The sequence below is a fragment of the Lissotriton helveticus genome, chromosome 9 (assembly GCF_964261635.1).
Source record: "Lissotriton helveticus chromosome 9, aLisHel1.1, whole genome shotgun sequence".
NCBI lineage: Eukaryota > Metazoa > Chordata > Amphibia > Caudata > Salamandridae > Lissotriton > Lissotriton helveticus.
The window spans coordinates 52,156,300-52,300,478 of record NC_136070.1 but is presented as its reverse complement, the minus strand read 5'-3'; positions in this window follow the sequence as shown (position 1 = coordinate 52,300,478).

Genomic DNA, 144,179 nt, shown 5'->3' with positions numbered 1-144,179 from the left:
CTAACACATCCTCCTTCCCCGACCTGGAGATTGCGTCATCCACCCATACTGCCCCAAAGTCATACTTTCACAAGAGGTTTTCCAAATGTTCTGCAGGCTTAGCTTTCCCTCGGGCCTGTCCATATGCTTTTTAAAAATGTACTTCAATAGTTTCATTAAAAAGTTATACAATACCAGTTTGTCAGCAAGCATCCCAGTTGCCACTCTTCCTGGCTCAAGCCAATGAACTGCATAAAGGCCAAACAAATATTGGGGTTTATTACGCTCAATCACATCTAAGATTTTACTCTCTGTCCAATTGTATACCACTGCGAATTAAAACATTGATTAAGTGCTTTTACAGGTGAATTCTTTAAGGAACACACCAAATGGATTCTCAGCTTTAACTGTACTATTGACTGCCTGGACCTTTAGTGATGGAGTGTTGTATGTCAATACAACGCAGGCTTTTACCCCGCATGCCATTACAATGCGGGGATTACAACGAAAGTCGTTACAACGACTTTGGCTGGAGGGCGCTGGATAGTGGAATAGTTTAATTTTCTATTGTGGTTCTCAAAAAATCCGGACCCTGGTGTTTTCCCGATATCGAGGTCCAATACCCGTGTCACAAAACCTCAACGCACCAAGACGATTTTGGTATCTATGAACAGATAATAATTAGGACATCATTCCTATGTATTTGCGTCACAATCGAGGGTTGCCAACACCCCAAAATCGTAGTTTCCGACCCCATCCCTTAAACTCCATTTTGTGAACGGCATCCATCTTGCATCTTGCCCTCATGTTAAGTCAATTAAAGGTCGAGCTTGATCAAAAGGGACACGTCCACCTTTTCGTGACTTCCCCCTGACCTGTCCCAACTGACTTCGTTGCCTTAGGCCAAACCTGTTTGGGCAGCTCCTCGCCCAGTGGCCGAATACGATAGCATCAATACATAACATTCCACAAACCATTCACTACATACAGACCATGCTTTCTGCAAACATGCACCTGTCCACATTCCTTGTTTATGGCCAGTTTTATGACTGGGTTGTACCTTTCTTTATTAAGGTTTCATCGATATCTGATGGGAGTTCCAGGCCTAACTGGGTAATCTATCAACAAACTGGACATCTAAAATATGGGCTTGCTTACATGACTCCGCTCTTTGTATTATTGTAGAAATATGTGTATAGCCATATCATAAACTCAGGAATTCTTGCTTGCAGCTATTATTTTTGTATATAAGGAGACGGCTGGTTCTGTAAAAACGAACAGTCTCCCGAGAACCTACTCTCCGTGTGGTGTACTTCTGGGACACGTGTTACTTGGTAGCTACCAATAAAACTTGATCTTTGACGGTAACTAGAAGACTCAGTGTTTCTGTGGTCCGGAACAAGGGAGAACTCAGAGGTCCTTGGGTGCTACCCCCTGGCACCACCGGGTTCCTAAAAACCCGGCACCTCAGTTGGCGCCCAACTCGGGGCGATATCAAGCGGTGACGGTCCAAGCCAGATGTTCGTGAGGAGCTGCGTGTGAAAATTCCGGAGGACGGCCAGCCACTTCAGCGACCCCTGTATGTCGACGTGGTTCCGAAGGTCTTTGCTGCGAGGTTCCCGCGTCCCGACGGCTACGAAGGACTGCTGCCCTGACTATCGCCTTGTTTTGGACCCAGTGATCCTTGGTAGAGCGAAACGATAGACGAGTCTTCTAGCGACGTCACAGATCTTCAAATACTTCAGTTAAGTATAAGTGGAGCGTCTCCCAGTCCTTAGTTTGTCCTTAGTTTTTGGTATCCTTGAGATACGCTTTGATTTGGTACTTGCAAGCCCCAAAGCCGAAGGACTCGTGTATTCACGAGATATATCGTAACAGATAATCCTTTGAAGTTTGAAGCTAGACTAGTGAGCGAAGATGCCTGGTTTTAGCAGACTTGGAAACTTGTTTTGTCTTGGTTGTAATAAGGACTCCCGATTAGAGGAATCTTGTCCGGTTCCTCCAATTGGAACTCCAACGTATGAGCTCTATGTAAAGCACGGCGTAGGTCCTATAACATATAACGAAGTATGGATAAAATACACCCGCAAGGATGGTGTTTTAAAATGGCCCCAATATGGTAGTTTCGACTCAGAAGTTTTAGATAACCTAGAGGTCAAACTATTCAAGAAGAAAGCCCGACCGGCGATGTTTGACTCTTTCCGCTTATGGCGTAAAGAGGCCAAACAGAAGGAAATTAAATTAGAAAAGAAGAATAAGAGGGAAAGAGGTATTTCAGTAATGCAAGCCGCGATAAAATTTAAAGACGACGAAGAGGATCGAATAAGTGAGCAGTTGCACAGGCAACGTAAAATGGCAATAGATAAATGCTATCCCGTTTTGCCATCTCTTCAGCGAGAGACAGTAAAAGAGCGTGAAAAAGATCCATTAATGGCTCATTTGCTAAGTTCGCCACCACCCTATGCACAAAATGCCACAGCACCTCTGCAACCTTTAGTTGCACCTCTGGTAGCTGTTATACAGGCTCCTTTACCGCACTCACCGGCTACTCTTCAGCTGGCTCCTGTTTCTCTGGCGCAGCCTCCTCAAGGCTCACCGATCACATCTACTTCTCCTACTGTTCCTTCTAAAATTTCGCCTAGCACACCTTCTAGTCTCTCTGATACTCGTTCTACGAACATTTCTGTTTCTACTTTGCGTGACTCTGTTCTACCACCAGTTATTCCCCCACTTTCACCTTCCGTCTGGCATAAAATGGCCAGCATTGTTACTAACTTTCCTTCACCACTTTTTCGGTCGCCTAAAACGACCCCTAACACGGAACGAAGACAATTACGAAGCCAAATGCCCGATTATCAGGAAAGGGAATCATTGAATAAGTTAGCACGAAATTGGGCTATGGACACAGCAAGATATGATGTAGAGTCTGTCATGAACGTTTTCCGTCAATGGGATGAACCAACGCAAAGATACGTCTTTGAGCAGATGTGTGTTTTTCTGTGTGAGGATTTGGTAGATAATGGTCAGAAGACCAACGAGCAAGAGTTGTGTAGTGTACGATTTAAATTTGGGGAGAGTATGATAGTTGGTCCCGACGTTGAAAAAGCAGTTGAGATATTATTATCACATAGAAGTACGGGTGGTAATTCTGGGTCATCGTCTGACAGTGGTACATCCAGCAGGAAAAGAGCGAGACAGTACCCCATGAGAGAGGTTCCTCCGGTCTGGAGGTAAGGTGACGCAACTGCAGTTCCACCGGTTCTGCCTCATTTCCAGCGTGTATGGGTACATGTCCCCTGGAAAAGATCCGAAGTTTTAGCACTCAAGCAGACACTACCTGATCCCCGTAAAAACCCGACTGGGTATTATAAGGAGTTGTCCCAAACTGCCAGCTCATGTATAATGAATTTAGCGGATATAGACATGTTGTTTGGGAACGTTGTTCCACATCCTTTATGGAGTAAGATACGTCATACAGATCATGACCAAGAATTAGGTGACTCGTGGGCGAACATTGCGACTACAGATGCAAGACAAGTCGGTGGTTTCAAGCCTGAGCCGTTGATAGCTGAACTTCCCGGTAGAATTATTGCGTACATGAAGACAATTATGCCTGAAGTACGCGTAAACTGGGACAAGCTATCCGCGTGCAAGCAGAAGAAAGACGAGAATGTGTCTGACTTTTTCACGAGATTTGAGGAAACTTTCACTGACCATAGTGGTCAGGATATGGCTACCGAGGGTGGCCAAAGATTGTTTGTAGACAAGTTTGTACACAATCTGCTTCCCGAACTGTGTGCTAAACTAAAAGATTCAGAGAGTGCTTGGGCTGTCTCTACGTCAGCGCAGATTCTAGCAACAGCTCAGTACTACGAAAACAGGCGCAAAGTCGAGCTAGACAAGGCAGACAAAAAGACGAAAGATTTAAAAACTAAAGTTCTTCTCCAACAGGCCTATCCGCCTCGTATGGCTAGCCAGCCCAATTATCAACAGAATAAGCGGTATTCTAGAGACGCGCAAGGAAACGAGTCTTCCCACCAGCGTGTTCCGTATGGCCCGAATCAATGTGCGTATTGCAAGGAAGAGGGTCATTTTAGGAGTAATTGTCCGGCTCTTGCGCGACGCTTAAACGGTGTTTCAGGTGTAAGAGGGAGAGGTGTTCAACATGCCCCCAAAGGTAGGGGCCGTGGAAATTTCTCCCAGAACACAGTTTCTTTTCCGCCTCAAAATTCCATGAATAGCTTTGACCAACAGAATAACGCATCGTCTAGGTCAGCTCAGTACTATGCTGACGACTATTACACCGAACACGACAATGAGGGTAACGATCGCTAGGACAGCCATGGACGAAGAGAGGGAGTTGTTTCAGTTCCAGTAGACCAGGATGGACCTTATGTCGAGGTAATTACCTCAGGAGTGTCAGAGCCATTTCTGCTGGATACTGGTGCTACGAAAAGTTCTATTATGCACTCAAAACTTCCTGGCGCACCTTTGTCTGGCGAAATGAATGTCTCAGTAGGCTTCTCTGGCGCCCCTGTTAGAAACCCGATCTCTAGTCCTATATCCCTTTCTGTTGGCCCCTGTGAATTGGAAGCACCCCTCATTCTTACAACAGGTTGCGGTGAAAATTTGTTAGGATTGGATTTGCTAAAAAGGTTGTATGCGACTTTGTACTGTTCTCCCTCGGGAGTACAACTTACCTTAGGGAAAAAAGTCATTTCTCCAATGTATTTGTCGAAAGAAGGTATTCCAACCGAATTGTCATCACTTCCTGATATACTGTGGGCTAATGGTTCCAATGACGTAGGTCGTTTGGAGATAACACCGTATGTCATAACTTTGAAAGCCAACATCGGATTGCCACGTATTCCCCAATACAAAATATCTAACGAATGCGAGAAGGCGTTGTTAACGATCATTTATGATTTGATCGATAAAGATGTTATTGAAGAAACAACAGGGAACGTTTGTAACAGTCCAGTTTTACCGGTCTTAAAACGTACTGATCCTTCACAGCCCCCTGTGTATAGGTTTGTGATTGACCTCAGAGAGGTAAATAAGGTAGTTATCCCACAGTTTCCAGTTGTCCCCGACATTACTGCTTTATTGACAATGGTTCCAGCTTCAGCAGACTGGTTCTCGGTGATTGACCTGAAGAACGCTTTCTTCAGCATCCCGATCGCCGAAGAGAGTAGAGACCTTTTCGGCTTCAATTTAGGAGGACGAAGCTTCCGCTTCAAATGCGCTCCTCAAGGCTACTGCGAAAGCCCATCTATATTCAGTCAGGCACTGAAAACACAACTAGACACAATTGTGCTGCCAGATGGGTCAACTTTGATCCAGTACGTAGACGATCTACTGATCGCCGCAGACACTGAGGAGATTTGCAAACAAGCCATGTTGTTATTATTGCGTCACTTATGTGACATGAAGCACAAAGTCTCCCTTTCAAAGCTGCAATTTTGCCGACAAGAAGTAACCTACCTAGGTCACATCTTATCGAAGGAGGGAAGGAGACTGACACCAGAAAGAATACAGGCAATTACAGAACTAAGTGCCCCAAGGACACAGAGAGAGGTTCGAGCCTTCTTGGGCATCACATCGTACTGTAGACAATGGATACCGAATTTCTCACTACTAGCCAAGCCCTTGCTGGCACTACTCTGCAAAGACACGCCTAATCCTATGCCTTGGTCTGAAGATTGTCAGACGAGTTTCATCGAGTTGCGTGATGCCTTGTGTTCGGCCCCTGTGTTGGGAAACCCCAACTACAGTAAGCCTTTTACATTGTAGGTCCACGAAAAGGAAGGTTGTGCATTATCAGTCTTAACGCAACACTTTGGGGACAAACAGCGCCCATGCGCGTATTTTTCGGCAACTCTGGATCCAGTGGCTAAGGCACTGCCAAGTTGTCTAAGAGCAACCGCCGCAGCAGCTGTCTGCATTCGACAGTCTGCTGGATTAGTCATGAATAACACTCTGATCGTTATGGTTCCGCATACAGTTGACATTTTGCTAAATAGGACCAAGACACAACATCTTACTAGCGCTCGACTATCCAGTTACGAACTTACCCTGCTAGCAAGTCACATCCACATAAAGAGGTGTGATATACTCAACCCCGCTACGTTATTACCCATCCCGACAGAGACAGACAAGATTGACAAACATGACTGCTGTTTCAGGACAGAAGAAGAGACAAAAGGGAGAGTAGACTTACAGGACACTCCCCTTCCCGAATGCAATGATACTTTATGGGTTGATGGTTCATGTTTCAAGTTGCCGAATGGTGATACGACCACAGCATACGCCGTAACGACATTACACACCATTGTAGAGACTGCACGCATTTCCCACAATTCTGCACAAGCTTCAGAGCTGATTGCGCTTACTAGAGCATGTGTGTTGGCGAAAGGAAAGCGAGTGAATGTGTACACTGACAGCCAATATGCCTTTGGTGTGGCTCACAGTTTTGGGAGATTGTGGCGTGAACGTGGGTTCCTTACGTCCCATGGTGCAAAGATACAACATGGCCAGCTAGTTAATGAGCTCCTTGAGTCACTCACCTTGCCCCTACAAGTCGCCATTATAAAATGCAGTGCACACAAAAAGATTCAGGATGATGTTGGCCGCGGAAATGCATTGGCAGATGAGGTTGCGAAAGAAACTGCAAGGAACACAATGAGTCGGATGTATGTTATGGGTCCCGCTAGATGGACTGCTGATGTGGGAATGTGTGAGGACACCATTGAAAGCGTAAAATCGATACAAGCCGAGGCCACTGAGAACGAGGTGAATGAATGGAGAGAAAGCACAGGTAGATTGGATGCGAATGGTTGTTGGGTCGAACTATCAGAACACCAGCGATGACTATTAACTAATGCATACGTACTTGCAGTAGTAACGATGGCTCACGGAATTGCGCACATCAGTTCGAAAGGAATCTGTAAACTATTGGCCCCAGTATGGCAGAATAGCAATATCCCAAAATATGCAAAGAATGTGGTTAAAAAGTGTATGGTGTGTTTGAAGTACAATCCCGGTAGGGGAACCCCAACTCCAGCTGGTCATTTTGCGCCTCCAACGTACCCGTTCGAGGTTTTACAGCTCGACTTCATCCACATGGAGAGGTGCAACAACCTAAAGTATGTGCTCGTTGTTGTCTGCGCCTTTTCAAGGTGGGTGGAAGCGTAACCCCTTAAGGACAATACCGCTTTATCAACTGCCAAAGCACTCGTCAAAGAGTTCTTTCCGAGGTTCGGTATGCCTAGAATTGTCTGGAGTGATAACGGAAGTGAATTCGTAGGATGCGTGATGAAGAGAGTGTGTGAGTGTTTAGGCATCCACCAAAAATTCCACGCTGCAAATCACCCCCAATCAGCTGGATTAGTAGAGTGCTACAATGGCACTCTAAAACTCAAACTAGCCAAGATCCAAGCCAGTACAGGTCTTAAATGGCCTGACGCCCTGCCTCTAGCGCTTTTGTCAACCAGGATGACTGTCCACTCCAGATTAGGACTTAGCCCCCATGAGATCGTGTTTGGCCGCCCAGCCAACGTCTGGGGCGTGCCAAGACCCAAGAAACTAAGTGAGATAGAACACCCGGTACTACTTGACTATTTGTGCGAATTGATAACTAAATTGCGTGTTTTACACCAACAGGTTCACAGTTCCTCTCCACCAGCCTCTGACGATCCAGGTCACCTCATCGAGCCCGGTTCGTGGATTTTGGTGCGAAATTTCCAGCGCACCAACAACAGACAGCCGAGGTGGACCGGACCGCACCTAGTGCTGCTTTCAACGAGATCTGCTGTTCGGGTGGAAGGCAAGAAGAACTGGGTACATGGGACCCACTGCAAACGGGTCCCTCTACCCCTTCCATACGACCGGTGGGTCAACAAAGGACTTGCCGACTCCGAGACCGAATCCGTACCTCACTTCATCCCTTTCAGCGATGCACGTTTGAAAGAAACTAGTACCGAAAAGGAGAGTGATCATATTTTACAAGGACTTGTGTCGCCGTCTATGCAATTGGACACTACCGAACCTGAGACGCTGTTTGAAGACCACACCATACCTGGGAAACGACGGTACGACCTGCGGTCTAAACAAAGAGACTAATAAACGATTGACCTAATGTGATTTCCCTTTTCCCCTAAGAACTATTTTTTTGATTTTTCAGCTCTCTCGTCCCAGGGGAACTAGCTCATTTTTGATTTTTCGAACCGCCATCCGGTTCTGCTGCTAGGGTCGCGGTTGAAGTCTGGGGAGTGCAACTGGGAAGTTCTAGGTCCACGGTTCTGATTGGTCCACGGGAGTTACCCCGGACTGAGCAGAGCGCGCTCCCTGGGAGAATCAATCAACCACCGCGGGCAGCAACTAGAGGATGGAGTTTCCAAGGGTAGAGAGACCTATCAGACTCACGAACTTCGGAAAACAGTTATGCACAATACTGTCCAAAAGAAGATTCCTGATACTATGTGTTTTAATGTTATGTAGCATACTTGTGTTTTTTACTGGTTATACTCTATTCGTATTTAAAGTTACCTTTTCGAATGACACCCAGCCACCATCTCCTCCCACTATTTCTCCACACTACTTTCACCCTCTACCTGAACACAAGTCTGCCCGAAGACTCGAATTTGTAAACAATTCTTTCATTCAGCTCCTACACCAACACCAGTCCGTAATGAACATATCAAACTGTTGGATATGCGGACTTATGCCACACACAACCGATAAGGGGATCCCATACTTCATTTTGCCATTCAGCTACTATGGTTCTCTGTGGGCTTTCCAGACCATGTTCCTATTCGCCCTAGAACCATACCCGACCCGTTCCACTGCGAGCGATTCCAATAACAAGGCACTAATTGCAGGGATAAGAAATATGAGTAGGGATATCGACACATATCTGACAATGCCCAAAGATGAACTCAGTCCCTACACCCGTTGGAACGTGACTAAACACGGGGTTTACCTGGTCAAGAGCCAGGCAGCAAAGAAATCCCGCCCAGTTTGGATAGTGCCCCACCGAGGTCACTTATGCTTACAGGGTATTGGTAGGGACCCCACAGCACAGTTAGGAAAAAGCATTTGCACGGAAACATATGTATTTGCTTCCCGAACTTCCCCTATACTTTTGGCAGCCAAAGGCACGTATTTCGTTTGCCACGACCAAGCCTACACGTGGTTTCCCCCTGATTTCTCAGGTACATGTTTTATCTCATTTCTGCTGCCTCCCACCTACACGGCCAGAGCAGATTACCATCGGACAAGGACAGCTAGGGGTGTCGTGAGTAAAGACGACACCGCGGGTCAGGAATTCGCTGACTTCGCAAAGGGTTTTCTGCCATTTTGGGGGCCTATGGTGAACAGCAGAAATATTCGCCAGTTATCGAGGATAGTTGAATCCGCCGTGACTACGACGGCCGGAGCACTTGGCAATCTGACAACCGAGCTTCAGTCGGATCGACTTATGACCCTTCAGAACCGAATTGCCTTAGACATCATACTCGCCGATCGTGGTGGTGTGTGTAGAGTCATCCAATCCAGTTGTTGCATATTCATCCCTGATAACGCACCAACAGTATACCAGGCCATCTCCAAACTACACGAAATATCTGGTTCCCTTCACGTTGAGAAAGGGGACTGGTCCCTGCTGGGGTGGTTCTGGGAGCTGATCACTGCCTGGGGATGGAAAATTTTGATCTTCATTGGGATGACCTTGGCACTTCTGTTCATGTTTTGCCTATGTATACAGTGTGCTCCTGCACTATGTGGCCTCTGTGCTACCTCGTGTGTACGGAAGCCTGTGTCACAGGACGAGCTGAGTAACAGAATGATGCTACAGCAACATCTCCACGAATTTCTTCATACCGATTTGGACTCAGATTAGCATGAATTATTGCCTTATATGAGGGCAAAAGGAGGGTCTGTGGTTCTCAAAAAAATCCGGACCCTGGTGTTTTCCCGATATCGAGGTCCAATACCCGTGTCACAAAACCTCAACGCACCAAGACGATTTTGGTATCTATGAACCGATAATAATTAGGACATCATTCCTATGTATTTGCGTCACAATCGAGGGTTGCCAACACCCCAAAATCGTAGTTTCCGTCCCCATCCCTTAAACTCCATTTTGTGAACGGCATCCATCTTGCATCTTGCCCTCATGTTAAGTCAATTAAAGGTTGAGCTTGATCAAAAGGGGCACGTCCACCTTTTCGTGACTTCCCCCTGACCTGTCCCAACTGACTCCGTTGCCTTAGGCCAAACCTGTTTGGGCAGCTCCTCGCCCAGTGGCCGAATACGATAGCATCAATACATAACATTCCACAAACCATTCACTACATATAGACCATGCTTTCTGCAAACATGCACCTGTCCACATTCCTTGTTTATGGCCAGTTTTATGACTGGGTTGTACCTTTCTTTATTAAGGTTTCATCGATATCTGATGGGAGTTCCAGGCCTAACTGGGTAATCTATCAACAAACTGGACATCTAAAATATGGGCTTGCTTACATGACTCCGCTCTTTGTATTATTGTAGAAATATGTGTATAGCCATATCATAAACTCAGGAATTCTTGCTTGCAGCTATTATTTTTGTATATAAGGAGACGGCTGGTTCTGTAAAAACGAACAGTCTCCCGAGAACCTACTCTCCGTGTGGTGTACTTCTGGGACACGTGTTACTTGGTAGCTACCAATAAAACTTGATCTTTGACGGTAACGAGAAGACTCAGTGTTTCTGTGGTCCGGAACAAGGGAGAACTCAGAGGTCCTCGGGTGCTACCCCCTGGCACCACCGGGTTCCTTAAAACCCGGCACCTCACTATTCCAACTCCAGCTCACGTTGACAGTAGAGAAGGTGTTGGATAGAAAATTAAACTGTTCCCTATCCAACAACACCCTCCAGTGGAAGTAGTTGTAACGACTTTCGTTGTAATCCCGGCGTTGTAATGGCAGTGCGGGGTAATCGCCACGTTGTTATGGCTGTTCTCCGTGATGAAGCAAACAATTGAACATTCCAATTTACAGTACGTGTAACCACTGCCTTAAGATAATTACAGCTTCCCATGAGCAAATCTCAGTATTTTACTTTGTTGCCTAAACAGTTGCCAACATCACACTCATCCAGCTTAAATCATGAAGGTTGCAGCCCTACCAGCATTTTGTCTAGAAGGACCAGTGTGTCATCTCTCATCATAAAGGGCAATTTAAAGTCCCCTAACTTCAGAGGAAGGTGAGTGACAGCTCTCAGTTTGAAGGTCAAACTAGCTACCTGTAGGTTAAAAAAAGTCAGAGCTAGAACAGTCAACTTTCAAACCTTTCTGGATATATTTTCTGTCATTGCTGGCACTCAGTTTTATGGGTAAAAAGATAGTTTGCAATTTTGTATTTTTTGTACTTGTTTTGTAATGTGGTTAATATATATCATGAGTCTAGTTTAAGGTGGCCCCCACAGCCCTTCAACCTATCTTCTCAAAGAAAATTATCACAGAGCTTAGAACACAACGTTTGGAATGTATTGCTACCACCTTAATATCTCACACCCATGTAATCTTTCTTTTTTATTGATTTTCATGTCGGCAATCTGTCTGAGTCTGATTTTGGTATTTGTATTTGTGTTTATGAAAACAACCAATAAAAACTTGTGAACATAAAAAAAGATAGTTTGCAAGTCTCCAACACTGTATTTTTTAACCCAGGTTTGTGAATAAAAAGTTAACATTATAACGAGAAGTTCAGGTTAAAGAACCACAAGTCACCTTTGTAATGTGTTGAGGGGTTCCTCCACATTCTATAAACCTCAACACCAATTTAATACATTCACATGATCAATTGACTTAAAATGTATAAAGGTATAAAACTTGTATTTGAACGAGGCAATTTGGCTTATTTTTGTGGGCGGTTTTCAGTACAAGTTTCTCACATGTATTTTTACACTAGTATTTTTATATAGCCAAATAATGAAATTCCTTAAAGCCATTGTCCACAAATCATTTGCATATTAGTTATGTTGAGACATTATGTGTCAGTTTCAGGGCTGGTGCTACATTACATACCAATGTAGCCACCTTTCTTACAGCGTCTGAAGAATGAACAAGAGGGCATCAAATAGCAATTACTGATCTAAAAGTCTTATGGATTGAGGAGGACAGAGCCCAAATGGCGATCTCCTATTTTGGTGACAATTAGAGTAGTACATTTTCCCTGTCTCTATGAATTTCAGAATTACCTTTTCCATATGTGACTTTTTTCACAGAACCCAGCCATGCACTAGAGGGGGCGAATGTTGAAACTGTATGTAGACTATATATAGGAAATACATGTAATTTTGGCTCATTTTGAGTGTGTACCCAGACTATACTCAGGAAATAAATGTAATGTTTGCTCTTGTTGAGGCTGAATGTAGGCTATTTACAGGAAATAAATGTAATGTTGCATAGATCAACATCAGAGACGTTTCAAGGATTTTGGGGGTCCCGGTCTAAATGTATTTGGATGTATGTCGTTATAACGCATGCTTTTTCCACACATGCCTTAACAACGCAGGTATTACAACGCAAGTCGTTACAACGACTTGCATTTGGGGGCACTGGATAGTGAATAGTTTAACCCCTTCCATGCTCATGAGGAGCTCAGCTCGTCATGCAGCACAGAGCTCCTGTGCTCATGACGAGCTGAGCTTGTCATGACCACACCCGTTTTTATTGCTGTCCAGCACAGCAGGGGAATCTCTCTAACAGCGATGCGGTTAATTTACTGTCCCAACTCCAGTCCCCTTGGATAGTAGAGAAGGTTTTGGATAGTAAATTAAACTATTCCCTATCCTACAGCGCCCTCCAGCGCAAGTTGTTGTAACGACTTGCGTTGTAATACCTGCGTTGTAAAGGTACTGCGTGGTAAAAGTTTTGTTGTAAAGGATGTTTCCCAATGTATTTTGGGGGCCCCGGTCCGGAACAGCTTAGATTTTTTGATCCAGTTTCAGCTCTTTCATGCCCTCTTTGGTCAAATTCTAAATGTGTCTACATCTGATATTCAGTGATAGAGATGTGTGTTTTCAGTATTGTAACACAGCAGCAGCTCACTAATATTACTTTAAATAATCTCTTTGCCACCCTTCCATGTCTAATATGTGAGGTCCGGTATTGATCTAAAAGCAACTTTTTATAGGGATGTAGCATAAAACATAAACAAATTTTGTCAGCAAAATGTCTGTAATAGACTATCACACATTAAAAATAAAAGATAGAAAAACGCTATTTACAGCAACCTGTTTAAACATTATTCAATGTCATCAGGGCAAGACTCTCTGCAGATCTTAGATTGCTCTATCAGGGGGGCCCTGAAAGACTGGGGCCCTGGGACAGAGCCAACTTTGCCCATGCCTTAAAACATCTCTGATCAACACACACCTATATTGCAAGCAATGTGCAAGAAATGTACACACTGTGGTGAAGGGCTCATACACACAAAACACAGCAAAGAGCCTAGAGAATTGGGACAGCAAAGCTTGCAGTTTGTGGTCTGCAGAGTTCGGCAAAATACATGCATAAAACAGTAAGAGATATCGTTAACTGAAGACCATAGCATCACTCCAACTTGTTAATTACTCATGAAGGGCTCTAGAACTGTTGGGAATTTATTTTACTGAAGACCGTAACATCCCAAATACTCATTTATTGTTCATGAATATCTCCAGAGCTGTTGTTGAAGGAGTTTAACTGAAGACCAAATTAATTATCTATGAGTGATTAATTTATAGTGTTAGCAAAAGGTGCAAGGCGCGCAAACCCAGAGCTGCAACAGAGTTATAACGGTTACACCAGTGTTGGTGCAATCTTGCACCACCATTAGCAGCACCTGACAAGTTCAGAACAGATATTTTAAACAATTGGTCACTGCAAATGGTTGTGGAAAATTGCACCATCGTCAGTGCAATGCATGCAATCTGGAGTTGTTTCTGCAAAGCTGCCCCTGCGCTAAGGAAATCTATTGATTCTTGAAAGATCAGTGTGAATTGGTATCTTCACTAACGCAGTCTATTGATTCTGAAAATATTGGTGCACAATTTCCCCTCTACCCTTGCAATCTATGTAACATGGAGAGTTAGGTTTCACTGTGCAATTTGTGAAGTCCAGAAACCTTAGTACAAAATTGCACTGGCAGTGAAGCCGTCAAAGTAATCTGGGCCAGGATGGACAGAAACGCAGGAGGTGATGGTTGTGAGTTGGATTTAAACAGAGGTTTTGATATCATGCACAATTTTGATACATTAGTGTTGGCTGAAGCACCTACGCCGGAGTCGTGGACACCGTTGCGGTCACGTCAGGCTGCCTCCTTGCCAAGATGCCTCAGCCTAACTCACTTTTTCGATACTTGAGACATTGGTGATGACTTGAGTTGAGATGACCAGGACATATTGCACTTATTCACTTACAAAAGCAATACCAGATCATAATTTATCAACTCATTGGTGACAAACTTTTTCAAAGGTTGAGATGTTACTTGTTATTGAACTCCATGCCTAATTGCATGGATAGTGTTTCACCAAAATGATACCGGGGTAGCGGAAATGACATAATTTGCATGATAACACCCTATAATATCCCCAATGGTTAGCCTCTTGTCCCACCTACAGTGACTCAATAGTCACCTACTTGCTGCTCAGAGGATAAGACTTAGAGGGTAACTACAGGTGGTAAGTAGGGCTCAAGGAACCCGGCTTACTCTCGGTTACTTATATCAAGGTATGAAATGTACTCTTTTTAGGTCTCACCTACCAGATACCCCACCAGTCCGTTGTCAAAAAAGTCTACTCAGCTTACAACGGGCTTAGAGCTCGCCCCTTGCTTACCATTGGCTGGCTTTACTGTCACACTCATTTGTTGTTTTCTATTTATTGTGTGGCCTTTTTTTTCTTGTGTCTGTCCCTGCCCTCGAGGGTGAATGAATTACTTGTGTTCTTCCACTGCTTGCTTTTCAAGCACTACTTTTTTCTTTTTGGTTAAGCACTCCGTGAGAGTGCATGTGTTTTTCTGTCTGTCTCCATTGTGTACTTTTCTCCTCCAGCCACATTCCATGTGCTCTCTGTCACCCGTCCATGCTGTGATGGCCCTTGAGTCCTCCCCCCCGTGTTGCTTTCTCTCCCATGTGTTTCTCCCCCATCTGCTCCATGTTGCTCTCTCTTGCCTGTTGCTTCTTCCCCAAAACCCTTGCCCTCTGTGTTGCTTCCTCCCACCCATGCCCTTCATGTTGCTTCGCGCAACCCTCTTACTTTCTGTTACTTATATCAGGGTATGGAGTGTACCCCTTTCAGATCTTCCATACCCGACAGCATAAGATGTCTGTTGGTAAAAAGACCTATTGTCAGCTGACAGTGGGCTTAGAACACACCCATTGCCTAGCACCAGTTGCCTTTACTGTCACTCTCATTTGCTATTTTTTGATGTGTTAGCTTGTGTGGGTTTTCCTTCCTCTTCTGTGGAGCATCCTTCATGTTGCAATGGTATGAGCAAGCTGATTCTGGTCTCATTTGCATTGAGTAGATCTTTTAAATCTCCATTATATATTGTTTTTTCATATACAATCAGCATATAGCAGTTATGAAAGAATGTCAGTTCAGCAGATCAAAGTCAATATATAAACAGGAACTTCTGAGAAGACATTGATAACAGGAAAAACAATAAATAACAGAACCTCTCCAGATAGAGGTGCTGTGGTCCACATGATTCCCAGATGAGTGGGGAAGGATGTGGAACAAATGGGGGAGGGATAAGAGAATAGGACAAAAAAGGTCTGGTGTTAGACCCCCAGGCCGCCCCCCAAGAAGCCAAATCCCACCCCTGAAGCAGCCAAGGTCCGGGTGCAGAATATGGAAATAGGCCGACTGGTGTCAGCGTCTACAACTACCCGTGCAGGAAGGGACATTGAGCAGTCCTAAAGCAGGAGTGAAAGAGGGCAGATCAATCTGTGATGCTGGTCTACCGGCTCACAATCTAATCAACTGGGAGGATTTGACTCTACACTTCTATTCTCCAACCTGCCTGCCAGCCAAAACAACATCACACCCTCACAGGAGCTGTGTGACTACCTCGCCCACTTCTTCCATGACAAGCTCACAACTATATACAGAAACTTCAAATCCCAACCCACAGCTACAGACTCCTCAACAGATATACCACCACGTAACCAACACAAACCACCCAGTGACCACCTGGAATATCCTCTCCAGCTAGGTCACCACCACCATCATGAAATCCATCCACTCAGCAGCTCCCACAGACCCATGCCTACACCACATCTTCAACCACGGAAACCAAAGTATCAGCCAGGAACTCACCACCATCTAGCACAACTGCAATATTTCCCAATGCCTGGAAACACCCCAAAGCCAGACCACTACTCAAAAGACTCTCCGCCAACTCCAGTGAACGCAAAAACTACCAGCCAATCTCCCTGCTCCAATTCCTAGTGAAAGTACTGGAAAAGATCATCAACAATCAACTCATAACACAACTGGAGCAGAACCAGCTACTCGACTCCTCCCAATCTGGCTTCAACAGCAATCACAGCACTTAAAACGCCTTGATTGCAGCCACCAATTACTTCCGCACCCTCCTCGACTGAGGAGAAACAATACCTTTGATCCTCCTAGACCTCTCGGCAGCCTGCAACACTGCATATCACCACACACTGATCGAAAGACTCCACCACATTGACATCCAAGGGGACTCGCTCAGATGGATCACCTACTTCCTCTCCGGAAGAACCCAGAGGATCCACCTCCCACCTTTCTCCTTTGAACCCCAAAAGGGCTCATTCATCAGTCCTGCGCCCTTCAACGCATATATGACCCTGCTGGCCAACATCGTCAGATCCTATGGTCTCAATATAATTTACTACAAAGACAACACCCAACTCATCCTCTCACTCACCGATGACCCCACCACCACCAGATCCAGCTTCCACGGATGCATGACAGGCGTCACTGACTACATGAAAAACAACTGCCTGTAGCTGAACACAGACAAGATGGAAGTAAGGATCTTTGGCAGCAGCAGTAACACATGGAAGGACTCCTTGGGCCTTCAGACCTAGGACCGGCACCCACTGCCTTCAACCATGCCAGAAACCATGCAATCATCATCAACAACAAGCTCACCATGAAATCACATATCAACGCCATCTCCTCCGCCTGCTTGCTTACTCTGCGTAGGCTATGTAAGATCTTCAAGGGGCTACCACTACACACAAGACGCACCATGACACAAGCCCTCATCACCTGCAGAATTGACTACGGCAATGCCCTCTATGTAGGAATCACCGCACACCTTCTACAGAGACTTCCAGACCACACAGAACGCCGCAGCCAGACTCATCCTCGGCCTTCCCCGACGAACCTACATCACACCCCACCTCATGAATCTCCACTGGTTCCCCGTACAGAAGAGATGCCAATTCAAGCTGCTAACCCATGCACCCAAGGTTCTACACAATCAAGGACCCACCTACATTAATCACCACCTGAACTTCCACCAACCATAGAGAAGACTACTCTCTGCCTCCCTTTAAATTGCCCATACTCCCTGCATCTACCGAAGCAGAAGTGGAGGACGCTCCTTTTCCCACCTCCCAGCAAAGGCCTGAAACAGCCTCCCAACACACCTCTGGACCATCACCTCACTCCCAGAATTCCAAATGGCCCTCAAAACCTAGCTCTTCGAATAAGCCTCCGGGGCCTACACGCACCTGGATACCCTATCTGGTAATTAGCAGCACTCTGGAAATCCTGATCGATTGATTGATACTTCCAGATCATTTTTTTTTAATTGAGTCATAACATACTTTGGTCAGATGGACAATTGAGGTCTCTGGAATGATTACTCCTCTAACACTGCTGTTGAGAATGATTGAGACATCCATAAACCGGAGTCATGCTGCTTCCATATTTTCATTCGCTCTGGTATTTGTGCAGTTTGCCCAGCTCAGTTGCTTTGGTAAGATTTTGAGAAACTGATGCTTGAAGTAGAGGGTAATTATATATAACAACAATAGGCTTGCCTCTAATCAGTAAGGCTGAGTCCACTAAATCTAAAATCTGGTGCAGTAGAGGGAAAGGCATGATGTCCAGGGGTGAATATGTGACGTGAGTCTCAGATGGGGGAGGGGTAGTGTAGGATATTATTTTAATTGCTCCCGTTGGTTCAAGAATTTTAATGTTCACGACCCCAAATTTGGTTCCTGTTTCAATTAGAGGACGCAGTATTTATTAGTGAGGATGAATTCAACTTCAGAAGGAGGGTCCACAGGTGGCTGGTTTCAGTTGAGGCGGAGAGGTGTGGCGCCACGGCCAGGGCGACTGACGCTGGAATCTGGGGATCAGGGTTCGATCCCTGGGTCCGGCGGCAGGTTAGCCCAGCACCATGCGACTCTGGGCAATAGCTTGCTTAATCTTCCCGACGGCCCCCAGCGTCTAGAGACCCTAACGGGTGATTGTGCGCTATACAAATGTGGATTATTATTATTATTATTCTCATTAACGATGCCCTATACAAACACGATCCTTTTGGCTGTTATTGCTTTAGCTTGCTGTTGTTGCACTGTTGTTTTTGAAGTTTCTTCCTGATCGGTTAAGAATGTATTCTCTCCTGCCATGCTGTTCAAGTTTGTTTGTGGTTTCTATCTGTAACTAAACAACAACATACCTGCTCTTGAAGGATCACCATCTTCCAGGGTGAGACAGGCCATTCTGCCACTCTGGCATTTCCCAAGTGGGCTCCAGGCTTGGCAACCGCTTCCAGAACACGTTGGCTCTCATGCTCCAACTAAGAAAGTCTCCCTCCACCATTCTAGTCACAACTTACAGAACACGTTGGCTGTCATGCTCCAACTGAGAAAGTCTCCCTCCACCATTCTAGTCACAACTCCCTGCAGTGTAGAGGTGGTTTGAACCAGTGCTTAATTTGAGCCGGTGGTTTCCAGTGCTCAACACTGGCACTTAATTGTCAACACCGGCACTTATGATGGTCTGCCACATGGTGGCGCTGTTTGTTATATATAGAGACAAGCACAACAACGGTTCTTTATTAATTAAATATACCTTAAAATGGCTGATACCTGCCTTCCAAGCCATTCTTATAGCTTTGGGGGTCTGTAATAGTCTGAATTGTCACACTTGGTAGTTGTGTTGGTACTTGCATTGGCAGTGCTGGTAGGAGTAATGGGCTGGTGCAAGCTGCTGTGGACTCCTGATGAGGGCCTCAGGACTTATTGTTTTACAAATTAAGCACATGTTTGAACATTTTTGCCAGGGCTGATTTTGGTGTCCAGTCTAGCCCTTTCACCTTCTACAGATCATGTTATCCTAAATCCTTGTGTTAGAGTAGGGAAACCACTATGTATTTATGCCGTATGCACCCCTTTCCAGGACCTGGAGCTCTATTGGTAATGTCTTGTTACTTACCGGTAATCTTCATTACCCCAACTAGGGTCCTCCTCGTCCCAGTCCTTATATAGTGAGGCAGTCCTGCCTCCAACCAGCCAATCAAAACACTTGAAATACAAAAAAACCAAAGGTCACATAAACCCCTCCCACCCACTGCCATGCCCATTTTTTTCTTGCTCCAACGGCGGTCGGAACGTTGGTGCTCCGTGTCTCCTGTTGATGTCTCCGGTTTTGGAAGGAAGCGTTGCGGCGTCATGAGTTTTTTATACAAAATGCTTTATTGGTCTTGAATTGTGCTTTTGTTCACTGTATTTGTTTCTATTTTCATGAGCGGCCAAACCGGTGCTTCGGTCGGCAGTGCTCCTGCTCCCTGGCCAGGACAACCCCAGCGCATGTGCTGGGCTGGGACAGGGAGCTTTTCCTGTTGTCCTGGTCTCGGGTTGTTTCCTGCGCTGGGGTATTGGTAATGTTCAGCTGATGGTATTAGGGTAGATGGTGAATTTTGCAACTCATTCCAGAGTCAATTTGTTCATTGTATACTCACCTGGCAGTCTCAACGGCATACAAGCTAACTCACATTAACTGAGGTGATGGCTGCCGCTTTGGCTAAGTTGTAGGTCAACATCTTGGTTTACCTCTCCCTACCAAACCCCGGAGAGTTTTATTTTACACAGCAAGCTTGCATTTCAGGCTGGCAGCACCAGGTTTGGGGCAGTGGTCCTTGACGCTGCTGTATTGCAGTTATTTTTGTTGTCCACCCAGTAATACGACAGAGCACTGGCAGAATTTCTTCTTACGTGTGACTGTAATTGTGATTGCTGCATGGTAGGGACTCCGATGATCATCCTTCGATGAAGATGAGGGATCAAGTGGTACCTTCCTGATAACATACCAGTAATCTTCGTTTTGAAGAGTTCTATCTTTTACTATCTTGGGTCTTCCCGCCCTACCCTGTCTCTGAACTATGGTCTTTGTTAGAGGGCTTGGACCGTGCCTAGGATAATGACGTCCCTACAGTCTAAAGATTAAGTGGACAATCAGCAAGGTACCGATCTCGAGGCTTGATTCATCATCAGCCGGCAAGGTCTATAACAAGAAGGCATACAGCTTTTCCGTATAAACATTACTAGAAAGAACCTTAGAAAATAAGGTAAACTCTGCAACAGGAAGTTTTTGAACATTTTCCTTTCCCTTTTAGTCAGATCCTGAATTGAGTTTGCACATTTAGCGAAATATACCATGAATCACACAAAAAAGAAGCAAAATATTTTCGGATGCTTTCATGGTTTTTAGGTCTCGGCTAGCGTAGGCTGCGCACATGTGCAGTCTCGCTGGCGAGATTTATGTTCTTAGTGGTGAGGCTTAAACCCGCCCATCTTCTCCATTGGCTGGCTTCCTAAATGGCGGCCAGCCATTGGAGAAGAGGTTTGTCTCTCACTTTAAGACCCGTCTTTTTCGGATTGGGGGGCGTGTTTTTTGGGTCCTTTCTCTCCGTGACGTCCTCAGTCCAAAACACAGCCCCATCACGCTGCCTGCACACCCAAGTTGGCTCTCTGATTCGTTGACAACTACCAAATAAACACTACCATTGGTGTTCCTTATTAACCAATCAGAGGGCCGACTGGCGCGTGCAGGCAGCGTGAGCAGACATACTGAAGACTCTCTGTGTTCCACCCTGCCCGGGTTCGCACTCTGCCTCCTCTCCACACAGCTGGGCGTACGGTGAGGAGCCACGCCATTGCCGCCGTCTCTGCTGGAAGGAGACCCGTGAGCTAACCCCATGCTGTAGACTCGCTGTGTCTCACCCTGTCCAGGTACTCACTCTGCAGCCCGGTGAGCCTAGGAAAGGCACCCGCCGCCTCCTCTCCACACTGCTGGGCGTGCTGTGAGGAGCCATGTCATTGCCACCGTCTCTTTGTGTTAAAAATGCCTGGGCATGTTGGTGCTACCAACACACGCGGTGGACGAGTGGAGCCCCCAATTCATGAGACTGCCTCTACGGGATCCTTCCCGAGGGGTGTACCTGCTATTTCCGATCGACTCTTTAGCATTTTGTTACGTTTAAAAAAAAAATGTATCTGTGCAATCACCTCGTGATTGCATAAATAGTCAGTGTTATATGAATTGAGCTGTGTCACTGGTTTGCGAAAGGCGGCCTAAAGAGGTTGTCTCGGTGCTTATGAACCTAAGCTTGTGTGTATCGCTCCTCCACCTTTGTTGTTGTGCTACAGCGTCACAGGTTCTAAGGGGGTGAGGTGCGGTGTCTTGCGCTTCTGATAGGCCACTCCCCTCTCTGTGTGTGAGCGAACCACCCCACGCCTGTTATTTTCAGCGCGTCACATTCCTGTCCGTGGGGGGAGAGGTTGAGCTTGCTCCCTGTGTCAGTGTTTGTGTGTATACTGCCAAGGAATCTATGACATAATATCGACAGACAGAATATCTACATACAAAAATATCGACACAAAAATATCGAAATCAAAAATATCGGAGTCCTATCTTCATAAAGGTAAGTACAAAAATATCGAAAAATTAATATCGTAGTACAAAAATATCGAAAATAAAAATATCGTTTTTTAAAATATATTAATAATAATGTAAAAATAATTTTAAAATACATATAAATTTACAAATATTAAATAAAAACATTAAAACATAATTAAACAATTAAAACTAATACATATACATTTAAAATTAATTAAAAACTCTACATATAAATTAACGCAAAAACTATTAAAACGCATGTATTTACAACGCATGTTTTTACAACGCAGGTACCTTTACAACGCATACCATTACAACGTAAGTATTCGTAAGTATATATTACTTTTTTTAATTTAACAAAATTGAAAATAATATAATTTAATTTAATATAATTTAATGTAATTTAATTTTTTTAATTTCATTTAATTGATTTAATTTAAATTTAATTTTATTTTATTTTTACCCTGTACCGCTGTACCCCAAAAACCCAAAACTGACCCTGAACCCTAAAAATACCCCTGTACCCCAAAAACCCAAAACTGACCCTGAACCCTAAAAATACCCCTTTACCCAAAAGCCCAAAACTGACCCTGAACCCTAAAAATACCCTTTTACCCAAAAACCCAAAACTGACCCTGAACCCTAAAAATACCCCTTTACCCAAAAACCCAAAACTGACCCTGAACCCTAAAAATTTACCTTTACCCAAAAACTGAAAACTGACCCTGAACCCTAAAAATACCCATTTACCCAAAAACCCAAAACTGACCCTGAACCCTAAAAATACCCCTTTTCCCAAAAACTGAAAACTGACCCTGAACCCTAAAAATACCCCTTTTCCCAAAAACTGAAAACTGACCCTAAACCCTAAAAATACCAAAAACCCAAAACTGACCCTGAACCCTAAAAATACCCCTTTACCCAAAAACTGAAAACTGACCCTGAACCCTAAAAATACCCCTTTACCCAAAAACTGAAAACTGACCCTGAAACCTAAAAATACCCCTTTACCCAAAAACTGAAAACTGACCCTGAACCCTAAAAATACCCCTTTACCCAAAAACTGAAAACTGACCCTGAACACTAAAAATACCCCTTTACCCAAAAACTGAAAACTGACCCTGAACACTAAAAATACCCTTTTACCCAAAAACTGAAAACTGACCCTGAATCCTAACAAAAAATGAAATACATTAGCACATTAACTCTAAATAATTTAATTACATAATTAATATTATTTAATTACCAATTAATTATTAATTAACAATAACAATAAAGTAAATATATTAGCACATTAACTCTAAATAATTTAATTACATAATTAATATTATTTAATTACCAATTAATTATTAATTAACAATAACAATAAAGTAAATATATTAGCACATTAGCTGTAATTAATTTAATTTACTAATTAATATTATTTTTCCCCAATTAATTAATTAACAATAACAAAAAATTATATATATAAAAAAATACTCTAATTAATGTAACTAACTAATTCATATTAATTAATTACCAATTAATTATTAATAAAAAATATGTACAAAATTATATTAATTAATTAACTAATTAATATTAATTAATTACCAATTAATTATTAATTAAAAATATTTACAAACATATTTTAATTAATTAATTATTATTAAATTACTTCCCACCCTATTCCCCTATAAACCCACAACCCGCTCTGATACTAAAACGCAAAATGTAAACAAATTTACAAATTTTCAAACATACATTACAAAACATGTTTAACAAACATATAAACAACATAATAAAATACATAACACTAAACAAAATTTCGATATTAGTAAAATTCGATATTAGTAAGATACATACCTTAAAAAAACGATATTCTGTCTGTCGATATTTTGGACATCGATATTCTATTCTATCGAAATTAAAACATCGATATTATTGTATATCGATATTTTAATTTCGATATTTTGTCTCACTACCACTGCCAAGGGCTGTTATTTTCAGATGCGTCACTGGCTCTCCGCACTGCAGCCTCTTCCTGCCTCTCTGACGTGGGATCTTCGCTTGTAAGATTTGCTACTTCCTAGTTCTTCCTGTGCAAATATCAGCATGACCCAGTAACAAGTTAGGATGGCGATCAGGTAGATCTGATTAGTACCTTGCTTTGAAAAAGGTGCGTCACTTGATTTAGTGAGATGAATTTCCTCAACCGTACTTCAGAGACCGACTGTGTGCTTCTTCTACACTGAGAGGGAGAGCTCAACGAGAACTCCACCCCTCGAACCCTTCGACCGAGGAGAGCCACCAGGGAGCCACAGTCCCTATCAGACAGTGGGGCATCTAGGTGTGTATACAAGGCACGCCGACCCTATAAAAGATCTGGGGTAGTCGACCCTCAGAACTCGGTGCATCAGTGTGATCAGGTGCCGCCCCCAAGCCAAGCTGCAAAAGACTTTAAAGGATGTGCGTTGTGGGAGGGGAAGTCTGTCCACACGTCCCTTGCTGTTCCTGCTACTTCAGCAGAACGCCCTACTACTACGCCCCCTTTTCCTGTCCTCCTATGAGGCGGAGAGCGGTGTACTGCCCTGTGTTCTGGGCTGTGCTTTGGAAGGGGTGGGAGAAGCCTGCTCCGAGGGGGCTCCATGAAGCAGCGCACCCGTGCACTGGCCGATACGCACAGGGGTTCCCCATCATGATCCCGAGTGCTGTGTTGCCTGGGGCGGCATGCGGGTGCCGGGGGGGGGGGGATTGCAGGGATTGTGGTGGGTTCTCTTGGAGTACCCTAGACATGGCGGGAATCGGCTCGGTTCTTGTCCCCGAGGTCGTGGGACAGCGTGCTTGATTGGCCTTTTAGAGGGTGGGGTGTGCGAGGGACCAGGCACGCGTTGGTTGTCTATTAGGGGGCAGGTCTCGAGACCTACGGTTGGGCGGAGGTCGCCCTGCCATGCAGATGGCACCGTTGTTTCGTGATCAGTCCGGAGCTAGGTGGGGGCAGCCTGTTCCGGTGCCACCCTCCACCCCCCCATCTGCCACCCATTGTACTCCACACCTCCAGTTTGTTTCCCCCCCGATGCCCCTCCTGGATACCCGGGTGAGGTTGGTGGGCAGGAGGGCTCGCGACCTCACGTAGTTGTGGGGGGGGGTGTGGCGAGTGTGGGCCCCTGTTATGCCGTGCGAGCATCTGTGTGACTGCGCCACAGGGGCCAGTGTTGGTGAATGCTGGTGGTACGCATTTGGACGCATTGCCTATCTGTTGGCAATGTTGTCAACTAATGCTCTCTTGCGGCAACCTGGCTGGACAAACTCCGGGTGCTCAATCCGACTCGAGAGCTTTGGGCAGGGATGTCTCGCATTCGGCTGAAGGAACAGGTCCTGGCAGGGTGGCTAACCCGTGGGATGCGGCGGGTCTCGATCCGGGTTCCCACCTTTGTTAAAACTCTTGCGACCGGCGGCACTCCCCCTCCCCTACGTGTGGCATTAGGCAGGGGTGCGGCGCATCACATTGTGCTTGCCGGATGTAGCTCAGCGGGTTGCACGCACCCCTAGGACGCACTACATTGTGTTTGCTTTGTGGGAAATACGGGTGCGGTAAACGTTCAGGTTTCCCAAAGGGTCATTTTAGTGCTGTATGTGACGTTATAACTAAAGCCGCGAGGCACTTTTGTGGCACCAGAATGACCAGTCAGGAACGGCTGTTATTTTGTAGTCGAGTAAGATGCCTTCTTCAAAAGGCACAGAAGCATAACTGAGTGCTGGGTTTAACGACAACATTTAGACGTGTTTACAGAGAAAGGCACGTCCGCTTGAGGACGAGCCTGTCATCAGGGGTTACCGGAGGTGCTGGGCAGGCTCGCCACCTGGAAAGGAGAGCTCCTAATAAGGGCAGCGTCCCACTCACCTCCAGCCTGACTGCAGAGCAGGGGGCATGATTTATGGCCTAGGTAGTAAACCTACTGTCCAATTAACGCTTGCTTCTGGGACCTTCCACCACCACATCCACCACCACATCCACCACACCCACCACCACATCCACATCCACCACCACCACCACCACATCCACCACCACATCCACCACCACCACATCCACCACCACATCCACCAACACTTCCACCACCAACACATCCACCACCACCACATCCACCACCACATCCTCCACCACTTCCACCACCACTACATCCACCACCACATCCACCACATCCACCACCACATCCACCACCACATCCACCACATCCACCATCACATCCACCACCACATCCACCACATCCACCACCAACACATCCACCAACACATCCACCATATCCACCACCACATCCACCACCACATCCACCCCCACCACCGCATCCACCACCACATCCACCACAGCCACCACCACATCCACCACAGCCACCACCGCATTCACCACCACATTCACCACCACATCTACCACATCCACCACCACATCCACCACCACATCCACCACCACATCCACCACCACCACATCCACCACTACCACATCCACCACATCCACCACCACCACATCCACCACCACATCCACCACCACCACAGAGACCATCACCACATACACCACTCCACCACCAAATACACCACCACCACCATATCCACCACATCCACCACCACATCCACCAACACCACGACATCCACCACCACATCCACCACCATCACATCCACCACCACCACCACATCCACCACCCCATCCACCACAACCTCCACCACCACATCCACCACCACCACCACATCCTCCACCCCCACCACCACATCCACCAACACCACCACATCCACCACTACCACATCCACCATCACCACCATATCCACCACCACCACCACATCCACCACCACCACCACATCCACCACCGCCACATCCACCACCACAACATCCACCACCACATCCACCACCACCTCCACCACCACATCCACCACATCCACCACCACATCCACCACATCCACCACCACCACATCCACCATCACCACCACATCCATCACCACATCCACCACCAAATCTACCACCACCACATCCACCACCATCACATCCACCACATCCACCACCACCACATCCACCACCACCACCACATCCACCACCACCACCACATCCACCACCACATCCACCACCACCACCACATCCACCACCACATCCACCATCACCACATCCACCAGATCCACCACCACCACATCTGTTTGTGTGTGTCTCTGTGTGTGTGTGCAAATGTGTGCAATAGGTCTCGCATTTGCGAGAGATTAAGCTATTGCCATTGTAAATGACAATATCATATATTTATTGGTTCAAAAAATATGAAAATAATAAGATTTGCACTGCCAATAGCTCTAACTTTAACAAAGACTAGACCATTGCATTGTAAATGCTTGTTAAAAAGTGATCTATCATTTAGGAAGTAGGGTGGATTTCAAAAGGCACTATGACTGGCTTGCAATTATTCCTTTTTGGGATTTATTGATTTAGGAAACAACCCAAAAACCAATGGTGAATGCCCAGGTTTGTTGGATTTTCAGAATCAAAATGTTGACGCTTTTCATATGTATCTCAGCTTCCAGATCTGAAGGGCTTAACCACGGTAAAACATCAAATACAGTTCTCTAGATTCTGAGCTCCTGTGCAGCTCTGCTCTGTTATTGCTGTCAATTTCCCTGAAAACTGCAAAAAGATGTCATCCCACCTCTAATAACAGACACATTTTTTAACCCTTGTTTATTTTGCGGAAAGATTTATATACATTAGTCAGGGATTCCTTCATATTTATTTTTGTCATCAACAACTGAGAGGATTAATTTCCTTCAAGTAAATTTTGCGTGATATTAATAGGTAGACCGCTAGGCCGGTGTCTTTAGGCGAGATTACGCTCCCTTGTATTCACACCGCCTGCGTCTGTCCCCTGTCATTGGCTTCCCGTTTAATCTTGTTTGAGTGTACGGCTCACTCGCCATGATTTTATTGACTCAATCACAGACAGATTGTCACTTTTTATAAAACGGTCACCGCGGAACCACGTCCCCGGCGCCACTCCGCGCAATTCTGCTTTCGGTAATTTAGTGCCTTTATGGAATTGCAATTTCAGGGCTCACTGCTTGTTTTTTTTTTTTTTTTCTAAAATGTACTTTAGGAATTAGTTACTCCAACCCACAAATCAGACGAATTTATGCACAGTTGTAATACAGTTTATGTGCTCATGCTACATTGCTTCAAAAACAGCAGATGTGAAATTATGATAAATATAATGAGTGTTTTTTTTTCTTTTCCTGGTGCCTGATCTAGTGGAGGAGAGCGAGATGGGGCGCGTGTTTACCTATGGCTTGCAGTACGTTTAATGTCTTAGTCAGTGCTTCTGACAAAGGCTGATGAATGGCCCCATCTCTTTTATTAAAGATAAGGGGAGCGCTGCAGTCAGGAGATAGAAGCCGGCCCATAAATCTTCCCGAAATGAGCAGTCACATAATCACTCATCAGGAATGAAATCTACATACATTAACACTAACACCGGAGCGGCCATAAAGCCCGGGCCCCGGGGTATCCAAGGGGGCGCTTCCGGAAGTTTCCATTTTTTCCCCCTCCCTGGGCTCGAGCGTCCTCGTGCGTCACCCGGGCGGGCGCGCGGGAGGAGGGGTGAAAAAAAGGCGGCATTTAAGAGCAGGGCCACGTGAAAGGAGCAGCTGCTCCGCCATTACATTAAGAGCAGGGTGCAGGGCCACAATTAAGCGATGCACCGGGAGAGGCATAAGGCTGATCTATGGCGGCCATTCATCAGCCAAGCACATTACACGATGATGGGTGACCTACGCGTTTTTTTGACAAAATAATTTTTCACGGCGTTTGGGCGATTTCTTTAAGGCTAATGCGCCTGCGAGGCGGAGAGTCCGGGCTTGTCATTTATTGTGCCCCCTGCTTGACAGAAGGCAACCCGTCTTCCCGACAAAATGAACATTATCTAGGCTTGCTCGACATTTAGTGCAGGGGCCTTAGCTCGTGACGGATGATAATGGTCAGGCAGAAATGTTAAAGTCTGAACTAATGTTCCCTTTCTTAAAGAAATCTCTTGAGGTTGGCAAAAACACTTTACACCAGCACATGGAAATGACCCTTTTTATTTTACCAAAAAATAATCTACTTTTACATGGTCGCCAATGCTAATCCTGAAAGCTGCTGCCTGCAAGAAAATTATTATATTTTTAATTGGCTCATTATTTTAATATCATGTTTTCCTTGGTGGAGTTCTGGTCTTAGAAACCATCACAAACGTGTGACAATTAAGTAAGCACAATGTAAAACGTATTCAAATTCAATTTCTGCCAAGTCGTCCACACATGCATTTGCATTGTGTTGACAACTTACACATAGTTTTTACTATGTTCTATTTCAGGCTTAAAGTACTTCTTTGTCTTGTAATGTGGTATACGAAAAAATCGGTCTAATTTTGCTTGTACCTGGGAACTGCTTCAAACACTGTCCTATTGAATGTGCTTTATTATTTAACCAGTTGACATTCTAATGTTGTCATTTGGATATGTATAATTCACTGTCCAAAAATGTATGCCAAATTCAATCCAGGCACGCCATTTTATTGGTTGAAAGGAGCCATATCTCTGAAAAGCAGAACGTCACACGGTCCCCTAACGTAGCTCAGATGTGCCTTACAAGGCTGCCATGGGGCCCTAAAACAACTAAAAATGATGAACCTAGCTTCCTAGTGAACTCCAGAAAGAGTGCTCTTTACAACTAACCACAGTGCAGACATGCCATTTATTGGCTGTCAATGTGCTCACGTATGTGCTGCCCACCAAGACATATCATGCACCACATTACAAGAGCACATATTTAAACAGAAGTCTGAACATACATATAATGCAGCCCGGATATGCAGTTACCTGGCTATTAAGGATTGCACTAGCATTTTTCTTGCTGCAGGTAGTAACCAGCCATATATATTTGCCATACAATGACTCCCCACACCACAAAGTACAAAAAAAATTGCTACAGCCCTCCAACATTTTTTACAGCTCATTACAGAATGTGTTTGTTCATATTGTATTTAAAAAAAAATCTATTTCAATACTTAGGAAAACAAAATAAAAGTACAGATCTCAAATAACAACCATTAAAATAATCATGTATAATACACTATAGTCTTTCACATAACTCAATATAGTAATAAAAATAAATTAAAACTCTCAAAAAAGCGTACTTAGTTTATATTCGTCAGTCATTAATAGATAAGTAAATCATCTTATAGGCTAAATCAATACATTTTATGGGTTGGCTAATGTAAGAGTTATATTGCAGATTAAAACAAGTCCTAATCGCTTCTTTGATTGATCTTATATTCATTTCTATGAATAAAGCTTTCAAGTACTTCCTTCATAAATCTAACAATTTTGGACAAAGGCAGATGGTATGTTCCAGGGCCTCGGACTTGTACCCAAGTAACACATAACCTGCACCCACTTGCAGCTGTGGAGCGGTTTTTCTAAGAGCCATCAAATTGTAGCAGTGGAATATATAGAAACCTGAATCTCATATATTTGATCTATGTTTTTGCAATCAAAACAGAGCTTAGATATTCTTGTTTTAGTACTAAATGAGAATCTAGTGTCAATCGTGAACGTTTATAAGTTGAGAAAGGTAATTAATCCTCCTCACAGCTAATAGTCAGCTAATAGTTTACGAGCTGAAGATTTTGTTTGTGAATAAAAGAATCGAACATTTACTCCTTTGAGATTAAATGTTTGAAAGTATCTGGTTTGGCTTGTCTACAATCACATAAATCATTGATTATTGCAGTGGTATGATAAGTGATTTTAAATTAAGTTCAAGCCGAACTTGCAGTGTGGCATCAAAGTGCATAAATTCAATACAAATCTTAGATTTTTCAGTTAGATTTTGTCCAGTTCTAGCAGTTTTTTTTAATTCAAGCACCGGAAATGCGTACAGAGGAGAAGGAATCAGCTTAGAATGCATAGTTGTGATTGACAGGTTAATGACTCTTCTTTCATAGATATTTCCAGTGATAAATTAGGGATAATTCTGGATCTCTGTTTTCTAGAGAAAATATGATCAAACTAGATAAGTTTATAATCAATAGTCATTCCGAGGTAGTCATTTGTGTTTACTCAATCAATAATTGAATCCCCTAAGATCCAGGATTTATTTTTACATCCTTTGAAGAAAACCACAATTTTGTTTTTTATTGAGTTTAGTATTAATCCACTTGCATGGTTAAATTCATTCAGCCAGGGCAGTTGTCGCTGTAAAGATGGAGTAACCAAGTCAATTGCATAAGCTAGATGGGTAATTGCTTTCAATGCTAGTTCCGCGGCCAGGGGCGTAGCTAGAGCTTGTGGCGCCCGGGGCTATCCCTCAGATTGCCGCCCCTTGGGGGGGTGGAGGGGTGCTGGTGAAAAAGGACGGTGGGCACTTGAAATAAATCCCACCGCACTACTCCTATTTTTATTTATTTAAGCATTTTTATATAGTGTGGACTTTACTCAAAGGCGTCAGAGCGCTTCACAATAGGAACAGTAATGATACATGAGGAGAAAATTACAAGTGAACAAATTACAAAAGCAGACGTTAAGTTACATGAGGCAAAAGTGACAATTGTGAGCAAACAAAATACAAAAGGTAGAAAACGGTGCATTACAGGAGGAACAAGTGACAAGTGTGCAGGTTACAAGAGAAAACAAAGTACAATTAGAGGTATAATACTGCAATATATGGCAGACACTCAGGCACAAGAACAAACGTTACGTAAGCAATGGTGGCACTTGTGCAAGTATCAAAAGCCAACAAAATGTGAGAGGTAGAAAACAGTGCTGTTACAAGAGAAAAGTGGCGTGTGCATGCTACAAATGAGTCTTTTCAAGCAGGTATAATGACACTAATAGGAACTGAGAAAATCTACCAAGCTCCAGTTCCCTCACTGCCCACATTGTATTCCACTGTCCTGCCACTCACAGCTTGTTTAATGCTAGGCAGACATTGTCCAAAGCAGGAGGCCCTCTCAAGGCTAGGCCCCGCTCCACATCTCTTGCCCACCAGTATCAGGATGTACAGTCCTTGCTCCCCCATCACTTATTCATATCTGCCCTCCTCAAGATGTCTTTGACAGGGTGCCCAATGATGGCCGAAGGAAAAATGGCACATTCCCAGTTTACTCCTCTTGAGACTGGACAAGGGAGCTAGTCATTCTACATATGTTTTATTCCAAAATGGTCTAGTGCCTCGGATGTTATGAGTGCTTTACTAGATACTTCAATCATGCTATATGAGGGCTCCTATTCAAAGTCTCGACAAACCACAGTATGTACCATGCTATTTATTTTTGAGTGTGCTGCCTGTTGTAAGCTAACAACCTGCTCATTTGCTACACACTCCGATAACCTACCTACAATACCACTACTTAGTATTACATAATGCTTTCAAAATTATGTTATTACCAATATTATTAATTCTCCAGATAAACCTTGAATACCTAACACTGAAGACCTATTTGAACATTCTCTCCATCCACTGGCGCATGATCTCCCTCTACCTCGCTTATTCTCTACTTTAAATTGCCTCTTGCACATTAGACACAATTTTATCCTCTTCTGCAACCTGCACCTCACATAGTTCTATCCACTCCCCATCTCTTCAAACAGAAATCCTGGTGTATTTTATAAACCCTTTGATGCATGTGGAATGATTTATTACTTTAAGCACAACAGCAGTACGCTACCACGTAATAAACATGAGAAAAATACACTCATGTCTCCTAATTATATTGCACTAAAGCAATAATTCAGTGGTACTTAATAAAATGCGCTAATGAAACAGCCTGATTTTGAGCCACCCCGGCATCTCTTCTACCCACAGAACAATGTGTTTAACGTTGCTACCAGACACTTGTTTAACTTGTCTACACATACTACCCCCCTTTTCTCCCATGGTTGTTCTTTTTAAACTTTATTTCTAATTTTATAGGTGTATTATACGTAGGCAATGGTGGCACTTGTGCAAGTATCAAAAGCCAACAAAATGTGAAAGGTAGCTAACAGTGTGTTACAAGAGAAAAGTGACGTGAGCATGTTACAAAAGAGTACCAAACATAGGTACACTGGGGGCTCTGGACGTACAATTCAGCCTCACCTTGTACTGGATGTCCGGTATAAGCTGCAGCCGAGAACTGAATGATTGACGCCCCTCTGGTCTGGAGGACTCTGAGCGAGGCTGGGCGGGAGGGAGGGGAGGGGAGGCGGGCAACAACCACAACGGTCGGAGCCGGAGGACTGCTGAGGACGTCACTAACGCGACGACGCGGGACTTAGGTCGCGCCCGCGCTGCAGTCTGCACACCCCTGACCTGCTTGTAAGTTTTTTTTTAACACTGCAGCAGGCACAGTGCAAATGCGGGCGGCGGCCGCGGCACTGGATGCCCATTGCGGCCGCCTTAATAATTTATGCGGGACCCTGTGCGCCTTGTCCCCTAAGAATCCCAAATAAATTATAGAGGCGGCCGCAACGGGCCTCCAGCGCCACGCGGCCGCCTCAGAAATGGTGCCGCCTGGGGCGGACCGCCCCCCTCACCCCCCCTAGCTACGCGGGTGTCCGCGGCGAGGCCATCTGAAACGTCCAGATAATCAGGCAACTACAAAATTAATAATGAGAATATAAGTGGTGCATGAATGAAACCCTGATTTAAATCACTATCTGTACACCTCTTAGATTAGTAATTTTTGCCATGGCCTACCTTTATTAACTTTATCAAAAGCCATAGAATAGTCTATATGGCATATCAACAAATAATATTTTTTGTGGCGTTACTTCTTTATCGTGTCTACAAAGAGGGGGAACTATGGGCTTTTTTCAACAGGTCCAGCATACATTCCCAGCAACAGATAAACACAAGAAGGATATGCAGTTCCTGAAAGAATAAAACAGGTTGTGTATCTAGACAAAGAGGGGTATTCCTCTTGTCGGAATTAGGACCCTCACACACCCAGCCAGCTAGGTGTCATGCTTCATGATTGGGTCTGCTCCTCGTCGGGTCGGCGCTGCAATAATAGTTGGTAGGGGTCCAATCAGAAAAATTTTAATGAGTTTGGCTTCTCTCCTAATAAAAATGTAAGGGCCTATTAGTATGGCGGTCGGATAAGCCCCGCCAGGCCGGCGGTAGCCACCGCCGGCCCTGTGGGGGCGATCCGCCGGCCAACCACACATGAATGAACACCGCCATATTATTATGGCTGGGGGGTCCGTGATGGACGGGAAGACCGTCTGCCACCTTTCCGCCCATCAACGAGTCAACTGGGCGGAAAAGGGTGTCTAACATGGTGGCAGTGTCTGCAAGACACCACCATCCATATAAGCATGCAGGCGAAGATGTGTCTTTCCATGGCGGCTTTGCTGCCGTGGAAAGGCATGCAGTCTTTGCCAACGGCGGCCCGTAGCGGGCCCCCAGATAGGGGGTGGGGGTAAACATGGGAGGTAACTATGGTATTAAACAACACAAGAGTCCCAAAGGGTCTAAACACAGTGTACATTTGTGGTGCAAATAGACAACTGGGACTTCACTCCTAAATATCTACAAAACAATAGTTATCCAAGAAACCTCAGCAGATGGTCAAGGATACTCATCAGTCACCACTCGGAACCACCCTTCATCATTTGGGATTCCTTTGGAGACCATACACTCAGTCGCCTTATACTCAGAAAAAGGAGAACCCAGATGGTAAAGGTCCCTTAAACTGAGATAGGAAACGGTATGGTCTAACCACTCTATTGCAAGGGTAAGCTGTGGTCGTGGGGTGACCAAATAGTGCAGTGCAAAAAGGAAAAATAACTGACTCAAAATGAAAAGGTGCATTTAAAATTGGATGAGGGAGTATGGAACAACTTTATTCAGGTAATACCCACTCTACCAATGTTAAAGATAGTCAAGACAGTCTACCAAATAACTGTCTAGGTATGGTACAAGGTCAACATGTTTCAGCAGTATGGGACGTATTTGTCCTTGCTTCCTTCAGGACCCAAAACGACTATAGCTACTGCAAAAATTGAATGAGTGAGATATATACAGTGAATTTCTAAAAAAACAGGTATTAAGACAAGCACAGAGATCACCTGAAGATTCTAGGTGCCACGTCTAGTCTTTTCTTGCAAGTCATGTGATTCACAAACTTGTAAGAAGTGAAGACCTCACCCCACCTGGCAGCGGCTCAGGGGTAGAGTGAAGCACCACTCTTTCCGTAGGTACTTCTACGCCGTCCCATACTGCTGAAACATGTCGACCTTGTACCATACCTAGACAGTTATTTGGTAGACTGTCTTGACTATTTTTAACATTGGTAGAGTGGGTATTACCTGAATAAAGTTGTTCCATACTCCCTCATCCAATTTTAAATGCACCTTTTCATTTTGAGTTACTTATTTTTCCTTTTTGCACTGCACTATTTGGTCACCCCACGACTACAGCTTACCCTTGCAATAGAGTGGTTAGACCATACCGTTTCCTATCTCAGTTTAAGGGACCTTTTACCATCTGGGTTCCCTTTTGTCTGAGTATAAGGCGACTGAGTGTATGGTCTCCAAAGGAATCCCAAATGATGAAGGGTGGTTCCGAGTGGTGACTGATGGGTATCCTTGACCATTTGCTGAGGTTTCTTGGATAACGATTGTTTTGTAGATATTTAGGAGTGAAGTGCCAGTTGTCTATTTGCACCACAAATGTACACTGTGTTTAGACCCTTTGGGACTCTTGTGTTGTTTAATATTTTCAGGGAATGTCCGAAAGTTTGGTCTTTAAATATTCCCTAGGGTCCCCCTTCTGATCGTTGTGTTGTTAAGGTAACTATGGTACCCACCTGCATTGGCATGGACAAAGTGGCAGGCACGGCGTGTTACCTGTCACCTTGTGCATGCCAATGCATGACGTGCATTCCCAGCATTGTGGCGGGCGGTGCTGTGAGCCCTGCCGCCACAATGCTGGGATAGGGGATGCCACCGCCACGGTGGCGGTGGCATCCTGATTGCAGGTGCGGGACCGCTGCACCCCTTGCGGACGGTCCCGCATTACATTACGGTAGTGACCGGACTTTGTCCGCCCACCATCGTAATAGACCCCAAAGTGTGGTGCGCCCCTGTAGTCGAGTTTACAGGGTACCGCGTTCAAAGGTCAACATGTTTCCTGCCAAACTGCCCATTGGACGGTAATTCTTCAGGACCAGTATCAGTTTCTATCTACACTATCAATCGTGGTCATTTGTAGTGAACGTGAGAGACCACATACAGCACCCTAAAAAGTGGTACTTGTCATTTTAGAAAGACAACTCCATTAGAGTCAAAAGTTCATGTCAGCATATTCCAGCAGGTGATGACACTGTAATGATTAGTGCTGCGTCTTCTCTGTGTAAATGGCGGAGGACCTACCGCTCACTCTGCGGGACCGGGAGCTATACTCATTAAAATTGTTCTGATTGGAACCCTACCTCCTATTTTAGCCTCACCTTCCTTTACATCTACACATACTAGGCCCCTCACAATGTCCATACAAATGTGGACGAATGTGGACTTTACTTTACTTTACTCACACGCACTGCACCTTTCGGCAAGGAATAAAAGATCTCTGCCAAACAGCCCCTTCATGGGTGCCCGTCGGCTATTGCAGCGCAGACGAGGAGCAGACCCAATGAGGAAGCATGACACCTAGATGGCTGGGTGTGTATCTTCTTTATCAACAGAGTGAGCAGGCCAATGTTGTCAGTAGAACCATCCAGCTTGCAACCCAGTTTGATATATCTTAATTAGAATATGGCTATTTACCTAAATTGATAATTAAGTAAATAGAAATTTTGAAAATAGCTTGCCCTTTGCATCATGAAGCACAATAAGCAAGTCATTTTTATGGTTGATTTTCAACCACTTTTTATGAATCTGTAAACAAAGAGGTTAGCAGTGTACACCACAAGTGTTGGAACATTTTTCATTACTGCTGCAGGAATGTCATTCAGAACTGCTGCTCACAAAGAGCAGCTTTTTAAAAATTAGGTTGACAATCTCTGAGAAATACAAAGGATGATATCAGAGTATGATCCAGTAGTTATAGTGATATCCATTGGAAGAAGTCCATTTATATGGTGTTCCCAGTTTCCAATTGGAATGTGATGATCATTGGACATTTTGTAAGCATAAGTGCAAAGCCAATCAATGACCAAAATTGTTTTGTATTTCTGAAATTGACAATTTCTTCAACATTTGTCCAAGCATTAGCTGATGATTATGCTTGATTCTCTTAGCTGTTTGTTTATAATTATTTTTCAGCTGTTTCTATGTCTCGTTTGTTTGATTGAGGGTTTTTTAGTAAAAGATGTAATGATTTCCGATAATGTCTTTTGGCAAGCAATATTGCTCAATCTTTCTTCGCATGATTTTGGGTCTGCAATCTGGGACAACAGTTCGTGTTTATTGTAGGGGAAAGAAGCTCGAGAATCGAGATTAGCACCAATTTCCATCCAAAATCCATGCAAAAAATGCTTTGTCTTTGGAACGGTATAGAGTCAAAATATCGAGTTTTTTATATCGACTAGACATAGAATAGACATAATATCGACTAGACAGAATATAGACTACCAAAATATCGACTGGAAAATTTTAATATCGAATAGAATGGACATAATATCGAATCAAAAATATAGAATGGACATAATATCGACTAGACAGAATATAGACAACAAAAATATCGAATTTAAGGTAAGTTAATATTTATTTTAATTTTTGTGTAGTATAATTATGTAGCGGGTTGTGGGTTTATAGGGAAATAGGGTGGGAAGTAATTTAATTATAATTAATTAAATATGTTCTTTTATTTATTGGTATTTATTTAAAATTAATTGTCAATTAATTATTAATTGGTAATTAATTAAAATATAATTGGTAATTAATTTTAATTGATTAATTGATAGATATATTAATTTAAGTAATTTATTTTCTGTAGCGGGTTGTGGGTTTATAGGGGAATAGGGTGGGAAGTAATTTAATTATAATTAATTAAATATGTTATGTTATTTATTGGTATTTATTTAAAATTATTTGTCAATTAATTATTAATTGGTAATTAATTAAAATGTGATAGGTAATTAATTGTAATTGATTAATTGATAAATATGCTAATTTTAGTAATTTGTTTTCTGTAGCGGGTTGTGGGTTTATAGGGGAATAGGGTGGGAAGTAAATTAATTATAATTAATTAAATGTTATTTTATTTATTGGTATTTATTTAAAATTAATTGTCAATTAAATATTAATTGTTAAATAATTAAAATATAATTGGTAATTAATTTTAATTGATTAATTGATAGATATATTAATTTAAGTAATTTATTTTCTGTAGCGGGTTGTGGGTTTATAGGGGAATAGGGTGGGAAGTAATTTAATTATAATTAATTAAATATGTTATGTTATTTATTGGTATTTACTTAAAATTATTTGTCAATTAATTATTAATTGGTAATTAATTAAAATATGATTGGTAATTAATTTTAATTGATTAATTGATAAATATGTTAATTTTAGTAATTTGTTTTCTGTAGCGGGTTGTGGTTTATAGGGGAATAGGGTGGGAAGTAAATTAATTATAATTAATTAAATGTTATTTTATTTATTGGTATTTATTTAAAATTAATTGTCAATTAAATATTAATTGGTAAATAATTAAAATATAATTGGTAATTAATTTTAATTGATTAATTGATAAATATGTTAATTTTAGTAATTGATTTTCTGTAGCAGGTTGTGGGTTTATAGGGGAATAGGGTGGGAAGTAATTTAATTATATTTAATTAAATATGTTATTTTATTTATTGGTATTTTATTGGAAATAATTGTGAATTAATTATTACTTTGTAAATAATTAAAATATAATTGGTAATTCATTTTAATTGATTAATTGATAAATATGTTAATTTTAGTAATTTGTTTTCTGTAGTGGGTTGTGGGTTTGTAGTGGAATAGGGTGGGAAGTAATTTAATTATAATTAATTAAATATGTTATTTTATTTATTGGTATTTATTTATAATTAACTGTTACTTAATTATTAATTGGTAATTAATTAAAATATAATTTGTAATTTATTGTAATTGATTAATTGATAAATATGTTACTATTATTACATTATTTTCTGTAATGGTTTGTGTGTTTATAGGGGAATAGTTGGGAAGTAATTTAATTGTAAGTAATTACATTTGTTAAATATTTTTTGGGGTGTCTAATTTTTAATTATTTTTATATTGTAAATTAATTTCTTGGTAATTGGTAAATATTTAGTATTAGTAGGTCATTTTTATTATTAGTTATTTTTATTTGTAATTTTAATTGATTAATTAATATATTTTATAAAATTGTAAAATATTTTAATTAATTTGTAATTGGTATTAATATTTATGTTATTTATATTTATATATGAAGTATTTACTTTCCCTACTATTGCAGTCACTGGAGTGGGAATAGTAATTTTTATCCCTACGCTATCCAACGCTTTCCCTACTGTTGCTCTCTCTGGAGTGGTAATAGTAATTTTTACCCTCCCACTATCCAACGCTTGCCCTACTGTTGCACTCTCTGGAGTTGGAATAGTAATTTTTACCCCTACGCTATCCAACGCTTTCCCTACTGTTGAACTCACTGGAGTGGGAATAGTAATTTTTACCCCTGTGCTATCCAACACTTTCCCTCCTGTTGCACTCTCTGGAGTTGGAATAATAATTTTTATCCCTACGCTATCCAACGTTTTCCCTACTGTTGCGCTCTCTGGAGTTGGAATAGTAATTTTTACCCCTACGCTATCCAACGCTTTCCCTACTGTGGCACTCACTGGAGTGGGAATAGTAATTTTTATCCCTACGCTATCCAACGCTTTCCCTACTGTTGCACTCACTGGAGTAGGAATAGTAATTTTTACCCCTACGCTATCCAACGCTTTCCCTACTTTTGCGCTCTCTGGAGTGGGAATAGTAACTTTTACCCCTACGCTATCCAACGCTTTCCCTACTGTTGCACTTTCTGGAGTTGGAATAGTAAGTTTGATCCCTACGCTATCCAACGCTTTCCCTACTGTTGCGCTCTCTGGAGTTGGAATAGTAATTTTTACCTCTACGCTATCCAACGCTTTCCCTACTGTTGCTCTCTCTGGAGTGGTAATAGTAATTTTGACCCTCCCACTATCCAACACTTGCCCTACTGTTGCACTCTCTGGAGTTGGAATAGAAATTTTTACCCCTACGCTATCCAACGCTTTCCCTACTGTTGCGCTCTCTGGAGTGGGAATAGTAATTTTTACCCCTACACTATCCAATGCTTTCCCTACTGTTGCACTCTCTGGAGTGGGAATAGTAAATTTAACCCTCTCGCTATCCTACGGAAAAAATATTGTATATGTTTTGTTAATAATATGTATATATATATATACATATACATATATATATATATATATATATATATATATATATATATATATATATGTTTATATATATATATATATATATGTTATAAAAAAAATTTTTTTTAAAGTTAAATTAATTATTTTTTAATTTTAAGTTTATTTAAGTATTTTAAGTATGTTAAAATTAATAATATTTATTATTATATTAGTTTTAAATTACTTTTAAGATATTTAAAAAATTCGATATTTTGACTGTCTATATTTTTTCCTATCGATATTTTGGAGTCGATATTTTTGTACTTACCTGTTTGTAGATAGGAAGTCGATATTCTGGCATTCTATATTTTTACCTCGATATTTTGTCCAGTCGATATTTTGACTGTCGATGATCTGTCAGTGATCCCTTTGAAACTAAGATTCATAGCCTGGTTTAAATCACACTTCCATCTTAATGTAGAGTTATTAATCACATTTATTTGTTCATCACTGATTGTGGGAAATCCTATGTTGAACCTGGCTATAAAATACCAAGGTTTCCTGTGGATTATGGTTGCTTTCCTGCCTAGAGGTTATTATTATGAGGTATTTGCATAGAATACATTTAGAAAAAATCATAAAGGTGTAATCTATGATAGATTTAATTTTATCAATGCAAAATGTAATTTTGGCCGGGTGATCATTTATGATTCTGTTATTGAGCGGCCAGAATACTAGTTCGAAACAAAAGTTGAAAATAAGTTTTCCAGTAAGATCGAGACTTTACATTTGCAACCAGCAATGGTTCAATGTTATACGCTATGTCTGGAGAATCTTCAGACTGTAAGGTGGTTTAGGATAATAACAGAATTTCATTAAAATCACTTGTTAATATAATGGACGTATGTGTATTGGGCAATTTAAAGCTACCTTTTTCTGCAACTTCGAGACATTCAAAACGAACTATTGTTTAGTAGATTTCAAATACGATTTCTAATTTATAAATATTGACCACCCCTTTGGACCCTTTATATGGGGTGTCTGAGACCCAGGACAAGATATTTGATCGACTCCGTTCACTCCCTCTCCCTGGATGGTAAGGCGTCCAGTCCTGCAACTGTGTGTCCTGTGAGCAAAGTTTGTTTATTTAAGTTTATACTTTATGGGTTCTCTAATAGGTCCTTGGTAGTAGTTGTGATCAATTTCTCCTCTATAACTGACATACCCTCCTCCTGTGTAGCTCATCTTGAGGTGTCCCTTTCTCCTGGCATACCTGGATTAAAGGATGCAACCATAGTCGCAACTGGGCGGCCGGGGTAATGAGGAAAATTGAATTTTGCCTTGTCATGTGTGCCTACGTGTTCCCCCATCCTATGTTATATGTGCATGATCGATATGCATATATCCCCCTGTGATCGATTAAAGACGCAATTATAGTTGTGTCCAACGTTAGTATGTTAGTTATCCAGTCCCTGTGAAAGCAACGAGTATTAGGCCTATGTTGCCAACGTTTTACCTTATGCACGTTAATTCATCGACTTGTCCCCGTTTCTAGGCCTCAAAGGGCCTGAACACCAGATTCAAGCTCCAGTCTCCTGAACCCACTCCGAGGAGCGATGCAGCCCCTCCCGCATCCCTGACCCTTCACTTACTTCCTGCCGCGCAGCGCGGTGCCCGGCCTGGCTCTGCCTGCCTGTCTGCCAAGAATATGTTATGCCTCTAGTTATCAGTTCAGCTCTCCGTCTTCACATTCCTAAGCTAACGAACCGCATAAACATTTTCAGCTATAGTCTAGTCTTCCTGTCTCCATGCAAGAGAATTACTGAATTAATATCCATAGAAGATTCATAGCACACGCAATACATGAAGAATATATGCATGCACCAGTCTTAGTGTCAAGTAGCCTTTGCCCTGATAACTTTTAGATTCTATCAACATGTACTCCAAACACCAGATACCAGATATGCTATAGGTACATGTCGTCCTGACATCGCAGACTTTAGTCTCCTCTTCTAGTGCAGAAGTCAGAGCCCCAGTTCTCCTCAGTTACACGTCATTGTCCGTTTGCGCGCATCACTAGGTTAAAGGTTCCAGCTGCCCAGGTAGCCCCCTCCATGTATCCACCCATTTATGACACTTCTGTGACGTTCTCATTACATGTCTTTGTACACGCCTTCTTTTTACGCCCATGTATTCTTATCTTACGTTTGTCACTTGTTACGCCTACTGTATTCAATGCAATTATAATGTTTTCCTATATATACTATGTACTGTTAATGAGACGTTGCAGCTGCCATTCCGTGCCATTCTATTTCAGGCTGTTCCGATCCTGTCCCTTCCCTTATGCCTGATTAAAGCCTGTTCAACTCAGATTCCCCGGATCCTGCCTCTTATTTATTGAGCTATCTGTTTTATTGAATGTATAGAAAAATAGTACCGGTAATTAATTATTTATTTACCACATAATGGCGCCCGAATAGGCACGAGCCCCTTACTACGCGCCAGCGATGTAACGCAGGCCCCCTGACCCTTCTACAGCCGTGACGGAACTCTACTGCGCACCGGCAGATATTTCTGCTTCAAGTCTCCCTCAGGCCCACGGAGGAGACGGAGACTGCGGTCCGGCATCCAGACGAGGCGGTGAGGAATGCGGTTCGTCCCGACCAGAGCCCAAGCCGAGAGAGCAAGGTCCGAGGTATCCGGAGGCCCACCTGTTTCTGAAGCCCGAAGTTCAAAGCGCATGCGTAGTAACCAGACGTCGTAGCAGTCCAGTCCAGTCCAGTCCGAGGCCTTCAGTTTCTGCTTCCCGGTGAGTACCGTTGCGGGGGAAGTATCTAGACAGGTTCATTAGTTTGTCCCTGGTCCGATGGGTTTGGGTACACAGATCCAGTCCGAAGTATTTACCTAGGTGGATACGGTATGACGTGTCTCTTTATGAGACCGGTATGTTCTGTACTGTTTTAGCAGTGCATCCAGTAATTCTAGTAAGTCAGTTCTCGAGAAATTCAAGTGTTATGTTTTCAGTGTATCAGGTAGTATTCTGTTCGAACTGTTATTAATGTATTTCTATGTCGTGGTATGAGTGATTTGTTTGCCATTTCATTACTGTGATTATTATGTATTGTGTCTAGTTCAAGTACAACTTCGAAATGCCTCTGTTTTCAAAGTTACGTCAGATAAAAACTAGAAAAGGGTTACTCGAAGAAGCAGTTCCTGTCCCTCCTAGGGACAGTCCTGGACATTTCATGTATTACAAGCATGGCTTAGATGCCATATTATATCTAGATTTATGGGTGGATTATACAAAGAATCTTGAAGAGAAATATAGATGGCCTGTATCAGGTACATGGGATGCCGAGTGCATCATGCGAGTAGAAGAAGCATTATGGAAAAAGAAAGCCAGACAGTCCCAGAAAGATGCCATCGAGTTATGGCGCAAAGAATCTCATGGAAGAACCGAAAAATAATTCAGAAAAGCAGAATTAAGTAGGGAATCCTCAGAAAAAGCCCAAGAAAGGGAACTTCTAGAAGAAGGTGAACGGGTTAGAGCAGAACAGTCAGACAGACAGAGAATTGCCCTTATTAAAGGTATGTATCCTCTTCTTGCCGAGGGCTTACCGAAGGCAACCCCGGAAGTACCCTGTAATTTACCGCCACCATTGGTCCCGATCAAGCTACGTCATAAACCGACTGCAGCTGAAATTTTCCTTTCGTCCTATTTGGACGATACAGTCCCAGAATATGCAAATCCTATTCCGCCTGCTCACCCTCAGCACCCTGTTAATAATGTAATTCCTGTTCCTCCAGCCGCTGGTCCCGGGGACCCCGTTAATGTGCCAGTACCCCCGGACCAGCCCACATTACGTGTGCCCGTTTTGCCAGTTACTTTACCAGCCCGTTCAGTATTAACTGACGATTCCAGTTCAGGAGGAGCGGGGGGAGGTGCTCCTACCACCCCGCCTCAAGTAAAACGAATGACGCTGAGAGACGCAGCGTTACAGCGTACGCCAAAGGTGACTACATACGCAGACCTCAAGCGACACCTTACTGACTGCATATATGATTCAGTACCAGGTGAAGATCACATGATGTTATATTCAGTACGTTTAAGACGGGTTGCCAACTTTTTTGGCCACCCTGCCTGACATGAAAGAACATCTAGACAGAATATATCATTTTATCCGGACAGGGGAGAATCCAGGAAGTATTCACGAAGCTATGGCACACAGAAAATCCGAGATTCAAAGTATGATTTTACAGTTCTTGATTAACTGTTTAATAAGAGAACAGGATTATCCTGATAAAGACAAAGACGAGATGAAAGCCCTGACTAGGTGGAGTGACAATATAGCCGAGGGAAAACATAAGACACAAGGTAGTATAGAAAGCATGTACAGGAAAATTCGTAAGGAAATTATAAGTATACACCAGAAGGAGGAAGCAAAAAGAGCAACCGAGAAAGAGAATGACTCTTCAAGTGAAGAGGTGGACAGCGAGAATCCCGACAGAATAGCGTATGTAGGTAGAACTAGATTTTCCGACAGATATTCACGTCTAGATTACAAGAAAGTTTTTCCTCCTCCCGTACCAGAACAGTGTTCTCTTGAACAAGTATTCCAGGTTACTGATAAAATCCTGAAACTACGAATAGGTTATAGTGAACTTAGTACCATGCATGAACAAGAACTAGCCCGATCAGCAGTCCGATGGACTAGTGATTCTGCCACGTTTCCAGATGAAATAGTGGCCCAAACGTTTCTGAAGCTGCCCCCAGCCGAGCAGCGTCTGGTGGGTATGTATATGATCCAGCACCTCATTACACTGTATGAGGATCAGCATTCTGATCCAGGTCCTTTGTATGATGTACTGAACGAGTTACTCCTAAACAGATGGAAAGGTCTAGGTACCGATTTAATTAGTGTCATATTAGAACAGCGCCACAAATACAGAACGTTCCTGAATCCACATTTTGTTCCTGTTCCACCCCCAGAAAGAAAACCATTCTATATAGACAGACAGAATCCGTTGCGAGAAGTGCACCCAGTTAAGGGAGAGGGGGGTGATCTAGAACGAGTATTTGTTTACACCCCTATCACGAAAATAGAACTTCTAGAAATGAAAAAGTTAATACCTTGTCACGATAAAGATCCAGCAGGGTTCCATCGTGAATTAAAGGACATGCTCCGTATGGGAGAATACACGTATCCTGATATCATTAAAATGTTAAAGGTCCTGTTGCCTGCGGGCATATATGAAAAACTTAAAGAAAAAGAATGGGAGGTGGGAGAGAAAAAGATAGATTGGACCGCATTAGAGACTGAAGATAACACACGAGTTCCAGGTACCGGTCTTGGGGATAAAGCCAAAGCATTGCCCGAATTGTTAATACAAGTCTTGCCAAGATTACTAGCCACGAAAAAGGAAGACTGGGATGCCATCTCAGCCTGTAAACAGAAACAAGATGAAGAAACTAGTGATTTTTATTCTAGATTTGAGAAATGTTTCATTATTAATAGTGGTCTGAAAACAAGTAGTGAATCGTATCCACATCTTTTTGTTACCAAACTAGTTGAGAATTCTTTACCACAAGTTAAAAATCGAGTACTGAAAGTCGAAAGTACCTGGCAAGCTAATATTCCGTCACAAATGCTCCAGATGCTACAATATCACCAGAACAGAATCAGGGAGGAGCAGGAACACGAAAGGAGACGTATGAAAGACACGAAAATGAAAGTACTAGTTGCACAGTCTGTTCCACAAGACAGTCAGAAGAGGGGTCCGAATCAAGCTAGTCATCCTGCAGCTCCAGTTAAAGGGACATGCAATTACTGCAAACAGCCAGGTCATTATATAAACGAATGTGCAGTTCTGAAACACAACATAGCTACTGGTAAAACAAAAGAGAGACCACGTCCGCCTAGACAGGAACAGGTTTCACAGACTTCCCAGACACCGCAGAACGCACAACAGACAGTTACAGTACAGCAGCCTATAGCTGCCACACAACACGTTACCCAGCAGATGTACCAGTATGCCCAGTCAGAGTATCCAGATTATCAGCCGTATTCATGAAACAGGCTAGAGAGGGAGGTTGGCTTGCCTCTCATCGAGATTCCTGTAGATCAAGAGGGTCCCTATGTACACAGTCAAGTATTAGGGAAAGACAGAAAGTTTCTGATTGATACAGGGGCAAGTAGGACTACCATCAGTCATGACGAGGTTCCAGGGGCTCCACTCTCAGGCTCTAGAAATGTTTCCCTTGGATTTTCAGGAAAGCCTATTGTTAATGAAATATCGAAACCAGTTACCCTAGAAGTTGGTCCATTGTCCCGAACTACAGACTTGTTACTCACGAAATCATGTCCAGAGAATTTACTTGGTATAAAGACACTGAAAGAATTAGGAGCAGTCATATGCTGCTCCCCAGAAGGAGTGAGATTGTTTTTACGAGATTTTAAAGGTCATTATGTATTACGTGATTTTGATCCAAGATTATTGAATGTACCACAGCATTTATGGGCGCAAGGTCCAACTGATGTAGGTTGTATGCACATTACACCATATCGTGTCACTCTGAAGCAAGGTGTTGTATTACCACGAATCAGACAGTATAAATTGCCACCTGAGGCTGTAGCAGCCTTATCGAAAATTATTGACGAGCTCATTGCTCAAGGAGTGGTTGTAGAAACTGACTCCAATGTATGTAATTCTCCTATCATTCCGATTCTAAAACGTACTGATCCCAATGCACCTCCAGTTTATCGATTAGTGATTGACCTTCGAGAACTTAATAAATGTATCATACCCCAGTACCCAGTGGTTCCAGATATTTCTTCCCTATTGACTGCCATTGATTCCGAAGCTACGTTCTTTACTGTTATTGATCTCAAAAACGCATTCTTTAGTGTCCCCATTCATCCAGACAGCCAATTCCTTTTCGGATTCTGTTTAAATGGAAGAAGCTATAAATTCACACGAGCTCCTCAAGGTTTCACAGAAAGTCCTAGTATTTACAGTCAAGCACTTAAAAGACAATTAGACAATATTCACATGCCAACTGACACTGCTCTGCTCCAGTATGTCGATGATCTATTAATCACAGCCCGTTCTGAACGTGACTGCGAACGTGCGTCACTTACAGTCCTGTATTTCCTGGCCGAGATGGGGCACAAGGTGTCCCCTTCGAAAGTACAATTCTGTGTCCAGCAAGTGGTCTACCTTGGACACTTACTGTCCAAGTGGGGTCGACAGTTGACACCAGACCGTATCCAGTTAATAGCACATCTTCCACAGCCCAAGACACAGAAGGAGGTACGAGCTTTTATCGGCCTCACTTCTTATTGCAGACAATGGATTCCTCAGTATGCATATCTAGCCAAGCCACTGATACAGTTAACGACACAGGAGGCAGCCACATCGACTGTCCTCCCTTGGACCCAGGAACATACACTTGTTTTCAACGAGTTAAAGAAAGCTTTATGCCAAGCACCTGTTCTAGCAACACCAAACTACAGTAAGCCTTTTACACTTTTTGTCACTGAACGTGATGGTACTGCATTATCTGTTCTCACACAAGATCAAGCAGGACAATACAAGCCCTGTGCTTATTTCTCTAGCACATTAGATCCGGTGGCCCAGGCTCTGCCTGCGTGCCTCAAGTCAGTTGCAGCCACAGCTCTAGCCATCAGACAGAGTGATTCCATAGTGTTAGGACATTCCCTGACAGTACAAGTTCCACACTCCGTGGAAGTTCTTTTAAACCGAACACAGACTCAGCACTTGACAATTGCACGTTTAACAGGATATGAACTGACATTGTTTCAGCCACACATAGAAATCAGACGCTGCAACATTTTAAATCCTGCTACACTGTTACCTTCAGTTACTTCGAATCCTGCCACACATGACTGTGTGGAAGTTGTTAACACTATGACAAAGCCAAGACAAGACTTGACAGACATTGCATTACCTGATCCCGACCTGACACTTTATGTGGATGGTTCATGTATGAGAACAAGTACAGGAGAACTAGTAGCCGCGTATGCAGTGACTACTGACACTGAAGTTATAGAAACACATCGTATTGACACCCTGTCTGCTCAAGCAGCAGAGCTCGTCGCTCTGACTCAAGCTTGCATACGAGCCAAGAACCTGAAAGTAAACATATACACAGATTCACGTTATGCATTCGGAGTCGTACACGACTTTGGAGTACTCTGGCAAGAAAGAGGTTTCATGACTTCTCATGGAACCAAGATTCAGTATGGCCCCCTCATTCAAGCTCTGTTAGATGCAATACATTTACCGACAGCTATCGCTATCATGAAGTGCAAGGCACATACGAAAGTCACTGACATCATTTCCCAGGGTAACGACCTGGCAGATCGAACATCCAAGCTTACAGCTCAGACTCCAGACATTCTAGTTAACAAGACACAGACAGATGTTCCAGTTCAGACGACTTGTATGACAGTTAAGGACCCTACACAAGACGTACTAGATATACAGTTACATGCTACCCCAGATGAAATCAAGAAATGGTCTGAACAAGGAGGGGTCCAGACAGATCAGGGATGGTTGACGAAGGGAAAGGCCACTTGGTTTCTCCCCGACTCTATGGTTCAAGTCATTATTAACACTGCACATAGTCCAGCACACTTGGGAGAAAAAGCCATGTTAGACAGTATTCAGAACCTTTGGTTTAACAAGCATTTACGAGCAGCAGCCAAGCAGAAAGTGCGTACCTGCATGATCTGTTGTCAGTTCAATCCAGGTAAAGGTGTTCCGGTGGAACAAGGTGGATTCCATCCTCCTGACCACCCTTTTGAAGTCCTCCAGATGGATTATATTCAGATGGATCGATGTCGAGGTTTCAAGTATGTCCTCCTAGTTGTATGCGCTTTGTCCAGATGGACAGAAGCATATCCAGTTCCAGATTATACTGCCGCGACCACTGCTAGGCAGTTGGTTCGTGAGTTTTTCCCCCGCTATGGTTTACCTAGGGTCGTGTATTCAGATAACGGCCAGCCATTCTCATCCGAACTTATGAAACAAGTATCCCTTCTGTTAGGGTACCAGTGGAAGTTCCATTGTGTACGACATCCCGAAGCAGCTGGTCTCGTCGAGAGACATAATCAGACCCTGAAAATCCGCATTGCAAAGGTATGCGCAGAGAAAGGCGTAGATTGGATGGTAGCACTGCCAGTCGCCCTTTTTTACATGAGAATGGTCGCTCACTCCCGTTCAGGTCTGTCCCCTTACGAGGTAATTTTCGGTCGTCCCCCAAACATGTGGGGTACACCTAGGCCCCGTACAATTACAGATATTGACAGTAATATGCTGACAGATTACCTGGCTTCCTTGATGTCTGCACTACTCTCTTGTCGTTCACAGGTCGCCGCTGCTTTTCCAGACAACACCGAAGTGAAACCGCACGAGGTCATACCAGGCGACCTCGTTCTGGTTAGGAATTTTGATCGTTCAAGTCCGCTGGAGCCCCGATGGAAAGAACCAAAACTCGTTCTGCTAACAACAAGGACGGCAATCAAGGTCGAAGGTCGTAAGGGGTGGTTGCACTCCAGTCATGTGAAGCGATTTCATGGACTCCGTCCAAAGACTTTTTTCAAGGACTGCCCCGTTCTCAAGGACTGCCCAGATACTGACTTTAAACTTCCCCTGTTAGAGAAAACTCCGCAGCAGGAGTATAAAGAAAAATTAAGGTCTAGTAAGTCAGCCAGTTTAATTGTCTAAGTCCCTCTCGGGTGAAACGGTTAGACAGGTTCCTGACATGTATGAGATAGACCCACATAGTGAGAGAGTTAGTCGAAACTCTAAGAGAATACGTTATCAAAAGAATCTTCGAAGTCGATGCATTGTTACTCTTTTAATTTTATTATTTCTGAGTTTTACGATTACAGGCATAAGTTATGTTTTATATATATATTTTCCTCCTATTGATTCACATGTACATATGTTTTCTAATGTTACAGTAGAGCACACATTTAGTGAACTGCCTCCTCACGAGTTATCCTATCGTCTTGCCATGCGCAACAATACTTTTATCCGTATGTTACACTATTCACACCAGACCAGCAATGCCACTAATTGTTGGATGTGTGGTCGACTCCCCCCTTTCCAGACACCGAAGGGAGTTCTGCCACTCTTTCCCTATCCATTTTCACACAATGGTTCGTGTGGAGCATGGTCCACGTTAACGTCATCCTCAAACGATATGTCCCTTCTGAATAGAACATGTTTCCCAGACAAGGAAGGTCTTTCCCATAGAACAGGGTTAGATCTAGAAAATGAAGTATATGATCTAGGTAATTATTCCTCGAATTTCATGGTATTGAATGTTCAGTCCGAGACTACTCCAGATTTGCCTGCTATTACAGTTCTACCAGTGAAAGGCGAATTATGTGTCAGAAAGAATGGTACAGTACATGTAGGACATAGTGATTGTACTACTGTGGTCAAGTATAGTGACAGTGGGAAATCTACTTTCAAAGCCTCACGTCATTCGTATTTTGTATGTGGTCAGACCGCATATGTACGTCTGCCCCAAGATTGGGATGGAACATGTTACATTGCCTTCCTACTGCCACCAGTTTTCCTAGCCCCATCCGATTATCACAGAAACACACATCTAGTACACGTTAGACATAGAAGGGAGACCGAGTCCCCAATTGTCGATCAGACTGAAACTGCCTTAGAACAGTATCAAGATTTCAATAAAGGTTTCTTTTTCTTCATAGGTCCTGTCCAGAATAGTAAGTTAATACGTAGGCTAACCAGAACCCTTGAAGCAGTAGTGAATGAGACTACTTCCGCTCTAGGTAACTTAACTGAAGAACAATCTGCTATGAGATTTGTCGTGCTCCAAAATCGTCTCGTCCTTGACGTCATACTGGCTGATAGGGGTGGAGCTTGTAGAGTCATCGGATCTAGTTGCTGCATTTTCATTCCTAATAACGCACCGTCTGTTTATTCAGCTATAACCAGACTTCATAAAATTGCCCATCAGTTACACCAGAATCCAGGCACCTGGACATGGTCCGGTTGGCTCTGGAGTATAATATCTGCCTGGGGATGGAAAGTATTGTCATTCCTGGGTATAGTAGTAATGGTCATATTCAGTTGCTGTCTCTGTTTACAATGTGGCCCTGCGATTTGCGGCTTGTGCGCTACCTCTTGTATTCCTAGTCCAAAGTCCCGTTCCAAGAAAATTCGAGACGAGCAAATGATGCTATATGAAATGATAGATGGTATCATGAATATAGATGTTTCCTGATGGAAACGTAGGGCACAAGGAGGGAATGAGGAAAATTGAATTTTGCCTTGTCATGTGTGCCTACGTGTTCCCCATCCTATGTTATATGTGCATGATCGATATGCATATATCCCCCTGTGATCGATTAAAGACGCAATTATAGTTGTGTCCAACGTTAGTATGTTAGTTATCCAGTCCCTGTGAAAGCAACGAGTATTAGGCCTATGTTGCCAACGTTTTACCTTATGCACGTTAATTCATCGACTTGTCCCCGTTTCTAGGCCTCAAAGGGCCTGAACACCAGATTCAAGCTCCAGTCTCCTGAACCCACTCCGAGGAGCGATGCAGCCCCTCCCGCATCCCTGACCCTTCACTTACTTCCTGCCGCGCAGCGCGGTGCCCGGCCTGGCTCTACCTGCCTGTCTGCCAAGAATATGTTATGCCTCTAGTTATCAGTTCAGCTCTCCGTCTTCACATTCCTAAGCTAACGAACCGCATAAACATTTTCAGCTATAGTCTAGTCTTCCTGTCTCCATGCAAGAGAATTACTGAATTAATATCCATAGAAGATTCATAGCACACACAATACATGAAGAATATATGCATGCACCAGTCTTAGTGTCAAGTAGCCTTTGCCCTGATAACTTTTAGATTCTATCAACATGTACTCCAAACACCAGATACCAGATATGCTATAGGTACATGTCGTCCTGACATCGCAGACTTTAGTCTCCTCTTCTAGTGCAGAAGTCAGAGCCCCAGTTCTCCTCAGTTACACGTCATTGTCCGTTTGCGCGCATCACTAGGTTAAAGGTTCCAGCTGCCCAGGTAGCCCCCTCTATGTATCCACCCATTTATGACACTTCTGTGACGTTCTCATTACATGTCTTTGTACACGCCTTCTTTTTACGCCCATGTATTCTTATCTTACGTTTGTCACTTGTTACGCCTACTGTATTCAATGCAATTATAATGTTTTCCTATATATACTATGTACTGTTAATGAGACGTTGCAGCTGCCATTCCGTGCCATTCTATTTCAGGCTGTTCCGATCCTGTCCCTTCCCTTATGCCTGATTAAAGCCTGTTCAACTCAGATTCCCCGGATCCTGCCTCTTATTTATTGAGCTATCTGTTTTATTGAATGTATAGAAAAATAGTACCGGTAATTAATTATTTATTTACCACAGTAAAACCCAGAAGACTAGCACTGCCCTTTAGCAGAAACAGCAAATCGCAGTGGGTCACATCACAGCACAGGACTCACAGGCACAAGCACAGGGAGTCGCTTCCAAGCCGCCTCTCTCACTTAATCTGTCCTTAATACAAAGCAACTCTTTCAAACATACTCAATCTAGCGAATGCACACATCCACAACACTTAACCAGACTCTGGTCTGCAACGGACGTTTTTAGAGGGCCATTTCTAGGGTTATGCACAGCTCATGTAATTTGCTGTAGCATATTTTCATGAAATTACTGCAAAATTAAGTGACATTATGCATAATTATGTGAAATGCAACAAGAATTCAGAAAATCCAACAAACGAATGTAATTTTGAGTTGATTTCCGGGCACTTGCATTCAAAACAATGCAACTCACATTTGGATTTGTGGTTTTGCGTTCAATAATGACCCAAATGGCCCGCTCGGGTAAAATATCTACATGAAATGTTTGTTGACCACCCATGTTAAAGGAGATACTGCTTGCACTCAGTTTACTGCTGTTCACATTCAGTTATGTAGTTTTGTGCTAAAACAATTACCTGAACGGTTTGCTCAGGCTAAAAAATCTACCTGAAATGCTGCTTTCATTAAAAAATTACCAGAACGGCAGATGTTGTTAAAAAAAATTCTTCCTGAAATTATGGGATGTGGCGTAATCTCTTTATTTTGTGTAAATTTTAATGTGCAAATTTTAAAAATTACGCCAATTATACCTGCGTAATTGAAAATTCAGCTATGTCTAGACATTTTCTCACTACCAAAAGGCACTGCAGCACAATAGTTTTGCTATAATGTGCATTAAATAACTGCTAAATGACTGTAACATGAATACATAACTCAATCAGGGGTACACATGAATATTGTATGATGTGACATTCACTTATTCATCAGTGAATTTGTTGGAAGAGCTATATATGGTCTCCAGATAAGCCTCCACCAGGTGTGGAAATTGGTATCGGATATAGATATAGAAGAGGATGTACAGAAAATTATAATGACTAATAGTTTCACGTATCTTAAGAATGTATTGCTACAACTAATGCTGTAAAATATTATTTATAGTATAGACAAAAAGCCCCTAAGGTCTGACTTGTCGGGTTCCAATTTAAGAAGGTTCCGTCACCAATTTAGGCAATGGATGTCACCATTTTAGACAATAGAGGGCGCCATTCTTCTCAATTAGGCAGGACCATTGTCATATCTGCCATTTGATGGAGATGTCGTCTGACCCTATCTTTCTAAGAATGGTGAAAGTGTCAGGTCATCTGACTATGACATAGATATAACACCTGCTATGACATCAGTCTAAGTCAAGTGTCTACTTATCACATGTTGGCTGCTGGGGATATGTGATTAACTAAATATGGTTGCGGCTCCAATTTCCCATACGTGGCCAGCACAGTCCAACCGTGCTTTTTCTTCGCTGAAGCAGCTTTGTTAATTGCCCATGATCTTTGCTTTGCTGCCGCGTTGGTCTCTTTTTTGAACACCGCAAATGATTGATTTGTGTTCCATGCCTTTTCCAACTTGAGGTTTGACACGGCGTTCTCCCATACCATTTTCCATGTTTTTTTTTACTTTTTCTGGTTGTTCATCTCAAACCAACAGAGGCCCATGAGCGTATTCTATTCAGCAGATCTTTATTTCCAACATGTTTTTGAAATGGCTGCTTGTCTGATTTGTTGCTGATTTAATAGACCAAATTCCAAGCGGATCTGTGATTGGGAAACAAACTTCGGAATCTGGAAAATGTATTTGAACAGCTCTGATTGTTGTGTGTTCAAGAAGTTAGCGTCTTTTCCCCTATACAGTTCTGACCCATACGTAAGAGATGGGAGAAATTTTGCAGCTATTGCCTTCAACAAATGCGAGTTAGATGGACAATTCAGTTTCGTTTTTAATAAATTTAGGGCAAAGCGTAGTTTGATTGCCTGAGCCTTTCTGTATGCCTGATGATCTTTCAGCGACCACCTGGCATCGACTACCTCTCCCAAGTATTTGTAAGTGGGGGTCTGCTCTATTGTATTGCCTGCAATGTTCCAATTAAAGGATTTCCTCCCTGGCCGAGAGGCAAAACAGACGATCTTTGTTTTTTTGTAATTAATTTGCAGACCTTGTGCACTGATGTAATCGTTGAGCTTTGTGATGGAGCGTTGTAAACCCAACGGGTCTGACTGCAGAGTACGATGTCATCTGCATACTGTATGCTCCTAATTTTGTGGTTAGCTAACTTTGGTGGATCACTTTCTATTTCCGCGATGCACTTGTCCAGGTCCGCTGTGAAGATATTAAAAAAGAGTTGGTGCCAAAACACAGCCCTGCTTGAGGCCGACATAGGTGGGGATTTTTTCTGTCGTTCTATCGCCATTGGCAAGTTTTATTCTAACCCAGGTGTACGAGTATAGATTTATAATGGCCTGCAACAGCTTTGGTGGTATTCCCCAGTTGGCCATTTTTCGCCATAGTGCCTCCCTCGGGACTGTGTCGAACGCTGCTTTGAGGTCTACAAAGCACGTGTACAGCTTGGCTGACTTTTCCCTTCCTTTGTCCACCAATAGATTTAGCGCCAGCAGGTTGCATGATGTATTGGTTCCAGGCCTGAAACCTGTCTGCGTGATCGGCAAAATCTTATTCGCACAGACCCAATCTTCCAAGTCCCTCAGAAGATTCGAGGCATAGATTTTGGCCTCGACGTCTATAAGTGCGATGAGGCGGTAATTTCCTGGGTCGGACCTTGTACCAGCCTTGAAGATGGGATGTAGAATGCTGCCTCTCCATGACTCGGGTATCCTTCCGGTTTGAAATACATTATTATAAAGTGGGGTGAGATATTCTGCCCAAAACTGTTGGTCTTGTTTGAACAGGCCGTTCGGTAGGCCGTTTGGGCCTGGGGCACCTTTGGACCTCAAGTTTTTGAGTACTATTACTACCTGAGATGGCGTTATCCAATTTCCATCAGGTTGTAGCTCTGCTTCTTGGTTATTTATTAGTTGCGTAGTCTGCTGGTCCGGGCACCCTGCTGGACTGTTGTTGCATTGAGCTTGCTCTATATGCCGTATCCAGTCTCCCTCAAGTATGTTAGCATTGAAGACCTGTTTCGCTCCATTTGCCACTTTATTAATTTCAGCCCAAAATGTCCCGTTGTTGTTTGATTTGCTGGATTCTAGTAGTGCTTGCCAGATGTCAGTTTGGTATTTTGATTTTTCTAGCCATACTTTCTTTTTTGTAGTTTTGTCTTAATCTGTAAATTTGTTTACCGGTATCTTCACCCTTTGCCTTGGCTATTGCATGTAGCTTTCTGATTTCTTGGTTTAGGGACCTTTTCTTGCGCATTATTGGCCCCAGAGACACTTGGGGTGGTTTTCCGGTCTTCCTTTTGGTAATGTGGGTTTGGTTAGCGAATCTCTCCATTAGTTTTATGATCAGACTTTCCCAGTTGTCCCGGAGGGCGGATGCATCTTCGCCGATCGTTTCTGTGTGTACATTTTTCACATACGTCATTATCTCTTTGATGTTGTTGCCATTCCATACTAGTCTCTTGAGATTATAGAGACTTGGAGGTTCGATCAGGGCTTTACATGCGATGGCCCTTTTGTGTTGGACGCTGAATTCGAAGCCTTGCAGGCTGTGGTCGCTCTCCAGTTTGGGGATGATTTTGTAACTCACAATGGTTTGCAAGGTCTCTAAATCCACAATGGTATAATCCAGCACAGATTGAGCCTGTTTGGCTATTCTAGTTGGGGCCGCTGGTTGATCTTGTGGAAACCGGCCATTCAAAGCAATCATTCCAACCTCAGCAAACATTAGTGCACACTGTTGGCCGAACTTATACTTTTTTCGGTGATTTGTAATGATGCGTGGGATAGATCTGCCATTCCATTTGTTTTGAGTCATGGTTTGGGCCTGGTCCTTTTCAAGCAAGAACATGTTCAGGTCACCTGACACAACCAGCCCGGCCTGCGGATTGATGGATTGCTTTGTTTTAATGAAGGCTTTGAGAGTCAGCATCTTCTCCACTTTGTTCTTGGAGTCTGGGTTTAAATATGTGTTACAAATTTTCATTGACAAGGAATTTTGCGCCTTCTGTGTGCCTTTGCCGGGATCTTTCTTTAAATCAAGTTTAATGCACTGGATCCATTGTTGTCCTGTGTCAATGGTAAGGAAAGTCCAAATAATGCCAGTGTTGAGGTAGATGGCTAGGCCTCCGGCTGCCCTTCCCGAAGAGCCTCTTTTGATGGCTTGTAGTTGGATTTCCTTAAAACCATCTATGGGCTGGGAAGCCGTTAGCCAGGTTTCTTGGAGTAGAATAATGTCAAAGTCTTTTAAAAATGACATTAATTCTATGTCATTAGTTTTGCCCCCCAGACCGTTATTGTTCCACGAACAGGCTTTCAGAGTCGGTTTTCATGCTTCCACCATCCTTGCCTCTGATGTGTTTCGTGTTGGGGCTAGGATTGTCCGGCCTTCTTTGGACCCCCCTGACTGGCCTTGATGTATGATGCGGAGATTGGCCCATCCCCCCTTGATTGTGTCTGTGCCGCCGACGGCCCCCCGGAGAAATCCGCCTTCTGGTTTTGGTCTTTCTTCCACCGATATTGATAAAGGGCCAGGGTATCTTTCTGGCGGCACTGGCCTTATTTCAATTCCCCAGTTGGCGAACTCTTCTCTGTATCGCCAGACTTCTTTGGCTATTTCGGGGTCATTCAATGTAGCCACTGTCATTTCTTTCCCCTTTGAGTTAGGGATTGTTTTGAATTCGATGTGTTTTGTATTCAAATGTTTTAGCGTCTTGAACGAATTAATGAGTTTTAATATGGCACTCCGATTTAAGATATCATGGTTCCCCCTCGAGTTGTAATGCGGTATTATTTCATGCAAAATTGAGTCCTCCGGATAGATTGAGTCTTGAATCTTACGATGATTTAAAAGGCAGATTTGATTATTGAAATTTACTGGTCTAGCTCTAGTTCCCTGCTTTGAGTCGATCGACTGCTTTTCCGGCATAGTTTCAAAGACCGCCTGCTGTGGTGTTGGGCCCACCGGGTCCTGTAAGATGAGTCTCTGTTGTTGCTCGATTATTGGGAGATTATTTTTAGGAGCCGGCTCAGTGTCAAGAGCCGCCAGCTGTGATCTTAGACCCACCGGGACTTGTGGAATGAGTTTCTGTTGTTGCTCGATTACTGGGGAGTAGACTTTAGGTGCCGTCGCCATTTTCGGAAAGTAGTATGAAATGTTTTCCTGTTCTTTGTGCGGCTTCTGCAGGGGAGGGCCTACCACCGATTGCCTGGTTGTTTGAGCTTGTATTGAGTTTGGGATGTTTGGGTTCTTTGTTTCGGCTGTTGATTTGACTTCCTGGGGCAGAATCACTGGAGGAGAAGCCCGCACACAGTCCACTTGCTCTTCCTGTTCCACGTTGAACGATTCCTTGCGGCTCGGTCCTTGCGGTATCGTTCCTGTAATTAAGTTTGGCGTGATGGTACTTGTAGCATCTTTTTTCCCCTGGAGCTTGTTGTGTCTTGCTTTCCTTAGACTCTTGCGTTCACCCTTTGTCAGTGGAATGATTTGTTTTATTTGCCCGTTAGATGTTGTCCCCGGGTCTTCTCTAGACGGGTTTTCCGACGCGGCCATAGATCTACTGGGTTGGTGCCCGTTTGTTTGCGATGGCCCGGGGGCTTCTTTTCCTAAATAAGCTGGAACCGTAATGCCTTTTTGATGGTGTGTAATGGCTTCATTGGTTATTATCTGCGTAACCGAGGAACGGGGTAGTGGACTACCTTCCGTTTTGTCCACCCTCGTATCCTCCCTATGTGGTGTGGCGTTGCTGATTGAGCTTGACGAGCCTACGGGCGGGCTTCCAATCCCAAGAATTTCAGAAGAATTATGGGCATCGTTTGGTTTGCTTTGTACCTCTGCCAGAATGTCAGTTAAGATGGCCGGTAAAACTTTGAGCTGATTCATGGTTTCAAAGCACTGACATTCGTGGTACGTTGTGCGCGGGTCTTTCTGTACCCGTTCGATGAAAGAATTCAGCTTGAGAATCTTTTTATCTATGCCCACGACATGCGAGGCTAAGATTTGCAAGATATCTACCTGTGACTCCAACTTTTCCGAATGTTGGAGTAAGGCTGAGGAGATGGTTTCCATCATGTTTATGAACGGTGGCCACAACGGTGCATGCGCTGGTAAGCTGTTCTCTGCTGAGTGTCTAAGGTCTTGGGGACTACTCCGAGCTTTGTCCCTTAACTTAGTCCTTGCTGAACCCAGGGCTCGTGGGTCTCGAAAGTCTGGTGACACTCGTACGTCTCCTCCTGGACCCATGTCCGGGATAAATATGTGGTTGGCCGTTCTGTTCCTTTTGTCGAAGCCCTTTGGTGAAGTTGTTATACTTGGTGGGGAGATGTTGAAGTGGAGCGGGAATAGCCCAGACGGGTGATTTGATGTTTTACTGTTGGTTGTTTGATTGGTAGTTGTGTCGAGAGCACAGGTCGGGTTGTAACCCTCCTGCGAATCTACACATGTAGAGAGTTTTAGGGTGGCGTTGAGCTTTGTTTGTGCGTCTGTGCCTGGCGGACCCTCCATTGGCTGTGTTGGGCCATTGGGTGTCTTTCTTTCACTTGAGGACTGATCCTTATTATCAGCTTCTGTGGTGACCTTAACAAGTGGGTCCAATAGGACCTTATTGTCCGTTCTTGGAATTGGTCGTATGTCAGCCCCGTAGTCATAGTCATAGCCCCCCAGGCCAAAGTATGAACCTAGACTTCGGGAGCGCCGTGTCACTGGAGCGGTAGGTGCCATTTGTGCATTTGATGTTTCCATTGTGTCCTCAATACGCTCGTCACTTGGCACTATGTCAAGGTTAGTGTCGCCCACTTCCTCTCTTGTGTTTATTTGGGCATTCACTATGAATTGATTCATCGTTTTATTTGAGTTATTTTTTTAGAATATCCCAGGGGTGCTGTTTGTTCTCATGGAAGTTGTTGCTCTTGTTATTTTGTTATTTTGAAGCAGCCGGGTTTTAGTTAAAGAAGTCGCCGACTGGGACATTCTTTTGATGCTAATGTCGGTTTTTAAATTCTGCTCCTGCAACACTGGCGGGGCGGATAATGTAGCTGAAGTAAAAAAATCTGTGATCTTGGAGTTTTTGAGACCTGCGGTCTTCTGTGGTGTTTTGGCGGTGAAGACGCTGGCAAGTGTGTCAGGCGCCTCTAGAGTGTCCTCTGTTGAGTCCTCATCAGATGAGTCGTTCAGTTCCTCATTCACTCTCTGACGTAATGGTTGTTTGCTTTTGCTTTTGCTTGATTTAGCTGTTGAGTCTGTTCTGAGTCTCCCTGATCTCATGGTGGAGATGGGAGTGTGGCTCTTTAGGGGAACCTGCCCTCTGCTCCTTTCGACCTCTCAAACGCCTGAATGCGTGACCCTGGCAATGGGGTCCCGACTAGGGTTTTTGGCTAGCGCGCTCGTTGTGGAGCTGCGACAATCCCACCCGCGCCTGGCGTTTGAATCGTCCAAGCCTTGTGGCGATTCACCCGTACTCAGCACCCAGCGCCCGGCACCCAGCACCCAGCACCCAGCTCGCTTGATTGCTTGATGCCTCTCACCTTGTCAACTGGTGGGCTGTGGCGCGCTGTGGGGCGCTGGTGGAGCCACAGGATGCGGGGCACTCAGTTGCTCGGTTGCGCAGATTCCGGAAGGCTGCTGCTGCTCTGGAGCTGTTGGAAATAGTCTGGTAGTTGTCTGGCAAGTAAGTGGCTGCTAATTGAGTGTTGGGTGATTTTGCTGTTGGGTAATTGGGTGTTAGCTGCCGCCGGCTCGCAGCCCCCTACTCTCTGCCGCTCTGTTTCGCTCGCCTTTCCAGTACCGGCTCACATCTCCCGACTCCTGCTGTAACAGCTGCTGTCACCGTTCTCGGCGCCGGTTCTCAGCGGGACCCCCGGCCGTCAGCCGCCGCCGCCACCGCCAGCCTCTTTCCTGGCCCACAAAGCAGAACACAGCCAATTCGCTCCGCTCCAACCTACTCGATCCACTCGACCGCCGGTGGGCGACGGTGAGCGAAGAGCCAGCGAGGGTCCAGGTCCTCTTGAGGGAAAGGCTCGGCAGGCTTCCGTGGGCTGCAGCAGGCGGTCAGCAATTACGGCTTATCACTGTTCGCGGGCAGGCTAGGCAAGGCAAGCCGGTAGGTAACTGCGGTCCGGAGCCTGATTCCGCAGCCCGCTCACCGCTCGGCGTTTCTGGAGTTGCTAGCAGTTGCAGCTCTAGCTCTGTAGCTCTCTTGCTCCCTCTAGCGATCAGCAATCAGTAGCTGTACAGATAAATAGTGTAGGCCGAATTGATATCCTCCTATGTCAGAAAATTGGTATATAAGGACTGCCATTTGACCACTTGGGAGGAGAGGTCCTTCACCCACATTATCACATGAGATTCTGCCAGAAGACGGTCTCACCTACTGTCAGCACACTTCGAAGATGCTACATCTCGCTCAGTGCTGATAAAGCCGAGTCCTGGTGGATGGTCACTACCAAAGCATGTGTTTGCCCTTCGTAGGGCACACTGCCTTCATGCTTCCACTGATAATGACAGCCCTTGCTGTCAACAAGGTATGCGGTGTGCCCCTTCCCTCTAAGAAAGTCTAGCCTGCAAATTGCTCTGCTTTCCATGCTCTATCTAAGTGTAGTGCATAGAAGTAGGTCTTAGGATGTTAGGTTTTAGATGACATTTTTAATGTGTTAGAAGTGTTCATTTTATTCTCATTGTTCACAATGTGCCTTCTTGCTGTTTGCTGTTCTGATTATATTCTTTGTAGTTTTTACAGACACACTGAGAAACAGTTTATTCCTGTTGCTATAAATGTTTTTATTTAAAGTGTCTATTCCATTTAGTCAGTGCCACTATCCACGCAGTTTCATGGTTTAATATGAAATTTCACCTGATGCTATGTCATTTTAACTGGTGCCCTTCAAGAGACCAAGAATATTGAGAATGGCTCTGGATACTTTACAGAGGACTTTTCAACCCCTTCAACAGTCACTCACCACCAGAGACTGCTTCATGCTTATCAATGGTTTCATGACAAGTCCCTAAATCCTCCGTGGTTCTATGCCTGGATCACTTTAGGAACTTTTCTTTTCATTATGTGACTGTCAAAGATACTCATCATTATTCTGCTACTCAACTTATATTTTGTCCCTGTAAGAACAATTTCATCACCTGTGGCTCGTGAACTGCAGTCCCACTCTTCATCCCACAGGGTTTCAAGAGATCTCTACGTTGAAAACATGACAGCTTATGTTGTGCCTGAGGGCATAGCATGGTAAAAAGTTCCATATCAGATTATGGGACCTACGCAGACATTGAACTTGCCGTATGTGATAAACGCTTCAATGAATGATGGTTCTATTTCAGATGATTGGGACATTGGGACTCTTAAAAAAAAATGATGTCCGATTTACAGGTGTTCTTTGAAAAATGAAAATCCTTATTTGAATTCAGCTAAATACAAATACGAGTTGTTATCATCACTTTGCACATTTTTACATACAGAGGACTAGATATTCTAGCAAAATTCACAACTACACACAGTGGGAACGCGGATGCGCCGCCTCCTAATTGTCCTCCTAATTCCTTAAATAAATTTCCTTATTTTAAGAGTGCTGATAAATCACATGCTTCAGCATTCTATGTCATACAGAAGCCACAACAGCTTCCGAAAAATCTGATCACTGCTAACAAGCTACTTTAGTTTACTGCATATAGCCAAAATCTTGCTATTCAAGGATATGAATGCTGGAAAACAAATGTTGATGAGAAGAGTATTTGGGGAACCATAGTTTGGCAGATCCAAGGTACAAAAGCCTCATTTCAGGCATGCATAATACCAAAGCAAATAATTTTTCTGAACAAAGCAATCCAACAGACTTCCTGTCTGAGATTTAGAACAATGAAGGATTTAAAGAAGCCGCCTACACCAAAAGTCAATTTGACCTTGTTCAATAATTTGCACTTGCAAATAAGTTTCTCAGAAAGAGATATAAATTAAATGATCCAACATGAAACTTGTAACTCTACTCAGTCCCCTACTGAAGGTTTAGCCCCATGGCCATATAATTCTGACACCTGTATGCTTTGTTTTCTTTCCAATACTCCTGGACCTAAAGCGAATCACCAGACTCACGTTTCAACACTTGAATACCATAGTAGTTACCACATATAGTTTAGGTAAGCTATGCCAGAGCTGGCTGGAGAATTACAGTCTTTCGGCTGTAAAATAATACTTTTCCTAACTTAATGAAATCATGGATTTTCTGACTTTCTTCTAGGACCACACCTTAAGAGTAATCAAAGATTCACGGCTATAGGGATATATGCCATTTATACTCAATTAAGAAAATATTCAGAAAAAGAAGCTGCAGAAACAATTCACCAAAAAATAAAAAATACTTGCAAAGAGGTTTTAAACTTATTGACAATGAGATGCACATGCTTTCTAAAAGAGTTTATTGAATAAATCATAATCTGTCCTTAGCTTTAGCTCTCATAAAAGTCGATCTGGGTTTATTATCACATGCCAGGCTCAATTAAGAGCTACAATACAATTAAATTGGGCATTACAAACACTTCGAGCAAGTTACGTGCCTTGGCAACTTCTCAATGAAACAGTGATGTTTGGACCATATACTGTGACACTTACTCAGTAAACAGTGGCAAAAAAGAATCCACATACACACTATTGAATATAGAACAAATTGCAGCTGCACAGTTTACAGCTAGGGACACTCCACCTATTACCTGGTTAATACATGGTATCATTCTTTACCCATTACAACGTTCTATTTTCATGACTGCCAACAATACAACACTATTAGTTGGATGTATGACGTTATAACGCATACTTTTACTCCGCAGACCATTACAACGCGACTTTTACTCCGCATACCGTTACAACGCATAGCGCCTTGGGGCGCTGGATAGTGGTAAGTATAATTTACTATTCTAACTCCAGTCCCCGTGGACCCTAGGGAAGGTGTTGGATAGTAAATTATACTTATTCCCTATCCTAGAGCGCCCCCCAGCGCAATGCGTTGTAATGGTATGCGGAGTAATGGTCGCGTTGTAATGGGTCTGCGGAGTAAAAGATCCGTTGTAACGGGTGTATACCCTATTAGTTGGTATGAGACTATGCACAATTCACAGTTGTTTCATTCATGGGAATTTCCTTTTTTCCACATATGTTTGAATTAAAATGATTATGACCCTGTGTATATTAGTACAGCAAATTCCATAAATCCTCTAAGATGCTTTCTTCTGTGCGATACTATATCACAGGCTTCATTGCTTTTGCCTGTGCCTACTCCCGCTGAATCTTTTTCAAACCTGCCAAAGACTCCGACCCGGCTGTTGAGACCCTCCCGCCTGTCTCCCGCTGCCCAGCTGCACACTTACGATCAAAAGCGGGGCCGCCGAGCGGAGCGTGGCGAGGGGCTGCCTGCAACTCCCGGCAGCCCTCGAGGTCTCCAGCGTCCAGCGGCACCACCACTGAAGTGTCACTACACAGCGCCAGGAGGCGCATAAAAGTGACGCCTGTCCTGGTAAGCGGGGCTTCATTGCTTTTGCCTGTGCCTACTCCCACTGAATCTTTTTCAAACCTGCCAAAGACTCCGACCCGGCTGTTGAGACCCTCCCGCCTGTCTCCCGCTGCCCAGCTGTAACACTTATGATCAAAAGCGGGGCCGCCGAGCGGAGCGTGGCGAGGGGCTGCCTACAACTCCCGGCAGCCCTCGAGGTCTCCAGCGTCCAGCAGCACCACCACTGAAGCGTCACTACACAGCGCCAGGAGGCGCATAAAAGTGACGCCTTTCCCGTCTCGCAGGACGCCGGGCGAAGCCCGGGCCAAGGGCGGGCCCGTTGTTGCCCGTTAGTGACCGGTAGGGATCGGTTCGGGCCATTTCCTTTGATTTTTGTCATAAAGCTATCTTGGTTCGCCGTCGTTGCTGTCTGTCCTGTTCTTCTGACCAGAGCAACATGACCCGAAGATCCAGAAGTAAAACTAAATCTGCACTAAGTGTAGCCCAGCTTACTGGACCAATAGACCAATTTATTTCACAAACAAATGAGGTAATCGATCAGAGTATTTCCCTTCTGGAGCGCAGAGTCTCCTTAGACCTTGTTAATGCAAAACGCTCCTTGATGGGCCTTTTGGCCACAGTAGCCTCTCCTATCCAACAAGCCCCTACCACTTGTATATCGACACCATTCGCTACGGCTGCAGTTATCCACACAGTGCCCTGTTCTGTGGATCTGTCCGCAACTCAATCTGAATCTGACTCTTTTTCGTCAGTAGACCTAGAAAATACCCCAGACCTTGAGCTATGTCAAACTCTGGGAACATTGGAAACAACCCTAGATAAACAGCTCCGTGGGGCTAGAGAAGGTGCCATTCCGAAACGGGGAAATAGTAAGTCACACGGTAACGTAGTAGAGCCCGTTACCCCTTTGGAGTCCGGGGGGGGGGGGCAGTTTACACAGTTTACTCAATTTATTCAACCAAGCATAAACACGTCAAATGCCAATAACTCCGCAGTGCCTATTATTATTGCGGAGAATTCTTCTGATAATTCACCAAAAAAGACCCAGTCGGGGGGCTCCTGCATAGTCTGTAATTCCACCGCGCAAATACTAACTACCATCAGAGAGCTCTTTATTCAATTCCTAAAACCTCTGGAAACTAGTATGAGGCATCTTGAAAACCAGATAGCAACTCTAACACGTATTCCATCTATCGTGTCTAGCTTACATCCACCCAAACAAGGGAAAGGGAAACCGAATCACCCAATAAAAGCTCCCCAATTGGCACAATCTGGTGCCGGAAGTTTACAGCCCGTACTGGCTACTCCATCCCTTATGAAATCAAAGCACATTACCCCCCTAGTCCAACAGCAGCTAAATTCAGTGGCAGGTGTGTCAACGACGACTACAATGTCCATCGCCCCGCCCCAAGTCCCTCCAGGACCTGTGAGAAATGCAATCCAACCCACCAACAACAAACAGATATCTTCATCTCCTAAAACGGTGGGAATAAAATCCTCGGTGACAGCTAAAAAGGGAGTGTGACCAAGGCGCCCAGTACACCTCCCACCCGAGGCATCCCCCTACACGGTTATTCTTACAGGAGTACCTGAACTAATTGAGGGCACTGACGAATCTGCTTGGTCACTTAAAAATAAGGTCCTGCAGTGGCTAAGCTTAAATAAACCTTTAGAGTCCTGTCATTTTGGCAGGATCTCTGCAGTTCGTAGAGTAATCTGGATAGGGGATGAACGTAAATCAATCCAGGGCGACTGCATCATAGTAAATTGTGATGATCCAACCACTGTCGACTATATCTGCTCCTGGCCAACACTGGATAAAAAGGGCGGAATTGACGCCCGACATCTTTCCTTTTTCTACCCCCCAGTGAATACACATCAATATTTCCCTACCTCAAATTGGCAAAACCCACGGGAAGGGCACTGGAACCAGGTGGGTTACAGTTACAGAAAGAGAAATAGGAGTAGAGATTGGCAGACCCAGTTCTGGCATTCTTGCAGGCCCCACTTTTCAACGGAGGGTTGGCAGGGTTTTCCAACCAGAGATAGATACGATTGTTTGGAAATGGTAGACTGACCGTTAGCGACCACAATGAGTATGACCCAGGCCCCTAAAACTCCTGGTCCTCCGGAAAGTCCCGATTTAAAATTAAAACTGTCTAACCCTCAAGTCCTTCCAGAATGAATTCCGTCCATTATAAATATTAATAAGACGGGTCCTACCATAGAATCTCCCCATTCCATCCTAAATACAATGACGATTAGTCCTATGGAGACCCTTACTGGAGTTAACGTTATAAACTCACATCAGATTAGAGATCAGGATAATGCTAAAAAAAACACTGTGATTCCACCAGTGTGTTCGCTTTTGCAATCTCCTGATCCTCAACCACCATCTCAGCCAAATGACTATTCAAGCATTGTAGATCTGAGCTTTTCAATTTTATATTGGAACGTTGCAGGTCTGCGTGCCAAGATGTCATTGCAACCATGGCTCGATACGGTGAGGGAACATCAGATAGTTTGTCTCCAGGAAACATGGTCAGTTACTCCAAACCACCTAACGGGCTACAAAACTTTTCATACTCCAGCAACTCAGGGAGCTATGGGCAGACCAAAGGGAGGACTGGCAGTTTATGTTGCTAATACTCTGTCTCCCATATCCCTACGCAAGTTAAAAGAACACCCGAGTTACCAAATTCTGCAAGTACATTTTAACAAAAACAGTACCTACATCTTGATCAATTATTATAATAATTCAGATACAATGGACTGTATAAAAACGCTAACTGAAATGACCACTTTTTTAGAATCCTTGCAAAATGAATTACAGACATCCCCAGTATATATAATCTGGGGCGGTGATTTTAACCTTCCACTATGCACTAATTCCAAAAATGGAAACTGTGGACTGCAGGACGAACACGGTAGTTCTTTGTTCCATTTTGTTCATTCCACCTGCGGCAACAAATTAAATGAGTCCCTTTTTTCCCTAGAGCTTGATTTTGTAAATGATCTAGTAGAACCCCAAACAGATTTTTCACCAACGTTCCATGGCAGGGGGTCCTCAACCATTATTGATTATATTATGACCTCCCAGAGCCTAAAGGGACAAGTGGCCAATTTCTCTACTGGGACTGATGTTAGTAGTGACCATTTCCCCATTAGTGTAAGAGTAAAGCCAAAGAAGGTTAAATTGCACCCTATCACCCCAAGCCATCTAAGACAAAACTCACTAACTATGAACAAACTGAACGGTTACACGGTCAAATGGGCTAAAGTAGACCCAGTTGTAATCACGGAGAGAGTTCTTGTAAAAACTAGACCTTGGGTACTTGACTGTCTATCAATCGACTCCCCTCCCCAAACAATCATGGTTAGCTTCCAAAATATTCTGAAGGTAATTGGACAAGAGTTTTCTGGCAAGCATAGGAACAATAAGTCTGCCTCCGAGAGATGGTTTAATGCAGACTGTCGCAAGGCCCTCTCGAACCTAAAGGAAGCCCTCCACAGACCCATGAGGGATATCTTGGAAATTTCCAATTTAAGGAAACTCTATAATACAGCCAGACTGGAACGCAGGAGAGAAATCAAGGAAACTCTTTGGGCACAGCTGCATGACAGCTGCCAAAGCAAAGATAGTGCCCTCTTCTGGCAAGTTATCAGATCCCCCTTTTTGGTCGATACATCAAAGGGACAGCACCTAGACGTTGCAGTTACGGCAGCTGAATGGGTCTCTCACTTCTCCAAAATCTTTGGGAATCTTGATATGGACCCTTCAGGGGAAGAACATACTGGAGGCAATAAGTCGGGGAAGAATAGCTACCCTATTAACATTCATTTTAATCATGAAGAGGTTACTAAAGCACTCAAGGCGTCGAAACCCGGAAAAGCTCCCGGGCCTGACGGTGTTCCGCCGGACTTTTTTCTCCACAACTTTGAACTTTGGTCACCACTTCTTACCCAGGTCCTGGCCGCAGCATCATCAATAGGGCTGATAGAGTCTTGGTCAACGTCCATCCTGCTTCCCATCTTTAAAAAAGGTGATCGCAACGATCCGGCCTGCTACAGGCCTATTTCCCTTCTGGACTCCATGGGTAAAGTTGCGGGTCGGGTAGTTCTGGACCGATTACAATCATGGGCCCAAGATAATAACATCATGACCGACCTGCAATACGGTTTCCAGAAGGATCTTGGGACTGTGGAGCAGGCCTTGAATCTTGCCCTCTTGATTGGAAATTATGTGGGTGCAAAAGGAGGTAATATCTTTCTTGTGTACGTTGATCTCAGTGCAGCATTTGACTGTGTCCAGCATTCCAAACTCTGGGCTATTCTCAGTGACCTTGGGGTGGACCCAGCCCTTATAGTCTTCCTCCGTGAACTCTACTCTGACGCCACGGCACGTGTCAGATTTGGAGTTAACGGAGAGCTCTCTCCTTCTTTTTCCATAGGAAGGGGGGTAAGACAGGGATGTGTACTGGCTCCCTTCCTGTTCAATCTTTACACCAATGGACTAGAGCAGGCTATGCTGGAAGGGAGCCAGGATCTACCCAAGATTAATCATCGCCCTATACCAACACTGCTATATGCAGATGACTCGGTTATTATAGCTCGAACACTGAATCAACTCCAAAAACAACTTAACAAATATTGCTCCTTTATGGGTTCTCTTGGTCTTAAAATTAACATAAAAAAGACATTTACCATGCACATTGGTCCTAAGGTCAAGAATTCTAAACCAATCCTGGTGGAAAAAACAAGATTGGAAAAAACTTCTGCCAATCCATACCTAGGCATCCTGGTGGACGACTCTTTAAGCTGGCGACAGGCCACGGCCAGCAGAAAACTTCTCTTCCAGCGAGCAACATCGGCCCTGGTCTCCTTTTCGAGAAAGTTAGGCAAACCTGCACCCCCGAACTTTTGAAAATGTATTATGCAAAATGCCATAGTGTGGCCACATATGGAGCAGGCGTTTGGGGCTATGGTCCAATAGACTCTATCCAAATAATAGAGAATGGGTTTGTCAAATACTTGCTGGCTCTTCCACAAAGTGCTCCGAACTATGCCTCACATAATGAGCTTGGTATGGAATATATTATTGATACCATACGTTCTCAACCAATTCTTTCATGGCAACGCATATGGACTAAACCAGAGTGTCACCTAACACGTTCCTTGATTACGGACTGCATGACTTTAACCAACTGGCTCAGGATCCCCTGGCTAGTCTATGTGGGGAATTCTTTTAACGATCTTGGGCGTAGCTCTTACTTTGTTGACCCACCTAGTGTGGAGGACATCTCAAGAAAAGAGCTAAAAAAGATATGTCTGGACCATCTGAGAGAACTGCGCAATCAAACGGAGATTGCAAAACCTTCGAACTCTCAAATTTGTGCAACTCAACCTGTCAAAGGTATTCAACCTTATCTAAACTATTATTTGTCCAATTACGAGAAATATCTTTTGACAAGATTTCGTTTTAATTCCTTTTTCCGTTTAGTTTCCTTTCCAAAAATTCAAAACTGGTCGAGTATCCTCATGAACTGCCCATGTGATGGATTATCCACTCAATCAACAATTCACATTATTTTCTTTTGTAAATATTATAAATCACCACGAAAATTTTGGATTCTCCCACTTCTTCGCTCAACCTGTTATAGGTCCTGCTATCCTGCATTTCTTTCTCTACAGCTCTTGGACTCAGTATATATTGCAAAGTGCATAGCCTCCTTTTTAAAAGCAAGCATTAAGATATGCCAAGCTTACGACTGATAAGAAATTTCCTCTCTAATGCCTGCGTAATCCTTTTGACGCAATTTTAATTTAACCTTTTTTTAAAAAAAGTTTTTATAGCTTTATAGTTTCAAATTTTGTTCCAAGTTTGCTTATTTATTACAAAATGTGATTTTCATTTAAAGTTTTTTCCCTTAGTAAATATTGTTGTTCTTTTTAATCTACTGTTTTAAAATTCTGTACTTTTTATGGTTGCAAACAAGTGGTAACCGAATAAAAGATTATGAAACTATATCACTACATGGAAAGTGTAGTGGTTGTATGCCAGGGTTAAGTAGTGTTCTATCCATTTCTCCCTCAACTATGGATGGGACATAAATGTCGCTCTGCCAGCGGAGTTGGCAGCGTTTTGGCCATGGTGGGTTACACTTGTAATGCAGAGTTCTGGCCAAACTCTGCCAACTGCTGCGGGGTGGAGTTTTTTTTCACGTGCAGCTTTCCAACAGTAAGTTGTCGAGCGCGAGAGAAAATTGCCGTCTTTGAGCATTATTTTCAAGTGCTAGGAGGTCAGACGGCGAGAAAGCTGCAACTCAACTAGAAAATCTAGCTGAGGGGCAGCAAAATCCACTGGAGTAGCAGTGTCCTCTGGCATTCTAAGTGGTGCCACGTGCGCGAATCTTTCAGCGTGGAACACGCTCCCGAAGCAGCTTGACATGCAGATTTCCACCCTTTCAAGGAACTCCACGGACACTCGTAGAGTTTTCATGTAGTTCTACAGAATCCTGTGGAGTTAAACTGAGTGAGTTCCCCCTCTCTCTACACATGACATGACATCCATTCCCGCACACCTTGAACTCCTGAACAACAGTTCTCATTTATTCCTAACAAATGTTACTTGCTGTAGGTTGGAACCCGGCCAGCCACACTTGATAACAGTTTCTGAAACAATACAATGTTGAGGGAGGACCTTGCATCTGCACCTCAAAACATAATTAGGAACATCCTTTGGCCTGGAGTAGATATGAAATCCACACTTTTTGACAATTTAAACAAGCTATTGTCTATTTCTTTTTTTTAAAAGGAGGTCCCTTTGACTTTTATAACCTGCAAATAGCCAGAACTGCTTTGGAAATTCAGACTGTTACACAATCACTGCCCAACATATTTTGCTGATATTGTACAAATGATATTTAATTCCTCTTTCAAGACTAGTATTGTGCATCTTTTTAAGATCATTGGGTCAGGTCTGGTGACTGAATTTAAAACAGTATTTTGGCAGATTCCATTGTTTTCTCACTTTTTATTCTCCAGCCTTTTTGGAAGATTCCACATTATCATACTGCTAATCTGCTGTGGTATCATTATTTTTTCCTATTCTGACAAGAAAACCAAGAATATGGAGTACAGGTATAGTTGATATGGGATATGCTTGGCTATCTGAACTCAGTGAGCACTGGACGCTCGCCTCTCGCAAAATGGACACTACACAAGTGAATGCCGTGTTCTGGTGCATAAACTGTCCGACTGAAATCATGTTGGACTTACAGATGAAACAGCCCCCAGCGGATAATATCGCTATGGAAACAATAATTCAATCTCTACGCAAGCACAACCGAAAATGGGAAGCAAAACATCTGTCCCTTCTACAGAATGCTACCTATTTATTTATTTGTATGTTTGTATAGAGCTAGAATCGACCCCGTGGGGTATCTCTGTGCTTCAGCGAAACAAGAGAGGTATATTAACTCTGGTGGGTTAGTAGGTGAGGAAAAGAATGGTCTTGAGCTGCTTTCTGAATTTTAGATGGTCTTGACACTGCCTCCAGGGCGACTGCAGTTTGTTCCAATAGCGAGGGCCAGGATGGGATAAGGCTCTTCCTCCTAATCTTGCTCTTCTTACTCGCGGCACCACCAGCAGGTGTTTAGTGCTCGAGCGGAGTGATCTTGAAGGGGCATAAGGCATACATTTCTCAGAGAGATATGAAGATCCTGAGTTAAGCAATGCCTTATGGATGGTGCATCAGACTTTGAACTTGACTCTTTGACGGATGGGGAGCTAGTGTAATTTCATTAGAAGAGGGCGGGAGGGAGTCCTTGGCGGGCATTAAGGACCATCCGTGCCGTCGTATTCTGAACCACCCATAGTCTTGCCTGTGAAGCGTCATTGGCAGAGACCAACAGGCCATGGCTCATTGTCACAAGTGGCACTTTCCTTCACACCTCTTGATGAGTGGCTTGATTCACTGTTATCTTTTGGGCTTTTTGGAGAGGACCCACAATCACCACAGAGTTTCGCAGAGGAGCAACCAGTTGCTGGTCCAGTGCAGATTTAAAGATCATGTATGCACCCAATGATGTGGACATCTTCTTTGATGAGAATTGAACTCACCATATACGCCACAAAGCCTGAATATGAACTAAAGAAAGCTACATTATTTTACCAGACTCTTTTAAATGTTCAACTTATTTTTTTATACCGCATATTTTATTCCATGTCATCACTGGTATGTTTGATCGCCAACACACATCTCTCAAGCAAGGCTTAAAAGTATTCATGCTGCGCTACACTCGCTACATATGTTTATGATAAATTAAATTGCCTATAAAGTATTCATCCTTCGCTTCATTAGCTACATGTTTATGATATATGAAATTGCCTATATTTTGTGCTATAAATATTATATAGTGTTTAGATAGTTATCATGTTTTAGTCATTTTGTATCCTAGTGAGTTGAGAGCATTGATGTTTCTACACATTAGTTGTGCCCCTCCCTGGTAGATGCGTCCCTATTATGTCGCATTTAGAGGTACATGCCGAGGATGACGTAAAGCACCTAAGGTCCAACTAGTCTGACTCCATTTTAAAAAGTCCCCCGTCGTCATTTTAGACAATGAATGTATAGACAATGAAGGTTGCTATTTCAGACAATGGAGGTTGCTGTCTTTCTCAATTATGCCGAGTCATTGTCATGTCTGCCATTTGACAAAGCTGTAATCTGACTGTGTTAGGTCGTCCAACTAATGAAATACACACCTGATGTGACATCAGTCTGGGTCAAGTGTCTGCTTAGCACCATATCAAGGTTAAATATGAACAAATATAAATATAAACTCAAAATAGTGTAGTCTGAATAAACATCCTCCTGTGTCAGAAATTCTAATTTTGAATAAGATTTAGCATATAAGTGCCATTGGACAACTTGAGAGGAAAGGTCCTTCATCCAGATTATCACACAAGATTCTGCCAGAATATGGTCTCAACTTCTGCCGGAGCACTTCGAAGATGTTCGAATATTCTTTCACACCTCTAACTGATAATGACAGCTATTGCTGTCAATAAGGTATGCTGGTGTGTCATGCGTGTCTCTCATCCATAGGAACCTCTAGACTGGAAGTTGCTCTGCTTTCCATGCTTTCTCTAAGTGTAGCGCATAGAAGTAGGTTTTAGGGTGTTAGCTTTTATAGGAAATTTTTAACATGTTAGAAATGTGTATTTTATTCTTTGCTCACAATGTGCTTTCTTACTGTTTTAATTACATATTGTGTAGTAGTTTTGGTCATACTGAGGAACAGGTTATTCCTTTTGTTATAAATGCGTTTATTTAAAAGTGTCTATTCCTCTTAGTGCAGCGTGTGTGTGTGATATGGTGAAAAACAAAATAGGTTTGTTTCTGTTACCTTGGTGTGCCTGGTCCCTTGATAGAGATTATTAGTAACCCAAAAGCAATAACTGTACTTCAACAATGTATTGGGTACTGTTCTGCTTGGGAAGAGGTCGCTCCCCCCCCACGCTCCCAAGGCTTGGCGGCTTCGTGACAATAGAGCGCCTGATAGCTGATTGCTGTCCAGCGGTATCGTAGCGCCTTCAAGCTGAATCCACAGCGCGACCTCCCCCCGCATTACTGGCGCTGCCTGCACTGCTCGTTTTTCTCATATCGTGTGATATTTGTGCATTGTGCATTTTGACATCTCTGTATTGTGCTGTTAAGGCTGCGCATTGTTGGTAGAAGAGTAATTGAATTTTTGCCCGATTGTGCCTCCGTTTACCCCCCAGGCTCACCCAGTTTCGTTTTCCCCTACCTGCAGCCATTTTGTTGTTTGTTGTGCTTACTAGGCCATAGCTCCACCCCGCGCCCGCCTCCCAGCTGACCCTGCCTCGCCCCTCCCCACCAACACCTACATATGACAGATGTCCTACCGCGCAGCGATCACGCGCAGCGGTCGTGCCCCATGCGCGCCGAAGGTGCGCCAAAGGTAAGCCCGTCTACGCCCGTCCGCGCCTGGACCGCGCCCAGCGCCAGACCCCTGGCCCCCGCAAACCGCACTCCTCCAGCATAACGTATGACGCCGCCACCCTCCTAGCCCTTAACCCCGGACGCACACCTCAATGCTACGAAGCTGCCCCGGGACGTACCCACGGTCCTTTCGCCTGCCACTCCTGCAAATTTACCAGCATCAAGACCCATACCACTATCACTAACCCCAAACACAGCTCCGACTCCAACCACCTGAAGTGCATCCTGCTGAACACCCGCTCGATCCACAGACACGCCACCGAACTCTGGGATCTACTCGACACTACATCACCGGACGTCGCCTTCCTTACTGAAACATGGATGAACGCTTCATCAACACCCGACATCGCCATAGCCATCCCGGACAATTACAAGATCATCCGAAAAGATCGCATCAACCAAACAGGAGGAGGCATCGCCATCGTCCATAAGAACACCATCAAAATCACGACCAGCTCCGACGATAACCTTACAACCGCCGAACACCTCCACTTCCAGATCCACACCGACCCTAGAACCATACTCAGAGGCACCCTCATCTACAGGCCTCCAGGAACCCGTAAACAATTCAGCGAAGACATCACTGACTTCATCATCCCACATGCCCTCGACTCCGAAAACTACATTCTACTAGGAGACCTCAACTTCCACCTGGATAAGAAAAACGACTGCAACACCACCACCCTTCTTGACAACCTAGCCAATCTCGGTCTCAAACAACTTGTTGACACCCCCACCCATGTTGCCGGACATACGCTCGACCCAATCTTCACCTCCAGCAAACACATCTCCTTCGATCGCACCACAGCTCTCCACTGGACGGACCACAGTTGTGTTCACTTCAGCTACAAAACCACCTCGACCCACAACCCCCCACAACCTATCCCCCGAAGAAAATGGAACAAAATCACCACCGACCAACTCCTCACATCGCTCAACCAAAACCCACCCGTCCTCTCATCGGACCCAAACCAAGCTGCCATCAAATTTAAACAATGGATCACTCACAGCGCGACGAATTAGCACCCTTGAAAAACCATCACACCAAACAAGACAGCAAAAAGGCCCCCTGGTTCAACGATGACCTTAAGAAATCCAAAAAGCTATGCCGTACTCTCGAGAAAACATGGAGAAAAAACCCAACCACCGACAACATGACCACTTTCAAGGCAGCCACCCGCAAACACCACCAGCTGATTCGATCCCCCAAGAAATCAGCATTCAAGACTCGACTCGACAACAACGCCCATAACAGCAAGGAACTATTCAACATCGTCAAAGAATTCACCAACCCCACCGCAGCCTCAAACGACATCACTCCCTCCCAAGACCTCTGCGATTCGTTATCCTCCTTCTTCTACAACAAAATTGCCGACATACATAACAGCTTCGAAAACAGTCCCAACTAACAATCCTCTTCACCCCCCTCAGAACCTAAACCGCCCTCTAACAACCTCAGCGCCTGGAACCCAATCACCACTGAAGACACCATCCGCCTAATGAATTCCATCCACTCTGGCTCGCCAACCGACCCATGTCCCCACCACATCTTCAACAAAGCAGACTCCATCATCGCACCCCATCTCCGTGATGTCATCAACTGCTCCTTCATCTCTGCTACCTTCCCAGAAAGCTGGAAACATGCCGAAGTCAGCGCCCTCCTGAAGAAACCCACAGCAGACCCCTCTGAACTTAAAAACTACCGCCCCATATCCCTCCTCCCATTCCCGGCCAAAGTCATTGAGAAAGCCATCAATAGCCAACTCGCCGCCTTCCTCGAATCCAACAACTCCCTCGATTCCTCACAGTCCGGATTTCGAGCCAAACACAGCACCAAAACCGCCCTCATCGCAGCTACAGACGACATCTGAACACTACTGGACAACGGAGAAACAGTGGCCCTCATTCTACTCGACCTCTCCGCCGCCTTCGACACTGTCTGTCACAACACCCTCATACAACGCCTAAGCAACATCGGCATAAAAGGAAAAGCCTTGGACTGGATTATCTCGTTCCTAGCTGGAAGAACTCAGAGAGTCCGACTTCCCCCATTCAAACAGAAGCCACCGAAGTCATCTGTGGTGTACTTCAAGGATCTTCACTCAGTCCCACCCTCTTCAACGTTTACATGAGTCCACTCGCTTCCATCGCGCGTCAACACAACCTTAACATCATTTCCTACGCTGACGACACCCAGCTGATCCTCTCCCTCACCAAAGACCCCAACACCGCCAAAACCAATCTTCACGAAGGCATGAAAGAAGTAGCCGTATGGATGAAAAACAGCAGCCTTAAACTTAACTCAGACAAAACGGAAGTGCTCATCCTAGGATCATCCCCCTCTGCCTGGGACGACTCGTGGTGGCCTGCGGACCTGGGCTCAGCTCCCACTCCCACAGACCACGCACGTAACCTTGGCTTCATCCTAGACTCCTCACTCTCGATGACCAAACAAGTCAACGCCGCCTCATCCTCCTGCTTCAACGTACTTCGTATGCTCAAAAAAATCTTCCATTGGATCCCCGCCGAAACAAGAAAGATTGTCACCCACGCATTGGTTATGAGCCGACTAGACTACGGAAACACCCTTTACGCCGGATCTACAGCCAAATTACAGAAAAAACTCCAACGCATCCAAAACGCATCAGCGAGACTCATTTTGGACATCCCTCGCCAAGAGCACATTACCGGCCACCTGAAAGACCTCCACTAGCTTCCCGTCAACAAGAGAATAACATTCCGTCTCCTCACCCACGCACACAAGGCCCTCTACAAAGTAGGGCCCGAATGCCTCAACACTCGACTATCCCACCCGCCAACTAAGATCCTCCAATCAAGGCCTCGCCGCATTTCCGCGTATCCAAAGATCCACCATGGGAGGTAGATCCTTCTCCTACTTGGCGGCCAAGACCTGGAACTCACTCCCCACCCACCTTCGCCTTACACAGAACCACATCTCCTTCAGAAAAGAACTTAAAACCTGGCTATTTGATAAATAATGAGCGCCTTCAGACCCTCTGTGTTAATTTTATCACCAATGAGGAGATACCAAGATCAACATTTCAGAACTCTTTCATATAAAAGTTCCAAACTACAGAAAGTACGGCTTGATCTTTCCTGGTCAGATAATATTGAGTCCTAAGAATAAAAACTTTGCAATACTAGTGTGAATGAGGAACAGGTTGAGCAATAAAAGCATTATACATTTTTTGAAACAAAGAAAATGATTATAAATTGAGCCAGTATGATACTATTGCAATAGACGAATAGAACTAAGAATAGAGACATTTTGATGGATATGACTAGGAATAGAGACTAAGTATGGGCGGATTTTGTGAATTAGCGATACGCAAATTTGCGCGAATTCGAAATCGCGATTCGCAAAATCCGCCAAAATTGGCGAGCTTGCGAATGTTTTTTTTTTTTGCAAGTTCGCCGGATTTTTTTACTTGTTCGTGAACGCGAACTTGCGCATGCGGTCGCAACAGTTGCGAACATGTTGTTTCCACTTAACTAGCCTTCTCGCGATGCCTTTTTACTGTTTCGGGTCGCAATGACATGTTCGCGTTCGCAGTTTCCTGTTTCGGGTCGCAATGACGTGTTCGCGATTGCGGCGTTGCGAGGCCAGCTACCAAAATCTCGCAGCGCACGTGAACATGGAGGAAAACTCATCAGCGAACGCAGAATCATGGTAAGTCAATGCCGCGCGCGCGAGATTGTATTTTTGAAGCGCAAACAAGCAAAAAAAAATTAGAAAACTAGCAAATTGCGAATTTTGGGGCAATTTCGCACGATTCGTGGATCGCGAAATTGCTAAAAATCTGCAAATTTCACGAGCGGAGTGAATTTTCCGCCCATACTTAATAGAGACATTATGATAGTGTTGAACTAGTGGAATATGATTAGAAGTATAGATGTCACAATACTTTTGAAACATCAGAATATGACTACGAATAGAGACATCATGATACTGTTGGACTAGAAGTTAGAAAATAAGGCACTTAAATGCTTTTGGGACAGAGGATTAGGAAGATTAACATTACAAGGAATAGGACTAGGAATAGAGACAATATAGTACTTTTGAAACAGAGGAAAATGGTTAGAAACAGTGATATTGCATACATTTGGAATAGAGGTACAGGACTACAAATATAAACATTACAAGGAACCGGACTAGAATTAGAGACAAGGGCATACAGTTGGAACAGGAGAAGGAATACAGATATTATGGGTGGGCGTAGTTGGCACAGTACTACTACGCAGACTTTGCTCCGTCGGACTCCCAATTAAATAAAACAGAAACCTCATGTACTTTTGGTATTAACAAGTATCTCTGTCTTTACATGCTAAAATGCATATAGTAATTTCACAAAAGTAAAAATGAAAATTTAGCAAGCAGTGAGAGAGGTGATGATTTTGGTGTACTCACTAACCTAGAGAGAGAACCAAGCAGATGCCTTGAACACAAAGAGCACATCTTGCTGAACGACGCAGTGGTGGTCCCATGCACCTAGGACCACCCCAAGCACAGTTATGGGACCGACTCTTTCCCACAAAAACTCTGCTTTCTCTCTCAATGGATCTTCTGCTGGACGAGACCATGGCCTTGCATCCTTTTAGGAGAAGAAAAACACACTATTACAACTTCTTGGTCTCACATGGAGGAGCGGCTCTCAACAGCAGAACAACATATTATATCTTTTACTGATACTACCCTCAAAGTAAACACCCTTCAAATACAGGTATCTGCACTGCAACGGCAGGTTGGAGACCTAGAGAATAGGAAAATAAGAATTAATCTACCTATATATGGTCTGCCTGAGGGATCAGAAGGAATGGACCTTATCGCCTTTTGCAAATCATTCCTTCCTAAACTATTGAGTGTACTGGAAATTTCATCCCTAAATATTCAATAAGCACATCGACTAGGTCACTTATATACTGTTGCTTCTAGTTAAAAAAAAACATAGAGGAGTCATTCTTTACTTCCTGGAACATACTGATCTACTCAAAGTACTCTCTGTAGCCAAAAGGATAAAGTTAATTTTGTGGTCAGGTAATAGCATCTACTTCTCTCAAGAATCTGCCAAGACTGCTGCGGGCAGCCATTAAGACTTCCTGAGTATGAGACCAGTGCTTCGTTCTCTCTGTGCTCATTTTGGATTGATCTATCCTTACCTATTTAAGGTGGATTACAAGAATAAAACAACAACATATGACGATTCCGTCCATTTGAAGACTTTTCTCGAGGCTCTCAGAATTGAGAACATGGACACTTTAATACCGCCTAAATCCTACTTTGTTCCTATTATAAACTTTTATTTTTCTATACATTGCCTTAGCTAATCTAGCTTACAGAGTTGTTGTTATAATATGTCGTTGTTGCATTTTTGATTGTGTACCACTTCATCTACTATTTCTCGCCACTAACACATTTTTCTCTTGCAGGTGTTGTCTACCTGTTTCTACGGGAGCTCATCCTTTGTTTCTTGTTCTACAGTCCTCTGTGCGTTGTTCCCCTGGAGCTCAGATACATTGCCCCTTCCCCATCCCATGTTTTTCTTACTCTCCATCTCTATTGTATTGTGTCTTTTTCCATGTAGCCAGGACTCCCATATTTGTATTGACTCTCTTTTCTCTTTCTATCACCTCCTTTATGTCTCTGCTGCTTCTCCAATTAAACGGCAGAGATTTTGACACATTTATCAAAGCATGGCGCAGACATTGCACTTATACAAGAATCTCATCCCACACAAAAGGTATCTTTAAAACTGAAAAGGGGTGGGTGTGTGAAGTTTTCTTCTCTCCAGCTAACAGTAAACCGGGTGGAGTAATAACTCTATGCCATTGATCTCTTCGTATACAATTTACATCCCAAGAAAATGATAGAGGAGGCCAATGGTTGTTTCTCAAACTGTTCATAGATTAACTTCCTATTTCCCTTTTCAAAGTCTGTGGTCCCACTGTTAGTGATGTTCAATTTTGGTATGATATTGCCCAAAAATATATACAATGCTTTGACGATAATTTAATTTTTGCTGGTTATTGTAAACAAATTGTTGACCCTTCCATTGATAGGAACTCTACCTCTCATTACATTACAAATGAATCACAAAAATAATTTGTCGGTGCTCTTAAGCAAAGACATTTGATTCATGCATGGAAATTGTGTCACCCCACACTACGAGAATACACATCTTTTTTTCCAGTCCACCACATACAGTTGAGAATAGATTACATCTTTGTCTCACCTGATTTGTCTCAGACCTTGCACTTTGTGCATATAGGCTCTATCCTCATCTCCGGTCACGCACCCGTCTCAATACAATTAGATATCCTACGGAAATCAAACTTACCAAAAAGATTGATATTTAATATCTCACTTCTTATTGTACAAATCCTTTACTTCATTTGTTACCTCTTGTTTCATGAATATTTTCACTTTAATCAAAGAGATGATATCCCTTTTCATACTATCTAGGATACATTTAAGGCTTCAACCCCAACTTTAAAATTAAATATGTCTCTAGCAAGAAAAAATATCTTTCAACAATTAAGAAACTAGAACACTCATATTATACTTCTAATTCAAAAGATAAGCATCATAGAAAAGCACCAGATTCCACGACAGGCAAATTCAGAAATATTAGATGAATTTGTTTAATTTTACAAAGCGTTACATTCACTAGAGGTAACCCCTTCTGACTCTAAACTTATTAACTATCTTTCCACTACCCAAAATTCTTTTTAATACTCACACTTTCTATACATCATTGGAATCAGATGCCACCCAAACTGAACTTCATGTTTTAACAACATGAGAAAACTCCGGGTCCTGATGGTTTGACAGCTTAATTCTTTTTTTTTAATTTTTTTTTATTTTAATATCCTCATATTGCGAAAGTTCTATGTATTCGGGTTTCAGGTTTCTGACTCTGGTTTTGTTACCAACACTGCCCCTTGGTCTTTCGAGGTTGGGGAGTTTGTCATCTGTCCGAGGTTTTTTCAGAGGAGTATCCTTATTCCTTACATAGTACCAACTCTGGTTTGGAGATGCGGGGGTGAGCTAGCCTTCAGGCTACTCGACAAGTATCATACTTGTCTACCAGATGTTGTTTTCGCGTTAATCATGGGACCGTAAGTACCGACCCGGTGTTGGAATTTATGTAGTTTTCGAAAATTTCCCAATATTTAAATCTTTTTCTGATGTTTCCTTTTCTGTCTAATTTGTTGGTCTTTATGACAGACTTCATCCAATCACTATGTATAGGTGGCAGTAGGCTAATCCATTTTAAACAGATCTCCCTTCTGGCTAGAACAACTAGTACAAAGAGAAGGTTTTCCTGACATTTTGTTAAACCCCCTTACACATTGTGACGTCGATCCCAAAAAAAGTAAAGGTTGTACTTACAGTTAGCTGACTCTGTATGATTATGCTCATGGTCTTACCCACTTCTTTCCAAAATTGTTCCAGTAGGGGGCAGTTTCTGAACATGTGGAAGTCGTCTGCCTTTTCTTCCCCACACTTCGGGCACTTTTTTACGCCTGCATTTTTAAATTTGGACAATTTTTTCGGATTCCAGTATGCACGATGGATTGTATATAGGTGATTCCTTTTTAATGCAGCAGATTTTAGAGTTGACCAACATTTTTCCACGGATCTTTCCCAGATTATATCTAAGTCGTCCAATTGTAGCTCTCTCCCCCAGATTTGATCTTCCATCCTCTTGTCTCCCTCTCCTGCAATTATAAACGCCCAGTACCACTTTGCCACCTCCTTAGTAATTGTTAGGAGTTCTACCATTTCTTTTTCCAGCTTTACATCCTCTTGATTGTTAGTAGGGATGGTTTTAGCCCAGCTTAATATTTGATAATATTTAAATTTGGACACTGACCCTTTGGTAAGAGATTGAAATTTTTCCCATGTGATCAAAGTTGAATTTTTTAATAGTTGTCCTCAGTGGTTGATATTGGCTTGTTTTAGGGGGATTGCCATTGCATCTTTTAGGCATTCTGGTGTTCCCGGTGAGTCCCATAATGGGGCCATTACACTGTAGTATTGAATTTTCAAATTTGCTCTAATTTGTGCCCATAGTTTTGCTGCCTCTCTTAAGGTCTTTAATTTAATTTTTTTAAAGTATTTAGGATGACCAAATTTGAATAGAAAGTGATCTTCTCTGTCTGTCATTGCTTTCCAGTATTTTGGATAATGTTGATGATTTTTTAGTAGGGTCCGTATGTTTTTAAACTGGAATGCCTTGTAATACTCCACCAGGTCTGGGCTTGATAGTCCTCCATCTTGTTTTCCTCTCCTGAGTTTCTTCCAAGAGATCCTAATTCCCTTTGAAGCCCATATGAAATTGATGATATCTCTCTGAGGTTTTTTTAAAAGAGATTTCCCAAATTCTAGAGGGATGGTGTTAAAGAGGAAAGTATACTTTGGTACTATTGACATTTTAATGATGTTCGATCTTCCTATCAAGGTTAGTGGTAAACTAGACCATACTTCGAGCAATTTTTTTACCTCTCCAGTTACTTTATTCAGGTTTCGTTGTGTTATTTTGTTCAGATCTTGGTTTACTAGGATCCCTAGGTATTTTATTTCTTTTTTGATATTTGAACTTTGGAATTGTGTATTCCATGTCATAATCTCGGTCTTTGAATGATTTACCAGATAGCCTGAAACTTTCCCAAACTCGCTTATAATTTCTTCTATAGATGTCTTTGAATTGATGTAATCGTCTGTGAAAATCATTAGGTCGTCTGCGTATAATGCGATTTTCTTGTTCCACCTCTGATATTTAAAGGGGGTAATCTCTTTGGTGTTTCTTAGTTTGTTCGCCAATGGTTCAACATATAGATTAAAAAGCAGGGGGGAAAGGGGACACCCCTGCCTTGTTCCTCTTTCTATATTAACATTTTCAGTAAGACTGCCGTTTACTAGAATTTTTGACCTTGGTGTTTTATAAATATGTTTCACCACATGCATGAAAGATTGACCTATATTGTTTTTGGTCATGACTTTCTCTAGGAAGGTCCAGTTGACTCTATCGAACGCCTTAGCGGCGTCGATAGTGAGTATAGTGAGTGGGACTTTTTTTTGCGTGGCTATGTCAATGGAGCTCACGAGCTCATGTGTAACTTCATGCAGTTGTCTTCCTTTAATGAATCCCTTTTGATCTGGGTGAATAAGTTGATTCATTACTTTCCCCAGTCGAAATGCCATAATTTTTGCGAATATTTTATAATCTGCATTAAGCAGCGATATAGGACGATATGATTCACATCTAGTGGGGTCCTTGCCAGGTTTTAGTATGATTGTAATTATTGCATCATTCCAAGAATCTGGTATTTTATTTTGTTGTTTAAAAATCAGGTTTATCAGTTCCGTAATATGTGGTAGTAGGGTATCCTTTAAACTAATGTATATCTCATTTGGTAGGGCGTCTGGCCCTGCAGCTATTCCCTTTTTTAGGGTTCTGATAGTCTCATCTACTTCACTTATAGAGATCTCTTTATTTAGTTCTTCCTTTTCTTCTTCCGTGAGGGCCAGTAAAGGGATGCCTTCTAAGTATGAGTCTATCTGGTTTTCTTGTGGACTTGTATCTTCGGTATATAGTTCTGTAAAGAATTTCCTAAACTCTTGTCTAATTATGTTCTCTTCTGTGGTTTGGTTCATTTGTCCTTCTTGGTGAATTTTTTTTACTTTATTCCTGATTTTATCTGTTTTCAATTTCCAAGAGAGCCACTTACCACATCCTTCCCCATATTCGTGTTTTGCGAGTTTACTTGATTCCCATTTTTTTCGTAATCTGTCTTCTAGTAAGTCTTCCAATTTTTCTTTCTGATTTTTCCTTTCTAGTTCTAGGTCTTTTTTCTTTTGTGTTTCTTGTTCTGCTACTATTTGAGTATCAAAGAGGTTAATGCTTTCCTCCAGGTCTGTTATTTCTTGTCGCGTTTTTTGTTTTTATATGCTCCAAGGCTTAGTAGCTTTCCTCTTAATACGGCTTTATATGTGTCCCAAGATACCTGTTTTGTTGTTCCATTCTTGTTATTTTCAAAAAAGTTTGTGGTTTCCAGTTCAATTTCTTTCATAATTTGTTGGTCAAGTAGGATTGCTCTTTCTACCGTGAACCTTCTTTGCATTTCTACTAATTTTATTTGAAATGTTAATTGGACCGCAGAATGATCTGACAGATGGGCTGGTAGGTGAATTAGGTCTATTACACTACTTGATATGTTTTGATCAATTAGAAAATAATCAATTCTTGATCTATGCCCCAATTTTTTATTATGAAGCGTGAATGGGTTTGTTTTATCTCCTCTTTCTCTCCAAATGCCTGTTAGTTCTAAATCCCTTTTAAAAATACCGATCCATTTTCTCATTTTCGGTAAATTTGCGTGTCTCCCTGGTGGGGATCTATCAATGCTTGGGTCCATTACGAGATTAAAGTCCCCGCCAAAAATTATTGGAGAGGTGGCTTGTATTAATTGAGAGTATAGTTTCCGTAACGGGTCTTCATCGTCTAGATTGGGTCCATAATATCCCGTTATTGTGAGGGGGTTATTCCCTATCAAGACTTTTGCTATTGCCCATCTTCCTTTGTTGTCTACTTCTGCTGAGTCCAGATTAGCTTTGAGTGATTTTTTGACGATTATTGCAATTCCTTTGATATTGCATTCTTGTGTGGTGCATACGAGAAAGTCAACCCAGTTTAGGGTTTTTATTACTTGATCCCATTCCATTTTTAGTAAATGTGTCTCTTGTAGTATTATAATTTCGCTTTCTGCTGTTCTGAGATATTCCAAGATTTTGTTTCTTCTGCTTTTTGTTCTCATCCCATTTACATTCCAGGAGAGTATTTTAAAATCTTTTTTTGTTTTCCTCATTTATCCAGTTTTTCCTTGTTCGTGCTCCTCCCTCTGAAAACCATTTGGTTTACCATTTTTGTAAAACCGCAGTTTGGTGTTTACCCGTCTTCTTCTGCATTTGAGGATATCTTTTTCTCGTTTTTTCTCCCTATTTTGCACCCCACCCATTTTCGTGTAGTTTTTATGATTTCTTTTTTGTGTTTTACCGTTACCCACCCTGGGGAAGCCTCCATCTTCTTTTCTTTGGGTTAATTCCATAGCCCTTAGTAGCTCCAACTTCTAACTCTAAATTCAAGTGAATTGTGTTTGTTCAAGTTTCTGCACCATTATTCATATATGTACTCAACTATATATATATATGTATTCTTTTAAAAAACATATTCTGGGGATATTCTTTTTTAACTTATTGGTTTATCAGCTCGGATTTGGTCTTTTATTAATTCAATAAGTGCTTTAGCTTCTTCTGGGTCTCTTATATTTCTCATTTTATTTCGCCACATAATTCTTAATGAGGGAGGGAATTTCATCTGCACTGTTGCACCAAGTTGTTGGAGTTCTGGCATTAGTTTCCCCAGCTCCCATTGTCTGGTTTGAGAAGCGTTCAACATATCTGATTTAATTTTGAATGTCCAATTGTCTTTGTTGTATGTTCCTTTTTTCAGAGCCTCTCCCAATATTTTTTCTTTCAATACATAAGTTTTAAAGTTCACGAGTATTTTTCTTGGCGTTTTCCTCTCTTTGTTTTTACCGAATGGATCTCTATGAACCCTTTGTATGTCTTCTTCAAGTAGAGCTTTGTCTGCCCAGGGGAAATATTCTGCCAACAGATCGATTATATATTTCTTTATTTCTGTCCCTTCTTGATTTTCTGGCACATTTAGTATCCTTACGTTATTTTTTCTCGCCTGGTTTTCAAGTGACTCCATCTTGTCATTAATAGGTCGATTCCGATCCGGTAAAATCCCCGTCCGTACGATTCGTATCCGGAGCCGTTTCCGTACGACTCGTACGGACGCCTTACGACCGGACGATTCCGATCCCGATCGGCCGACCTGGACGCGATTCGTACGGTACACGTCGATTCGTACGGAAAAGCGCACGATCACCTACACACCGTACGGCGCGTACCCCCATGATCGCAGGGGTACACGCCGTACCCCTGTGATCATGCGGGGTACGTGCCGTACACCCAGCGTACATGGGGTACATGCCGTACACCCACCGTACATGGGGTACGGTGCGTACCCCATGTACGCTGGGTGTACGGCACGTACCCCGCATGATCACAGGGGTACGGCGCGTACCCCTGCGATCATGGGGGGTATGTGCCGTACCCGGGGGGGGGGCATTCCATACCTGTTTCGGCGCGAACTCTGCGTTTACGACTGTTTTCGGCTCCCGTAGGAAAAGGGTCGTACGGCGCCTACCCGACACGAATCGTACTTGCTGGGTCGTAAAAACCAGCCGCGAACCGTAGTGATGTCGCGTACAGCCGGTTCAGAGTGAAACTCGTACGGAGATTTGAGTCGTACGGAGTCCTGTATGACTCGTACGGAGTTTGGCACCTGGTACGGATCGTACTTCGTCGTACGTACGGGACGTCTACGGGTACGATTCGTATGGGGAAAAAACTCTCCGTACGACGATTCGGAGCGCATTTTACCGGATCGGAATCGACCCCATAGTGTCTTGCTCTCTTGCTTCAGTGAGTTAATTTCTTTTCGGTTTCTTTCCACATTTTTATTTAGAGTACCCACTTCACTTTCTACAGCTGTCACCCTGTCACCCAAAGCGTTTAGTTTATTATTTAATTTCTCACAGACTTCTTGAATTTTATCCTGTTTAGCCTCTGATATAGTGAATTTTTCCTTCATCTCCATCCATATCTTTTCAAGGAATTCATCTGTGTGACTTTTGGTGCTTTCTTGTGCCTCTTCTTTTTCTTTTTCTGCTGTATCTTCCTCGTCTGTTGTATCCTCCCTTATTTCTACTGCTGGTGCCGATGTTCCTTTTGTTCCACCCTCTGCCATATTATGTTTTAATGTCAAGCCAACTAAGCCCCTGTTTGTTTGTTCTTCTGAGTGAGTAAATTGTATATCAGGGGTTTGTGCAGTTGTAGAGGTGAGCGCGCTTTCCTTTTCTTGCATACTTGGGGATCCTTGAAATGTCGGAAGTAACTTTTTCTGAGCTTGCTCTTCCTTTTGTAAACTTTGTTGTGTCTGAACTTTAAAGTAAGTTTTTAAGGAAGGGGTGACCTTGATTTTTCCTTTCCGGGATAGGTCCACTTTCCCCTTGGCGGTAGCTGTACCTCTCTCCGTATTAGACTTTGTTTCTTCTTTGTTTAATTTTCTGGGTCTTTTTTTGCTTTCCCTGGCAGAGATACCTTTAGGGTACTGTTCTTGTTTTAGGAAGTTTCTATTTCTAAGACTGTAGCGGGATACAACCTGCTTACTTTGCTTGCTCTGTAGTTCCACTAGTCTTCCTTCTTGGTCGCTTCGTAGATTTCCTCTCTCTCCTGTGTCTGAATGTCTAAGGTTGTTCTCCACTTCAAAGTAGCTCTCCCCTTCCACCTCTACCCCTTCCTGTGATTTGCTCATATGTTGCTGCTTCAGTTCTTTTCCCAATAATTGTATATTAATTTTAATGGGCTCACCTTTCGATGCAGCTATGGGGTCCTTGGTAACTTTGTTTTTTATTTTGTATTCCACTTCGTAAGTCTTGTGCTGTCCCCAGCCTCCTGGGGGTGATACAGCGCTGTGATGGACACTCCGTTGATCCAGACAGGTTTGGGCTTGTATCTCCCCTCCCTTAATAATTCTCCAAAGACCAAGAACTATCGCGTTTGTTTCGCTGGTTTCTTTAGTACAAAGCTCGAGTTCTGACATCCATTCATCATTGTGGGAAATTCCGCTTAGAACCTCATAAGTTTTGCCTTTTAGTTCTTTCACTCTGTTATTCCCTTGGAAAACATGAGCTGCGGCACTCGCTTCAATTATTGTGTTTGTTTGAACATGGTCTTGCACTGGCAGCTTCGCACGGTCACAAACGCGATCTTGCGCCGGGAGCCGCTCTGCGTCTGTGCTCGAAGCTGCTCTGCCACTCGCGCCCCGGAATTGGAACTTCAGCCTCCCGGAAGCTTTCGCGCAATTTGCTTTTGCTACTCTGGCCGCCGCCCAAACTCCTGGTTTACGCCTCGTACTCGGCTTCACTGTCGGCTTCACTGCCTCAGCTCGCCCTTTCTCATCCGGACTGCCATTGCTGCTTTCTTCCGTCAGGTAGTTTACCATGCTATTCTGTATCAATATCCGTTTCAGTCTTTTTTTTTTAGATGAGATTCTTTTTTTTTAATCTTTCTCTTGCTCGGTGCAGTTTCTTTCAATGTAGATTGAGTTTAACGCTCTTTAACACTCTTGTACCTTCATGCTAGAGAGTCTGAACCCGGAGCTCTCCGGCCGTGCGTCTTACCCGGCCGCCATCTTCCCCCCTGAAAAAAAACCTTAATTCTTTACCCATTTCTCCAAATTAATTCTCCCTTAGCTCCAAGCCCTCATAACTTCCTTCTCACACTTACACATATTATCTACCTCCTTTTTAGACGCCCTTATTAGTCTTACCCTTATTGATGTAAGAATTACAGACCCAGCTCCCTAGCTAACATTAATTACAAACTTTTCTCAAAAGTATAAGCTCGAAGTTTAGACTCCTTTATTCCTGAAATTCTTAGAAAAGAACATGTGGGTTTTGTTACGTTAAGATATATACCTGATAATACCTGCCTATTGTTTGATGTCTTGTTTAAATCCACTCACATACCTGAACCCCTAGCCACCATCACATATATTCTCCAAAAGGTGTTGCTCTAGTGAACTGGTCTTTTATTCTCCACACTCTTAACAGGTTTGGTTTCGGTTCAAAATGTATTAATCTAATATGCCTCCTTTATTCATCCCCCCAAGCGGCCATCTTTGCAAATGAGCTCACTTCATCAAATTTTACTTTGGTAGAGAAATTTGGCAAGGTTGTCCCCTTTCACCTTTTTTTTCAATTCAGCATTAGAACCTTTTATATCTAGCATACAACACAACCAAGATCTTCATGGCTTTCTGTATAATAATTAATGGAGTAAATTTGCAGCTTACACTGACGATATTCTATTCGTTTTGCACCCTCAAACATCACTCCCAACTATTTTAGATGTAGTTGACTCTTATACTCTTGTATCTAGTTATACATTAAATAATGAAAAATGCAAGATATTACTCCTAATTAAATTAGCCAGACCATGGGCCTATTGGGACTACTCGAAAAGCTGGATCTTCAGCTTCTTGAAAAATTCAAGAAGTGAGTAGGAGACTCTTATGTGTAGCGGCAGGTTGTTCCACCCTATAGGAGTGATGTTTGAGAAGGCTCTACTGCCAGATCTGGTTATCCGTACCCATGGGATGTGTGGCAGTAGGAGTCTGGATGAGTGGGGTTTCTTGGTAGGTTTGTGAAAGCAAATGCGATTGTTGAAATGTGCTGGGCTAGTTTTGTGTAGTTTCTTGAAAGTGTGGGAGACAAGCTTGAATGATGCTCGTTTGTGAATGGGATGCTAGTGTAGTTCCTTCAGGTGTGATGTGAGTGCAGTGTGGAAGGTTGAGGGTTTTTTGTTGATCCCAGTATAGTGGGTGTTTCCACAGCCAACCTTACTAGTGACTGGCACATGTGTGATGGTTTGCGGGGTGCTAATTAGGAGCCATTTGAAAGCTTACTCAGTATCTGCAGGGTATGGAAGCATGTGGTGGTGATGGCATTGACTTGGCCAGACATATAAAGTTTACTGTTTATGGCTGTCCTGAGGTTTTTGGCGTGGTTGTTGAGAGTTGGTCCCGGTCCTAGTTCTGTTGGCCACCAGGTGAAGGCCCACCGTGATGTGCTCTTCTCTAAGATCACAATTTCAGTGTTCAGTTTCAAACAGTTGTTCTTAATCTAATGAGCATTTTGAGTCAAGCAGGCATTGAACTTAATTCGGGTACCGGGTTTCCTGTCCAAGAAGAAGAGAAAAAGTTGCAGTTCACCAGCATAGGAGAGGATGTTGATGTCAGGAGAGTAGATGCTGCTGGCAAGAGGAATCATGTACGCGTTGAAGAGGGTCGGGCTTATGTAGGATCCTTGCGGAACTTCTCAGATTAGGTGGCGGGCATCTGAAGTGTACGGTGCCAGGCTGACTGACTGGGTCCTTACAGTCAGGAAAGAGCAGATCCATCAGAGTGCGTGTCCTTGCATTCCAATGTTGTGTGGGACTTGGATGAGGATGGGGTGAGAGACTGTTTTGAAATATATAATAAACACATCATAATATTAGGATTTGTTTTGGGAAATAAGATATTTCCAAAACTTTAACTTATATTTAACTTTCTTTAAACAAATGAAAAATATAAAGAAACATATCCAAGTAACATTTATTAATTAATGTAATTCAGCATAATCTTTTAGCAATCAAACATACCAAGAAATAAACCAAAATACTGAAACCTTTTTGTCATCTCCATACAAGTCAGAGAGTATTAAAAAAACAGTAATCAACTGGTCAAGGAGCAGACATTTTTTGTAACTATTGGGTTTAAGTCTCTTTAGGGTTAGTCAGTGCTTAATTTGTAAAATATGAAGTCCAGGTGCTTAAAGGTTTGTCGGAGGTCACACCTAATTTTCCCAGCCCCACCCACTTCCTCCACTGGCTCCACCCTGTTACTCTATTGGCTCCACCGACATCCTCAACCGGCACTGCTAAAAGTCAGATGTAATTAATACACGTTTGAAAAAGAGACTTCAGGTTAATGAATTTAGGGATTAAGAACCGGAGGCCTGAAGGATTATACATATTTTGGACTCAGGTTTTGTTGCAGGCTACACTAGAGAGTTATTTTTGCTCCAGAGCAAAATAGAGTACATTTTCAGCATAACCTTGTCCTAAAAATTACAAACATTGCTGGGAGCCCTGTTGCCAAGAGAAGAACACTTCCTTCCAGGCCTGGCTGTTCCCTATTTACTCATCCCCAGACTCTGCTGCGAGATTACCAAGCTGCTTCTTGCCCCTTTCATTTGATCTCATGCAGGCCAGTAGAGTATGGCAAGTGTGAGGAACACAGAAAGAAAAATGAAATCCATATTGTTTAATATACTTGTATAAATTAGTTATTGATTAGCTGATGGGAGCAGCACTGTATGTGAACAATATGTTGAATATGAGATGTGGTTTTCTCTCGAGTCACTTGTTATGCTGCATTAGCTCACTGAGGTAGTGTGGTTGGCACTCGGAAGTCTGTTACTGACTTATTGTCTCCCTTCTGAAACCTGAGAAGCCACCTCACCTGTGTGGATCTTATTGACCCCTTTCCCTACTCAACTGCGATGCAAAAATGTTGGCGAAACTTATTGCCAACAGGCTAAGTTTGCTACTTGACCACTTAGTTTTACCAGATCAGTCTGGGTTTGTCCCGGGAAGATCCACCTCCCACAATTTGCGGACTCTTTTTTCTGTGTTAGATACCATCTCTCCGGAATAACCCCTGGTGGCGGTCTTCCTTGACGCCACCAAGGCCTTTGATTCCGTCGAATGGGACTATATATTTGGGATTATGCTTCGGATGGGCTTTCCCCCACTATTTTTATCTTGGATCCGACTTTTGTATTGTCAACCCGGGGCCAAGGTGCTTGTTAATGGACACATGTCCACGAAGTTCTCGATTACTCATGGCACCTGTCAGGGCTGCCCATTGTCTCCCCTCCTATTCGCCTTGGTCACCGAGCCGCTAGCGGCACGGATGAGACAACATCATAATAACATGGCGTTGCGATGCAATCTGTGGCAGATATTAATATCAATGTATGCAGACGATATCACCCTGTACGTCTGAGGTCCCCGAGCTAATCTCAATGAGCTCCTCCGGGAGTTTGTCATCTTCGGTGGTATCTCTTGGGTCCAAATCAATTGGGAGAAATCCTGTCTCTTTCCACTCACAGACACGGTAAAGCGCTATCCTCTAGATTATCCGTTAGAATGGTGCAGTGACGAGTTGCGCTGCTTGGGGATTGGCATCACGTGAGATAAGGAAGAGCTCATGCGGCTTAACTATGGGGTGGCACTGGCCCGCATTATCGACAACGTGACTCGTTGGATAAAGCTCCCTCTTTCCCTGGCCGGGCGCGCCTCTCTGATTAAAATGGTCATACTCCCACAGCTACTTTACCTATTCTTAAACATTCCGTACTACCCGGGGAGACACTTTATCAAGCTACTCAAAACCGAGCTGATTAGATTGGTGTGGGGAGGCAAGCAGGCTCGTCTCCAATGGAATGTTCTTACTAGGCCTTACGCTACGGGTGGCTTTGGGATCCTGGATCTCGAATTATACTATATAAGTGCTCAAGCCCATTATCTATACTTCTGGATACGACGCCCCCAATACATGCCACAACTGGCAGACGAACACTGGATCGCACACCCGATCCCGATAGAAGGGGTATTGTATGCCAGTCTACAGGCCCGTGAACGCACACAGAATACTGTATATGCCACAATCACTGCGTGGCGGCGCATTGAACGATTCCTGGGGGCCAACGCACTTTACTCTCCGCTTTTACTGCCGGTTTATCACCCTACCATGCCACTGCTACAAGAGACGGTTTTCCACAGGCTTAGAGACTGAACACCTCTTGCAACCTGGGGGAATCTGTATGAGAATGGTCAATTCCGCACCCCGGAAAGCATGTTTCAAAACGTAGACCACACGCCACTAGACACTTTTCTGTATATACGGCTTAAACAGGGGATCAGAGCCCTGCACACTGACTTCCCTGCAGAACCCCAAACACTAGCACTGCTCCACCTGCTCCTACAGCAGGATACACCTAAGAGGCTGGTCTCTTTGCTATACCGCACAATTCTCACGCAGCGTGATACGACACCCCCGCAATCCCGAGCGCGGTGGGGAGAAGAGATAGGATTTGAACTCACAGACGACCAGTGGGAGTTTTGCTGCTTGCAGACTGAGCGCATATCTGCCAGCAGTCGGCTGCGCGTTATTCATTACAAATACCTTCATAGGCTATACTATACGCCGGTTAAAATGCATCGATATCAGCTGCGGAATACAGATGACTGTGACAGGTGCCATGCGGCACGAGCGGACATGTTGCATTTAGCTTGGGGCTGCCCGGTAGTCCAGAGCTACTGGGATCTGGTTTTTACTGCGCTACATCAGATGACTGACATACGTTTACAGCCCACACCACTGATGGCCCTGTTGGGCTATGTTAAAAATGTGCCTCCTACATCCCATCAGTATATAGCTTTAGCACTACTGATGGCGAAGAGAAGAGTGGCTTGCTGATGGGGTAGAGGGAGGGCGCCAAGTTTAAGGAGTGGCTTGATGATATGGTTTAGTGCCAAGAGCAGCTTGCTACCTATGCCGAACTGCTACCCAGCGCCTCTATGCCTAGGGACATCTGGTCCCCACTGACATCTTACCTTTTAGTGAGATAGAAAGGAGCTGATGGGGTGGATCAGGTAAACCACGCCTCGCAATGCTTGCCTGTGGTACTCAGTAATACTGAAAGTAATACCCCTTGCTCGCCTATCACTGCAACACATGCATTACATTCAACCCCCTAACACGCACATGGACGTAAGGATATACAGGAGATGGTGGTTGGTTTTATTTGGAGGGTCGTGGTGGCATGGATGTAACCTGTTGCTTGACACCCGACAACCACGCTTACATGTGTCCTTCCTTGGGGAATCCTGTTTTATATGCTACATTGCATAGATATGCTTGTTGCGCAGATCAGATGACCAACTGAATATCTCCTTCTTTATGCCTACAGTGTGACATTTCCACTTGCCTTCATTTCTTATTTATATGCTGCTTATTACGTCAGTTTTATTTTATATAACTACCTGAAGAGGCCGGCCCGATGAGGTTGTAGGCGACTTGCTGTGTACAGATTCGCAACCTTGACTGTGCTTACTGTCTTCATGCGGCAGCCGGCCACTCCGTGGTTGTAGGCTACGAGCCCTGGGCCTCATTTATGAGGCCGTGCGACACTTTTACGCCGCAGGTGTGTCACTTTTTGTGACGCAACAGCAGCGTAAAAAATGTGCCTTGTTGCACCATATTTACAAAGTGACGCATCTAGGTAGATGCGTCACTTTGTAAACCCCTGCGCTACATTATACCTACGCCAGGTATAATGTATGCAGGGGGGGGCGTTCTGACGCAAGAATGGGTCATAGAAGTGACGCAGTGAAATCTATAAGATTTCACTGCGCCATTTCTAGGACACAAATGCGTCAATTTCTTACGCCTGCCTCACAGCAGGCATAAGACTGACACAGGCCCTTTCACATGGGGCTTGCCCCATGTGAAAGGACACATTGCTGGAGTTGCGTCACTTTTGTGACACACTCCACCAATGCGTCACTTTTGCGCTTACAGAAACGTCATAAATACTGACGTATCTGTAATTCCTTGCGACATGATGCGTCATATCATAAATATGACGCATCAATCATGTCGCAAGGAGTGCGCACTGAGAAGTGACGCATCGCTGCTTTCACCCAGCGATGTGTCATTTCTCATAAATGAGGCCCCCTGTGTTTTGTGAGTTCAAAGCAATAAAATCTTTTTAAAAAGAAAAAAGTCTCTTACTGACTTCATATAGTATCGGTCTCCACTCGAGCATTATTTTTCTCAAAGCATAAATACATCACACTGGCGTGTCCCACGGCGTGTGATTCACTTCTATGCTTTTCACACCATTTCAGAGATGTCTGTCTGTGATTGTCCAAGCGAAGTTAAGAGGGGCCACGTTTAAAGTATGTCATTATTCAAAGCTTTTCCTCTGATTTAACAGAGCAAAAAACTTTGTTTTTACTTTGTTTTTATGGTTTTGAATTGGTATTGTGATAAGATTTCCTCATCTTTGATTAGCGTTGCAAGGGCATGCAGAGCACACAGGATGGCAGCGCCGAGTGTGCTCGGAATCCTAACTCAAAGTCTGAGCTCTGATTGACTCATGCTGTACAGTCATCGATAACTATTGGGCACCCCCATGGTCCCACAGCACCGCAGAAATAAAGTATCTGGTTGCCACAGTACTACCACACTCTGCTAACTCTGCAAGAGCGGGCCCTTGGTGCCTCGGGCCACCCAGCAAAACAAACACAGACAAAACGTGGCCGGCAGCGGGGAAACATCCTTTACCACGCATCAATTACAATGCGGTATGTTACTTCGCACTTTTGACCACGCAAGTCGTTATATCAACTTGCACTGGAGTGCACGCTAGACTAAGGAATAGTGTAAATTACTATTCCAACACCTTCCCTACTGTACGTAGACTGGAGTTGGAATAGTAAATCACACTGCCCCTAAGTCCAGCACCCTCCAGCGCAAGTCGATATAATGACTTGCTTTGTCAGGACCGCGATGTAACAAACCGCGTTGTAATAGAACATGCTGTATCATCATACATCCCCGGCAGTGATCACGATTGAAGGCTTGAAGCTAATTGTGCACAATGAATGAAGTCAAGTTAAACATCACCCACAAACTAGGCGAAAAAGGCCACGCAGAATCTGATGGAATAGCCCACCGCCCGACAGGTCAGTACACCATGTGACATCAAGAACCAGTGTTAACGCGGGATTACTGGTTATTAGTTACCTTACCAGATCCCAAACTAAGTCGACTGAATCGTTGGTACCTGTCATTGAGTAAAAGGTAATCTAACAATAAGTCAATCAATTTAAGAACTTACACCACTCTAAATGACCACTGACCAAAATTTAAGTTTCAAAGATTTAATATAAAGTCAAAGATAACTGAAGATACAAACTTCTCAAAATGAGATTCAGAAGATAAATTGGTATCACTATGAACATGAACTTTTTGAATAGTCTGAGTCTGAAAAACAGAATAATGAGTACAACTTCCAATAACATAAGCGTTGCCAAAATAGATACAAGTTGCAACCTCAAAGTCATTACAGAAAAGAAAAATTAAGGTTAGTCTGTCCCTACACTATACTATGTGTCATCCCTACTTAACAAGATCTTTACCCCTCTAGGTGTCAGCCGTGGTGACTTCCTAAGAAGATCACGCACTTCTCTTTGTCTCTTCTCTGATAATGGGTCTCTCCTGATCAGCCTATCTGCCTACCCATCCGCTTCCTTAGGCTCCCAAAATCATCTGCTCTGCTCTCCTCCCGGGTCGCTTTCCCTAATACCAAATCACATTTCCAATAGAAACGCCCCTTGGGATGCCCCTCACGTGGTACATCTTTGCGCGGTAAACTCCATGATGGTACTCTTCAAGACCCTCGTTATAGTTGACCTTGGTTCCCAGGCTTCTTCTCCAGTGCGCTGATACCCCCTGAAATTCCTGGAAACTCCTACAGGCCTGCGCCAAGCGCCACTGAACAAAGTCCCTTTCATTCGAACTGATTAGGACCCTCGCACCTTCATACAGTTCGTCCTGCAGTGGGCCTCAAATTCCAGACTCCACCATATCTCTAGGTCGTAAAACACACTCAAAGCTCGGTGCTGGACACCTCTCGACTTCTTCCCTAACGAGCACATGGCAGTTCAAACGATATGACATTATCAGTTCAGGCCTACTTGATTTACATGAAGCAGGTCCCTGCACTCTTAAAACATTAACTTGATTTAAACAGCAACATTCTTAACTAGCATACGTTTCTAAAATAACACATCTATAAAGCATATATTTTAAACTTAATTCGATAATACATTTGTAGAAGAACCAGGTTAACTCCATCTCACATTATTTTAGCAGCACGTTTAGATTTGCTGTGAATTGCCCTAAGGCCTACACAATATACTGGATTTTTAGAGTTCTATTCAACTCTAACATGATTCCTTTAACATGAGAACGTGAGGTTTTCATATTCATTCCAACATTTCTACATTAATCTCACACAGTTATGATTATTGTTACTCTACTTAAACATTCTATACATTTCACTACTGAATATAAGACACTCTGTGTATTTCACTTCTAAATATAAAACACTCGTGTGTAAACATGTTTAAACTAACTACGTCAGACTTGTGCTCTCTCACCAGTGACCACCGCTGCATGCACCAACAACCACAAGGCTTGATGACGATGGTAGGATAGAAATAAACTTTCAACTGCCGGCTGCCGCCATATTGAAATGCAGACCGGGGAGAAGTAAAAAGATGATGAAACGCAGGGAAAAACAGCATATTTTTATGAATCAACCGTAGGGGTTAGGATAACGGCCCTGCCCTTTCAACCTCCTTCTGGCCGGGGCATTGTATTTGAAAACGGTGCCCAGCGCAGGAGGCATGATTGCTTAGGGCTGGCCTCCGCCTCGGTTCACATCACACTCCATACCAAGTAAGTCTGTTTAATAGTAAGCAGCGTTGGTTTGGCTACTTACGGCTACTGGTGGGCGGCACTGCCATTATTAATAGGCCTGCTGCTGCCGTTCTCCACGTCGAGCTGAACTGCTGGTGACTCGTAGGGCAAGGCCGTTTGTAAGTAATCTACGCATGCTGATGCACAGCCCCTACCCACGCAGATCCAAGTCCAGCCCAATCAGTGTCCCGCCCACCGGCAACACTGAACTAAGGGCCTAAGGAAAATTTGCATAATGGATATGGTATGAATCTTTCTATTATTTGCTCTGACAGCCACAACACTCTTCACTGGGGACTCGGAAGAGGAACAACACTCTGCAGTGAGTCAGTGAGGTTATTATGCGTACTTTGCCACACTGCCATAACACGTACAGACAAGTAGTGTAGACCCGGCCCTGATGAATAAGTGCTGGTGCTATGTGCCGGAGAGCACCAGCACAAATTAAGCACTGCCGGTTAGTTCCAAATCTTTCCAGGTTGATCTGTAAGTTGCTGCATGGAAATTGACGAATAGGGATGCTATTCACAAAGGTAAATTTATATGAACAGATTTACTCATGTGTAAATTTTCCCTTCATTTTATTTATTAATTATAATTTCCAAGTGTATATTTACACCTAGGTGCAGTCTTTCATGTCTCCACCCTCACAGTTTAGGGGGTGTAGAAGTGTAAGTCAGAAATTATGAGTGAAAAATTAGTACTAGTAACTTCTTTAATATAGGCAGAGATGTTTTCCTCCAGAGTGGGGATCTCTTTATGGGAAAGTATAAGGAAAAATAATAAAGTTTTTTTTTTAATATTAATTATTAAAATAAACACTAATAAAATCAAATATTACCGCACATTAGCTAAAAACAATTAGCATTTAACATACATTCATTTTAATATTTAATATGTATTAAATGCAATTAATAGTTATTTTGTATTCATTTTAAATAATGTTAATTTGTTACCAAAACTTAAAATGTTTATTTTTTAACATAAGATATTTATTAATTAAAAACAAAATGTAAATATTACATTTTTCATTTAAGCTAACTTTTTAATACCAAAACCAATTATACATATATTTAATTTAGAAAAGTGCAAATAATTAAATGTATGTATTATTTCCTACGAGGCATTATATTGAGAGCATGCCTCCATTTTTTCAATGGGAGTAAGTTGCAGTTCCTGTGGGTAACCATATGTGGTGCTGCACTTACTCTAAGGCTGGTGTACCTTCACTATTATTTAGGGACCTTTTTGGCTATTGTATATTTTAGAGTAGCAATGGACTTACGCTTTTTGTGGGTGAGTTTTGGTATTTCCATGTTGCTTACCCCTTCTTAAACTGTCCCATTTAGAAGTAAGCATGCCCCGCTTCCAATGACCCCTTCCTCATATACTACCAAAACACATAGGTGAGGTGTGGTGCAGCGGCCAGGGCAGCTGACTTTGAAGCTTAGGGTTCACGGTTCAATCCTTGGCTCCGGCAGCAGCTCAGCACAATGTGACTCTGGGCAATAGCTCACTTCATTTCCAAGACTGCCCCCAGTGCCTTGAGACCCATAAGGGTGAGTAATTTGTGCTTTACAAATATGGATTTATACATGCATACATATGCAGAGATCTGCACAGCCCTCCACACTGGAAACAAAAGGAGTGATGGAGGCAGAGGCCTCATGCACGTAGGCTAGTGAATAACATTTTGCAGTACTTGAGTAGTTCTACTGTAGTATTTTATGTGTACTGTAAAATGTGAATCAGCTCCTAAATGTTTTGCAAAATATTATGAGCCGCTTGTTTTGTCTTAAAATCCCCAGATTCCTATGATCACACATTTGAGGACTGGTTCACAAATATTTAGCTTTGATTTCCTCTTGCAATACTATTGGCTACTCCTGCATTGTATAAGTAAGCCAGAGGTACACATGGCTTACTGTTGAAACTCAGGAGTAAGCTAGTAATATTACTAAGTGACACTTACTCAAAGTATAAGCTTTGCAAATTTGGCCAAAGTTTTTGAGACCTTCTGCACAATGCCTCTAGCCGAATAAAGATCTTTTTTAGGGCTGTGACAAAGGATGCGGTGGTTGAGGTGTCTTGCGAATTCATTTGGGATATATTGAAATAGGACACATTTTGTAAAGTTCACAAAATTTACAAAACGTCTTTCAAATAAGTCAGTGTGTACGAAATTTTGATCGCATTTTTTTTTTTTGCATAAGCATTTTCCCACTACAACTATCTACCATAGTATGTTCAAACTAGGTACACAAGTTCAGGATTCTGGAAAAACTCAGAGGTTATCTGATTGTTACTATTGGCCCTTCGGTATCATTGGCCGTTCGACTTAATCCAGATGAATACAGGGCAGAAATACTGTAAGCTCAACACAGAGCTCTCTCTTGTCCTCTCTTTTCCTAATTCTGTCAGTAAGGATATGATCCATTTTGCTCTCCAGAATGATTTGGTATTTTGGTACCTTGAAACCTGATTTTATGATATTACATGGTTGAGCAGTACCTTTTTATGTTTTACCATTTGCATCACCCCAAACCTCATGTTACTACTAAGATCACCCAAACAACCCTTTCCAAATTCTTCCCTCATGTATTCCTCCTTATACTCATCTGAGACCTCATTTTACTACTAGGACCTCCCAAACCTCCGACCACTACTATGATCTCCCAATAAACAATTTTAGACTCTTTCCTCTTCTATTCCCCCATTACCCTTTTCAATTCAAATAACAGACTCACATGTCCACCACTCAAATGAATTCATATTTTCCAATACTAATTCACCACTAATGATTCTTGGGTTCCGGAGTAGCATGCTACTCGCCTTAAAGTAATTTAGTGCCTTCGCTGGGGGACTAAGCGCTATATAAATACAATTACAATTGTACGAAGCCGCAATAATTCCAACCTAAAATTCTTTGTTTTAACTGTCCATCCAAATAGAGGGTCCACAGTTCAACTGAGAGTCCTAAATAGAGTTTTTTTTTGTTTTTTTTTTACAAAACAATTGTGATAACTCAAGATAGAGAACAAATAAAAGCCTTTGTATTTACATTCTAAAAGTTTTTTTTATTCAATCAGATTTTCAGTTAAAGTTCCTAACATCAAACTCATTTGTTGAGTATCAGTCACAAAGCTAGTTTTTTCATAAGCTATATAGTACATATTCATTGTAGTTTATGAATTTTCATTGATAATGAGGTTAATTCATATGAACAAGTTAATTCTTCTAGACAGCCGACATGCGCTTCGCAGTGTTCCATTTACAACGAATTCTTCAGGGCTGTAGGGAATATGTATAAAGTTAGATTTTTTATCTGTGTCTTAAATATTTAACAAAACGTATATTGTGATATGTGTGAAGGTATGCTTAAAGCCTGTCTTATTGTGAAATGTTAAGCATTGTTAAAAATGTGTTTTGGGTTATGCGTGGCCCACCCTACCTCTAAATCAGGTTTTAAAAGAGGTGAGAGGGATGACTTTAGTTGCAAAAGTGGTAGTCTCCTCCTGATAAATTCTAAATCTAACCCAGTGTTTGCACCAGCACTCTCTCACTTACATATCTGAGCCTAGTAAGCCAAGTCTATTTTGAAATCTGTCCCCATATTCTTTACTTTTAACACAGCAAAACAAATATCAAACTCTCAAAATAAAAATATATGCAGGTCATTGTATTTGTGCATTTCCTTGCAGTCTATACTTCAGTCGATTCAACTGATAATGTGAAAAATTATTTTAGTGACGTTGCATGGTCTAAAATGATAAAGAAACAAAAGGACCCACCACAGAAGGAATTGTAGCTAGGTGCTTGGGTAGCAGGTGGTAAATGTAAATGTAATGGTACCTGTAGCACTGGCCTTGAAAGGATGAGACGTTGAGCAAGTGGTCTCACTCGTGACCTTGTAACTGTGACTGGTTGGAAAGTAGAACTTGAAATCAATGCACTTTTTATGCACCATCTTCCCCCCTCCCCCTCCCTGATGTGAGCTGCTGTTAACATTAATGAGCTGCTGTTAACATTAATGTGCAGGACCTAGAGCGTTAGTAACCCTGTTTTTGTATTCTGGACATTTTCTTTTATTAAATATGCACGTCTTTGTTGTGTTCAAACTTGTGTTACTAAAAACAAAACATAGTATGCAAAATATGTATTTTACAAATACCCTAAAGCCAACACAGCAGCAATGATTTCAAAATTCAGCAGCAGAAAAAAATAAACACAGCTGCAAAAAATTGTAATTTCAGTGGCAATTATATCTGCCAAAACTAAAGTATACATCAAATTTAATGTACACAAACCAGTGGAGGTATTTTTAATGGGCTACCTTGACTGGATAGAAAGTCTTACAAAAAGGTGAAATGACTCCCTCCTCCTTCCAAATCAGTAGTATGCAATTAAAACATTGAAGGTTCTGTGGGTCTCCCTCAGGGCAGCACTGGTCGTGGTGGGCACTGGAAGGTCATATTTACTATTCTAACACCAGCCCTAGAATAGCCGGGGAAAGATCAACTTTACCCCAAATAGTCTAGGAGGCTTATTTGGTATTCCAACTCCAGTCCTACAATATTTTGGGGAAAGTTATACATTCTGCAAGTATTGTCAGGAATGGTTGAAAAGTAGTAATTTTGAATGTCAGAAAGTGCTGCCCTGAGGGCTCAACTCAGGGCAAAAAACTGGTGTCCTTCAGGGGCATAACTCAGGCCGCACAGCCCCTGCGGAACAGGAGTCCCCCAACCCTTTCAGGGTGGCCACCACTTGTGTCAGTTAAACCAAGACAGGCTGGCAAAGCTCAGTGGTCCCATTTAGTGCTTCTGCATTTTAGTTAGTTCCATACCTTCTATCCTACTAGAGCCTTCAGGACATTCAGTATGGAGGAGACTTCTCTGAAGACTATCCTCTTTTCAGGCTAGACACCCATTGGGGTGGAATTAGACTCCTTAGTGGCAGAATGACTGCCAAAAACCTAGTCGACATTTGTCAAAATCCAACTCATTCCAGTTGTAGAAAGTAGAAAGTTGGGGGTTGTCTGAGGAGGTCTTTGGACCCACTCTCAAACACTGTAAGTATAATGACATTTGAACACATTAGATAAAAATCCTGGGCCAGAAACTCCTACATATCTTAAAAAGCATTTACAGACATACTTAGCAAAATGAAGCATGTCAGTAGCAAGCAGGTCAATCCCATGACCATCATCTACCCATTTAATGGAGTCCACACAAACTCACTTGCTTAAATATATTTAGCAAAGAAAAACAGTCATGGATGATAGAAATTCTCTGGGTGTCAACTTTTCCCACACTTTTCCAGCTCAAGTGAAGAATTTCAAAGGTAGCATTGGCAAGTCAAAAATGGTCCATGCGAAATATGTACCCATGCTCAACCAGTTGGAGTTGCATAGTAACTCTGAAGCCGACTCTTCTAGTTTGAAATATGTTTCACATGGGAAGTCGATTAAACATGCTTTTATCTCATGCTAACGTTGCCCACTAGATGTACATGTATCTGACATTGAGGAGCACTCCTTATTGGCACTCAGATGATAAGATTAGAGAATCTTGCTCAGATGTAAACATTTGACCATTTGTAACTATTAAAGCCATTGTCCTAGTTCTCTTGAGTTCGGCCAGGAACCTGCTTGTGTTCATTGAGAGACTCTTACCATCTGACCGGTGCTAAAACCCACGTATAGTAGAGGACAAATTTGAGCTTTGCCTGCAATCGACAAACTTGTCTCCACTGATGACTTTTGGGGACATTCTGGTTTGTTGATTCAGCCAGTAGCAAAATATTCATTTTCTGCCTTGGTCAACAAATTCTTTCGGACTCAAGCTAAGACGGAGGTGAAGAATTCTTTGACAGAATCTGGAGCCCCGTCCTAGACTTGTCAAGACTTGGCAAAGGAGCCAAAGCCGAAGAGGACCCCTGCAGATCCTTTTCCTTCCTCGCCGCCAAGATCTGGAACACCCTCCCCACCCATCTACGGCAGACCCAAGACCTGCTCGAATTCAGAAGACTCCTCAAGACCTGGCTCTTCGAGCAGTAGCTACACCCCCCTCCCCTCAGCGCCTTGAGACCCTCACGGGTATGTAGTGCGCTTTACAAGTTACTGATTGATTGATTGATTGATTGCTCGATAACCACAAGTGCCAAAGGTAGGATGGCAAGATGCAGGTGGGAGCATTGGTGAAGGTGGCCAGTGTTTGCCATTCTGATCAGGTCAGCCTAGAAGGATTCATTTTGTAAGGTGAGTCTGATATGCATTTATTTATTATGTATTAGTAACTTTTCATTACTTGAAAAATTGCAGGTGTCATCACGGCAGGTGACAATTGGATACACTTCAGGAAACCTTGGTGAAAATTGTATCAGCCTGTCATAGTCTGAATGCTTCCATGGAAATAGCGCTCAGTTGTCACTGTAATATGGAATATGTTGCAGATATTTAAAACAAACTCTGCTCATGAGAGATGGGAATCTGGGTGTTACCCAAAATGAGAAATAAGACCTGTAAGACTGACTTGTAACTCGCACAATATTCTCAGAAATAGTGTGCAGCCCCAAAGATTTCTCACATTCTTGTGTGAGGTGAGAATTCCTAGGTGTGTCCTGCAAAGAGGTGCCGGAGTATCTTCAAACTAGCTCAAAAAAAGTAGATTCCTGCACTATTTCAACAAGGATCACCTCACCCACAAAAAGTTGTCAATGGACAAAAGGTTTGCAGTATTAACTTTACATCCAGCAACACCAGTGATTTGAGGATATGCGGGCTGAAAACTGGTAGGGCGCCTTCAAGTGAGCACCCTTGCACTATTGCCTTGTAGTGCTGCATGGCCTTGTTCATCAGATTCACTGAAAAAGGAGCTATCATTTGATGGAACTTCATTAATGAAAGAATATCTTCCGGATTATCATCCATGACACTCATCCTTGGTACAATCCTCTCCATTATCTGAGTTAAGGCCTGGGCAGCAGTGAACCAGCCAGAGGCTTTGTTGGTTTTCTACCTAAAAACGTTTCCATTATACTCTGAGCTAGGTTTGTTGCAAAGGTATTTGCAGCAAATTGTATAATCTGTAAATAACAAGAAGTGCGTGAGTGATGTGAACTGAAAGTGACCATGCACTACACCACAGGTGAAGGTGTGGTAAAGAGTGTGATAACAACCAGCATAAGTCAAAATCAAAACATCTACAAAGTCTCTGGTAACTGTGAAGGAATTCAAGAGAAAAAACTACTCCCGGAAAGCAAACTACTCTCTCCGTCAGGAAATAGCCTGTCTGGAAAAAACACAAAAAAGATCGATAATGTAAAACTTTACAGATGATGATTATTTTGTAGCACCCATTTCATGGCATGTTAGAGCTCAAAATGGTGTTTTGCACTCATAGAAACAAAGTTATCTGCACATTGCATGCAATTTCGTATTCTTGGATGAGCAAATGTAATTGGCTACAAAGGATGCGCCTACTGGTTTTCGCAGCATGTGCTTTGGAAACTTTGTGGCAGTGCACATTTCTTACAAGTTTTGCTACCTATTATAATCTGGGCTTTAGAAAGTGAAAGAATTTACACTTTAAGGTCATTGAATTTGTTTGCTCTTCACTGTTCGCTTACATGTCAATTTGACTTAATTTTCTTTGGATGGGTTGGGGTTTCCATTGTTATTTGTGCAGAAAAAACTGGGAAGGGTGCGGGTCCAGCCTCTGAGGAGAAACCCACTTGGAGAGAGACCTATAGATGTGGTTTTTCAAAGGTGTCTCCCTTGTCTGCTTCACTTCCTGGGAACAGGGTTACATCCCCAGGCCTGGGCTACATGAAAAATGGGAAACAACCTTTACAACGCAACTTTTACAACGCACTACCACTACCATTACATCGCATGCCATCATTTGGAATGACCAAGCCGAACGGAGGAGAATCATATGTCTCTACGGGCCGCGTTTCCAAACGACCGAGGACGATTCTGGATTTGGACAGCCTTCCCGAATAGTGCAGTGCGACTCAAATCAGCAGTCCGAATCAAACTTTGGGGGCCCATAGTGGGCCCCCCTGTACCTGAAGCCTTCCCAATCGGGCCAGTGGGGATACCCTTGGTTCCCACCTTTCCAGCCATGCACAGCGTGGCTGGCACCAGGGAGTGCCCGTCATAGGGTGCCCGATTTTCTCCAGCAACCCCCTTCTTAAATGGGAGCCTCTGTATTTGGTCAGAACAAAGGCTCTCATTGAAATCAATGGGAGTCCAATCAAATCATATCTGAAGGCATCCGGATGCATCGTACTCGGTGGGTTGGACTCTACCGATCCAATTTGTTTGGAAACCATTCCTAAATCCATTCGGTTGGGATGCTTCCAAACCGCATCAGAATTGGGCCCTATGTCAAGAGTCGCCGGCTCAGTAAAATAACTCTGGTGGTAGAATTCCTGCCCAGGGATTGCAACCTTGATAGTGATCCCTGATCAGAAACCACTAGGGACAGGCACTGTTGTAAGAGGATGAGTCTCCCCATTCTAATGGTGCTCTTCTTATGGACATTTTGCCCAGTGAACTGTGCTTCTTGTCACCTGTAAGGGTATCCAGGCCCCTAGGCAAGAGCTAAAATAAACAAAAATGGCAACTGCCGCTCACCTACGTTTTTAGTGCATTTTCTCCTATCCTGGGTGGGATTGATAGACATGGATGTCATTTAGGAGTTTCCAGGAGTCGCTGCTGGGACCATTGGCATGCCCCTTGTGACCCCTGGCACTGCGTTTGTGACCCCTAGCGTCAGCATAGACAAAATCAGTGCCAGGAACAGAAGACGCTCGTCCTTATGGACGTTGGTGGGGGCTTCATTCTCCTTGCTTTTTGTAAATTTTTTATTATACTAATAGTGAATAATAATACATTATTCTCTATTAGTTTATTAAGTATGGAGTAGAAATAGCTGGAATATGACTTTCCCTGGCAGCTGAGGAAAGTAAAAAAATACTTTTAAATGTATGTTGTGTGCGAGCTTGCAGCTTTGAGTGTGCTTATATAAGTGAGAGTGTGTACGTTTGTATGTGTAGGCAGATTGTGTGTGCATGTGTGAGTGTGTGTATGTGAGTGTGTGTATGTGTGAACGTGTGGGTATGTGTAGGCATAGTGTGTGTGCAGGTGTTGTTGTAAATAAAACAACGGTATTATTAAGCATTAGCTGAAGCCATAATGCATTAGTCCAAATATCTAGTATACGGATTGTATTTGTATTTCGAGTCTGCCATTTTCCATGCCCTACATTGCCATGTGCTCAATGTACTGATTGTCCTACCTCTCTGCCAGTTACACTGTGGATTCTACCTAGCAACAGTTATTATTAGTCCTTCTTGAGAGAGTAGCGCATGCTCAGCAGAAGTAACAGCTGTTCCTTATTAGCATAGCCCTCCCATGTTCTAGAAATACTGTTAGCTCCACCTACTGATATGTTTAGAAATGTCCTTACGTGGTTGTGAACTCTGTCTAAACTGTAAACTGAACCCCTTCCACTGTGTATAAAAGGGGCCATGTGCTTGTATTCAGTGTGCTACTCTGTACAATGCTGTAGAAGTGTTGTGGAGGTTGTATCACCACCTTTAAAGGTTTATTAAACTATGCTTTTGTATTTCCAGTTTCCTTGCCAACTTCATTTGTAAGTCTAAGGACTTTGTACACAGAAGGGCGAACCCTGTCGGTACTTTTGGGCCTTGCTGAGGTCTGAATTCATCAATTGGCGCCCGTCACGTGGGGCTCATCGGCGACTCGGAGGCTCGAAGGACTGGTCATGACGAAGGAATGGAACTCTGCCGGGGAAGTGATCACTGCCAGCGGCATCTTTAGTCCTGGCATCCTGAGGTATTTCTTCCTTCCTTCCGATCTGACCTTCTGGGTGGCGCCGGTCCTCGACAGACCTCTTCTGTTGGTTTGCCGTGGATAAGCTGTTTGAGCAAATTGTGGAACTTGGCAGGTGGAATCTGGACGCTCGTGCTTGGTAAGGACCATTGTATGGTAATTACTGTGAGTGTTTATGGTAGCCAGTGATTAGCAAGGCAGTTTTAGGATACGCGTGCTGTGGCTTATGGATATGGATATGGATATGGAGATGTTTGGATGATCGATCATATTATGATTATGAATATGGGTATATATGCGTTGCAACACATATAGGTAGGTAATGTGGAGATTTTTCTCCAACATATGGTTGTGAGCGGCGCAACGATTAAGCTCTATTTTTCTGTATAATATTGCGTTTTTCGCACTATTTCTAGCATGCCTGCTTTTAGCACACTACGTAAGCGGTGCTGCTGTGGAAACCGGTTAAGTCTTGAAGAATCGCAGCCGGCTCCCCCAGAAGGGACGCCGAATAGGGACATGTACAACAAGCTTGGTCTTTCTCCTATAATGTACAGCACATTATGGAGGAAGTATACCAAGAAGGCTCCTGAGTTGAGATGGCCTTTGTATGGTTCGTTTGATTTGCGCAAAATTGAGTATGTGGAACAGTGCCTGTGTAAGCGCCGAGCGAGACAAGACATGTTTGAGAGTGTGCGAATGTGGGTGAAAGAAGTACGTGAGCGTGAGAAACGTGAACATGCGTTGATTGAGAAAGAGCAGAGGAAGAATGTGCGTGAGAAGGCGCAAGAAATGAGACAACGTGAACAAAAAGAAGCGGAAGAAAAACGGGAAAAAGAACTTAGATTGCAGATATCTGGCCAATATCCTATTAGACGGCCTCTTTATCCTTTCCTTAATAATTCTGATGATGACTTTTCATTACTAGATCGTTCTCCGCCTCCATATGCTGGCCCATCTGCTCCAAAAGGGGAAGATGAGGATTCTGGATCACTTAAAGATAAGGTAGACACGCGGTCTAAGTTAACATCTGATCGTATGGCGGAGCTCAGACAAACTTCTTATCGTATTCTTAAGGGTAAAATTCCTCTTGCTGAAGTATTGTTGTCTCTTGAACAATGGCCGGACAGGGAAAAAATTTATTTTCTTGAAACCTTTTCTGATGAAGTAGTCGGGGCTTTTCTAAAATATTCTCCTGTTCTTGAACCTGATGACATAGTACAAGATAAGAAAGAATTGCGTAAAGGTCTCTTTTCTCCTTCCCAGGCAGCTGATGCAGTTCGACGGTTATTCGCATTGCGGGATAAGACGTCCTGGTTACGAGAAGAAAAACGACAAGAGACGGCGGACGACAAAGAGACGGGTTTGAGTGGCGACGGGAAACAACCACCTATCTCTTCTTCAGATAAGGTCGAGATTGTGCATGTTAAACCTATGCGAGAGGCAGCGCCTTTGTATGTTCCTCCTAAAGGAGCGGGTACTAGTTCAGATAAAAATTCAGCTGATGCCCGAGGGTATTTTATCTATAATTGGGTATATACTCCTTGGAATAGAGCGGATGTTATGGCCTTAAAGAAAGCGTTACCTGACCCACGGAAAAATCCTGCTGCCTTTTATGAGGAAGTTGAGGGGGCTTTGAATTCATGTACTATGACATTAGCTGACATTGATTTATTCTTTGGTCTTATATTACCCCCTGACATGTGGAGATCAGTACGGAAAATTGACGATTTAGTGACGTTTAAAGCTAAATGGGAAGACATTGAGGAGGAGGACTGAGCTAGGAAACCTGCGCAGAAACCACCCCAGCTCATTCTAGGCCTCCCTGCTATCATTTTGACTAAATTGAAGACGATTATCCCCCCTAAAAAGATTGACTGGACTATGTTAGCATCTTGCAAGCAAAAGACAGATGAATCAGTTTCTGACTTCTTTACGCGATTTGAAGAAACTTTTCACGGTTTCAGTGGTCAGTCTCTGACGGATGACACGGGTCGACATCTGTTTGTAGACAAATATGTCTCGAATTTATTACCGGGAGTAGCAGCTCGGTTGAAAGCGAGTGAAAGCTCCTGGACGACTTCGACTCCGGCATCCCTCCTGACAATGGCTCAGTATTACGAGCGTTAGGAATTAGAAGCAAAAAGTAATGAAGATAAGAAATCTAAGGATTTGAAAACAAAAGTTATGTTAGCACAAGTGTATGGACCACCCCAGAGAGGAAATAATAGAGGTGGTCGGGGTTTTTATGATTCTACATATAACCGCACAGACTTGGCTAAAGATCAATGTGCATATTGTAAGCAACGAGGCCACTGGGCCAATGAGTGTCCTTTAGCGCGAGAGCACAGGGCTATGGGACGGGGTAGAGGTTTTGGGAGAAATCGTGGGGGTTTCTCTGGACCACGAGGTAATCTAAATGACAGGGCTAGATTTGAATCCAAGGAGCAACAACAAGGAGGGTCTAATACCTTTGATAGACGAAATCAGTATCAGATGTCTGACTATGTGCACCCCGAAAGTCATGATTCCCAATATGCATAGGATTGCGTAGGATGGGGGGAGGAATCAGTTGAAGTACCAGTAGATCAGAGGGGTCCTTATGTTACAGCACATGTTTTGGGTTCTACTGATCAGTTTCTGGTTGATACAGGGGCTACTCGTAGTGCTTTGTCTAAACAATTGGTTCCGAGGGCTCCCCTGTCTGGCTTAACGATCACATCTGTAGGGTTCGATGGAACACCTTCTCTTAGCCCATTATCCCAACCCCTTGCATTTCATGTCGATAAATTTACAGCACCATGTCCATTCTTGCTTTCCTCAAACACGCCTGACAAAATTGTAGGTCTAGATATGTTGAAACATTTTCGAGCCACGATCCGCTGCTCCCCTGAAGGAGTACGCGTGATTTTAAATGACAATTACCCTGCAAAAGAGAGAGTGTGTATGGTCGCTGAAAGTACTGCATTAGCCTCTTTACCTCACACGTTGTGGGCTACTTCAGACACTGATGTGGGACAGATGGTCATTCCTCCGGTTCACATTAGTGTGAAGGAGGGAGCTGTGTTACCACGCCTGCCTCAATATAGGATTTCACAGGAGGGTGAGGAGGCGCTCATACAGATTGTGCAGGATCTCATCCGAGTGGGGGTGGTGGAAGAAGTCCCATACAATGTTTGTAACAGTCCTATTCTACCAATCTTGAAGAAAGACACTGATACTAGGGTATATCGATTCATTATTGATTTGAGGGAGGTGAACAAGATAGTGGTGCCCCAATATCCTGTTGTTTCTGACATTACGACACTCCTTACTTTGGTCCCACCAACAGCGACAACGTTCTCGGTTGTCGACCTGAAGAACGCCTTCTTTTCGATCCCTATTCATCCTGATAGCCGTTACCTTTTCGGCTTCACTTTGAATAACCGATCGTATAGATTTTGTAGAATTCCACAGGGCTATACTGAGAGCCCTAGTATCTACAGTCAGGCATTGAAAAGACAGTTGGATTCCTTTGTCTTGCTTGAGGGGGTAGTGCTTATTCAATATGTCGATGACATTTTGTTGGCTGCTGACACCCCTGAGCAATGTGAGTGAGACTTGTACGTTGTCCTTGCTTCCCTTTCTGGCTTTCCACAATCATAAGGTATCTAAGAAGAAATTGCAATTCTGTAGACCTAAGGTGACCTACCTAGGCCACCTTTTGTCTAAGGAGGGGCGTGCACTTACATCAGATCGTATCCAAGCCATCCTGGACACACCAACACCTTCTACACAGAAAGATGTTCGAGCATTTTTGGGTCTTACGTCCTTTTGTAGGCAGTGGATACTGGGTTTTTCACACATAGTCAAACCACTGTTAGCGCTGTTGACAAAAGACACTCCAATTCCCCTTCCTTGGACAGATGAATGTGAACACGCTTTTCAACAGTTACGTCAGGCCCTTTGTTCAGCACCAGTGTTGGGCACTCCTGATTACACGAAACTTTTCACATTATATGTACACGAGAGAGATGGATGTGCGTCATCTGTGTTAGTACAGATGCACGGGGACAAGCAGCGTCCGTGTGCATACTTCTCGGCATTGCTCGATCCTGTTGCTCGAGCATTGCCGGGGTGTTTTCGTTCGGTCGCAGCGACAGCTGTGTCAATACGTCAGAGTGAGGGAATAGTGTTATCTCACAAGCTGTTAGTGTTGGTTCCCCATGCTGTTGACGTCCTTTTGAATCAAACAAAGACGCAGCATTTAACAAGTGCTCGTCTGACCGGATATGAACTAACGTTGCTGGCTCCCCATATCACACTGAAGAGATGTGCTACGTTAAATCCAGCAACATTGTTACCATTCCCGACGACTCAGCCTGAGGCACAAGAAGCACATGATTGTATTTTTGTGACTGAGGAATAGACAAAGGGTCGTATCGATCTCCAGGATACGCCTTTCTCAGATGTAGATGGAGAATTATGGGTGGATGGCTCCTGCCTGAAGCTACCAGATGGTACGACTTCGGCAGCATATGCCATCACTACTTTGTATACTATCGTGGAAACAGCACGCATACCACAGAAATCAGCCCAGGCAGCGGAGCTGATAGCATTGACACGAGCATGTGAACTTAGTACAGAGTTGTGTGTGAATATTTATACAGATAGCCGCTATGCTTTCGGAGTAGCGCACGACTTTGGCCTGCTCTGGAAGGAAAGAGGTTTTCTGACATCACACGGAGCACAAATTATGTATGGAGAATTGGTGCACAATCTTTGGACTGCCTTGACATTTCCTAAAAAGATAGCTATAGTGAAATGCAGTGCACATAAGAAGGTTACCGACAAAGTAGGGCAAGGAAATGCTTTCGCTGACCAAGTAGCACGAGAAACTGCAATGAGACCTGACTCCACTTCAATGTATGTTGTGAAGTCACAAGCGGAACGATGGCATGATGCTAGGAAAGAAGTGATGGAAATACAGAGAGTTGCTTCTGAAAAAGAACGAGAGCAATGGTCTGAAAATGGAGAACTGGATGATGAAGGTTGTTGGCGCAACAAACAAATGGATAGGTAGAAGTTGCCCACAGCTTTTGTCCAACCTATGGTTCAAATGGCACATGGGCTAGCACATGTTGGAGCTTCAGCGATTGTGAAATTGCTTGTGCAAGTTTGGGAGCATCCAGAGATTGCTAGCACGGCCAAGAGAGTGGTACAGACCTGTATGATCTGTCTTAAATACAACCCAGGGAAAGGAACACGGACTCCGGCAGGAGGATTTGAAATACCTACTGCACCTTTTGCAGTCCTGCAAATGGACTATATCCAACTCGAACGCTGTAATAATTTAAAGTACGTCTTGGTGGTGGTGTGTGCTTTCAGTAAATGGATTGAAGCCTACCCTACTAAGGACAATACTGCAATGACTACAGCGAAGGTGCTACTGAAGGAGTTCTTCCCGAGGTATGGTGTTTGTAGACTGCTATGGAGTGATAACGGGCCTCATTTTATAGCAGACGTTATCAAGTATGTTCTGAAAGGTCTGGGGATAAAGCAGAAGTTCCATGCAGTGTTCCATCCACAGTCGGCTGGCTTGGTGGAACGGTATAATGGAACATGAAGCTTAAACTAGCAAAGATCCAGGCTTCCACTTCTCTGACTTGGCCAGACGCTTTGCCTTTGACATTCTTGTCAATAAGATCAGTACCACACTCCCGAACCGGCCTTACACCGTATGAAGTGGTGTTTGGTCGTCCCATGAATATTTGGGGAGTGCCCAAACCAAGTTCTGTATATGATGTACCTTGTGTATTGATGAATGACTATCTGGCACAATTAACTGATAACTTGGTTTCTATTCATCAACAGGTTCGAGAAGCACTCCCTGATTGGTCCACAGGCGAGGGTCATAGTCTCCGACCCGGTGACTTCGTCCTCTTCAAGGCGTTCGAGAGGACGAGTGGCCTGGAGCCCCGATGGTGCGGTCCCGAGCAGGTTCTGCTCGCAACAAGAACGGCTGTCCGAGTGACCAACCGGAAAAATTGGATCCACTCCCTTCACTGTCGCAGAGTGCAACCCGGATTGGTGGAGCTTGCCGTGTTGACTGACCATCGAGAAATCCTGACTACAGAGAAAAGCCCTGCTGTGGTACCTGATGAGCAAGAGGAGTTCTTCCCGGACCCGACGACTTCTGGAGTAAGAAAATACAACCTTCGACCCAGGAAGAAGTTTGCTGCTGTCTAGACTGTTGTCAGAACGGCCCCTCGGATTGGTGCAACGGAGAGCCGATGAGGCAAGGGGGGGGGATCAGCCTTGCATTAGAGTAGTGACACCCGTCTTGGCCCGCTGGTGAAGAAAACAACGGCCGCCTTGGGGGAAGAGTTCTGACAACCTTTTTTTTTAGTTTCAGGAAGATTTGCGAGACATTTGTTTAACATGGAGAGAAAAAAGTGATCTGCGCTTTTGAATTCATTGCTATTGTGGCAGTTGTTGCCATTATCACGTGGTTTGTTGAGGATGTAATTCCTGCCCGTGATCTATATGTGGTTTCTACACCGGTGCCAGAGGAACATTTCTTTTATACGCTCCCCTATCAGGAATCAAAACACCGCTTGTCCTTTGTAAATAACACCTTCACTCAGATGCTACATCATACCCACACTGCTACAAATGAAACAAATTGCTGGATATGTGGTATGATGCCAGCGCACCAGAAGAAGGGGGGAACACCGTTCATACCTCTCCCTTTCTCTCATAATGGTTCTTGTCGTGCCTGGTATACTCTTCTATTTGCCACAAGAAAGCCTGCTGTTGGAAGGTTACTTTTCAGACTAAACAAAGAATGTCATCAGAATAAAGAAGGCTATCCACAAGCCAATGGACCTATATGGGAGTGGGAAGAATATCGTCCAGACAATGAGTCTACTCCCTACATTTGTACGAACACTAGAGACACTGTCGAAAGTGAAAAATTTGTGATCTCAGTTGCACAAGCACAAGCAGACTTATGTGTGCAAAGTGTTGGGTACATCCCTGTAGGTGTTAGTGATTGTATTAAAGTCTTAAATATAGATGGTCTGAATAATAGCACATTTTTAGCATCCCATAATACATATTTTGTATGCGGTAATAGAGGATATTATCGATTACCAGCTGGCTGGTCAGGAGTATGCTATGTATCGTTTTTATTACCACCATTGTTTTTAGCACCTGCCACATATCATAAAGACTTGAAATTGTTGAATAATGCCACTGTGAATAGATACAAACGTACTTTATCTATCGATGATGTGGACCAGACTGACACTAGTTTGCAGCAATATGTGGATTTTAACCTAGGTTTATTCTTCTTTGTTGGAGCTGCCCTAAACAGTAGAAAGATAAGAAGACTAACTAGAGTTGTAGAGGCAGTGACCAACCAAACTGCTGCAGCACTAGGAAACGTAACTGAAGAGTTGCAAATTACTAGAATTGTTGCCCTGCAGAACAGAATGGTGTTAGATGTCATATTAGCAGAAAAGGGAGGAGCTTGTAGAATTATTGGAAGCAGCTGTTGTGTCTTCATCCCAGACCACTCGCCTTCTGTTTATAATGCCATAAATAAACTGCATAAAATAGCTGCCGACATAAATGTAGATGGTACATGGACCTTCTCTAGTTGGTTTTGGACCTTATTTACTACATGGGGTTGGAAGATCCTCACTGGCCTTTGTATAATAGTAACAATTCTCTTCACTTGCTGTATGTGTATTCAATGTGGTCCTATGATATGTTCTCTTTGTATTACCTCCTGTATACCCAATAAGAAAGCTGTTTCCGAAGCTACTTATCAAAAAAGTCTAACTAAAGAAATTTCCAACATTATGAGCATTGACATTCAAGATGAGTATGATGACTACCCTATGAAATGGAATGGCTTCAGCTAATGCTGAAAGGGTCGTCTGTTGTAAATAAAACAACGGTATTATTAAGCATTAGCTGAAGCCATAATGCATTAGTCCAAATATCTAGTATACGGATTGTATTTTGTATTTCGAGTCTGCCATTTTCCATGCCCTACATTGCCATGTGCTCAATGTACTGATTGTCCTACCTCTCTGCCAGTTACACTGTGGATTCTGCCTAGCAACAGTTATTATTAGTCCTTCTTGAGAGAGTAGTGCATGCTCAGCAGAAGTAACAGCTGTTCCTTATTAGCATAGCCCTCCCATGTTCTAGAAATACTGTTAGCTCCACCTACTGATATGTTTAGAAATGTCCTTACGTGGTTGTGAACTCTGTCTAAACTGTAAACTGAACCCCTTCCACTGTGTATAAAAGGGGCCATGTGCTTGTATTCAGTGTGCTACTCTGTACAATGCTGTAGAAGTGTTGTGGAGGTTGTATCACCACCTTTAAAGGTTTATTAAACTATGCTTTTGTATTTCCAGTTTCCTTGCCAACTTCATTTGTAAGTCTAAGGACTTTGTACACAGAAGGGCGAACCCTGTCGGTACTTTTGGGCCTTGCTGAGGTCTGAATTCATCAGTGTGAGTGTGGGTGTATGTGTGAATGTGTGTGCATGTGTAGGCAGTGTGTGTGTATGTGTGAGTGTGTGTATGTGTGAATGCATATGTATGTTTAAGCATATGTATGTGTGGGTGAAAGTGAAAATCAAGGGGCATGTGAAATTAATCCCGCTGCCCCTGGCATTTTGGTGAATTGATGCCCATGTTAATAGGCCCTCTCCCTATGAAAGGGGAAAGTTTTAGCTTTATCCACTGAGGGGTTGGCCGCTAAGCCGAGAGGCCCCCCAGATAATAATGAAAACAAAGCTCCTGCTTGCCTAGGGGAAGAAGTCCTGCTCCAGGAGGTTTGTATGGTGCAATCCCAGCACGGAATCCCTTTGGGAGGGGCACCATTAGAAAGGAGAGAATCTACCCTTTTCAATTTTCAAATATTCTGTCCGAGGGCAGCACTAGGGGCCAGATGTAGGAGAGCAAATACCGGTCGGTAACGGCCGATTTCGGCCGTTACCGACCAGTATTTAGGATTTGGCATGTAGGGGCCATCATTTTACAGAATCGGTAAATGTACCGAATCAGTAAATTTACCGATTCTGTAACATACCGAATCGGTAATTTTACCGATTCGGTAAATCCACATGTAGGCCCTTAAGAGTCGCTATTTTACCACCCAATCCTATTGGGTGGTAAAATACCGAATTCAGGTGTGCATGCACATCTGTGCATGCACACCTGTGCCATGTGACACACAGACATGCCCTTAGGGCATGTATGTGTGCCACATGTCACAGATGCCTGTATTTGGGGTGCTAGAGGGTGTCAAAGTGACACCCCCTGCACCCTTGCAGGATTCGGTATTTACCGATTCGGTAAATACCGAATCGGTATTGCCCATTGATTCCTATGGGCTTCAAGGCCCATAGGAATGAATGGGCAATACCGATTCGGTATTTACCGAATCGGTAAATACCGAATGTTACCGATTCGGTAATTCACATTTAAAAATTACCTACATCTCCCACCTTCAAATTTACCGATTCATAAAAACAGATTCGGTAAAATTCGGTATTTATGAGTAGGTAAATTGAAGTTACCTACATCTGGCCCCTAGGTCTCTAAGCACAGACTGCAGCAAAAAAATTGATAACCATAATTTTCCTGGGGTGTCCCCTCCCTGGAAGAGCTGATCAGGTGGAGGTGTGGTGGGACTGAGTGTTAATCATCCACCCCACCAGGAAGGGAAAAAGTCACAAAATAATACAACCTCCTGCTGGAGATCGCCCCTTTGGCAGGAGCGGCACTCCCAAAAAAGCAATCCCTAGTTCCTAGTGGAAGATTCCTTGGGCACTTTTGGAAAGAGGAAACATTCCTCTTGCCAATAGTGCCTCATACTGTGAGGTGCCAGGGGAAGGAAGATACTCCTCAAAAGTTGACCACAAAGCGTACCTGTCTCCAGCACTGCATCTTCCTCCCCAAATAATGACGTCAGCATGCCTATATTTCAACATGGACAAGGGACTGACATCGAATTGCTTCCACATTACTCCCCAGAGGGGGTAAAAAAGTGGGAAGCCTCTGGTGTATTACAGAAACATTCAATAATGCCTACCTGTTTATGCGCATGCACGGGTACGCATGGGTGGCCACCTTTGAATGTTTTATAACAAATTATTTCACAGACATTCAAAGACAGCCACCTGTGCATACACACATCTATGCACGTAAAGTCAGTCATGTTTTTTGTTTGTTTTTGTTTTCAGTGAGAGAAACCTTCAAATACACTTGCCTAAGCAAATAGATTAGCTACCACCACGAGATAAATTGGCTGAATCAATGGTTGTCCATGTGTAGGGTTAATTTTACCGAAAAACATTCACTGTGATGGAGGTTTGTTCAAAGGCAAAAACATAAGAACTAAACTAAAAAAAATGTTTTAAATCACTTACCTGTCGCTCCGCTCCCACTGCGGCCTTGTTGCTCCTGCTACTCTCCTCCCCCAGAAGTGGATGGGCCTGAAAGCACATGCTGCCCTCCGGCCAAACAGACATGCGCACTTATAAGTAGGGTTCCCAGTTTTATGGTATTTTTTTTTTTACATTTCCGTCTGTATTTATCCGTATTTATTTTTTGCTAATTTTATCTGTATTTATCCATATTTATTTTGAGGTTTGTGGACAGACGAAGCTGAAATTAGTATATTTCCACATTTATTTAACCAGTAGATATGCACTCATGCTTGAATGCCTAGTAGGTTTCAGTGCTGTAAACACCAGCAGAAGATAAATCAATGTACTTCTAAAAAAAATATGTAAATATCAGTATCAACCATGTGCATATCTACTGCTGTTAGTAAAAGTCCTTTCTTTTTTAGCCTCCTTACCTATCTAGCCACACAGCTATTGGCCTGGCAGACAATATTTAGAATTACTCAAAAAGCAATCAAATTTCCGTTTTTATCCATATTTAAACATAAATACAGACAAGCAAAAAAAAAATTTCTGTCTGTATTTATCTGTAAAAATCAGTAAAAACGGAAAACAGGGACCCTTACTTATAAGTGCCCACCACTCCCGCCTGTCATAGCCCAGCCTGCCCCTCCCACTCCCACGTAAGCAGAGCAGAGACAAATAAAAAAATAATAACAGTGCTTTTTTATTTATTTTTTATTTATCATCTGCTGGCAGTGGGGTGATGCTCATCTGCCATTACGGAGGAGCCACTCCTGTTGTTTGTTCAGCAGGGCTTTACCGAGGTAGTTTTCATAGTGGTTTTCAGGTTGTATGTTCTGTTGTCTTCATCTGAGTTTGCAGGGAGTCAATTGGTCTTAGCAGAAATATCATTTTTCAGTCAATATGATGAATGAGTTGGTTGTTCTATTTTTCAGATGTGTGTCCACGAAGGTGTAGTTGAAACTAGCTGTCAAAGAGTTGCATCTTGCTCATACTCTAGGTGTGAGACTTCCGGTTTTGTTACCATGTCCATTGTGCACCACTTGAGTAACACTGCACTGGCCTTTAGGTGGCCGTCTTTGCCTCAGACAGACAGTGTTCTGTCTTCTTTGCATTTATATGCGCTCCTCATCATCCCTTCAATCATTGTGGGAGGTGAGGGAGGTGCACTTTGTTTGGCCCTCCCTGACCCTTGTGAAACATATTGGTAAATTGGGGCAGGGGGAGAAAGGTGAGGAGATTTAAAAACAAGATGAACACAGGCGGTGGCTCACTGAAACAGATTAAACCCATTCCTCTTTGAGAACACTCAGCCAGGTAGGAGGGAAACGGTATACACCTGTTACAACGCATTTTTTACTCCGCACTACCATTACAACGCGACTTTTACTCCGCATACCATTACAACGCATTGCGCTGGGGGGCGCTGTAGGATAGGGAATAAGTTTAATTTTCTATCCAACACCTTCCCTAGTGTCCACGGGGACTGGTGTTGGAATAGAAAATTATACTTACCACTATCCAGCGCCCCAAGGCGCTATGCGTTGTAACGGTATGCGGAGTAAAAGTCGCGTTGTAATGGTATGCGGAGTAATAGTATGCGTTATAACGTCATACATCCGAGGGAAACCTCTGCATGACCTGTGTGTGGGTGGGATGAAAAAGTAGGGCTCTCTAAAAGGGGCACGGCCTATTTAACCTCTTCGACGCTGATGACGGCTCCTGCCCATCATTAGTCACGGTGGGCGTGTGCTGATGACGGCCGGGAGCCGTCATGACCAAGCCCGCGATTGTAATGCTCAGCACTGCGGCGGAATTCGTGCCGCAGTGATGAGGTTAATGAGGGATGTGACTTAAACATGTACACTACATTTCTGTGATCCCCATAGTGTGCCACCCAACCAATATTGTGGTTCCTCTCTGAGGGTTCTGTTATTGTATTCGGATATATAACAAAACTGACATGCACCTACAGCCAGCCAGGACTATCGTCTTTGTCAGTGATTGTTTGCTGTTTGAGATAAATGAGTGACAGCAATGATTATGTTGTATCTAATATTCTAAAGTTTCAACTTTGAAATTGTGAGATTGTGAATTAAACATTACTGAGGCCTGTGGAAGGGGTTGTGGTCTTCAGTGAGTCTCAATCAGTCCTGTTATGCTCACTCTACGTTAGAGATCTACATCCTTTTTCCTCACCACTTCTCATCAATCTGCATATCTTGCACCTCATATCTTTCCTCTTCAGTACTCTCTTGAATGCATTTCCTGGCATCTTTTTCTTTTCACCCCCTCCAAATACACGAAGCACTCACTCACTTGTAAATACTTCATTTTCTTTTACTTTTGTCTTGTCAATAATAGGACACCTTTGTATCTTCTTCACACACATTTGCACAGAATCACAATTGCAACTGGAAAACATGACCATTGCTCTGCGTGCCCAGCAAAGAGGCCAAGGACTGAATGATCAGGCATTCTGACTACCTTTCTGACACATTGACAAGCAAGGTGAAAAACCTCCCACTCCCATCAGTCTCAGCTCCAGAGCTCTCGATCATGGCCAGTTATAAGCACCTGGAAGTGACTCAGCTCAAAATATGCACTATACAAGAGTAATAATGCAACATGAAAAAATATAGACACAACATTCTGGTAATAGCTAACACTTTTATGGAATGCAAGATTAAGTAAAATGTGAAATGTAAACAGGAAGCAAATCACCAACATGGATAATCTTAATGTTTCATTGTTCAGAAATCAATCAGTGTGTTTGCCATTGAAGTTCAGAACACGAATAAAGGGCCCGATACGGACCCATTTAAATGTCTGTTTGGAGACGCGGAGGGACCCGGCCAACTTAAAGCCCTACTTGTATGCAGCTCACTGCTCCTCTCTGTAAGTCATTGCTTGTGTACAGCCAGTCCTTACTTTAATAGTGTCCTATTCCAGAGTAAAACATAAGTGTGATAAGGGTCAGATTGGGACAGAAAATAGGTCCAGGAACCAAAATAAAAGTGGATCCAATTAGTGAATTAGAAAACAAGAAGAGTGTCCTAGGTTTGCAAACCAGAGCAGTTTGAACTTATAAAAACACGCTGTATACGGGTTTTGCAAAGTACGGAAGACTGCATGGATTTGAGTTTGCTACAGGCAATATTAGTTGTCATATCAAGGAAATCTACAGTAAAACCAGCCCAAGAGGCCATAAAACAGACTCACAAACGGATGTATGACGTTACAACGCATACTTTTACAACGCATACCGTTACAACGCATTTTTTACAACGTAACATCCATTACAACGCATTCCATTACAACGCATGCCATTACAACAAATTTTTAAAAACTACCTTTACAACGCATTCCATTACAACGCATATTACCTTTACAACGCATCCCATTACAATGCATACCATTACATTGCATGTATGGTAAGTGTTGGATAGTGTAGGGGTAAAAATTACTATTCTAACTCCAGGGGGTGCAACAGTAGGGTAAGTGTTGGATAGTGTAAGGGTACTATGCGTTGTAATGGTATGCGTTGTAATGGTATGCATTGTAATGGTATGCGTTGTAATGACATGAGTTATAATTGTATGCCTTGTAGTGTCATGCGTGATAATGGTTGCGTTGTAATGGCATGCGTTGTAAAGGATATTGCGTTGTAATGAATGCGTTGTAATGGTAGTGCGTTGTAAAAGTTGCATTGTAAAGGTTGTTTCCCCTCACGAACTGTCAGTGTATCTGCCCACATTCTGGCTGTCAGACCAGCCCATCAGACACAAAACTGACTGTCATATATGCCAGTCAGACCCTGGGCATGATATAGTTTTGGTGTACAATATGTAAAAAAAGTCAGATTTGTAATTAGTTGTTGGTTACCCACATCGTCCCTACACCAGCTCTGACTAGCTGCGGGAATTGCAAAGTCTGGCTAGCAGCCGCGGCCGGTAGTGGGAGAACCTGCCGGGTGGTGACGTGAGGAGGGGGATGGGCAGGGTGGGCGGTAGTAATGTATGGATTACGGACCTTAACTGCATCACCAAATGCGATGCAGTGCGCGCAACGAAATTCGTTTTATTTATTTATATGTTTACTTACCTGTTAAGGTCCGTAATCCATACATTACTACCCCCACCCTGCCCCTCCCCTTTCCCACGTCACCGTCCGGCAGCTACCCCCACTACCGTCGCGGCTGCTGGCTAGGCTCTACGATTCTCTGCCCGCTTCAAAATATTTAAACAAGCTAAAATTTGAGGTTTTAGGGCCAGATTACAAGTTTGGTAGACAGGGTTACACCATCACAAAGTGACGGATAGCCCGTTCGTCAAATTTCCAATTCTATGATATCCTATGGAACTTGTCAAACGGCAGACAGGATATCCGTCACTAATGTGACAGAGTATCCCTTCCGCGAAACTCGTAATCAGGCCCTTAGTCAAACCCATGGTGGACCCTTTATATGAAGATTCAGTACAGCATTGTCTTCATGGAGGAATTTCCCACAGTGCACTCTGACAGTCACAGATTCACACCCATCACCCTAGACTGGATGGTTGATGCCTCACCATGGTGAGCAGCCTTTACAACGCGGGCATTACCATGTGCTGCCATTACTATGCTGCTTTTACAACGCAAGTCGTTACGACGACTTGCGCTGGAGGGCGCTGTTGGATAGGGAATAGTTAAATTTTCTATTCCAACACCTTCCCTACTGTTACGTGGGCTGGAGTTGGAATAGAAAATTAAACTATTCCACTATCCAGCGCTTACAGCGCAAGTCATTGTAACGACTTGCGTTGTAAAAACAGCATTGTAATGGCACGCGTGGTAATACCCCGCGTTGTAGTGTCACACAACCCCTTACCCTACATGCCAACCTATACAAACATCAAGGATGGAGGAAAAGACAATCGAGGACCATTCATTTAAATACCTCTTGTTTGAGTGGAATACATAGGTTGTCCTGTAGTACCTCTTCCCATACTCATAAATGCTTTTATGACTCATATTGGGAGATGCCACCTCATGGGATGTAGAGGGGGATTTGACATTTTTGATGGATTCCCTATTACTGTTGTCTGCTAAATCAAAATCTTTGCCTTTCTTCTAGTTGTCTTGCACATTGTGGATGTGAATGCTTGAATAAAGTTTGGAAAATTCGCCTACTAAAGATCGCCCATTTAAATATAACTGCATCCTAATAAAGAGGCCACTGTTTGCATTTACTGCATGGTTTGTTGCAATAATTGCCTTTCAGTTCCCTTCAGTTGAAAGTAGATGCAACAGACGTGTTGAACTTTACATGCTACCTTTTAGTTGAAGGAATGTTCAGTGATATATTTGTTTGAATTCTTTTTAAAGTCAATTACATTTACTTTTGTTGAAAATACTGAAGTTATATATGATTATGACATGCTTTCTTTTCACTGTCAGGAATACTTATTCTGCATCAGTTTCAGTTTTACAGAATAATTGTGAAATGGGCTTGAATGACACATGAACTTTGCGTTGACAGGATCAGACAATCTCTTTCTCTGTCAGATAAAGGTAAGTGTTTCGCTGACTGCGTATTTACTGATTTGTTCACAATAAATTTAGGATTCATTAAACAGAATGTTATTTGCTATAATACAATAACACTAACAATAAAAATAAGAATAATATTCGTATTTCAATTTGTCTTAATAGCAATATAATAATGGCTGGAATAAATATATGGGTAACAAGAAAAATAAACTTATCATGGAATTATAATAATGCTGGTTGTAAGGCCTTTTTTAAAATATTTTTGCACTGCCACCGTGTTGTAGCTGTGTATCACTAGTTTGAAATGTTTTATTTTAAATAGCATTTCATACTGCAACGCTGATATTTCTAAGCTCGGAAAATTGATGGTTTAATGCAGAGGTCTTCAAACTTGTTAGGTTGAATTTGTTTCGATGTTGGGCCCCCCCATCACCTGACAGAAATTTCTGGAATCTGGTACACTACACAATCGACTGCCACGCGCATATTATGGGCCGTATCCGGCAAATAATGTTCAACACAATAAGAGTGTTTAGTATACTGCAGGTTTGTGAGCGGGTGTGGTGAAATGACAGAGGTGTATTACACAGCTCAAAACATAATTTTCCAAGATAAAATGTGCGCAAATTCTTTTTACCAGGATGCTTTGTTTTACACAGGACATAGATTAATAATAACACCAGCAACATGAATGTGACGGGTGTGCCGGTGTTTAGCCACATTTAGACTATCAATCTGTGGGTAGATTTTTGCTACTGCCATCCTCAGGTTGTGCTCCACATCCAGTCTTGAACAGTACTTAGTCTTTAATACCGCAAGTGCTGAGAACCCAATCTCACAAACTCCTTAATAAATAAATAAATACATTGTAAGATGTAAAGCACCATGCATAAGTGAACTAAAGGAAGGATTGCTGTGATGAACCCACTATTGGGAACACATTATGGGTGTTTCATTAAGTGGAACTTAAAATATGGAACCTGACTTTGCTTATGGGGGCTTTGCATTCAAGTAGCAGTTGGATGTCACGCAAAATGTCATATGCATGATGTATAGATCCCACACATGAGCACACATAGAATACAGAATAGTAACACATAGGCAAGGGAGTAGCCAGACAATGTAAATACCTCCCACTCTGAACTACAGCTCTTATGGCACCAAGAAAGCAAAGTAAGTCATCACAACCCTCCCCATTTATCATGTACATTCTGTCATCTATTAATTCTTTCATCCATCATTCAGTCTTTCACCATTCATTCTGTCCTTCCATCTGTGTCCCATCCATATCCAAACCTTTTCAACCATTTGCAAACCTATCCATCATCTATCCTTCCATCCATCATTTCACTCCTCCATCCCTCCATCCACCCTTTCACTCATCCATCCATCATCCATCCATCCTTTCACCCAAACCATCCTTTCACTAATCCATCCACTCTTCCATCCATCCATCCATTCACTCATCCATCCAACCATTTACCCTTTCACCCAAGCTATCCTTTCACTCATCCATCCACTATTCCACCCATCCATTCATTCACTCATCCATCCAACCATTTACCCTTTCACCCATCCAGCCATCCTTTCAATTACTCATCCATCCAGCCAGTCACTCATCCGTCCACCCATTCAACCTTTCACTCAGCCATCCATCGTCCATCCTTTCTTCCTACTCTCCACCCTCCCTTTCACTCATGTATGCATTCTTTGACTCATCCATCTTTATGTTCTTCTTTTCACTCATCCATGCACACATTTGCCCATCCATTCTGCCAATCCTTCATCCATGTTTTCACTCATCCATCTATCCATCCTCCCTTTCTCTCTCCATTCCCCTTTCAACACCCATCTATCCTTTCACTCTTCTATCCACCCATCCTTCTATCCACCCTTCACCCATCCACCCACTCATCCATTTACTCATCCACTCATGAACCCACCCATTGACCACTCATCCACCCTTTCACTCTTCTATCCATCCTTTTGTCCATCTAGCCTCCTCTCACTCACTCATCCATCCTTACATTCTCCCTTTCACTCATCCATCCATCTATCTATTCATTCATTCCCCCTTTCACTTATGAATACATCAATCCATCCATCATTTCTCTCATCCAGCCACCCATTGACTCGTCCATTATGCACCCTTTCATTGACCCATCCACCATTTCACTGATCCATCCACCCTTTTACCCATCCATCTACCCTTCCACCCATATATACATCTATTTATCCTCATCCATTCTTCCACTCATGCATCCATCTATCCTTTCTCTCATTATCCATCCACCCTTTCACTCATTATCCATCCGCCCTTTCACTCATCTATCCATCCTTTCACTCATCCATCCACCCTTTTACCCATACATCCACCCTTTTACCCATACATCCACCATTTCACCAATACATCCACCATTCCACCCACCATTCCACCCATACATCCACCATTCCACCCATACATCTATTTATTTACCCTTTCTCTCATCCATCCTTCCACTCATTCACTCATCTATCCATCCATTCTCTCATCCTTCCAATCACCCCTTCACTCATCCATTCATACTTTCACTAACCCATCCAGCCATTCACCCATTCCTTCACTTATTCACTCACCCCTCTTTTCACATTAATTATGGGCTAAGCCTTTGTCTGCAGAATTGGAGGCAGAAGAGGCCCACCAATAACTTAGCCCCTGCTGTATTTCATAAAGCAAGGGGTGGGGTGAGGTGGGGGGAGGGTTCACTATGCCCCTATGCATAGGCAATCTGAAAACTTGGAAGTCATGCATGATGCACAGTGCCAGGACCTCAGGTGACTGTGACATGGTGTTGTTTCCAAGGCTTTAAGTGGGATGAAAAAACTGGGGGTCTCTCCAAGGGGCCTGTCTGATGTAATTAAGGGCGTGTCTTAAAAGACTGAAGCTAAAAATATGTACTGAGCATAATGTGCAGCGACCAGTATTTTGCTGTTTCTATCATTGCATTCAGCAATATTAGACCTACAATAATCCATGAAAATAGGCTTTGTCAATGGATGTTAGTTGCATAAAATGAAAAAAAGCATCAACTATGGCTTCCTTGTATAACAAATTTGTCTGCAAAATGTCTGTAATAGACTCTTACACATAAAATATGAATGATAGAAAAACGCTATTTACAACATTGTGTTTAAAAATTACTCAAGGTCATGAGGGCAAGACTCTGTAGAACAGAGCTGGCTCTTTCACCCCTCCCCCTACCCCCCACCCCTCCTTCACTCCCACCCCCATGAAAGGCTGGGGCCCTGGGCTGCTTTAAAACTTCTCTGGAAACTTTTCCTTTCTGGGAAGAGCTAACTCTCCCAGGAAGGGGTTAATTCATAGAGCTGAAATGCTTCAGCTGCAGTGGGAGGCAAGGGGTCTCCTCTGCTAAAACCGAAGTTTTTAGCAGAGGAGACTCCTTGCCTGCACTGCAGCTGAAGCTGTCAGCTCCCTGAATTAACCCCCTCCTCTCAGAGTTACCCAGACAAAAGAACGGGCAAGTCGTGCCCCATCGATTTCCCCTCGCACCCCCCTCCAGCCATACCAGAGTTCTCCAAACAAAGGTAAGATTGGAGTGGAGTGCGCGCCCCCCCCACCCCCTAGGATGGTGTCATGCCCCCCCAGGGGGTGCGCCCCACAGATTGAAGAACTCTGGTTTAATGGTACTGAATTTTTTGGCCTCGGTAGAATGGAAATCAAATTTATGAAAAGTTCCCCCGGGTGTGGAAGGCGTGTGTGACTGATTTTTGAGGTCTCAGAGCACTTTGGTATTACAAAGGGAGTGACAGATGCTTGTGCAGCCCCTTCTGTAATATATGTAGGGCCGGCGTGACCTCAAAGGGGTGTGTCCTCATTTGTATGGGATTATTGCCAGAAGCTAACGAGGAAACACTTTGCCTCAGTGCCCATGCCAGATTATAGGCATAACCACAGAGGCAAAGAAGCTGTCAGCCGGTGTAGCGACTGTGTGCCACAAAAAGGTTGCGCCTAGCCAGTGTGCCTCACAAGACTGCCCCTTGAAGGAGGAAAAGGGGATGCTATGCCCCCACCCCAGTAGCTCAGTTGCAGTTTCTGCACCAGTCTGCAGGGGGATCTCTGCTCCTTTTCAGATGCAAGCTGGGTGCCAGCTTCATGGTGAAAGGGGACCAGCGGCTTCAAATAGTCGGTCAGCCTTTCACTAATGCACCAACTCATGACAGGCACTAGTGCCCAAATGAGCAGAGGACAGCTTATTTATTATAATAGAGTGCACTGCCCTGGTCTGCGCTGGGCACACCCAATAAAAAGGTGTGCCATGAAGCAGACCAAGCCAGTGTGCTCCATCCATGATATTGGCCAATGTTTCTTAGTGGTGGGATTTAACTCAATTATCCTTCTTACCAGCATAGCAGCCATTAATCACTTCAGTGATACTCATGTTATTGACATTAGAAGCATGAATACCAGGAGAAGCCCAGCCAGTATTTGAAACTTCAGACCTCATGTCACACACTTAGAAATAGGTTAATTAACCCCCAAACCTATTTCATTGCCTTTTTTTATATATTGCAGTATTAAAATATTATGTTTACACTATGATGACTGGACTAAAATACACTTATTCAGGCTTAAAATGGGAAGAAAGATAGAAGGGGAATTAATTGAAAATAAATAAATTAGTTACCTATTATTATTATTAAAACAATAATAATGAAAATGATAATAATCGTGATAATAATAATGTATTATTTATTTATTTTTATTTAAAGTTTTATATAGCACTAGTTAGACCCGAAGATATCAGAGCGCGTTAAATATATATATATATATACATATATATATATATATATATATATATATATATATATATATATATATATATATATATATATAGACTTCCACCACGCACAGCGGATTGCTGTGCAAATGCACTCCCAAATCAGCCTCTCACAAAGATCCTCGACGAGAGCGCGTGTGCTTCAAGATTATTTATTTCATATTCGGTTCCAGCATAGAAACAACACGAATCATGAAACCAAAACCCAACGCGTTTCGGCGAACCACCGTCGCCTTGGTCACGGGTGTTTCGCCGAAACGCGTTGGGTTTTGGTTTCATGATTCGTGTTGTTTCTATTCTGGAACCGAATATGAAATAAATAATCTTGAAGCACACGCGCTCTCGTCGAGGATCTTTGTGAGAGGCTGATTTGGGAGTGCATTTGCACAGCAATCCACTGTGCGTGGTGGAAGTCTATATAGGTTCCAGGGTAACCTCTATCCCTGGTGTTGCACCGCAGTTCTGTGGGTCCCGGTGGAATGGAGGAAGTGGATGTAAAAATATATATATATATTCCTCAGACAAAGAACGGACCCAGCCGAGCTCCAGTTCGTAGCCAAGCAGTCCAAATACACCACAGCACAAACAGAATCCAAAACGTAATTCCTTCAAGTAGAGGTAATTTTTATTTTTACAACACCATTTTGTGCAAACAAGGAGGACGGTCAACGCGTTTCGGCTATTGCCTTCAACTGGACTATGTATATATATATATATATATACCGCTCCAAGTGCACCTTTCAACACGGCACTCCCAGGTGGGTGCCCGAACGCGGCGGTGCTTGCCGCGAAATATGTCCACGCTGCCAATTCCTTCAGTTCAAAACAGAAATTCAGGCACACAGGAGGCATCCATCAATGATATTTATTCAGCAGATAATACGATAAACATACGCGTTTCGGATAAAATCCTCTGTGTGCCCGAATTTCTGTTATGAACTGACCGAATTGGCAGAGTGGATATATATATATATATATATATATATATTGCCGCCAATATATATATATATATATATATATATATATATATATATATATATATATATTACCTACTGGCGATAGCCAGTAGGTATATATAGTTAGGACCTAGCTACCATAGGAAATCTGCAACATTCTATTGGGAATAACTTTGGCGCCGGTGGAGGAATTTGCGTGTAATTTTCCAAAATTTAGGCCAGCTCCGCTCCGCTTCTTCCCTGGAAGTTTCAGGGGGATTTGTCATGCGGGGGCCGAGAAAAAAGGGGGGTCCCAAAACGTGTTTTCCCCGTGTTAATTTCCATAGGACGAATAGACAAGGCTACAGCCCGAACCGCTGAATGGAATTACACCAAACTTTGCAAAATTGTAGGGACTGGTATGCAGAAGTGCCTTTTCCATATTTGGTGAAAATTGCTCCAGTGGTTTTTACCAAAATGAACTTCAAAAAAATATATATATCTGGGCGGAGCCTAACCACACATCTCATCGTGAGATCTGATTGGCTGTCAGCACTTCATCCAAGAAGTGTTGGCAGCCATCTTGGGACCAATATACATGATAGCACCTCATTAAAAAGCATTGCAGTTAATAGAAGGTTTTAGGACGTTAGGTAGATTATAAATCATTTGTTGATGGTACCATACTCATTTTAGGAATTAAGGTGTGTTCTAAGGTGATTTTACCATGTGAAAAAGCCTTCTGCTTTGATATCATGAATCATGTTTGAAAGAAAACTATTATCTCATGCTTTTCCCACATTGGTTTGGAAGGGGATCTGCAAGCTAAACTGAAAGCATATTTTCTGTAAATTCACATTATCTTTCTCAGTCATGTGAGAATGAAGTCTGACATTCTCAGTAAAACATGTGCATCCAACAATGACAGAGACTGTCAGTTGATTACTTTGTGTTCTACTGCAGCTTCCCAGAGTGTTCTAAAGAACAACTAGAGCACTAACAGTCCTACTTATTACAAAGGTATGGCACACCTGAAGCCATCTTGATTGGAATAAAGTGGTAACTCTTAAAACATTTAATTTAAAAAGGAACAAAATGAGGGGGTATATTTTGCCATAGAAAGTATGATTAGTGCTGCAGAAAGAAAAATTAGGGCACATTTCGAGTGACTTCTCAAATCCTCTTCTATTTCATTAAAAAATTCTGACATGAAGTCTCCCAAGATGGCCACCAGAGACAAGAGAGCCCAAATGTAGCCCAAATATCACCCAGATGTAGCCCAAGTATAGCCCAATGACAGAATGTCCCAGATTGTTCTAAAGAACAACTAGAGCGCTAACAGTCTTACTTATGACAAAAGTATGGCACACCAGAAGCCATCTTGATTGGAATGAAGTGGTAACTCTTAAAACATTTAATTTAAAAAGGAACAAAATGAGGGGGTATATTTTGCCATAGAAAGTATGATTAGTGCTGCAGAAAGAAAAATTAGGGTACATTTTGAGTGACTTCTCGAATCCTCTTCTATTTCATTAAAAAATTCTGACATGCAGTCTCCCAAGATGGCCACCAGAGACAAAAGAGCCCAAATGTAGCCCAAATATCACCCAGATGTGGCCCAAGTATAGCCCAATGACAGAATGTCCCAGAGTGTTTTAAAGAACAACTAGAGCGCTAACAGTCTTACTTATGACAAAAGTATGGCACAACAGAAGCCATCTTGATTGGAATGAAGTGGCAAGTCTGAAAACATTTAATTTAAAAAGGAACAAAATGAGGGGGTTCATTTTGCCATAGAAAGTATTAGTGCTTCAGAAAGAAAAATTAGGGCACATTTTGAGTGACTTCTCAAATCCTCTTCTATTTCATTAAAACATTCTGACATGCAGTCTCCCAAGATGGCCACCAGAGACAAAAGAGCCTGTGCTCAAAAACTCTGTTAGCAAAGCAGGCATTTGAGATTTAAAAAACGTTTTAATATATAAAAACGTTATCCGCTAATAGAATTAGCATTTAAAAAACCTTGCGAATTCAATGAAAAAACCATAGGTTTCAGGCCTTATATAGTTAGGAATTAGCATTTAAAAAACCTTGCGAATTCACTGAAAAAAACATAGGTTTCAGGCCTTATATAGTTAGGAATTAGCATTTAAAAAACCTTTGAAATTCACTGAAAAAACCATAGGTTTCAGGCATTATATAGTTAGGAATTAGCATTTAAAAAAACCTTGCATATTCACTGAAAAAACCATAGGTTTCAGGCCTTATATAGTTAGGAATTAGCATTTCAAAAACCTTTGAAATTCACTGAAAAAACCATAGGTTTCAGGCCTTATATAGTTAGGAATTAGCATTTAAAAAACCTTGCAAATTCACTGAAAAAACCATAGGTTTCAGGCCTTATATAGTTAGGAATTAGCATTTAAAAAACCTTTGAAATTCACTGAAAAAAACATAGGTTTCAGGAGTTATATAGTTAGGAATTAACTTTTAAAAAACCTTTGAAATTCACTCAAAAAACTATAAGTTTTAGTGGTGTTATAGTTAGCTGGACATTTTACTCATACAAAACCATTGAAATTGCTCCTATATAGTTAGTTGTACTAACTATATTTCGCGCACCCGCAATCCACTGCTGATGATGTCACATATTAGATCGTTCATGACATGGTCAGTGACATCACTGATGACATCTCAAATGACATCACTGATGACTGAAATCATGAAGGGACCTTCGTCTGCTCGCAGCGTTGTTCACGCTCACTCCGCCACAAAGGAACCACGAACCTCCAAACTGCAGGCAAATCAAATATGTATTGTTGCTGTTTCCTCCTGATTACGCATTTCGGGCACCACTTGCCCTTGCTCATTTAGACAGAGAACAATCATGAGGCAGTCAAGGTAGTTACAATATGCGGACATCAGAACAGCATAAGGTAATGGCACAATTGACATATTAGACATCTGAAACAATCAATCGACCGCCACAATGGGTCTAGTTGATTTGGGTGTGAGCTTTGGGAACAAACAGCCAGATTCATCATCAGCATGTTTTGCGAGTCTGTAATAGCGAATAATAAGGAATCTCTATTACAGACTCGCAAAACGGGATTCATGTAGGAATAGCAATATTTCTTGCGATTCCTACAGCTTCCTTATTTGCGATTAGCTAATTGCTAATCGCAAATAAGGAATAACTCCCCATTCATTCTTATGGGCCTACAGGCCCATAGGAATGAATGGGAAGACAATCAATGTGCGAATCGCTATTAGCGATTCGCATTTTGATTTTACGATTTCAAGGGTGTAGGGGTGTCCAATGGAGACCCTGTTGCACCCCTGAAATGACAATGGATGCTGGTGTTACGCAGACACATGTCCTTGGGACATGTGTGTGTGTAACATATAACTTAGAAAAATGCACTTAAGTGCATTTTTCTAAGTTTCCGCTATTTACCACGAGGTTTGACTTTGCGGTAAATAGCGGCCCAAATTTGCGAATTCGCAATTTTTAAATGCTTCATGAATTGCATTTAAGGAATCTCAAATAGAGATTCCTTAAATGCAATTCCTCGCATATTTGCGAATTCTATAATTGCGATTTTTGCATTTGGGATAATGAATCCCAACTGCAAAAATCGCACTCGCAAAGGGCCAGATTCTCAGAATCTGGCCCTTTCACTTTGATGAATCTAGCTGATAGCTCTGTTTACATGCATGTTAAAGTATTTTCTTTTTTACGGAAATTTTTATAGCGCAAACTAGACCCAAAGTTATCGGGTATCAGACTGCTTTACATGAGTACCAGTTGCGTTACATGAGGACACACTCTTTTTTTTTGTTAGGCACAGTGGGATTGATGGGTAGATTTACAACCCCTTGCGCTGCCACTACGTCCCTTTTTGTGACGCACTGGCAGCGCATTTCCCTGCCCCACATTTACAGGAAAAGCCAGTCTGCGTGACTTTTCCTGTCCATGTAAATCCGGCCCATTTACACGCAGCTCTTTGCGTGAAAGGTGCGTTCCATAAGTGTTGCTGTGGGTGTGCCCACGCAGCACCCATGGAACCTGACACATTTCCAAATTTACAAGAAATCATAAATCTGGAATGCGTCAGTATGTTACACCTCCACAGGGGAGGCGTAGGAAGATGCAACGAGGAGAAATGTTTTCATTTCTCCTCGTTTGTTTCCTCTTTGAATGCGTGCTTCATTCTACAGCACGCATTCAAAGAGGAAAATGCTTGTAGTGATTGTTTTCGTGCAGGAATCTGCCCATGATGCAGGCATCCTTGCACCATGGTGCAAGGGTGCCTACGCTGGCGCATGGCAGCTGTGTGTGCACCGGCGCAGGAGAGAGCACAGGAATGCGACATATCATTGTAAATATGTTGCATTCCTGTGCTCTGAAAGTGCCGCAGCGTGGTGCAGACAAAGGGCTTGCTGTGCCGCGCTGCTGCACTTTCTTGTAAATCTGCCCCTAAGTGATTTGCCCAGAATCACAGGATGTTGTGCATCCTTGCCAAGACTCGAACCCGGTTCCCCAGATTTGAGGTTGACTGTCCTAGCCATCAGGCCACATCCTCTCCCCCATTTGTTGAGCTGGAGATATTTAAGGTCCAGTTTGAAGCCGGAAAAGGAGGGGTTCTAGTGGAGATCTATAGGAAGTGAGTTCCAGATCCTAGGTGCATTTCCAGAGAAGAAGTGTGTCTGGGAGGATTTCTTTTTGAGTTTGGGAGTTATAAGAAGAAGTGAGTCGGAGCTTCTCAGAGTCCTAGCTCTTCCTGTTTTCAAAAGTTGGGTATCTAGATAGTTGTGGTCATGTGTATGAAGGGGGAACATACTTTACAACGCAACTTTTACAACGCACTACCAGTACGACGCAACTTTTACAACGCAAGTTATTACAACGCATTGCGCTGGGGGGCGCTCTAGGATAGGGAATAGTTTCATTACTATCCAACACCTTCCCTACTATCCACGGGGACTGGAGTTGGAATAGTAAATTAAACTATTCACTATTCAGCGCCCCCCAACGCAAGTCATTGTAACGACTTGCGTTGTAAAACCTGCGTCGTAATGGCATGCGTTGTAAAAGCATGCGTTGAAACGTCATACATCCGTATGAAGGGGTCTGTGGGTTATGCTAGCAGTTTTGTAGATACATCTTCCTTTGATGGGAAACCAATTAAGGTTCTTGAGGGCCGGTGAGATGTATTCAAACCATTTAAAACATGTTAGGAGCTGGGCAGCCATGTTGATAACTGTTCTTAAGGGGGCAAGGTGATTTTTCAGATTTTCTGTGAAGTTGGCTTTGCCATAATCCAGTTTTGAGAGGACTAGAGATTGCACTACCATTTGAAAGTCATCAGGGGAAATGAACGGTTTGATTTTCTTGAGATGTTTTAGCATGTAAAGCGCTCATTTGGCTGAAATGTTCATGTGGCTTCATTGAAATATTTTTGTCCGGGTTGATGTCCAAGGACTTTTTGGAGTTGGATAGTGTGCAAGAAGAATTTAGGGCTTTCAAATTCTTGAGCCAATCTTGGATCGGTTGAGGGTTATGTTTAAGGGAAAAAATTAGTAGGTCTGTTTTTTGGGGGTTCAACTTTAAGTGGTTGGTGTTAAGCCAAGTTTGTATCTTGATTAGTGTAGCGTTCAGATGTAGGATGTCACTGGGTGATTTAATTGTGTAGCAGAGTTGGGTGTCATCAGCATATAGGTGATATTTGACCCTTGCTTGGTTCAGGATAACAGTAAGGGGTTCCATGAAGAGATTGAAACGGGATGGGGAGAGAATTGAGCCTTGATGTACACCAGGTGGAAGTAGTGTAGGTTCTGAGAGACAGTTGTTTATTTTTATTTGTTGCAAGCGATGTTTCAGGCAGGATGTGAACTATATTAGGACTGTGCCATTGACACCAGTGCAGTTCTTGACTGTCTCAAGTCATGCTGGGTGATTTACTGTATCGAAAGCCACAGATAAGTCAAGTAGGATTAGGAGGCATGCTCCAACTTCATCTAAGGATCCGTGAACGTCATTCGAGATATTGAGCATAGCAGTTTATGTGCTACAGCCTTTCCTGAATCCAGATTGGAAGGTGTCATGGAGATTGAATTCATTTATATGTTGGTTGAGTTGTAGGAGGTCACACTACTCCATTGTTTTGGCTAGGAACGGGAGGTTGGTGATAGGTCTGAGGTTATTGAGGTCGTTGTGGTCCGCCCATGGTTTTTTGAGTATGGGTGTGATTTACCCTAGTTGAAGGGAGTCAGGTACACGGCTTGAAGAGAGAGATGTGTTGATGATTTTAGTCCAGAACGGGGCAATGATATGGTTTAGGTTTTGTACTATTGTGGATGGGAGGGGATCAGTAGCATGGTGTGGGCTTCAAGTTCGTAATTGTATTGAAGATTTCACTTTCTGTCATATGTTTGAATTCAGACCAATTAGCATTGTTTTGAAGGAGATCATCGTTGACATTAGTTTTTCTTGGGGGCCATTTGGTCAATAGTTAAGTCTGGAGGAGGGGGCGCTACCATGGTGGGATGTGAGTCCATAGGGCTCGTTGGTAGAGGTGTCAGCTTTGTGACTTGGATGAGGGATTGCTCAATTTTTGCACTTTATCCCTGAAAAAGTTGCCAACTTCTTCACAGCATTCATTGGTAGCTGTTGTTTCATGAGGGGAGGTTAGTTAGTTTGTCGTTAAATGATGTTGAAGAGCTTCCTAGGTCCGTTCTTAGCGCGGTGAAGTTGGATGCGAAAGAAGGTGGCTTCTTCTCTAAAGATGTGTTTCTTATAGGAAGGCCGTGCAGTTCTTTGGAGTGAGAGGTGCACTGTAGAGATGTTCTGTCTCCATATTCTTTCTGACTGTCTTAGTTGTCTCTTTTGTTGTTAAGATCTGAGTTGAACCAGGATTCAATTTTCTAGATTGTTTTAATGTGCCACTTGGTCAAGACCATTAGTTAATTCTGTGGTATAGTGGGCGCTGAGGTCCTCAGCCATGAGATTAAGAGGTTGATACTGTAGTTGGGCCCAGACCCGGATTCCAATTTTGTTATTGGGATTTGTTTTATGTTCCTAGCTCAGTGGGTAGGTTTGCTGGACACGGGTGGGGGATTCTGACGTGGGTCTTGATATTAAACAGTATGAGATGGTGGTCAGGCCAGACAATGGGTGTGACGGATCAAAGTGACACAAGTACATTTTTGGTGATTATCGCATCTAGATTGGAGCCTTTATTATGGTTCGGTTCATTACAGAGTTGTTTGAGGTTGTTTATTTTAAGAAGGTTTGTAAGGTTACGGACTGTGGTGACTTCGGAGTTGTTCCAGTGAATATTGAAGTCGCACAGGAACACGTCCTTTGTGTCAGTTAGGGAGAACCAAGGAAGTGGGGCAAAATGTAAAGGGATAGATAGATAGTTTCCTAAATATGGAAATGGCAGTGAGAAGGACATTTGGCATATGGTTTTTGAACGTGTGTTGTATACCAAGATTAATTCTCATTTAAACTTGCTTTTTTTAAATCAGAATTATAACATGAATGAAAAGAACTTTATTGGGGTATTTTAAGAGAGCAGCATCCAAGTAAAAGGTTTTCATTAGGTGTGGTCGTACACCAATGTAAGACTGCAGTTGGTGTTAAACACTTTATGGTACTGCAGAGCAGTGTGTGCGTGCAATGGCTGTAAAGTACTTTACTGAGGTACATTAGCAAAGCAGTATGTGGGTGCACTGGCTGTAAAGTACTTTACTGATGTGCATTGCACAGCAGTGTGTGAATGCAATGGCTGTAAAGTACTTTACTGAGGTGCATTGCACAGCAGTGTGTGGATGCAATGGCTGCAAAGTACTTTACTGAGGTACATTGCACAGCAGTGTGTGGGTGCAATGGCTGTAAAGTACTTTACTGAGGTGCATTAGCACAGCAGTGTTTGGGTGCACTGGCTGTAAAGTACTTTACTGAGATGGATTGCACAGCAGTGTGTGGGTGCACTGGCTGTAAAGTACTTTACTGAGGTGCATTGGACAGTAGTGTGTGGGAGCAATGGCTGTAAAGTACTTTACTGAGGTAATTAGCAGAACAATGTGAGGATGCAATGGCTGTAAAGTATGGTACTGTGGTGCATTGCACAGCAGTCTATTGGTGCAATGGCTATAAAGTACTTTACTAAGGTACATGAGCAGACCAGTGTGGGTGCAATGACTGTAAAGTCCTTTACTGAGGTGCATTAGCAGAACAATGTGAGGGTGCAGTGACTACAAAGTACTTTACTGAGGTGCATTGCACAGCAGTGTGTGGGCGGGCCCAATGACTGTAAAGTACTTTACTGAGGTGCATTAGCAGATCTTTACTGAGGTGCATTAGCAGAAGAGTGTTTGGGTGCAATGACGGTAAAGTACTTTACTGAGGTGGATTGCACAGCAGGGTGTGGGTGGGTGCAATGACTGTAAAGTACTTTACCAAGGTACATTAGCCGAGCAGTGTGGGTGCAATGACTATAAAGTAATTCACTAAGGCGCATTAGCAGAGCAGCAATGGTTGCAATGGCTGTATTGTCCTTTACTGAGCAGAGGTGCATTAGCAGAGTAGTGTGTGGCTCATAGGTGCTGGAAGTAGGGGGGCTGAGGATGCTACAGCTCTTCCTAAATTACCATGCTGGAATTTCGAAGGTGAACTAGGAGTAAAGATGCCTTTAAATGTAGCTTTTATCTTGTCATATTTGCTGCGAGTTCAAATGTCAGACTATCTCTTCTGAAAAACTGCTGCTTTTTCTTTTAATATGTAGATTGGTGTTTTCTTTCTCTCACTGTAAAGTGAATTAAGTGACAATCTTGCTGGTGCGAAAGGAAAGGCTTAAGAATGCAATTGACTTCTAACACACAACACAATTTAAATATAGATAAATGAATTGCACAAATATTTCAAAATAAAGCAATAACGAAATACTTTTGTTATGTAATTCTGAAGTGTGATAGAAAAAAAGATCTTAATGGGATGAAAACAAATCAAGACACTTGAATTGATGAAGCGCAAATGACAAATAATCTGATTCAATTCCAATTTTCAAAGATTATCTTTTGTGATCTCTATAGTTTACCAGTCAAACTGTACGTCTTCAAGTTTTCTGGCCATTTTAATGTCCATTGTTTAGTAATATAGTAGTGGCAGTGTGCTCCAAAATGCACCGCCAACTACACACTACGGGCCTCATTTATGAGGGTCTGCGTCACTTTTACGCCATCGGTGCGTCACTTTTTGTGACGCACCAGTGGCGTAAAAGATGGGCCTTGTTGCGCCATATTTACAAAGTGACGCATCTAGGTAGATGCGTCACTTTGTAAACCCCTGTGCCACATTATACCTGCGCCAGGTATAATGTATGCAAGTGGGGCATATTGACGCAAGAAAAGGTCGTAGAAGTGACACAGTGAAATATATGAGATTTCACTGCGCCACTACTAGGACGCAAATGCGTCAATTTCGTACGCCTTCCTCACAGCAGACGAAAGACTGATGAAGGCCCTTTCACATGGGGCTTGCCTCAAGGGAAAGGACACATTTCTGAAGTTGCGTCACTTTTGTGACACACTCCAGCAATGCCATCACTGTTGTGTTTGCAATTACCGCTCTAAGTGTACTGGGGATGCTCAGACATGAGTCCCAGGCACTCCACACCACTGGAATCAAGCTAGCCGGGCTGATGAGAGGTGTTACCTCGAGGTGTTACCTCGAAACCGGGCCGGTCCTCGGATGCTTGTTTCCGTTCTGGGAAGGACATGGCTTTTGTAGTTCGGACTGGACTGTTCCGATGGGGCACAGGGTCAGCGCTGATTTGCATATCGCCATTGTCTAACCCAGGGTGATGTGGAGTGGAAAAACGATGGATTTGGGCCCAGATCTTTGGACTGGGGTGAATGTGTGACATTGATCCACATTCTGTCCATCACTGTTGTGTTTGCAATTACCGCTCTAAGTGTACTGGGGATGCTCAGACGTGAGTCCCAGGCACTCCACACCACTGGAATCAAGCTAGCCGGGCTGATGAGAGGTGTTACCTCGAAACCGGGCCGGTCCTCGGATGCTTGTTTCCGTTCTGGGAAGGACATGGCTTTTGTAGTTCGGACTGGACTGTTCCCATGGGGCACAGGGTCAGCGCTGATTTGCATATCGCCATTGTCTAACCCAGGGTGGTGTGGAGTGGAAAAACGATGGATTTGGGCCCAGATCTTTGGACTGGGGTGAATGTGTGACATTGATCCACATTCTGTCCATCACTGTTGTGTTTGCAATTACCGCTCTAAGTGTACTGGGGATGCTCAGACGTGAGTCCCAGGCACTCCACACCACTGGAATCAAGCTACCCGGGCTGATGAGAGGTGTTACCTCGAAACCGGGCCGGTCCTCGGATGCTTGTTTCCGTTCTGGGAAGGACATGGCTTTTGTAGTTCCGACTGGACTGTTCCCATGGGGCACAGGGTCAGCGCTGATTTGCATATCGCCATTGTCTAACCCAGGGTGGTGTGGAGTGGAAAAACGATAGATTTGGGCCCAGATCTTTGGACTGGGGTGAATGTGTGACATTGATCCACATTCTGTCCATCACTGTTGTGTTTGCAATTACCGCTCTAAGTGTACTGGGGATGCTCAGACGTGAGTCCCAGGCACTCCACACCACTGGAATCAAGCTAGCCGGGCTGATGAGAGGTGTTACCTCGAAACCGGGCCGGTCCTCGGATGCTTGTTTCCGTTCTGGGAAGGACATGGCTTTTGTAGTTCGGACTGGACTGTTCCCATGGGGCACAGGGTCAGCGCTGATTTGCATATACCCAGGGTGGTGTGGAGTGGAAAAACGATGGATTTGGGCCCAGATCTTTGGACTGGGGTGAATGTGTGACATTGATCCACATTCTGTCCATCACTGTTGTGTTTGCAATTACCGCTCTAAGTGTACTGGGGATGCTCAGACGTGAGTCCCAGGCACTCCACACCACTGGAATCAAGCTAGCAGGGCTGATGAGAGGTGTTACCTCGAAACCGGGCCGGTCCTCGGATGCTTGTTTCCGTTCTGGGAAGGACATGGCTTTTGTAGTTCGGACTGGACTGTTCCCATGGGGCACAGGGTCAGCGCTGATTTGCATATCGCCATTGTCTAACCCAGGGTGGTGTGGAGTGGAAAAACGATGGATTTGGGCCCAGATCTTTGGACTGGGGTGAATGTGTGACATTGATCCACATTCTGTCCATCACTGTTGTGTTTGCAATTACCGCTCTAAGTGTACTGGGGATGCTCAGACGTGAGTCCCAGGCACTCCACACCACTGGAATCAAGCTAGCCGGGCTGATGAGAGGTGTTACCTCGAAACCGGGCCGGTCCTCGGATGCTTGTTTCCGTTCTGGGAGATCCACATTCTGTCCATCACTGTTGTGTTTGCAATTACCGCTCTAGTGTACTGGGGATGCTCAGATATCGCCATTGTCTAACCCAGGGTGGTGTGGAGTGGAAAAACAATGGATTTGGGCCCAGATCTTTGGACTGGGTTGAATGTGTGACATTGATCCACATTCTGTCCATCACTGTTGTGTTTGCAATTACCGCTCTAAGTGTACTGGGGATGCTCAGACGTGAGTCCCAGGCACTCCACACCACTGGAATCAAGCTAGCCGGGCTGATGAGAGGTGTTACCTCGAAACCGGGCCGGTCCTCGGATGCTTGTTTCCGTTCTGGGAAGGACATGGCTTTTGTAGTTCGGACTGGACTGTTCCCATGGGGCACAGGGTCAGCGCTGATTTGCATATACCCAGGGTGGTGTGGAGTGGAAAAACGATGGATTTGGGCCCAGATCTTTGGACTGGGGTGAATGTGTGACATTGATCCACATTCTGTCCATCACTGTTGTGTTTGCAATTACCGCTCTAAGTGTACTGGGGATGCTCAGACGTGAGTCCCAGGCACTCCACACCACTGGAATCAAGCTAGCAGGGCTGATGAGAGGTGTTACCTCGAAACCGGGCCGGTCCTCGGATGCTTGTTTCCGTTCTGGGAAGGACATGGCTTTTGTAGTTCGGACTGGACTGTTCCCATGGGGCTCAGGGTCAGCGCTGATTTGCATATCGCCATTGTCTAACCCAGGGTGGTGTGGAGTGGAAAAACAATGGATTTGGGCCCAGATCTTTGGACTGGGGTGAATGTGTGACATTGATCCACATTCCGTCCATCACTGTTGTGTTTGCAATTACCGCTCTAAGTGTACTGGGGATGCTCAGACGTGAGTCCCAGGCACTCCACACCACTGGAATCAAGCTAGCCGGGCTGATGAGAGGTGTTACCTCGAAACCGGGCCGGTCCTCGGATGCTTGTTTCCGTTCTGGGAAGGACATGGCTTTTGTAGTTCGGACTGGACTGTTCCCATGGGGCACAGGGTCAGCGCTGATTTGCATATCGCCATTGTCTAACCCAGGGTGGTGTGGAGTGGAAAAACGATGGATTTGGGCCCAGATCTTTGGACTGGGTTGAATGTGTGACATTGATCCACATTCTGTCCATCACTGTTGTGTTTGCAATTACCGCTCTAAGTGTACTGGGGATGCTCAGACGTGAGTCCCAGGCACTCCACACCACTGGAATCAAGCTAGCCGGGCTGATGAGAGGTGTTACCTCGAAACCGGGCCGGTCCTCGGATGCTTGTTTCCGTTCTGGGAAGGACATGGCTTTTGTAGTTCGGACTGGATCGTTCCCATGGGGCACAGGGTCAGCGCTGATTTGCATATCGCCATTGTCTAACCCAGGGTGGTGTGGAGTGGAAAAACGATGGATTTGGGCCCAGATCTTTGGACTGGGGTGAATGTGTGACATTGATCCACATTCTGTCCATCACTGTTGTGTTTGCAATTACCGCTCTAAGTGTACTGGGGATGCTCAGACGTGAGTCCCAGGCACTCCACACCTCTGGAATCAAGCTAGCCGGGCTGATGAGAGGTGTTACCTCGAAACCTGGCCGGTCCTCGGATGCTTGTTTCCGTTCTGGGAAGGACATGGCTTTTGTAGTTCGGACTGGACTGTTCCCATGGGGCACAGGGTCAGCGCTGATTTGCATATCGCCATTGTCTAACCCAGGGTGGTGTGGAGTGGAAAAACGATGGATTTGGGCCCAGATCTTTGGACTGGGGTGAATGTGTGACATTGATCCACATTCTGTCCATCACTGTTGTGTTTGCAATTACCGCTCTAAGTGTACTGGGGATGCTCAGACGTGAGTCCCAGGCACTCCACACCACTGGAATCAAGCTACCCGGGCTGATGAGAGGTGTTACCTCGAAACCGGGCCGGTCCTCGGATGCTTGTTTCCGTTCTGGGAAGGACATGGCTTTTGTAGTTCGGACTGGACTGTTCCCATGGGGCACAGGGTCAGCGCTGATTTGCATATCGCCATTGTCTAACCCAGGGTGGTGTGGAGTGGAAAAACGATAGATTTGAGCCCAGATCTTTGGACTGGGGTGAATGTGTGACATTGATCCACATTCTGTCCATCACTGTTGTGTTTGCAATTACCGCTCTTAGTGTACTGGGGATGCTCAGACGTGAGTCCCAGGCACTCCACACCACTGGAATCAAGCTACCCGGGCTGATGAGAGGTGTTACCTCGAAACCGGGCCGGTCCTCGGATGCTTGTTTCCGTTCTGGGAAGGACATGGCTTTTGTAGTTCGGACTGGACTGTTCCCATGGGGCACAGGGTCAGCGCTGATTTGCATATCGCCATTGTCTAACCCAGGGTGGTGTGGAGTGGAAAAACGATAGATTTGGGCCCAGATCTTTGGACTGGGGTGAATGTGTGACATTGATCCACATTCTGTCCATCACTGTTGTGTTTGCAATTACCGCTCTAAGTGTACTGGGGATGCTCAGACGTGAGTCCCAGGCACTCCACACTACTGGAATCAAGCTAGCCGGGCTGATGAGAGGTGTTACCTCGAAACCGGGCCGGTCCTCGGATGCTTGTTTCCGTTCTGGGAAGGACATGGCTTTTGTAGTTCGGACTGGACTGTTCCCATGGGGCACAGGGTCAGCGCTGATTTGCATATACCCAGGGTGGTGTGGAGTGGAAAAACGATGGATTTGGGCCCAGATCTTTGGACTGGGGTGAATGTGTGACATTGATCCACATTCTGTCCATCACTGTTGTGTTTGCAATTACCGCTCTAAGTGTACTGGGGATGCTCAGACGTGAGTCCCAGGCACTCCACACCACTGGAATCAAGCTAGCCGGGCTGATGAGAGGTGTTACCTCGAAACCGGGCCGGTCCTCGGATGCTTGTTTCCGTTCTGGGAAGGACATGGCTTTTGTAGTTCGGACTGGACTGTTCCCATGGGGCACAGGGTCAGCGCTGATTTGCATATCGCCATTGTCTAACCCAGGGTGGTGTGGAGTGGAAAAACGATGGATTTGGGCCCAGATCTTTGGACTGGGGTGAATGTGTGACATTGATCCACATTCTGTCCATCACTGTTGTGTTTGCAATTACCGCTCTAAGTGTACTGGGGATGCTCAGACGTGAGTCCCAGGCACTCCACACCACTGGAATCAAGCTAGCCGGGCTGATGAGAGGTGTTACCTCGAAACCGGGCCGGTCCTCGGATGCTTGTTTCCATTCTGGGAAGGACATGGCTTTTGTAGTTCGGACTGGACTGTTCCCATGGGGCACAGGGTCAGCGCTGATTTGCATATCGCCATTGTCTAACCCAGGGTGGTGTGGAGTGGAAAAACGATGGATTTGGGCCCAGATCTTTGGACTGGGTTGAATGTGTGACATTGATCCACATTCTGTCCATCACTGTTGTGTTTGCAATTACCGCTCTAAGTG